The sequence below is a fragment of the Acinonyx jubatus genome, chromosome A1 (genome assembly GCF_027475565.1).
Source record: "Acinonyx jubatus isolate Ajub_Pintada_27869175 chromosome A1, VMU_Ajub_asm_v1.0, whole genome shotgun sequence".
Classification (NCBI taxonomy): Eukaryota; Metazoa; Chordata; class Mammalia; order Carnivora; family Felidae; genus Acinonyx; species Acinonyx jubatus.
In genome coordinates, this window is record NC_069380.1 from 181,331,983 (window position 1) to 181,476,161 (window position 144,179).

Here is a 144,179-nt window from a genome sequence, read left to right on the forward strand (position 1 = left end):
TGATATTTAAAGAATAAAGTTAATTGGGGTGCCTGAGTGTGAGTTCAAGAAGTTAAGCATCCAACTCTTGGTTTTGGCTCAAGTCATGATCTCACAGTTTGTGAATTCAAGCCCTGCATCAGGCTGTGTGCTGGCAGCATGGAGCCTGCTTGTGATTCTCTGTCTCCTCTCTCTGCCTCCCACCCCCACCTCTCTCCCTGTCTCTCCTTCTCTCTCAAAATAAATAAATTAACTTAAAAAAATGGGGTGCCTGGGTGGCTCAGTCGGTTGAGCATCCGACTTCAACTCAGGTCATGATATCACAGTTCATGCGTTCAAGCCGCACGTCGAGCTCTGTGCTGACAGCTCAGAGCCTGGAACCTGCTTTGGATTCTGTGCCTCCCTCTCTCTCTGCCCTTTCCCTGCTCATGCTCTGTCTCTCTCTGTCTCTCAAAAATGAATAAATGTTAAAAAAAATTTTTAAATACTTTTAAGAAAAGACTCAAGTTAATAAATCCTTCATAACTGTGAACTATGTTCTATATACTACTTTACATCTCAGGAATTTTGAAAATTAAAAAATCAAAATATTTATTTTCTTAAAAATGATCATTTTTATATCTGTATGTTGTGACCTTATTTTACCATATGAGATATCAGTTTTACTATTGTATATTCCATAGTTCATACTTTCTAAAATAAATATTCAAGATTTATAGAAGTAATTTATGTTATAAAGAACAGTCAAACATATAAGAGATACTGGTTGCCATATCTACTTCATCAACCTTGGGACTATTGATAAAATCTCACTATGGAAAATTAAATATTGGCCATAATTTTTCAGTCTTCTATAGTAATGCTATGCATTTATACCCTTGGCATGGTTCCACGATGGGTGAAGTATTTCTACCTGTCTATAAACTCTGGGCATGGCCAGATGAATTTATATGGCCAATGGGCTAATAACAGACATACAATAGATGCCTCTATGATTGACCATGTCTTCTTGACCTCCTATCATTACAGTAGAAGACTCCCCAGCTTGCTTGTACATCTAGGGAAGGTGAGAGATGTGGACACAATCTGTAGCTAAAGCCAACTCCAGGTAATTATAGCCTGGATCAGCCAGCTCATAGCCATTCCAAACATGTTTGAGAAAGTATGTCACTGAATGCTGGGCTGTTTAGTTAAAAAGCATCATTGTGGAAATGTTTGAATGATGAAAATACCTGCACAGACACATGCATGCACACACACACACACACACACACACACACACACACACACCATAAAATAGATGGCACTGGTTTTGAAAACAAGCATAAAGTGACCAGCAACTATTATAAAAGATTAGGGAATTGGTTTAAAAAAATTACTGTAGAAATGATCCATTAATTCATCAAAGTCTCAGGATATAAAATCAATGCACAGAAATCAGTTGAATTTCTGCACACCAATAATGAAGCAACAGAAAGAGAAATCTAGGAATGATCCCATTTACAATTGCACCAAAAACCATAAAATATGTAGGAGTAAACTGAACCAAAGAGGTGAAAAATCTATACACTGAAAACTATAGAAAGCTTACAAAAGAAATTTGAAGAAGATACAAAAAAAGAGAAAGATATTCCATGATCCTGGATAGGAAGAACAAATATTGTTAAAATGTTAATACTACCCAAAGCAATCTACATATTCAATGCAACCCCTATCAAAATAACACCAGCATTCTTCACAGAGCTAGAACAAACAATCCTAAAATTTGTATGGAACCAGAAAATATGCTGAATAGCCAAAGCAATCTTGAAAATGAAAACCAAAGCTGGAGGCATCATAATCCTGGACTTCAAGCTGTATTACAAAGCTGTAGTCATCAAGACAGTATGGTACTGGCATAAAAACAGACACTCAGATCAATGGAACAGAACGGAGAACCCAGAAATGGACCCACAAACATATGGCCAACTAATCTTTGACAAATCAGGAAAGACTATCCAATGGAATAAATACAGGCTCTTCAGCAAAGGGTGCTAGGAAAACTAGACAGCAGCATGCAGAAAAATGAACCTGGACCAGTTTCTTACACCGTACACAAAAATAAACTCAAAATGGATGAAAGACCTAAATGTAAGACAGGAAGCCATCAAAATCCTCAAGGAGAAAGCAGGCAAAACACTTTTTGACCTCAGCTGTAGCCAACTTCCTACTCACACATCTCCAGATGCAAGGGAAACAAAAGCAAAAATGAACTATTGGTACCTCATCAAAATAAAAAGCTTCTGCTTTTTACAGCGAAGGAAACAGTCAGCAAAACTAAAAGGCAACCGACAGAAAGGGTTAGTATTCAAAATCTATACAGAACTTATTATCAAACTGAATACCCAAAAAAACAAATAATCCAGTGAAGAAATGGGCAGGAGACACAGATAGACACTTCTCCAAAGAAGATATCCAGATGGCCAAACAACACATGAAAAAATGCTCAACATGACTCATCATTGGGGAAATACAAATCAAAACTACAACGAGATGCCATCTCACATGTTAGAATGGCTAACATTAACAACTCAGACAAGACCAAATGTTGGCTAGGATGCAGAGAAAGAGGATCTCTTTTGCACTGATGGTGGGAATGCAAAGGTACAGCCACTCTGCAAAACAGTACAGAGGGTCCTCAAAAAATTAAAAATAGAACTACCCTACAACCCAGCAATTACACTACTAGGTATTTATCCAAGGGATACAGGTATGCTGTTTCGAAGGGGCACATGTACCCCAATGCTTATAGCAGTGCTGTCGACAATAACAAAAGTATGGAAAGAGTGCAAATGTCCACTGATAGATGAATGGATAAAGAAGATGTGGTATATATACACAATGGAATATTACTCGGCAATCAAAAAGAATGAAATCTTGCCATTTGCGACAATGTGGATGGAACCAGAGGGTATTATGCTAAGTGAAAGTAGTCAGAGAAAGACAAATATCATATGACTTCACTCATAGGAGGACTTTAAGATACAAAACAGATGAACATAAGGGAAAGGAAGCATAAATAATATAAAAACAGGGAGGGGGACAAAACAGAAGACACTCATAAATATGGAGAACAAACAGAGGGTTTCTGGAGGGGCTGTGAGAGGGGGGATGGGCTAAATGGTTAAGGAGCATGAAGGAATCCATTCCTGAAATCACTGTTGCACCATATGCTAACTAAATTGGATGTAAATTTAAAAATAAATTATTTAAAAAAATCCTGTAGAAGGATGGACAAACAGTGACACATATTGCATAGTGGCAAAATATCACCTGAGATGAATGGGAAGAAAGAAAGTTTATCCAATGAAGTTGTAGAGTGGAGGGAGAATTCAAAACTAGCTGCATTTGAGAAGGTAGTATAAGAAAAAGATAAAATTAGAAAAAAACTGATTGGTGTGCAAAAAAATTCATCCAGTAACTTGTAGCACTGGATAATGAAAGAGTTTCTCACCAAACTAAAAGTGTATTCATTGTCCAAACAATCCAAAATCTTTATCAGCTGCAGTGTGTGGTGGTAGTGTGTGTGTGTGTGTGTGTGTGTGTGTGTGTGTGTGTGATCTGATAATGAAATGTGATACATCATCTGTGCTCATCCATTTCTGACCGACCTTAGAAAAGTTATTTTATCTATACCTGCTTTCTCATTTCTAAGCTGAGGATACACAGGGTTGTTTTGAATATATCAAATGAAACAATGTAAATAATTTTTTTAAAGGGCCCGTCACATAATAAAGCACTAGATATTTTTTTAATATAATAACTATTATTATTAGCCATAGGATATTAAAAATTTGAATATTGAGAGACAGATTCTTTTGTAATGTATTCACTATTTAGACTTCATCCACCTAGATTCTGATAATACATTAAAAAACTAATTACCCTGAGATATTTAGGTAGATACCTAAAACACTGGAAAAAGACATTAGCTATACAATCACATTTGTTCCAATAAACATCATCCATATTACAAGTGAAAACATCTGTATACTAAGTGCTTAATATAAACCCAACACAGTGCTCAGCATTGTAAGCTCTATAAACAGCATTTGACTTAGGTGGTCCTTAGCCTTGGGAACATAGTTGTAAGTAAAAAACAAAACTAAAAATGTTCTGAGTTCTTTTACTTTTTAAAGAATCATATTATTAAAAAAATCATATTGTATATGAATCGATAACAATTATTGATTCTTTGCCTTCTGGTCTTTTGAGTTTTTCACATCAACTTCCATCCTTGTAAACCCAAACACTTCTTTTTTCTCATTTGAATGTTGCAACAGAAAATTGTATTCCTTGTCTGTATGAATTTACTCCAAATTTATAATACCCAACCTTACCTATAGCTTTACTCCTGCTAAGACTGTTCCAGATATAGTAACTTTTTCCAACTTAGTCATCCAACCACCTTCACTGCCAACAGATGGTATCAATTAATTTTCTATTAAATTCACTGTCTCCCATTGACTTACAAATTTACAAATCTAAGGAGCAGTTTTTAGCCATTATTTAACACAGTTAGTTGTCAGTCATTTTCTCCTTAAAACTCTCCTCCCTAGTATCTTTTGAAGCTACGCTCTTTAATTTTGTCTCCAGGATCTCAATGTTCCTTCCGTGCATGCTGCCTTCCTTTTCTCCTCCGCTCTGGTTCTTCATTCTTTCAACTTTTACCCATTACATATTTTTCTGAGGTTTGTTTTGGATTCTTATACCTTGTTTACTCTCTACTGATTCCTGAAGAGTTTTAACTCAGTTCTGTACAGTGACAACTTCCATATCTGTATCTCCCACTCTGACCTCTTAGGCTACAAACTAGATTTCCTGTTGCTCAAAAAGTTTTATCTTAAAACTCGTTTTTGTCCCCAATTCTAATTGTTTCCCTTGAAACTTAGTCTTTTTGTCTATAGTATCACTGGTAACTTTTATTATTTTCCTTTGGATTTTCAAACCTAGAAGTGTGGATATTACCTATTTTCTGACCATCTATATCTAAAGAGTAGTAAGGGCTCACTGATAAAATAAACTTTAAGCAGAGATTTGACTGAAAATGAAAGGAAGCAATGCTGATATCTGGGGTGAAGTATTTTAGCCAGAGAGAGAAGAGAAGAACAAAGGATCTGAGGCATTGGTGAACTTGGTGTGCTTAAGGAATACCAAGGAAGTTAGTGTGTCCAGAGAAGTGGTGACAGATACATTCTCAGAAAAGAAAAGAAAATCCACAGAAAACTTCCAATTTTTCACACCTGTCCATTTTCTGCCTGAGGCTGAGAAACAGAATGGCTGCAAATGGGCATGTATTCACATAATCACTTCTCTTTCATTTGTGCCTTTCTTCCCAGGTAACTTAGAATGCCTTTGTTAAAAACAACAACAAAAATTTCAGTATAATGTCTCTATTACACCAACATTGTAAACAGTAGTATGTTAATAGTGAAGAGTTATTTTTTTCCAGTCTTCAGATGCAAACTAAGTGTAGAATTGGGAATATCTGAAGTTGAGTATGGCAGTGCTAAAGTGTGTGACATGATCTACACGGAACATTAATAGATGAAGATTATTCCTCATGAACTTGCATTTCTCCTTTTGAAACTGTATGAAGGAAACCTCATTTAAAATGGGGTCAGGAGACCAGAGGGCAAATTCTCACTCCCTAGCAACTCATCACCAGTTGCAGACCCCAACTAGAAGAGATAATAACTTACACTCCGAACAGGAAGAAATCTACTTTGCTCCTTCAGCAGGAAGAATTTTTCCATGGCCAGTAACAAGTCAGCCAATAAGAAAACACCACAAAGAAGCCAGCAAACAACTCACCACTCTGAGTTCTCTCCTTCCTCCAATGGACTTCTGTTCAAAGTAGCCCCTTCCAACTTCTTTATATCTATAAATTAATATTCCTATTTGATCTCTGAACTTTCCTATGCTTTGCCGTAGCTTGTATGGGCCCAAATTGCAATTTCTCTGCTGTTCCTGAATAAACCTACTTTCTGGTAAAATAATTGGCTGTTTTATTCTTCAGGTCAAGTAACACTTGGTGTCAAAGAATTCGGATCCAGGGAAGACACTCAACAACTCTGAGGCTGGTGACCAAATAGGCGCCAGTACCCACTGAACCTACTGAGTTCACTGTTTTCTTATTGATCCTGGAGTTTGAGGATAAATTTTATCCTGGATTTGAGCTCCACTACCTTTGCATTTTGAGTTTTGTCTTTATTTAGGATCTGTTTAAAGACTTTGTCCTTTCTGTTTTTGTGAAGGCTCAGTCCTTTCTGGTGAGTACTCATTTGTTTTTCGGAACCTCCACTTTTGAGTAATGGGAACCCAAGCTTCTAAATTCTCTCAGTAGAGCCCCACTTCAGGGACTCTGGCTGATTTTATGTTTGAAAACTCTGGTTCCTCCTCATGCACATTTTTCATTGAGTAAACCATCTTGGTTAAAGAAAATTTATAACTTCAAGAGCCATTGTGGGAAACTTGCAACCTCCAAAACTTGTTTTCCTTCAGACTAGATTACAAAGCTCCATCTCCAAAATTAAAACAAACAAACATATAAACCAGAATAGGTTTAATTGGCATGGAGAAGCATCCAAAAGGTTTCAAAATTCCAAAATAGTTTCACTGAAAGATTCCTTGCAAAAGGCTAATGAAAAATTAAAGGGATAAAAGGTACCTAACACTAAAGACTATAAGACTGATCGTATGACTGCAGTAACTCCTACTCTTCCCCTCCATCTTCCTTTATTTGAGTACTCATTCTAGTAATCCTTTGTCTGAATTGCCTTTCCACTCTAAAGAGTCTATTAAACAGTTACCTTTTAAAGTAACTCAACCTGAAGCCTCAGGCAATCCTCAGGTACCTTTTCTCTTTGTCAAAGGCCAAACTAATGGTCATACTTAAAGAATCTCTTTAACCCAGGGAGGATCCTCAAAAGTTTTGGTAAACGGATTATCTCCTGAGCCCAGTCAAGAGAGGGACAATTTCATATTGTCCCTAACCAAATCCAGACCAATTGGCTATTGAACCTTTCTCTTTCAGGGATAGCTATTGCCTTCTTGTTTGTTGCATTTTACAAATTTTGCTTGCTTTCTGCCTGCCTGGGACTTGCAGGTTATTGATTCTTGCGGCTATCTTAGGGAGTGACTCTAGGTTTTAGGAAGCTCATTTTTTGCACCCTCTTAAGGAAGTCTTTTGGATCCATGGTGTTGTTTAAGGCTGCCAAAAATATTAACAGTTTCTCCTGACTGAAACCTGACGAGATATTTATTTATTTATTTATTTATTTATTTATTTATTTATTTAAACATTTATTCATTTTTGAGAGTGAGAGAGACAGAGCATGAGCAGAGGAGGGGCAGAGAGAGAGGAAGACACAGAATCCGAAGCAGGCTCCAGCCTCTGAGCTGCCAGCACAGGGCCTGATGCGGGGCTTGAACTCATGGACTGTGAGATCATGACCTGAGCTGAAGTCAGACACTTAAGTGACTGAGCCATGCAGGCACCCCTGAGATATTTAAAATTATTTAGCAAAATTATGACCAGAAATTTGGTCAGATTGTAATATGATATTCAGCACCTCATAGGAATGTTTTTAAGGCCTTCTCCTCTAAATGTACCCAGAGGGAAAGAAAAACATTCTAACATCAGTGGATGAGTGTGTCAGTCCTTTGATATTAGTTAGATGGCAACCCGTTTTTGAGCAATTAAAAATAGATGTCTTTGTTTTCCAAATGAAGTATTTTCAAGATCACTGGTGTGGCGCCTGAAACAATTCAAAGTCCACCAATCTTTCTTACCAATCCCAAACTTCCTCTATTCATCTCAAAATATTGTCCTTAGAGAACCCAAATCTTAAAGAAACTTGCATTTTTTTCCCCCTGTGCCTTTAAGATGTAAAAGGTCTACCTGGGGTCCCCTCCAGAATGCTTATTCAGACCATCTTTTTGATATGCAAATTGCAGGGAGGTAATTCTTATCAGAAGCAGAAATAAAGAAGGATAGGTCACTTTAATAGATCCAACTTGTCCTATAACTAATGAGTTGTGTATTAGTATACCTAATTCATTGCAGTAATTTAAAATGGAAGCTACAAATTCTCTACATCTTATATATGTTCACTTGTGCGTGTGCATGTGTGTGCACACACGTGTGTGTATGTGTGTGTTTTGTAGATGTGTGACATTGTCCACTTCTGGATAGTAATGCCAAAATTAATTTGTAAAAGAGCTCTATTTAATTGGCTTAAAGAAAAACGCTTATATAAATTAAATTCTGAGGCATATGATAGAAACTTAATCCATGCGAATTTCAGGTTTGCAAGATCTGGGAAAATATTTGATATTAAAACTGGTTTGCGTTTGTGGGTTTTAATTAAAACTGACATGTCTTTAGAGTTATTGGCATTAAATATAATACTGTGATTCTACCTAGGCTAATTAAAGGTCAAGTGAGTTCATGTCATATCTTATAGAATTTGTCAGCCAAAAGATAAGATAATGGTTAGCTGTTTGGTATGTCATGAAATTCACAGGACTAATCTAGACATAATTACTATGCACAAGAGAATTAAACAGACACAAGATAAAAGTTTATAAATAAACTTTTCAACAATAACTATGTCTATTTAAATCATTTCCCTAAATATTTTTGTTAACTTAAAACCATTTATTTACTAAGTAAGTTAGATGATGGATAGTCATTAAATATCCAGTTCATTTCCGAATAAGATATAACATTAATTACTGAACATGGGTTTATCTACTTTGAGCTGCTTATTACAGAGAAACTCAAAGATACTTAGATTTCTTAACACTACAATGAAAAATGAAAAAAAACAAGTTATAAATTTGCCAATCTAAAGAATTTTGGTAAAACAAATAGTTGATAGTTAATTCTTAGTTTTCACTAGAAATTAAGGTATCTAAGATGTAAAAAATTCTAATAAATGGGATTGGGAAGAGGAAGATGGCAGAGTAGAAGGATTCTAAGCTCATCTTGCCCATGGACAACCCAGATAACAACTTGCATCAGTGAAACTAAGAAAGCAACCCAAGGACTGACAGAGCAGACTTTCCACAGTTAACTATAGAGAGGGAGCCATACCAGAAAGGGTAGGAGAGGCACAAATGTGATCTGGAACCAAACCCCCAGAAAGATTAACCAGAAAAGGGAGGGAGCACAGAAGAGGGAGTGAAACAAACCCCACATTAAGCACCTTAGGCATGGGGGACCTACACTGAGAAGACAAGTCCCAATGACATTTGGATTTGAAAATCATGGGGTGCCTGGGTGGCTCAGTCAGTTAAGGGTCCGACTTCGGCTCAGGTCATGATCTCTCAGTCCATGAGTTTGAGCCCTGCGTCGGGCTCTGTGCTGACAGCTCAGAGCCTGGAGCCTGTTTTGGTCTGTGTCTCCCTCTCTCTCTGCCCCTCCCCCGTTCATGCTCTGTCTCTCTGTGTCTCAAAAATAAATAAATGTTAAAAAAAAATTTGAAAATCAGTGGGATTTAACTTTACATATTTTTACAAATAGTGAAACTTACCTCTGGGTACTTTAAAAATCAGTGGGCTTAGCTCAGAGAGCTAGAGAGTTATAGTCTTTGCCCTGATTGAGCCAGCATAATAAACAACACCAGTGAGATACAGCATAGAACCAACAGTATGAAAAGCACCTGGGGTACAGGTGATGGAGGTTTATTTACTAATCTCAGAATGTGTGTTGAAGAGATAGGTATCTTTAGAAAACTTCTCCAAGAACGAAGAGCTGGGGGGCACTGTTTATCTAGTCCCCCCCTCCCTCCAATAACCTAATATTTTCAGGAAGCAGCACACCCTCCACCTATCTTGCTAACAGTGTGTACTCTATCCCAATGGTCTGAAAATCTGCCCCATCCAACCTGCCCCATTGAACAAACATCCCTCCAAAGCAGCTCTTACCTTGACACATCCTGCAAGCAGCTCTGGCAAGGACCAGCACCATTCTAAAGTGACTTGTGCCCTGAGAAGAGGGAAAGATAACCACCCACACCAGTATGACTGCAGCCCCGGCAGATAGATTTAAGGCAGGCATCTGGTCTAACTGCCAGCCTTGCCCACCAACAAAAGCCTCTCAGAAGACAGGCAAGGAGGGCACACTGCAGTTTAGAGTCTGCATACCAGCAGACAAGCTGAAGGCAGGTATCTGGTCTGACACTCATACCACCCAACTACAAGCCTACAATAGCCCCCATATTGGCTCCTTCACAACATAGGAACCAAACCCTGGACAGTGCATCTTCAGTAGCCAAAGGGGGCCAACACAGTCAACTGGATGGAAAGCAAATGAGGCTTGGCCACAGCAGTAAGGTGCAAGCAACAAATACAGGAGATACCCTTGAAGAACCTGATTCTGGTAAACAGGGGATATTGTGCTACAGGGCATCAGGGGATCTCTTCTTCATCAGGCCAACACTTTCAGGAGAATGAGAGGTTGAGAATTCTTTGGGCCAAAAGAAAAGACCATAATCCCATAATCAGGAGTAAGAAAATTATTAAAGGGAAAAAAATCACAGGTAGATGCAAACATAATAAAGAAATATTAATTACTTACAAAACCAGTATGAAGGTTAAAGCACAAAAGCAGTAACATCAATTATACCTATAAAAATCACTCAAGAGATTAACAAAATAAAAGGATGTAAAGTATGACATCATATATATATAAAATGTGTGGTGGGAGGAGTAAAACTTTAGTGTTGTTAGAATGGGTTCAAACTTAAGCAACCACTGACTTAAAATAGAATGCAATATGCATAAGATATTGTGTATGAACATAATGATAACCATGAATAACTAATCTGTAACAGATACACAAAAAACAAAGAAAAAGGAATCCAAGCATATCCCTAAAGAAAGCCATCAAACCACAAAGGAAGAGAGTAAGAGAAGATAAAGGAACAGAGAAGAACTATGAAAACTGAAAAACAAATAACACAAGACAATAGCTACATACCTATCGATAATTATATTAAATGCAAATGGACTAAATGCTCTAATCAAAAGGCATAAGGTGACTGAATACATAAAAAAACAAGACCACTCTATATGCTACCTATAATAGATTCACTACAGACCTAAAGACATATGCAGATTTGAAGTGAAGGGACAGAAAAACAGTTATCATGCAAATGAAGGTGAAAGAAAGCAAGAGTAGCAATACTTACATCAGACAAAATACACTTTAAATCAAAGACTAAAAAGAGACAAAGAAGGAAACTATACAATAATAAAAGGACCAATCCAACAAGAGGATATAACAATTGTAGATATATAAGCACCAAACATACAGAACCTAATACATAAAGCAACTATTAACAAATATAAAGAAGAAACTGAGTGTAAAATGATAATAATTGGGGACTTTAACATCTCACATCAATGAATAGATCATCTAGATAGAAAATCAACAAGAAAACAGTGGCTTTGAATGACGTACTGGACCAAATGACCCTAAGAGAGATGTTCAGAATATTCCACCCTAAAACAGGAGAACACACATTCTTTTCAAGAGCACATGGAACATTCTCCAGAAAAGATCAATGTGAGGCCACAAAACAAGTCTCAAAAAGACTGAAATCCTATCATGCATCTTTTCTAATCAGAATGGTATGAAGCTAGAAATCAATCACAAGAAAAAGTCTCAAAAGAATACAAATACATAGAGGCTAAATAACATGCTACTAAAATGAATGGGCCGGGGCGCCTGTATGGCTCAGTCAGCTGAGTGACCGACTTTGGCTCAGGTCATGATCTCACAGTCTGTGAGTTTGAGCCCCACGTCGGGCTCTGTGCTGACAGCTCAGAGCCTAGAAACTGCTTCAGATTCTGTGTCTCCCTCTCTCTCTGCCCCTCCCCTGCTCACGCTGTGTCTCTCTCTCTATGTCAAAAATAAATAAACATTAAAAAAAATTTTTTTAATGAATGGGCCAACCTAAAAATAAAAAAGGAAATTAAAAAAATATATATGCAGACAAATAAAAATGAAAACACAATGATCCAAATCTTTGGGATGCAGCAAAAGTTGTTCTTAGAAGGAGGTTTATAGCAATACAGGCCTACCTCAAGAGACAAGAAAAAAGAGAGAGAGAGGACTCAAATAAATAAAATAGAAAATGAAGGAGGAGAAATAGTAACTCACAACACAGAAAAACAAGAGTGTGAGAAAATATTTTGAAAAATTATATACTAACAAATTGGAACAACCCTAAGGAAATGGATAAATTCCTAGAAACACATAACCTTCCAAAACTGAATCAGGAAGAAATAGAAAATTTGAACAGACTAACTACTAGCAATGAAATTGAATCAGTAATAAAAAAAACTCCCAACAAACAAAAGTCCAGGATTAGATGGCTTCACAGGTGAATTCTACCAAATATTTAAAGAAGGGTTAATACCTATGATTCTCAAATTATTCCAAAAAATAGAAGAGAAAGGAAAGCTTCCAAATTCATTCTACAAGGCCATCATTACCCTGATACTAAAACCAGGTAAAGACATTACAAGAGAGAGAGAGAGAGAGAGAGAGAGAGAGAGAGAGAGAGAGAGAGAGAGAGAGAGGGAGAGAACAAACGAACTCAGGGCACCTGGGTGGTTCAGCTGGTTAAGCATCTGACTTCGGCTCATGATCTCACAGTTTGTGAGTTTAAGCCCCACATCAGTCTCTCTGCTGTCAATACAGAGCCTGTTTGGGATCCTCTATCTCCCTCTCTCTCTGCCCCTCCCTGCCTGTGCTCTCTCCCTCTCAAAAACAAATAAATATTAAAAAAGAGAGAGATAACTACAGACCAATATCTGTGATGAACATACATGCAAAAATCCTCAGGAAAATATTAGCAAAGTAAATCCAACAGTACACTAAAAAGTCATTTCCCACAATCAAGCGGGATTTATTCCAGGACTGCAAGGGTGGTTCAATCAATCAATGTGATACATCACATCAACATAAGGATAAAAACAACATGATCATTTGAATATATGCAGAAAAAGTATCTGATGAAGTACAGTATACATACATGATGAAAACCTTCAAAAAAGTAGGTTTAAAGGGAACATACTTTAACATAATAAAAACCTTTCATGAAAAACATACAGCTGACTTCATACTCCATGGGGAAAAACAGAGATTTTCCTCTAAGACCAGGAGCAAGACAAACATGTTTTCTCTCACCACTTTTATGTAACATAGCACTGGAAGTCCTATATGCAATGATGACACAAGAACAAGAAATAAGGGGTATTTCTACTGATAAATGAAAAGTTAAACTGTCACAATTTGCAGATGGCATAATACTATACATGTAAAACCCTAAAATCTCCACCAAAAAACTACTAGAACTGATAAATGAATTTTAAAGTCAAAGGATACAAAATTAATATATAGATATCTGATGCATATCTGTACACTAATAATCAAATAGCAGAAAGAAAAATAAAGAAAACAATCCCATTTATAACTATATCAAAAATAATGACATACCTAGAAATAAACTTAACTAAAGATGTGCAAGACCTGTACTCTGGAAACTATAAAACACTGATGAAAGATTAAAGATTACACAAACAAATGGAAAGATAGTCCATTCCCACATATTGGAAAAACCAATATTGTTAAAATATCCTTCCACCCAAGCCAATCTACAAATTTAATGCAATCATTGTTAAAATGCCAACAACATATTTCCCAGAACTTGAACAAATTTTCCTAAGTTTATAAGAAACCACAAAGACCCCAAATAACCAAAGTAATGTTGAAAAAGAACAAAGGTAGAGGTATCATAATCCCAAATTTCAAGATATACTACAAAGATGTAGTAATCAAAACAGTATGGTACTGGCACACACAAATGGACACATAGACATAGAAACATAGAATAGAGAATCTAGAAATAAATCCACGCTTAAATCATCAATTAATCTATGACAAAGGAGGCAAGAATACACAATGGGGGACACAGCCTGTGCAACAGAGGATACTGGTAAAACAGAATAGCTACATACAAAAGAATGAAACTAGACTATCTTCTTATAGATACACAAAAATAAACTCAAAGTGGATTAAAAGCTTAAATGTAAAATGTGAAACCATAAAAATCCTAAAAGAACACATGGGCAGTAATTTCTTTGACATCAACTGTAGGAATATTTTTCTAAATACGTCTCCTCAGATGGTGGGGGGGGGCAAAATTAAACTATTAGGACTATAGCAAAATACAAAGCTTTTGTACAGCAAACAAAACCATCAACAAAACAAAAAGGCTACCTACTGAATGGCGGAAGTTATTTATAAATGATATATTGGATAAGGGGTTAAAATCCAAAATATATAAATAGCTCATACAGCTGAACACCAAAACAAATAGTCCAATTTAAAAAATGGGCAGAGGACATGAATAGCCATTTTTCCAAAGAAGATATACAGATGGACAACAGACATATGAAAAGATGCTCAACACCACTAATCATCAGAGAAATGCAAATTAAAACCATAATGAGATATCACTTTATACTTGTCAGAATGGCTAAGAAGAAAAACTTAAGAAATAACAAGTATTGGTGAGGATATGGAGTAAAAGGAACCTTTATGCACTGTTGATGAAAATGCAAATTGGTATAGCCACTATGGAAAACAGTACGAAAGTTCTTCAAAAAATTATGACTCACTGATTCCACTACTGGGTATTTACCCATAGAAAATGAAAACACTAATCCAAAAAGATAAATGCACCTCTGTGTTTATTGCAACATTATTTACAACACCTAAGATATGAAAGCAACCCAATGTCCATTGAAATAAGAATAGTGATGTTTTTTTTTTGGAGGGGGGGAGGGAAAATATCATTTTGTTCTAAAGTGAGACTGGTTGTTTAAAAAGAAAAAAAAATAGGACAAAATCTAAATGTAATAAAGAAGTTGTAACAAGTTTGTGTAAAGGCAACTTAGGAAAGGAATTTTATGCATATTAAAGGTAAATGAATGTGAAGTTTTCTTTTTAAATAAGCTTTAATATCAATGCTGTACTTATGTAAAACTAAATCTGAATTTTCTTTCATCTGCTGAAATGACAAGTTTTTATAGATGATTCATCTGATCAAAAGAAAACAAAAAAACAAAAAAGAGAGGTTTTCTTTAGCTTTTATGTGATATTTTAATCAAAATAATTTCCTGTGTTTGCTGTCTTTATCGGGTGTTTGATTATTTATAAACCTAGTACTCTTCATATTAAAAGAGCTACATTTTGCTCAGAACCATGCAACCTTCTATATTTTCCCATGGAGTCTTTAGTTGTCACTACAGTTAAATGAGTAACTACATATTGTTTCACAGTTAACCAGGCTCCTATTTGACCAAGGGTTTTAAAATCTTTTGATATTTATAACAAACTTCCCCAAATGAAATTCTAAATGAACTCTTCTTTCACCTTGAACTGGCTTTGAGATTTCCAAAGAGTCCCTGGGACATCCCCAAAAATAGATATTCTCTTCTTACAAAAAGGGAGATGTTAAACTAATTGGGCTAATTTGAGTTAAATTACATGAGAAACACCATAAAATAAAAATACTAAGCCCTCCTTTTGTTGCATTTCTGTAGATATGTGGTATAAGTGCTCTAAAAATTCTTCTGTGAAATTCTCACAGATCTGATATGTCCCAGCATAATGTTGTCAGTCATAATTCTCATTATTATCTTAAAGTGTTGCATGTTACAGAAATAACCAAATTTCCTTGTCAATTTCATTATAATGAACTCTCATCAGATCTTTAACAATGAGCATCTTTAAGTCTTTTCATAGATCATTATTGTTTTATTCTGATGCTTTTACAACAGTGTTCTTGCAAAAATGATTCATTTTAAGGAAATTCATGGAAAAGACGTTCAGCAAGCTCACGTTTCTGATAACTTTAATATCATAAAACTTAACTGTATAAGAATTTCCAGAACTAGTGGAAAAAGTGTATTCAAGCAAATAAAATATCACATGGGACTGAATGAACTAAGGAGGCTGATTATAATTTTTATGACTCTTAGTTTGAACACTGCAGGTTCCTTGATGCTTTGGTTTGGGGGGCTTTGTTTTTGTTTTTGTTTTCAGATTGAAGGAAACCCTTTCCTTAAGCTATCTAGGACTTACAGCAATTTGATAAAGTATATTCTTGTAAACAAAGATGAAAACATTTCCTTTTTCTCTCTGAACCCTCCAGAATACTTTTGAGTATTCTTTTCTTGGCAATACAGTTAGTTATTTGCATAAGTTCAATAATAGCTCGCCTTGTAGAAGGACAGAAGTGGAAACATTGGTGCATTACCAAGGCTTTGACAGAAATGGTAATGCAGGTAAATCTGATGACCAATCTTTGGCTTGGTTTTCTGGCCTCGGAGGCTTTAAGCGTTCATCCTGAGACTCCTTATGAAAAGTTCCAGCAAAGTAGTCTTAGAAAGAGTTTACATGGTCAGTAACTATTTTTTCTATACTTATGTGAATAATCAGGCCAAATTTAATGCAAACAAATTAGTTTTATTGTGACTATATTTGGTAAAAAATGAATATATGTGGAGAGAGAAAAACTATGTTTTCACTTTGGTTCATGCTAGATTTTAATCCTATGAATTTTCTTTGATGTTGTGTTACAATACCTGTAAACCAGACTGGATCTGTACTCCAGTTTCCTTAACTATCTATGATTTTCTAAACTAACATTTCCAATTTTCTCCCATCCTTCGGATTTGGAAGCACTAAGAACAAAGACTGCCCTTGAATCTCCCTGGAAGGTACTATACCAGGTCCTCCTCAATACCCAGACGGCAGCCAGACTTTAGGGACTTGAGCCTTGAGTACTTATCTCACAGCTGAAGGAAGCTGTGCCTGACATATGGTCCTGTGCAGATCATGGTGACTTCCAAATCAAATTTATAAAGAAGAAAAGTAGCTAATTTTGAGGTAGACTGCCTCCTCCCAAAACAATGGATCAAGACATCCTAATTTAGGGGCATGTGGGTGGCTTAGTCAAGTTAAGCATCCAACTTTAGCTCAGGTCACATTCTCACAGCTCATGAGTTAGAGCCACATGTTGGGCTTTGTGCTGACAGCTCAGAACTTGGATCCTACTTTGGATTCTGTGTCTTCATCCCTTTCTGCCCCTCCCCTGATTGCGCTCTCTCTCTCTCTCTCTTTCAAAAATAAACATAAAAAAAAATTTTAAGGCTTCCTACTTCAACTAAACATGAAACACTTTTCTTCTTTTTTTTACTCTAGTATTGGCTTAGAACAATAATGCTATGATCTGAATCTCCCAGGCTATTGCTAACAGGCGTAACTTTTCTGACTGTTTTATCTACCACCAGAAACTCCAATCTCTTCATGATGTTAGAGATACCTTAGTCTTACCCATAACCAATTTCTCTTATGATCTATTTCCCTGCACTCAAGCAAGAGAAATACAAACAGACTAACTCTTCATCGCAAGGCTTTTGGAAAAGACCACTTTAAGATGAGATAGTACCTCACAGAATGTCATCCCAATTCCTCTGATCCCTGTTTTGAAAAGGCCAATCAAGAAATTCCAAATAATGGATCTATCAATAACCAGATCTTAGCTGGAGTCTCTATGCTTCACCTGGTTTCATTTTTATCCACAGTGAATTGTATTTTCAATAGGCATGTGAAAGTTTAGATAGCTGTTTAGATAGAAGGAATGAGTCTAACACAAATCGTGCATGTGTGAATCACACATATTTGTGAAAATCTCTATTGTTGGGTCAGACATGATGTTAAATATTGATTTTATTTCCATAGGATGAAGTAATGTCATGAGGATAATCAATCACACTTTCTAAATTTCTAAACAAATTGATATTTACCTATTATACTTATATTCCTCCAGACACCTAGGGGCTATAGTTACGGAACAATGGAGGTTTAGAGAGGGAGTCTCCCCAGTGAATGGGGTTAAATTCATTAAACAAGGAAGCCATTAGACCAGTAGCTCTAATGCTGTGATGGCTTTAAAAAATAAGTAAGTAAGTAAGTAAGCAAATAAATAAATAAAAATCTAAGCCTATAAATGCCTCCAGGTCATAAAATTTAAACCTAAAGACAACCAATTACAGTCAACTTGGCTTTAAGCTATAGTCAATCCATAATTTCCTTACTTTACTTCCATCTTCTCTCCATAGCAATCTCTCCCAGAGCAGCTGCCCATGGAGAGCTGTTAATCACTTCCAGTTTGGCACAGCCCTTTTCAAATAGATTTTTGCTTTAAAAAAGTACTTTAAAAATGTAACATATCTTAGTTTATCTTTTTTTAAAAGATATTTATTTATTTTGAGAGAGAGAGAGAGAGAGAGAGAGAGAGAGAATGCAAGTGGGAGGTGGGGGAAGGATCCCAAGCAGGCTCTACGCTGTAGTGAAGACACCAGGAGCCATCTCACAAGCCATGAGATCAAGAACTGAGCTGAAATCAAGAGTCAGACACTTAACTAATGGAGCCATCCAGGTATCTCATGCTTTAGTTTATTTTTAACAGTGGTAAATCTTTCATGTAAGCTTTCAAAGTGGGTATAAGCTAAGAGTGCTAAACTTTGATTCATCATATAATCACACTTAAGAATTATAGTTGCAAGAGAGTCAGAAATATAGAAAGAGAAGTATCGATGTAAAATAACAACAAAACAAAAAAGCAGAGAAAGACAAATACTGTATGATCTCTTATAAGCCAAATTGTAAAAAAATAAAAATTTAAAAATTAAAAGAAAAACACACAAGTTAATAGATAAAGGGGGAAGGTTGGTACTTCACAGAGTTGAGGGATCAGGGTTAAGAGAAATGAATGAACTGATGTGTTTTTAAGTCTAAATAAACTGAATTATATCTATCTATATCTATATCTATATCTGTATCTATATCTATATCTGTATCTATATCTATACAAACATACATTATACATATACATACATACATATACATACACATTATACATACATTATACATATACATAAATTATATATATATACATATACATACATATTTACACACACATACACATATATAGAACACATAAAATATATAATATATATTATATTGATAATATAGTATGTAATATAGTATATATTATATTTATAATATAGTATATAATATATATAAGTTAATTATAGTTGCATGAGAATAAGGTATATGGTAAAAGAGAAAGAATCTGAGGTAAAAGGAAATATCCCTTGATATTTCCAAGGATATTCCTTCTGCCATGTCCTAAGCCACATCAATTTGACAATACTTTCTCTAGATGATAATACAGCAGAAGCCTAAGCAAAGCCATCATTGAAAATTTCTTCACTTATATTGTTCAGCTGTCTTCATGTGCTGTTCCTTGATGGCTATGAATGGAAAACAATCCTTGCTATGTTAGATCACAACAAATTCCTAGTTGTTATAGGGAATGAGTTCAGCCTTTTAGCCCCCTACTATAACCTGAATAACTTCATCGGAAAATGTTCTCTGTTGACTACAGAGGCAATAACAAATGTCATTTCATTATTTGATAGCAAAACCCATAGTTATTTGCCCATAGTGTTTTACATCCTCACAATAACATAATACTTTTCATACCATAAACAATCCACTGTTTAGTATGTAATACACAAGAGGATAAGCTACAGCAATATGCATGTCCATGTATATACACATTTCATTTCTAGAGCTAGCGTGTCCCCAAGAGTTGCTCAAGGTAGAGATAAGGACAGCCCCAAACTTTTAAACTTCCCATTTGTGTAACGCAATAAGATGATCTTAAAATTGCTAACACCCTGCCCAGGGATGTTCCATCACTGCTAACCTGCCTACAACTTAGTAAATTATGAATCTGAAGAGATTACAACTGTCATCTTCATCTCTTACACTGGCAAAAGATTCATATTTCAAATCCGGGCTATCTTTGCATATGATTTGGTGTTATATTGTCCTGCCACCAACTAATCATGATTTGGAAAGATGATGAGTTGTCCAAATGCAAACATACATTTTCCTCTTATCACAGCAGCACAGTTCACTTTAACAGAGTTAAAGGAGCATCAGCATTTCTATTATAAACTCGAGACTTCAAGAGGTTATGTGTGTTGTGAAAGTTCACGGTAAGAAGAAATTTGTCAATGCAGTGTGTTCTGGAATACTTAATAATAAAACTATACTAAAAATCTTAAACCTGAAATTGTGTCTTTTAAATATATTTTTGACTTAAGATTCAGTAAATGATTATTTCCATCTTACAAATGGTATTGCTTTCCCTCATCACAAAACATTAAATCATGTATGAAAAGAGGCTTTGGGATAAACTAACATTGGGCAACAAATGAAAGTTAAACATTCTACTTTCTTATTTTACATGGCCCAGATGTGAACAAAGCACTGTATCCTCCTGACGACAGTAGATATTCTGGGAGAGGTCCATGATCTATGGTGGCCAATCAGAATAAAGCCCATGAATTTGGGAATGAGTCCAGCAAGGTATCCATTTTGACTGCCAGACATGAACTTTAGACAAATTGATGCTGGGGCTTCTTTAGACACCTTTACAGGAAGAGAGTAGAGTATGGAACTGACAGATGTGACTATGTGCAGCTGTTGAGGTAGGCAGCACAGGTGGAATATATACCAGAGAAAATTCAGCTCTAATGACATTATCTGAGCCCCTAACACAGTTGTTTTCTGAATTCAGCCTTATCCATGGATGTTTTAGTTACATGATCTGATAAATTCTTTCTCTCTCTCTTTCTCTTCCGTTAAGCCACCGCAGTTAGGCTTTTCCGTGACTTAAAGCTAAATGCCGCTAAATTGATACAGCCTCCTAATCCATCTATTCCATCTGGGCTCTAGGCTCTTTAATCAATCCAGTGCTTTCTTACCAGACTGATCTTCCTTGAAACACACTTCATCATGTTATTGTTTAAAAACAAGTGGGGGAAAATGTGCCACTCCTAGCGATGCCCATCACATCAAGTCCAACACCAGAATCTGAAATCTGAAGGCTTCCTTTGTATATCACAAAATACACAAGTTCATCCACAATATACATATTCCAATGAAACTAGTTAAACACTGCTTCTTCCTCTCCTGTCGTGTTTTAACTCCATGTCGCTATTCATGATATTTCCTGTTCCTGGGATGACTTTCTTTATCCTCCCAACATAGGGAAATCTCTCTTAAATTTCAAGGATCTTAGTATCTTCCAAACCTTTCTTAGATACTGTCTACTTTCAATTGTCTACCTATAGTCTAGCACTATCTTGGCACTATCTCCGTACCTTTCCAGATAATGGTTTTCCTGAATTCAGTGAAAGTTGTAATAATTAATTTAAATCCCTATACTTGGGAGGACTCACTGGCTATGGTTAATAGGACTGACCTTAAACAAGAGAGGAAAACATTGTATGAGGGTTTCAGGATGTTTCAAGGAAACCAGGGAAGGTGTGACCATCACGATGAAGGCGCTCCTCAAACCTCGTATTCTCTTTGTGCAACTACTTGATACTCTAATCTTTAGACTCTCTGTCCCTCCTTCTTCCCTCTCCTTCCTTTTTTTGTCCTCTGTTCTATTCCATTATACTCTCTCACTTCTCTCCCCTCTCTCTCACATCCATCTTTCTCTCTCCCCACTGACATTCTGACCTTTTTTGGTTGCCTGCTGGACTACAGTCCACCCATAAGAATAACTGACTACTAGTAAACCCCAAATGCCAAATTCCTGACATACAATTAATGTTGTTGTTTTTGAGTCAAACACCATTGGTTCAGTCAGACACAGACATAGGAGGAGATTTTGTAAAAACAGCCACAATCTTTCAAGTTACAGAAGTGACTTTGGAGGAAAAAAAACAGTGAAGTAGACACTCCCATATATGTCCACTACAATTTCACACAAAATTAGCATATTATTTTAATGCATATTATTGATAGGAGTTTCACAAACGATATAGGGGGTGATTTAAACCCTAAAGAGTTAGAGTCATAAAACTAGATAGAAAAGTCTAGACAAATGGATGAGAAATGGATGATTAATTCGAAGGAGACATATGAGTCTTTCAACGGTCAATTAACACTAGCATCGATGACTTTAGGGTCAGAATGGCATACACAGTTGAAGACGGCACACTTTCCATGTTTGTAAATTTAAAAATGTTCTGAGGTCTTTCAATAAAGATGGAGTAACAGAAACTGGACAGGGACTCTCCATCCTGAAACAAACAACAACGTTAGACAAAATGTATTTTAAGATTATTTTGAAGACACTGGACAGCAGGAAACAGAGCACAGTAATCCTTGAGACCAAAGAGTAAAAGAACTTAGCCATACAATTGTATCAGCATGTACTACTTGAAGTTCTCAGGCCATGACATCGGGATGGGTAAAGAAGTTGAATCACTAGAGCTGTTCAATGATCTTCTGTTGTTTCTAATTCTGACTGTCTACATACAATACAAGACATGAAGTTGAGAGTTTGGGAAGACCAAGGTAGCTAAAGTTTACAAGGGAGAGTACAGGAATTACATAAGAGAGAACTCTGGAAATTTCACAGGTTAGGAAGAATACCTTTCCAGCCATAGTGGAAAACCTCATAATTAATGAGGCACTGAGCAGAGTATCAGAAGTCTTGCCTCAGTCCTGGATAATAAATTTAAAAGGATTTGAATAAGACAAAGTATGTTCACTGACTACTACAGAATTCAATTAGAAATCGACAATTAAAAACATATTTACACAATCCCCAAATATGTCAAAACTAAATAATACATTTCCATAAAAGAAGAAATCCATCAAAGAAGAAATCAAAAGAGAAACTGGAAAATAATTTGAATAAAAATAAAAGCACAGCATATTAAAATATATGGAATGCAGTTAAAAACAGTTCTTAGAGGGAAGCTGATAAGACTAACCACGTGTGTTAGGAAAAAAAAGAAAGGTCTCAAATAACACTGATTTCAAACTTAAGAAACTAAACAAAACAAAAAAAAAAGGAAGAAGAAAAATTACCTCCCAAAAAGAAATTAATGAAGATTAAAGGAGAAAACAATAAAATAGAAATCAGAAAAGTATAAGGGTGCCTGCTGGGTGGCTCAGTGGGTTAGGTGTCCAACTCTTGGTTTTGGCTCATGTCATGATCTCATGTTTTGCTAGTTACAGCCCTGCATTGGGCTCTGTGCTGACAGCATCGAGCCTGCTTGACATTCTCTCTCTCTACCCCCCCCCCGGCACCTCTCTCTCTCTCGCTGCCTCTTCCCTACTCACTCTCTTTCCCAAAAATAAATGAAGTGGAAAAAAAAAAGAAATCAGAATAGCATATAGAAAAATCAATAAAACCAAAAGCCAGTTCTTTGAAAGATCAATAAAATTAATAAATCTTTAGAGTAATCAAGGAAAAAGGGAGATGATACTAATTAGTAGTATCAGCAATAAGAAGAATGGCATCACTACAGATTCTACAGTTTTAAAGGAATAAGGGAATATAATTAATTTCTCAATGCCAATAAATTCAACAATTCAGATAGGGGACCAGTTAACTTTCCCTGCTCCCCCAGGACCAAGGCTGACACAGCAGAATCACCACAGTCAGCCACAAGCCCATTCTAGGCACATCTTCTTGCCACTTGGGCAAAGGACACAAGGAAATACCATACCAGACATAAGGCGGAGTCAATAAGCAAGTGGAAATGAGCTAGGAGAAGTTAGTTTTTCTGTGACAATGAAGGTACTGAAACTTCAAACATGGGGTAGGGAGGATGAAGATTAGAGAAGGATCTCTTTCAGTTATATTAAACCATTAATAGCCAAGTGAGAAGTTTTGAAAGTTCAAAGCCTTGACATGGTATGAAAGGGTCAAACATTTATAAATTTTGAAGAAAATTAATAGCCATGCTGGGTTTTCTTAAGTAAATGGTAAGCTTCAGAGGGAGAAAATCAATAGTTATTTTTTTTAAGTCTGCTTTGAAAATATCAAACCAGTATTTTTTTCTAATGATTGAACAATTTCATTGTAACATTATTAGTGGCTGGTACTGATGAGAAAAAAAGACACTGGAGGGCAGAATGTATCTGAAGTAGGAGAAACATTATAGCTACATAGTAGCAACAAAGTATCAGTAGTACCCAGGTAAGTTCATCATATACCTCTTCCTCATTGGGGAGTTTTGTTCACAGTGGATACTTGGCCATGGTTGGAGATGTTTGTGGTTGCCATGTACCAAGGATGTACAGGCATCTAGGGATGCTATTAAACTTCCTACAGTGTACAGGATACCACCACCACCAAAAGAATGATCTGGCCCAAATTGTCAATATTGCCAAGGTTGAGAATCCCTGTTTTTTGTTTGTTTTTTGTTGTTGTTGTTGCTGGCTTTTTTGTTTGTTTGTTTTTTTAGTATGTATTTCCTCAACCTCCATATACCGGGGACCATTCCAGCTAGGGGAAGAAACAACAACAACAAAAAACAAATAAACTCATTGTTGGGAAAGGTCATTTAAAGACATCCCTGCCAGTTGACCCAAGAGCTGGCCCTGGGCACTCAGAGACATCTCACCCCCACCCAGTCCTTTGAATGTGGGTTCCATTTGCCTTTCCTACTCCCAGAGGCTTCACCAGGGATAAAGCCTTGAGATACTGATGTGGTGCTAAGAACACCTGCATGGTATACAAGAATGAACTTTGGTGAATATGTGCATGCATCCACTCACCTTGCCCAAGATAAGCAGCATTGTATGGAGCGTTTGTGTTTATTTGGGAAATATAACCATCCTCAAGATAACCATTCCATCCATTGGAAACTTGTGTAACATATTTTATCCTTAAATTAACCAAATAATACCCTCTGCCAACATTTTCTCATTATCTATGATGTATACTCATGCTATTGTGTACCATACAGCTTGCACACCTGGTCAGGGTCCCTGATGACGAATGGTGGGGTTCTAGATTAGAGTGTCAAAACCGAAAGATCTGGACAAACTATTGTTTTTCTGATGGTGACAGTGCAATTCCATGGAGCCAAGAGTTACTCATGTGACAGATGTGTACTTAGCACATATGCTCACCACTTATGCATATTGTTTTCTACATAGCCCTATAGATTTGTAGAGAATGAAAAATGAAAGGAAATACAGAGATAAGCTTTAAGAAAATGAAATTTTATATTTTGATTAATTATCATCAGAGTCAATAATAATGAGGGAAAATGGCTTATTTGACCTGAGCAGATGAATGAGATAGATTAGGAATGAGATCACTGGACTGCTGTTAAGAAAAGAGAAAATGCTTATCTGTCTTGAAATAAAGACTATACATTTGAATAGTACATAAGTATATATGTTAAAGTTATTAATAAAAGCACTGTTATAGAGACAGAGCTCAGAAAAGAATGAACAGAATGATTAAAAGTGCTAGAGGTAATAATATCTAGAGTTAAGCTTGTATTGCATTTCTGAGAAAGGAAAAATGAAACTAACCATAATCTAAGTAAACATATATAAACATATTAATTAGAGATAAATTAAAATTAAATAGAATTAATTAAATAGAGATAAATGAAAAAAGAAAATGACTTATGAAGAATACAGGAAGTTCCCTTTTTGCCAAAATCTTCAGTCTTTTCCATATTTACAAAATAAATATGGTTGTAAATGGCTGAGGGCAGATGAGTTACAAACATTAAACACGAACAAGCAAACAAACAACAATAAAATTAACCCATTAGAAAAAAAAAGAGGATAAAGCCTAAGATTACTTGCAGTCTTTTTTCTGAGGAAATAACCTAGCAAGTTTTAGGGAAATATTTATTTAAGGAATGAACCAGGAGTGTAAGAAAAGCCCAGAAAGTAGAAGATGAGAAAGGTTGTCTGAAAAGTAGCAGCAGTAAAGGGCTATGCAGAGTGTAGACATCTGTAAAACACACAATAAAGAAAATAGACAAAGTGCAAGGGAATGTAATGAAATACTGAAGATGGAAAAACAAAGAAGGAATCTCAGAGACTAAAAAAAGGGAAGTTCATAAAATAAGCACATCACTGTAATAAATAGTAATAATTCATCTTTGAGGGATATTTGCCATATTCATGAAAAAGGAGGGAGGGAGGGAGGGAGGGAGGGAGGGAGGGAAGGAAGGAAGGAAGGAAGGAAGGAAGGAAGGAAGGAAGGAAGGAAGGAAGGAAGGAAGGAAGAGAGGGAAGGAAGGGTGGGGGGGAGGGAGGATGGAGAAGCAGATCAAAACACCAGTCCTGAAAAATGACCTCACTAGAGAATATGTCCCCATCTCCTCCCTCTGTGAAGAAGGCCTCCTGGCCAAAGCAAATCTTACAATTCAAGAGTATGTTGGTAATTAGTTGAAATGTTTAATTTAATGGTTTAGTAAATTCAGCTAATAGTTTATCTCAAGTGTGTGATTAAGTTATTCTTGAGGAAATTCCTTTTTTTCTGTTGTTCCAAATCTCAATTAAGATTTCTAACATGGTATTCTTTGTTCCAAAAATATCCTAATCCAAAAGAGAAATAAGATGGATCTACATCTTAATCCTCGTTTGAAAATGCCCCATAGATGAATCAAAATCTAACTGCACAAAAATACAAAGCAGATAAGTACAAACAGCAGCAAAAAATTGTTATAAAATCTTTGACTAAGAAAGGTCTAATATTACATAAATCCAGGAGACCTATAAAAGGATAAATTTGTATACTTAAAATATTTTAAAATTTCCATTCATAAGAAATGAAGTAATCTTAAAGTAAGTTACCTTAAAGTAAACAGATAAATGACAATTGGAGGGAAATATATATAATGAGTGTGATACACAGTAGCCTAATCTCTTAATACTTAAAGAGGTTTAAATAATCAGTTAAAAAATTAGAATAAACAGGAAGATAAAAATAGACAATTTCATGGAAAAGTATATATAAACAGCTATTAAGTACCTGGATTAATATTTAGACTCCTTCATTGTGAAATACAAATACACTAAGATATTAAAATTCAAATTAAAAATACACTGATATTGAAATTAAAATTAAAAATACACTAACATAGCATTTTCGTTTAGCAAACTGGCAAATATCAAAAGATGGGTAACAATTTGTTAGTGAGATTAGAGAAAGAAACAAGTACTCTCATATATGTTAATGTTAATATAATTATTAAAATGTATTTACAGTCCATGTAAACTTTGGCATCACAATTCCAATAGGAAATTATTCTACAGATTATCATGAACTATGAAGAGGCTGAGGCTTTCTCCTACTTTTGAATTAACAATTAACCTGTCACAGTTTCACAGATGTTGGCAGAATATTGGAGACTCCTGAGCCAGAAATGAACTTTATCACTTATGGGATAGGAAGCATCCTGAGCTATATGTTCTTATTGGTTCCCTTTGCCCTTTCAAGTCCCACAAAGATAACAGGGAAGGGGCAAGATGGATGTTGCCTGCATTAAGGGTTTGCATCACAGCTGAGGAACCATGAGCTTAGGAATCTGAATCTTTATGCTGACAAATAACTAAACATGCTCTCCTTCCACAAAGAGACACCATCTCTCTCTTCCATGGTTATTTGCCACACAAACCTCTTTGATGAGACAGTCCCAAATAAAATAGCAGTTAGTGCCTTTGTTCACAAGATACACACAAAAGTAATCGACCCATGGAATATAGCTTCCTAACGCAGATATTTCATGCAAAGTTTGGAGTTGGAGTATTTTCCCTGTAGCTCTGTAAAATAGCAAACTGTTAGAAATATATAAAATACCCATTAACTACTAGACCTACTAGTAAGCTTATATATGCTGATACATGAATGTATAATAAAGGCAGGAAAGTAGTATATCTATTTTTCAAGTTGTACTTCCTAGAACCTAAATTCACTCATATAATGAATGAAAAAAAATGGTAACAGCATTGCATCTAGGGGGGAAAAACTGCATAGTTGGGGGTGTGTGGAAAAGAAAATTAATTTTTATGATATGTTTTTGTGCCTTTTGAATTTTGTCACATTTATCTATTCAGAAAATTTATTATTTTTGTAGAAATATATTCAAATTTACTAGTCCATTCTTGACCCTGAACTCATGCCCAGGTAGGGCTCCACTGTGCCATATTTTTATTCCTAACTGATAGAGAGTAAAATGAAAGAGGTTCCTAAACCACTCAGTATAAATTAGAGTCCCTACCAACATTATTTTCAATATCAGTACCCCAGTTTTATTCTTATAAAACATCATAAATGTAAATAATCTATCTGGGTGTTATATGTTTTTATTTTGCTCCATAATAAAGAACACTGTAATCTCTACTCTCTAGCCTATGGTAAAAGTCCTTTATAAAAATTATCTAGCCCACAGTAAAAGTCCACTATAAAAATTAGAGGAACTTAATTAATTAAGACAACACACTAAACATTAAAGTCTAACATACGACTACTATTTTCTTGTACAATTTTAAGAAGAGATTGATAAGATTAATGGAGGGGGTTAAAGAGCTTAATACATTGGGGTGCCTGAGTGGCTCAGTTGGTTAAATGTCCAACTTCAGTTCAGGTCATGATCACGCAGTTTGTGAGTTCGAGCCCTGTGTTGGGCTCTGTGCTGACAGCTCAGAACCTGGAGCCTGCTTCAGATTCTGTGTCTCCTCTTGTCTCTCTCTGTCTCTCAATAATAAATAAACATTATTTTTTTTTAATAACAGGAATCACCATTAAAATTTTTTTAAAAAGTGTACTTTGGTACAAATTTTCATTAGGAATTACCCCAATCCCAAGGAGTGATAATGATATCTTATATTAATGTACTGATGTGAATTAGAACAATAGATTCCCATTACTTAGATGCCTCTTGCTATGGAGCAGAAATCAGCTGACTATAGCCTAGAGGTCAAATATGGCCCATTATCTCTTCTGTAAATAAAGTTTTACTGGAACACAGCCACGCTCACTCATTTACATTTACTCATTTACATTTACTCACTCTATGACTGCTGTCACACTACACCGCAAAAGCAGAGTTGAGTGGTTGCAACAGAGATTACAAAGCCTAAAATATTTACTATCTGGCTGTTTACAGAACAAAAAAAAAATTGCTGACTGCTGTTCTAGAGGTCTTCGTGGAGCTCCAAATAATGGTGAGAGCAGATGCTGTCACCAACATTACAAAGAAATTGAATAACCATCAGCACTGGGATAAAAATTATTCAAAGTCTTTTGTCTGGATAGGAAAAGAATACAATCTTTATATGAAAATTCTTTTAAAAGATTCCTTGAAAAGAATAACTGCTTATTATCAGGAAAAGACAGGGCAAGAAGCATGGGCAATGAGAAACTTCCATTATCTTTCAGACAAGTCTCCTGAGGTAATGCCATTCTAATTGTTTATTCAAGAGGTCATTTTGTGTTCAGATACAAATCAGACTCTAAAAATGGAAGGTGAGTGCCATTTCCATGTTCTCAATTACTGTGTCAGAGCTTAACAGTCATACGCATTTCCCCTATTAAATTATTGGTGATAGACAAGTGGTGTAAACCAACAGGACAGCCTATATATTCCAAGTAGCATGGCTGTTCCTTCCACACTGCCCAGGCTCTCTTCTGTTTAAGGTGAACTTAGGCTCTAAAATAGATATATCTATTCAGTATCAACAAAGGTGCTACTTTGTTACGAGTATGTACATGTCCACCAACTAAAATCAGAACTCAGATTTTCAGCCCATTATTTGGGTTATCCTGGTAAAGAAAACTCTTAATAACAAATTAAATATAAATATAAATACAAATATAAATATAAATAAATATATACATATACATATATATAATATATATAATATAATATATAATTTAATATATAATATATAATTTATGTATAATATATAATTTATGTATAATATATAATTTATGTATAATATATAATATATATATACATATATAATATAAATATATATGTGTATATATATATAATATGAATATATATATATATATATATATATATATATATATATATATATAGTATGACCCAGAGGAAAAAGAATTCTTTTGAAATATATATTATTTAAGACATATATCTCCTCAGCCTGACTATAACTCACACATTTACTGTTTATGTTTTATAAAATAATAATGTTCCAGACAGTAGCTAAGAAATGATTATTTGCCCAAGGGTCACACATCAGAGCTTATATGCACATTGATGGATAGGGGAGGAAGCTTCAATTTGCTTTTAACAAATGAGATAAAAAGAGATCAAGGAAGGAAAAGAGCAGTCGCAGTTGATCAGTTTGATCACTTCTATAGATTGCTTGTCAGAGGGAGAAAAACATCACAGATATCACTTCAAGTTTTCAAAAGATTAGCACTGGACTAAGTTCTTCCCTAAACCCCTTCTTACCATTATGCCTCAATTATTTGACTTTTCTGTTAGCAAATGCCAATCACTCCCAGGTGTCCTTCATTATCAAGTCAAAGCATTTTCCTTCCCAAAACTCAGATTGCAGCATTTCCCAAGGCTTACTGATGGTTTTATGAGGAACCAAACTTTCCAGATAAGATATCTTATACTTTGCAAATCCTTTTAAGAACAGCATGCTGTAAGTGTGTGAAGCTAATTCTTTCTCCATCACATGCAGATAGAGTTGGGTTGGTTTTTCTACAATACTCAGGAGAAATTTCTCTTACAGTAACCCTTTCTGATAATGATCCAACATCTGCATGTTTGCAAAATAAAGGAAAAAAATAAGTGATCCTCAAAGCTGCAAGTCAAAACTGTTGTATAGGTTAAAAAATGCAATGATTTTTTTTACCAATGATGGTATCTGAGGTGATCATGTTAAATTAATGTATCCATCAAATTAACTAAATTTGCTCTTTTCAGATGGACATCAACACCAATGATGTTTTTTTCATTCAGTGTATATGTTTAGTTCCCCATATACGCAACTCAAAATTCAAAAACCATAAAACAGACAGAAAGAGCTAGTGTTACAGCATTTCTATTTAGAAATGACCAAATTCAAGGTAAATATTTGCACATCAATGCAAGCTAATCAGGCATCCTTATCAAGAGGTAAAGCTGGTGCTTTACTCAAAGTTTAACATGGAATAGTTAAAGGCAAGGACAACTTTCAGGTGCCCTTATCAACATATTAGCCCCAATTGCATTTTCCAAATATGTTATCAAAATGGTAATTCTGTGCTTTCCTTTCTGTAGCTAGACTAGTTTTCATAAAGGTAGAATTATTACTATAAATATATTGGGGGGAAACTATTTCAATTACTGGGAGAATATGTAACTCCAAGTCTATTTATTTCAATTTATTCAACTGTCTTGATATATTCGTGCACAGAACTTTATAAAGAATGAATAAATTCACCTTGAAATTGTACCAATTGACTTTGGCTGGGCTAGGCTGTGAGAGGAATCAGAGTCCTTTTTTGAAATAAGCCTTGACAATGCTGATCAAAACAAAGAGGCTATTCATTTATTAAACTGACAGCTCAACCCCGGCTTCAAGCTTTTGGGATGATGGGGCCTGGGGTGTTAGTCATGGCCTGAGGTGCTGGCCTCTACCACATACATTTTTGCTACTCACACACTCAGAGCCTATATCTGATGGTGTGACATTTCCTAGGGCATTGGCAGCTGTTCAGATGTCAAGCAGCTGGTGTGAGAACTGTCATCCACTCCAGGTTGTTATTCCATGAGTGACATGTTAGCCCAGAGAATTTTTTCATAAAACCACCTTGGTTTCCCTTTAGTTACTTATAATCTTTCAAAAATTTCAGCAAAGAGATGTGTCGGGGATAACAACTCTATTAAAGCAAAATTGGGCACCAGGTAATAGTGGTTATTATTACAAACTTGTGAAATATGTGTTGAGGAGTTTGTTACTAATATAGTCATTATACCAAATTTTGTAAACCGATTATTTATTTTATGAGTGATACTGAATTCAACTTTCTATTTACTTATTCAACAGGTAAAGCACTGTAATGCTATTCTGAATACTCTCAGAATGCTACATAAACTAAAATTATCTTGGGTATGGCAATGGGAGTGTGTTAGGTACACACGAACATCACCATCACGTGTGACCATCCAAAAGCTACACAATCATATGGAATAGAGCAAACCATGATCAACAGAGCACATTTAAATTTTCAGTCATCCACAGTATTATCTCAGCTTCTGAAGCACACTCAGCAACATTCAGAATGTGAAAGCATTCTTTCTTAGAACACAAATTGCTACATGTTAAAACAAAGGGTTCCTTCTAAGAATATTCTGTTGCAAAATACAAAGTAAAGACAAGTTCTTGAACCAGTATGAGATGGTGTTAAAATCTGATCATCATTTGGAGAAAGAGGAATATGTCCTTAAAAAAAAAAAAAAAGCTCAAAGGACTATGGCTGAGTAGGAGAAAGCTTGTATGAAACCTTTGAATGAAGAGAGCAAAGCATGATACTAGTCACAGCTAGAGGCTGGATATTCCCAAAGCCTCTAAGAAATTTTGGCTTTCCTCAAAAGACATGTTTACTCAGGTTTACTTAGGATGGAAAAACAAATCTATGAATTTTAAAGTCATTTCAGTAAAATGAGAGCAACATGGCCTGACAAAAATGATGCTAGCAATACTGCTAATTTTTCATTCTTTAATTTCCTACTGATCACTTTGCACATGCTTTTTCTACACATAAGTATGAAGTGTTGAGTTTTAAAGTTTATTTTTTATCATTTCTTTCTTGCTTCCTTTCCAAATTTTTGTAACATTATTACAAATTTCTCTTAGAGCATCCTCTCCCACCCCCCACCGCCACCATTAGCCCACATAAAGGAGGTAGAGCTGAATAATCCCCAATGTCAAGGTAGCAGGCATAGGACATGGGCCTAGACCAGGTCACTGCCTTATATACACTTTAAAGTAGCAAATGACTCCAACTGGGCCAATAAAATTTGGTTCCCAAATTCCAATCTGAATTGATGAGGAAAAGTTTTGAAGCAGTAAGTTAGCTACCTTACTGCACCATTGAGAGAGCTTCTCTGAAAACTGAATCATCACAGAAGAAAAAAAAGGAACACATCTATGCAAAGAGCCTAGTGACATCCATTGAGACCCTGAATTTACCCTTATCTGAAAACACAACCCACATACATTTCAGTTACACAAGCAAATAAAATCCCTGTCATTAAGCCAATTTGCAATGATTTTGTTATCGTACCTGGACAAATGTTAATCTAACTATGCTCAAATTTTTATTAAGTCCTCTTTTGTAAATTCTTGTACAAACTTGTGTTTGGAAAGGAAATTATATAATTAAAATAGATTTCTGTGAATTTTTGACAGATAGCCTTCACCTACATTTTTGGCCTATGCTTTAATGGACTAACATACTTAACAAATGATCTGGAACAAACTGGCCATCCAAAGGAGAAAAAGAAAAGTAAAAAATCTATACAGACATCTGATACCATTCACAAAACTTACCTCAAGATAAATTGAAATCTTAAAAGCAGGGAGGGACAAATGATAGGGTATTTTCAAAGGACTGAAACAGACTAAAATTGACTTATCGATAGAAAAAAAAAACACAATGGAATGTTCATCTTCAAAATTCTAAAAAATAAAGAAAAACAAAATCATGCTTATCTAGAATGCTATACCCAGTAAAAGTATCTATGGAGAATGAAGGTGAAATAAAGATATTTTGGACCAAAAAAAAAGAAAGTAAGTAAAAAATAATGATAACATAAATAAATGAAAACCTGGGAGAATTTATCACTTTCAGCCTTGTACTAAGGACACTGTGAACAGAGTTGCTCAGGCAAAAGAACAATAATCACAGAAGGAAAATAGAACAAAGGAAAATAGGAAAAGTAACGATGAGTAAGTATACAAAGAAATTAATTCAAAATGGATCACAGACCTAAATATAAAATAAAAAATATAAAACTTCTAGAAGATAATATAGGAGAAAATCTAGATGATCGTGGGGATGGTAATAACTTTTTAGACACAACACGAAACATGTGATCCATGAAATAAATAATTGATAAGCTGGACTTCATTAAAATTAAAAGTTCTGGGGCGCCTGGGTGGTTCAGTCGGTTAAGCATCTGATTTTGGCTCAGGTCATGATCTCACGGTTGTGAGTTGGAGCCCCGCGTCAGGCTCTGTGCTGACAGCTCAGAGCCTGGAGCCTGCTTTGAATAATGTGTCTCCTTCTCTCTCTGCCCCTCTCCAACTTGTGCTCCATCTCTCTGTCTCTCAAAAAATAAATAAATGTAAAAAAATTAAAAGTTCTGCTCTGCAAAAGATAATGTAAAGAGAATGAGAAGACAAGCCACAGACTAGGAGAAAATATTTACAAAAGATACATCTGATAAGGACTGTTATCCAAAATATACAAAGAACTCTTAAAATTCAACAATAAGAAAACAACCTGGTTAGAAAATGGGCCAAAGACCTGAAGAGACACCTCACTAAAGCCGTACAGATGCATAAAGTGTATGAAAAAGTATTTCACGTGATTTGTCACAAGGAAATCACAAATTAAAAAAACAATTATATGCTACTAGAGGCCTATTAGAATAGCTAAAATCTGAAACACTGACAACACCGAATGCCAGTGAAAAAGTTGAACAACAAGAGCTCTGATTTACTGCTGGTGAAGATGCAAAATGGTACAGCCACTTTGGAAGATAGTTTCCTAAAAGACTAAAGAAGGTGGTTTCTTAAAAGACTAAACATATTCTTACCCTATGATCCAGCATTCATACTCCTTGATATTTACCCAAAGGAGGTGAAAACTTATGCTGAAGATTTATTCCCTGCACATGGGTGTTTATGGTAGCTTTACTCATAATTGCCAAAACTTGGAAGCAACCAAAATGTCCCTTATCTGGTGAATGGATCAACTATGATACATCCAAATAATGAAATATTATTCAGCACTAAAAAAAAAAAAAAGCTATCAAACCACAAAACAAAACAAACAAAACCAAATGAAGGAATTTTAAATGGATATTAGTAACTGAAAAAAGTCAATCTGAAAAGGCTATATAATAGATAATTCCAAATATATGACATTCTGGAAAAGGCAAAAGTATAAAGGCAGTCAAAACATCACTGGTTGCTGGGAAGGAGGGATGAATAGGCAAAGCACAGAGGATTACCAGCTCAACAAAAATACTCTGTATGATACCATAATGATGGATACATGTCAATATACATTTGTCCAAACCCGTAGAATGAACAATATCAAGAATGAACCATAATGTAAACTATGAATTTGGGATAATTACGATATATCAGTGTAGGTTCATCCATTGTAACAAATGTACAAACAAATCCTGGTGGAGGATGCTGATAATAGAGGAGAATACTCATATGTGATGACGTGGGGTACGTGAGAAATCTCTGTACATTCCTCTCAATTTTGCTGTGAACCTAAACCTGCTCAGAAAAGATTATCTTAATAAAAAAATTAAGTATGTATTTATATACATACATATATACATGTATGTATATATACGTATATATATACATGTATGTATATATATACGTATATATATATATATTTTTTTAAGTAAAGACACACACACAAAACAAGTTGTGATTTCATAGGGAAAGGACCATCACATTGTGCTAAATTCCGGTCATCTAGAAATTAATCACTCTGATTAATCTTTTTCCTTGGATTTCGAACATTATTCCAGTGACATTCATTTTTATTTTTTAAATGTTTTTTTAAGGTAATTCTTTTTTATACCTGTATCTTTCTCTATCCCTCTTTATACACACACACACACACACACAAATATTTTAGGGATGAAGAAATGGTCTGAAATTGCCAGTGTTAACTATATCATCGGCCTGTACAAAACTAAAATACATAAGCATATGCATAAAGTATAGAATAAATTCACTAAAAATTTTTAGATTTTAACACAAATATGGAATTATGTAAAATATACAAAGAAATTATCTTCGATAAAATACACACACATATGTCTGCATAAAAATATTGATATATATAAACATATAGACATATATGCATTCTTTTAAAAAGTTTTAATTTTATTTAAATCCAGGTTAGTTAACATAGTGTAATAATGATTTCAGGAGTAAAATTTAATGATTCATCACTTATATATAACACCCAATGCTCATCCCAACAAATACCCTCCTTAATGTCCATCACCCCTGTAACACCCCTCCAGCAATCCCCAATTTGTTTTCTGTATTTAAGAGTCTTTTATGGTTTGCCTCCCTTTCTCTTTTTATCTTATTTTTCTTTCCCTTTCCCAGTGTTCATCTTAACCTCCACATATGAGTAAAATCATATGATATTTATCTTTCTCTGACTTATTTCACTTAGCATAATACACTAGTTTCATCCATGTTTTTGCAAATGGCAAAATTTCATTATTTTTCATCACCGAATAATATGCCTCAATTCCACTAATATACACACACACACACACACACACACACACACACACACACACACGTGTGTGTGTGTGTGTGTGCGCATGCATATAATCTTCTTTATCCATTCGTCAGTCAATGGACATTTGGGCTCTTCCCATAATTTGGCTATTGTTGATAGTGCTGCTATAAACATTGCGGTACATGTGCCTCTTCCAGTCTGCATTTTTTGAATCCTTTGGATAAATACTTAGTAGTGCATTTGCTGGGTCATAGGGTAGTTCTATTTTTAATTGTTTGAGGAACCTCCATACTGTTTTGCAGAGTGGCTTCTCCAGCTTGCATTCCCACCAGCAGCACAAAAGAGTTCCCCTTTCTCCATATCCTCACCAATATCTGTTGTTTCCTGAGTTGGTAATGTTAGCCATTCTGACTGGTGTGAGGTGGTATCTCATTGTGGTTTTGATTTGCATTTCCCTGATGATGAGGGATGTTGAGCATCATTTCAGGTGTCTGTTAGCTATCTGGATTCTTTTTTGGAAAAGTGTCTATTCATGTCTACTGCCCATTTCTTCACTGGCTTATTTGTTTTTTGGATGCTGAGGTTGATAAATTCTTTATAGATTTTAGATATTAATCCTTTATCTGATAGGTCATTTGTAAATATCTTCTCCCATTCCATTGGTTGTCTTTTAGTTTTTTTGATTGTTTCCTTCACTGTGTGGAAGCTTTACATCTTGATGAGGTCCCAATAGTTCATTTTTGCTTTTATTTCTCTTGCCCCCAGATATGTCCAGTAAGAAGTTGCTGCGGCCAAGGTTAAAGAGGTTGTTAACTGTTTTCTCCTCTAGGATTTTGATGGCTTCCTGTCTTACATATAGATCTTTTATCTCTTTTGAGTTTATTTGTGTTTGTGGTGTAAAAAAATGGTCAAGTTCCATTCTTCTGTATTTCACTGTCCAGATTTCCCAATGCCATTTGCCACAGAGACTGTCTTTTTTCCATTAGATATTCTTTCCTGATTTGTCAAAGATTAGTTGGACATGCGTTTGTGGGTCCATTTCTGGGTTCTCTATTCTCTTCCATTGATTTGAGTGTCTGTTTTTGTGCGAATACCATACTGTCCTGATGATTACAGCTTTGTAATACAACTCGAAGTCTGGGATTGTGATGCCTCCAGCTTTGGTTTTCATTTTCAAGATTGCTTTGGCTATTCAGGGTCTTTTCTGGTTCCATACAAATTTTAGGATTGTTTGATCTAACTCTGTGAAGAATGCTGGTATTATTTTGATAGGGATTGCATTGAATATGTAGATTGCTTTGGGTTGTATCGACATTTTAACAATATTTGTTTTCCATTTCTTTGTGTCTTCTTCAATTTCTTTCATAAGCTTTCTGTAGTTTTCAGTGTATAGATCTTTTAAGTCTTTGGTTAAATTTATTCCTAAGTTTTATGGTTTTTGGAGCAGTCACAGATGGGATCGATTCCTTGATTTTTCTTTCTGTTTCATAATTGGTGTATAGAAATGTCACAGATTTCTGTGCATTGATTTTATATCCTGAGACTTTGTTGAATTCATGTATCAGTTCTAGCAGTTTTTTTGGTGAAATATTTTGGGTTTTCCAGGTAGAGTATCATGTGGTTTATGATGAGTGAAAGTTTGACTTCTTCATTGCCAATTTGAATGTCTTTTATTTCTTTTTGTCATCATATTGCTAATGCTAGGACTTCTAACACTATGTTGAACATAGTGAGATTGGATATCCGTGTTGTGTTCCTGACCTTAGGGGAAAGCTCTCAGTTTTTCCCCATAGAGGATGATATCAGCTATGGGTCTTTAGTATATAGCCTTTATGATCTTGAGGTATGTTCCTTCTATCCCTACTTTCTTGAGAGATTTTATCAAGAAAGGATGCTGTATTTTGTCAAATGCCTTTTCTGCATCTATTGAGAGGATCATGTGGTTCCTATCCTTTTATTTATTTGGTTAGTTAGTCAATTAGTTATGTGATGTATCATGTTGATTGATTTGTGGATATTGAGCCAGGCTTGCAGCTCAGCAATAAACCTCACTTCCATCATGGTGAATATTTCTTTTAAAGTATTGTTGGATCTGTTTTGCTAGTATCTTGTTGAGAATTTTTGCATCCATGTTCATCAGAGAAATTGAACGGAAACATCAGGGAAATTTTAGTTCTCCTTTCTACTGGGGTATTTGTCTGGTTTTTGAATTAAGGTAATGCTGGCAGGCATATAAGCATTCTTATGTATGTTTGTATATATAAGAATGCATATATTTATTCCTTAATTTCATAGGTTTTCCTTAATATCCTGATTCTTTTAATCCGACTTGTTCCCTGAATGTTATCACTGATTACTTAAATATGTCAACTGTTGCTTAATTTTTTTGTTTGTTTGTTTGTACTCTTGGATTTTTGGTCACTTTGAATATTTAATACTGATCACTAAAAATAATCTTCTGAATGTTTTCAACTTTCATTATTCTCATTCTCAGATTTTTCTCCTACTGTGTATTAGGACTTCAGAATGAATATATGTATGTGTGTATGTACAAAGAGATATTTGTATGTGTCTATAGATAGATGTTTGTTATCTGTCTATCTAACCATCCATCTACCTACCCATCCATTCATGGAGAGGGAGGGAGAGACAAAGATAGGAGGTGCTGTAGCTAATTTTCATCTTTAAATTTAGGCTTTGGAGTTCCTCCATCATTTTTAAAAGACACTCTGGATACTTCTGCATGTTTCCTTGGAGACTTTTCTGGGAAAACAAAACCTTTCAACATTTGCATCTACTTTAAGTCAAAAGATTTAGTTTTTTGCTTTGTTTTAGAAAGAAAGGAATGATGCTAGGTTGAGGAAGACTGGGAAGAGAGAGCAAGACAAGAGTCCATTAGTTTATTTGTCCCCTCATTCATTGTGATGCTCAAGGTTATAACGTGATGCCTGCTATGCAGAAATAAATTACCATATTAGAAACAATGGTTTTGAAACCATGGGGTATGCACATCAGGAAATATTAAATTAACAACTGTGTTCATTTTGCCTAAAATATAATATTACCATGAGTCAGAACATTACAATGTATTGAAATGCTCCCATTTTATCTAAAACTTAAATTCTTATTTGATTCAGTTAAAAGCAACAATCTTTCCCCAATATATTCCCATTTTAGATTCATTTATCTCATTTCATACAGTCTTTTTCACATTATGCAAGTTCAGAGTTTGTGAGGAATTTTTCTAGTTCATTTTCTGATTTAAGACTAAACAAAAAGAGTGGTCACTTCTAATAATTTTTATTCCTAGATCCAGAAAATTATAGATGTTGCATGAATGTTTTTTTAACAACTGGATCATATAGAATCAGGCAAAAGTTTGGTATTTTCTCTATCCCTTTTAAGAAATTTTCTTATTTTCAAAGTTTACATCAGGATCCATGTAAATATCTTGCCTCATATCACAGTGAAAATAACTAGGAAAAAATAATTTTATGTGCATTTAAAAAGTACTCATTAGTAGTAGAGGAGGCAACAGTTCTGGACAGAATGTAATTTCTAAATAATATTTTGTGTACTTTAACAGAGACTCTTAATTATGAAATACAAAATTTAAAGCACATTCCAAGGAAGGAAAGGCTGTAGTAATTCTCTTTATTACTTACTACTATCAGTTGACTTGTTTTGATTCTGATAATTGAAAATACTATGTTTCCTGTTTACCACTTCTAATCACTTCCCTACTTTCCCTTCTGTTTATGTTGGGATTTGGAGATTTTGTTTTGTTTTTTGTTATTTTGCTTTTTTTTTTTTTAAGAAAGAAAAAATTTAAGGATTTGAAATTAGTTTGTAGAGTTAATGGCCTACGGTTCTATTTTCATCTTCTCTTACTCTCAAGAGAGAATAAAAATCTCCACAGTCTTCAAACATGGAGCTTTTGCTTTCATATTGGAGATTTTTACTCCCCCCTAGTCAGCAAAATTGCTGATCAAGTGTCAGGTTCCATTTGAAAGGCTTAACAGCACATCTTGTCAGTTTTTACAGCTCTGAAAATGTCCCCAATTTACTTTAATTGTCTTCTCTCAGGTGGCAGCAATCAAATGACAGTGATAAGGGAAGTGTTTCCTTTTACAGCAATGAGTTTAGATTCTCTAGCCCTCTCAGCCATACCATATACAAGTGATAATGAACAACCTGACAATTAAATAGATGCCATTTTTGAGTTGCTATATAAAAAGTGGGACATAGTCTTATTACGTAATTACTAGAATACCAACTGATACAAAAAAGCCAGCATTTTCTTCTAATGTGTGGACTCCAGAAGAATCTCCTTGGAATTGATTCCTGTATCTATTTACTCAGATTAAAGCCTGCCACTGTGAAATAAAAAAAAAAAAAAAAAAAAAAAAAAACACACTTCTTTCACTTAACTTGCCAACATGTCCCTTTCCCCCTCCTAAAACCTCAGACATTAATTAATTATCCATTTCTTTACTTGTAATTAAAGACGGGATTAAAAAAAAACTTAGTTTCATAGTCGGTGGTCCTGATGTAAAAAGGAGGAAAATATGTTCTTGCTTTAATAATATTTTCTTCACTGACACTAAATTAATACTACCTTTGACCTCAAGGTAACCAACCACTAGCAGATTGCCAGTGAAGAATTTCTTTTTAACAATTTAATAATTTCATAGAGGTAATTAATTATGTCAGTGTTCAAGTTAACTTTTGTAAGAGCGATTATTCTTTAGTTTAAACTCCTTATTGCTATCTGGTGTACGGCAAAATGATGCAGAACTAGTAAATAGTGTCTAACACATATGGACCCTCTCAGATTTCTTCAGATTCATTATTAACTTTACCCTTTATTAGAACTATAAATCACAGAATAGGTCAATTAATGCAACTAATATTGTCAGTTAGGTTTTATATTTTAAAGCATCACACAATACACTGAAGTGAAAAGAGAGTAGTTCTCTACTGCTGTATTTTGACCTTAGGACAACTAATTTACTTGTGAGAAAATAGTTAAATCTTCTTCCTTCTTTCTTTTTTTTTATTTTTATTTTTCACTTATTTATTTATTTATTTATTTATTTATTTATTTTTTTAATTTAATTTTTTAGTCTCTCAAATTTGTCAGGCTCCATGTTCAAAGCCTATGTACACATAAAATGGACAATTAGAGAATTCCAAGAATTTTCATATAACTCATGTTTTTACTTTTTTTTCTTTTTTAATTCAAGGTTAGAAAAGATGGAGTAGGTAATATCCAAAAGACAATGAGAATATGCAAAGATAAATAAACGAATAGTCACAATAAACAGACAGTCTTGAGAAAGACTGGAAGTAAAAATGTTTCATACATATTTGCTTGTTAGACTACAGAAAGAAACAAAGGAAGACGTAAAAAGAACAATTATTGAGTACTTCAGTGTTAATCACTATGTTAAAAAATTTGAGGGTTTTGAGTTTTGTTTTGTTTTTTTAAGTGTTGCCCTATGACAAACATTATTTTATTTCCAATTTATGGAGGAAAAAATAGTTTAGTAAAGTGAAATATCAAATTAAGCAATTTATGAGTGGTAGCCTGAGATTTATACTGTGTCTAATGGGCTTCATAATTCAAGCTACTCTATGCCACCATATTTGCATACACAATATATATTGAATAAAAGGGTTCGGTTTCCCCACTTTAGTTAAAGGTGCAATGAAGAAGTTATCCATCTTCAAAGAAATGCGACAATATTTGTTAGCAACAGGTAACAGAATACAATTACTCTTACTTTTAAAACAACTATTTTCTAACTTCAAAACTACAGGTTATAATTTACACTTGTATATATAATTGGGGTACCTGGGTGGCTCAGTTGGTTAAGTGGTCGACTTCGGCTCAGGTCATGGTCTCACAGTTCATGAGTTTGAGACCTGCATTGGGCTTTGTGTTGACAGTTCAGAGCCCGGATCCTGCTTTGGATTCTGTGCCTCCCTCTGTCTCTGCCCCTCCCCTGCTCACACTCTGTCTCTCTGTCTCTCTGTCTCTCTCAAAAATAAATAAATATTTTTTTAAAAAGTTTAACCTTAAACACTTAATAAAGATGCATACTTTAGAGATCACACAATGCTGCTTAATAATTTGAAAGCCAAAATTAGGTGAACCTTGCCTTCTCTTTCTTGGGTATGGCATCCATTTATTTTATCCCATAGACATCTATTTTTGAAAGTTCTAATCTATCTATTTTCATTGTGATTTTTCAATGTTTTAAAATTCCTGTTCTTTATTTTTCTTATGTATTTATTTATTTATTTATTTATTTTTATTTATTTATTTATTTATGAGAGAGAGAGAGAGAGAGCGCACAAGCAGGATAGAGAGACAGAGGGAGAGAGACTCTTAAGCAGGCTCCACATTCAGCCTGAAGTTTAACTTGGTGCTCCATACTCCATCCCATGACCCTGGGATCATGAATTGTGCTGAAATAAAGAGTTGGATGCTCAACTAAGCCACCCAAGCATCCTTAAAATTCTTTAAATTATATAGCCTAACATAAAATACAATATAACTACTGGAGCAATGCATTTCTCATTATTTGTGAGAAATTAATAAATAAATAAAATAAATTAAATTAAAGTTAAATATTCCTAAATTTTGGAAATTATTACATAGGAGGTATATATAGAATTTCCATACCTGAAATTTTAGTTAAAGAAAGGTAACAAGTGCCCAACAATCTGACAATATAATGTGCAATTCTTGTTTTGTTCTGTCTTCTTTAGTCACCTACAGAATTTCAATAGATAATAAGAAAAGAATATGCAATGGGGTACATGGGTGGCTCAGTCAGCTGAGTGTCTGATTCTTGGTTTCAGCTCAGGTCATGATCTTGCAGTTCATGAGTTTGAGCCCTGAATCAGGCTCTGCATTGAGAGGGCAGAGCCTGCTTGGGATCCTCTCTCCCTTTCTCTCTGCCTCTATCCAACTCTCATGCTTTCTCTCTCTCAAATTAAATAAATAAACTTAAAAAAAGAAAATAATATACAATTTCATGCCCAGGACTTTGTTTCAACCATTCAATATTTTATATAAACAAAACAAATTTTCAAAAGTGATTGCTTACTAGGAAGTAATAGTTATAGACTTTATTATTATAAAGACTTGAATGTACTGTATAGATTTCCTCAACAATAATTATGAGTACTGAAAATCTGATAAAAAAAATGGTTAGCTATAAGTGAGCCACCATGTTCTTTCAACAGGTACAAAATTTCATCAGAAATTTAGTTTTATCAGGAAGTAGCTAGATTTGATATTGGCTGCTTTTATTCCCTATCACTCACTATTTTTCTTTGAAAATAATATATAACATTTTGTTTGGAATGGCACATAAGTAATTTTATTCATCTTTGTAATAAATTTCCTTACATGTCAATCCTTGGTTGGTCTTGAAGAGCTTAGGATATTTCATAAAATTTAGGAAATAGCAATAATAATAAACTATTTGAACTATGAAAGAATCACTTGCAAATTCAATATATCCTACAAGATATAAAATAAACAATTGCACTGAGTTCTCTACTGAAATGACCACTTGTTTTCATGGAGGGAAATGGCATGGATCCAGCTTAAGTGAGTAACTAAGCAAGTGGATTCATGTAAATGTATTTTAAAAGAAAATTATCTCCTTTTGAAGAATAAGAACATATATGATCAATTGCACCTCACATCCTCAGGTTCCCTACATGAGGCTATTGAAGTTACTTTATAATCTGAATGGACCCATCACATTAGTTAAACAACTTGCCTATAAAACTACCCCTCTTTTTGCAACTTTGTGTTTTAATACATTTATTTAATAAGGAAACAATCCTGACAGTAAGAATACAATCTTATGGTGTAATTTGGTTCTTTAGATTTTAAAAGCTGAGCAGTACACGGTTTAGATCTATTGCATAATGAAAGTTTTGGCTCATTTGAAGGAGAAATAGGTACTCTGTGCCAGGAACGTCTGTGTTTGTGTTGTACAAGTAAGTATGTTTGCATGTGTAATTTCCACACATCCATATCCTTGCTGATGATAGCAAGGATCTAATAGATCTATTTGACCTAGAAGACTCATGCCATTAATATACATGTATGTAAAACCTTTACATTGGTGGTGAAAATTATTTTTCCCTAAGCATATTTGTTCATTGACACTTTAAAATTTGGGGATCATCACTGCAGTATTTGTGATATCAAGTTGCATGAACAGTTTATGATTTTAGAGTATTTTTTCTTTCAGAGAGGGGTACATAAAAAACCTTTAAAGAAAGTGCCAAATGGTAAATATAAAATAAAATTGAGCAGTGAGGAAAAGTGTTTATCAAATGGCATAATTATTTACTAATTATTCACTTTACACTTGCAAAATATGGTACAGTGTTCGTGTTTGTAATAGCTTTCATTTTTCATATGAAAGCATATCCATAAATATTTGTCTAAGTAAAGACCTGCTCTGTGTACAAATGATTGTTGAAACCGAGTGCTTGGAAAGTAGATCTTCAATGTTTTCACTGAGAAATAATGAAAACATATTTGATAAATAATTCATTTAACACCTGCTGTGCATAATAATCACTCATGATGTTGGGAGTTCTTTCTGAAATAGTTCTCCAAATAAGTTGTCCTTTGCACAGAGTTGTTCCAGTGAGGAGACTTAAAAGTTTGTGATATTTCAGTAAGCATGTTGGTTTAGGAATTAATACAAAGAAATTGTTCCCTGAAGCTTTCTGTAAATGATTTTATCTCAAATGTGCAAATGGCTTGGTCAAGGTTTAAATAAGAATTTTCTGAAAGGGAAAGCATTATGCACGTCCTAAATCAAGCTACACTTTTTAATTTTTTCAAATATCTACCAATGTAGCATATTAAACTTGTAAAATGTTTTAAAACAGGTATGAAAGAAAATATTATTATATGTTCATGCTTCCCAATGTGTCTTCCTGAAAGCATCAAAGAGGAACTTCTTACTAATGCAAATTTTCAGTCCCTGACCAGACTGACTATTTTATCAGAAACTCAGGAGGTGGGGCCCAGCCATCCAAGTTTTAATGAACCCTGAAGGGGGTTCCCATGCTTGTTCAAGTTTAAGAACGCTTACGTATGTAATAAGGGTGCCTTCTGAAGCTAAAGGTTTCCATACTATTATTATGTCAGAAATGCTTAACATGTCTGAAGAATAAGAATTTATGAAACCAATAAAATATACCAACATTTGTATTAAGTGTGAAAAAAATATTTTTGCACTTTTTACTTTCAAGTGTATAATTAAATAATTTTCATAGAAGCAGACTCAGTCTTTTCATCAATTTCAGAATTTTTTGTATTTCATATTTAATATTTCATAGCTTAAGAATATATACTTTGAGAAAGTTTCAAGATGGTACAAATACAAACCAGTTTCACAGTGTAAAAAGAACATCTTTTATTTCTTTTGTGTATTCAAGGCACAGAGTATGTACTGTAAATTCTTTCTAATAATCATAATCATAATAATGATATTGGTAATAGGATCTCAGCCTTTACTGTCCCAGATGGTTTTAATAACAGAAAAATGACTCACACATGGAAAGCAAGGAGTTTTTCAACAAATTCAAATAAATCTGATTTTTCAAAGAGATATCCCTTTTTCGTTTTTCTGATCCCTGATGCTGGACAGTTGGTCATGAATTTAGAATCTTTAAATTCCTCAAAACATTTACTTAGTTGAAATTATTTCATTCCACCTGAAAATGCTTTTCCATACCCTAATCTCACTAATAACAGAAATTTCTTCTCTTAGATGTGCTCAACAAATGTTGTGATGAGTAAATAATAAATTAATAAAATAAAATAAAATTAATATAATATAAAATAAAATAAAATAAAAATAAGGTTACCTTAACCATTAGCATGTTCTGGAATGTGTTTTAATTTTTTTTTATGTTTATTTATTTTTAGGAGGGAGACAGAGCATGAGCAGGGGAGGGGCAGAGAGAGACAGAGACACAGAATCTGAAGCAGGCTCCAAGCACTGAGCTCTCAGCACAGAGCCCAATTTGGGACTCGAACTCACGAACTGTGACATCATGACCTGGGCTGAAGTTGGAGGCTTAACTGACTGAGCCACGCAGGTGCCCCTGAAATGTGTATTTAGAATAGAGATAGTGTTAATTTAAATCTAGTGTTTATGACAGTTCTCTGGGACATAAATATTGATTCCATAATGGAAATCATGGAATGACTGAGATTTAGCAACCATAGAGATAGTAGGCAGAAAGCCTAAGACAAAATTTAGGTGTTAATAAATCAATAAAATGTAAAAAAAAATAAAATAAAATCAGAAAAGTACTTGACTATAATAATATAAATTATACTAAAAGTGATTGAGTTTACTGCATAAGCTGTGGCTTCATTACTATAAGAATGGCATGAAAAAACAAATAAAGAAAACAGAAAGGAGAGTCTCCAAAATTAAAAACACTAAATAGGAATTTGAGAAAAAGGAGAAGAAAATGTTAAACAGAAACTAACAATTGTTATCTTTAAGCAGGAGATCATTTGGGGATTTCATAAACAAACAATAAAATACGGAAAATCAGTTTCATAGCAGCAGGGGGACCTCACTAAAGAGTAGGGCCTGAGTGTAGCATGATGTAATATTTAAAGGCTGATACTGTAGTGCCGACCTTCTTGAATATATGTTACCATTAAACCCAATATGCTTTCTAATATGTTTACTGGACTTAACAGCCAAATATTTCAAATATGTTTGTTGTATAAAATGCAAATATAATACTCCCTCATAAATGAAATTTGAACCAGATATTGTGCTAAAACCACAAGTTTAAGATTTTTAACTATAGGCAACAGATGATTTTAAATCTATGTATTTCTTTTGTCAATAGCACCTTTATTGTAAGCGTTTCTAAAAAGCTGTGAAACTTTCTCAGTTAATTGAGAGAGTATTTTAACCACCACCACCACCCCATCCATGGCACACTCTTAGTTATCAAACACGTATTGGTCATGGAAGTTAATTAAACCCGCTTCTGAAAGTTCTGTTTGCAGATGCCTTACAGTTGGCCACTTGGAGAGAGATCAGGTAAGGAGATATTTGTATGCAACTGTGCAAGAACAACTCTTGACAGAATGTAAAGTGGAAACCTGCCTTCACAAATCTAGTTTCCCTCTTGTTGTTGTTGTTTGTTTGTTTGTTTTAGTTAGCTCTGTCTAGAGCAAGAGTGCTAAGAGAGCTGCCGCTGTGAATGTTTGTTTCCACAAAACTGCCCACCTGATTGACACATCCTGATTCCAGTAATTTGCCTCCAAGCACTATGTTGCCACTCAAGGAGGTAACGTGGACAGAGCTCTGGTTTCTTAGTACAGTTTTTCCAGCTACTCCCCACCCCAAGAACCTATTATAAGTTTCTCAAAGAAACTTGAATGTTTCAATTCAGTGCTGAAACTGAATTGTTTTCAACCCTTTTTATTATAAAATATCTCACATACAAAAGTAAACAAAAGTATACAGCAGAGTAATCACCAATACCTGTTAATAGTCACCAATTAGATTAAGAAACAGACCATTGCTAGCAACCTAGAAATCCAACCCTTATATACCCTCTCAATAACTACTTACTCCCCACTTCTAAAAGGTAACTGAATTTAATGGTAATCACTTTATATTTCCTTTATATTTTATACCAATCAATCATAAAACCCTAACCAGTTTGGTTTCTTTTTGAAAGAAACATGAATAAATGTTATCATACAGCACATACACTTTTACTTTAGGGGTCATTCATCCAATGAATATTATATTTTTAAGATTCAGCCATGTTTTTCAGTGTAGTTGTGGGTCTTTTGTTTCCATTGATGTATATTATTCCATTATTTGTATGATAATTCTATTTACCCAAATATCCTAAACAATGCTGTAATGAATGTTTTCGTACATGTCCCTCGCATGTTCTTTGTACTATCTAGGATTACAATTGCTCCTACAGGGAGTATGTATAAATTACATTTAGGAGAAAGGGTTAAATTTCCAAAATGATTCTTACTACCTTCTGCAATATAAGAGAGCTTCCAGGGTTGTACACCTTAGCCAACATGGAGTTGCATTCTTTTTAATTTTAACCATCCGAATGGGTACATACTGGTGTCCCATTATGTTTTAATCTGCATTTCCTTGAATGCCAATAAGGTCAAGAATGTTCTTTAGACTTTTATATGACACTTGGGTATCTTATTCAAGCCTCTTGCCCATTTCTCTGATGTATTCTTTTGCGTTTCTTTCATTAGTTAGTCAGAGTTCTTTAAACATTCTGGATACCAGTCCTTTATCCACTTACATATTGTAAATAAATTCTTGCACTCTGTGAATTGCCTTTTTATTATTTTAATGGCATTTTTTTGAAAATTAGTTCTTGAATTTAATGTTGTCCAATTACCAATATTTCCCTTTATGGTTAATGCTTTGTGTGTTCTATTTAAGAAATATTGTTCCACTCCACTGTAAAGATATTCCTTTATGTTAGCTTCTAAAATTTTTGTCTTTATTTCTCACATAAATTTATAATTTCCTGAAACGTATTTTCAATATATGGTATGAGGTAGCAGTCAGGTTGCACTGTTTTCCATTTGTATAATCAACAGTTCCACCATCACTCACTAAAGGCACAATCATTTCCTATTGTTCTACATTACCATTCATGTTTGAATTAAGGGTCTATGTAGTTATGCATCTACTGATATGATGTATTTTTTTTAAAGTTTGTCAACATTTATTATTGAGAGACAGAGACAAAGCATGAACATGGGAGGGGCAGAGAGCGGAGGTGACACAGAATCCAAAGCAGGCTCCAGGCTCTGAGCTATCAGCACAGAGCCTGACATGGGGCTCAAACCTATGAACCACGATACCACGACCTGAGCTAAAGTCAGACACTTAACCAACTGAGCCACCCAGGTGCCCCTGATATGATGTATTTTATGTTCTACTGAACATCTATTCTTGCACAAATAAGATGTCCACTTTACTGCAATGTGATATTAGTCCCAATGTCTGATACAGCAAGTCCTCCCCCTTTGCTATTCTTCAAGGCAGATATGATGGCTATAAGCATTTTGCATTTTTGTATCAGTTTTAGTGTAGGCCCATCATGTTCCATAAAAACTCCTGTTGGGATTTTCATTCAGTGTGCAATGGATCCAAAGGTAAGCTTAGGGAAAGTCAGAATCATTAAAAAAAGTGAATCTTTTACTTCAAAAATATGATACACACATCAATTTACTTACATTTTTAAAAAACATTTCTCCCTGTAATACTTGGTAGTTTCTTCCTATTGCACTTGTCTGCTAGCTTTATTACCTGATATTCTTATGCTATTTTAAGACATTGTTTTAGAATTTTGCTTTTTATTTGTAACTATAAAAAAATGTAGTGTTTTATACTTGGATTTGCATCCACAAGCCTTGCTAAAATACGTTACTGATTTTAATACTTTATTTGTATTCTTTTCTTTCTATCTACATATTGTATGTGAATGTGAGTTCTTCCTTGGTTTACTGAAAAGTTAAGGTCTCCGATAAAATGTTGAAGACTGGTGACAGCAGCTATCTATGTCTCCATTTTAAATTGAATATTTTCAAAATTTTCAATATTAAGAACTATTTTTCCTAGACCTTTTTGTGGCATATACATGTATTAGGAAACCAAAACTAAGGGTGTCTGGTTGGCTGACAGTTGATTAAGCATCCTATTCTTAATTTTGGCTCAGGTCATGATCTCACAGTTTGTGAGTTCAAGCACCATATCAGGCGCTGTGCTGATAACACAGAACCTGCTTGGGATTCTCTCTCTTTCCCTCAATAAACTTAAAAAAATAAAAATAAAAAAATAAAAATAAAAGGTATGACTTTAGTCTAAAATTTTTAAAGGCATGAATAAACCCTGAATGCTATCCAGCCCTCTTTTTCACACATTTTTGAGATGATAATATGATTTTTCTTCTTCTGTTAATATGTTACATTAAATTAATTGATTTTTAATGTTAAACTAACTTTATAAAACCAATCTGGTTATGATGTATTATCCTTCTTATGTATTCCTGAATTAAGTTTGCTCATTATTTAATTAGGGTTTGGAACTCTACAGTAATGTTTAAGATCAGCATAAACATGTTCTCTCCTAAGGTGTTCCATCCTCATAATATGGGCTGGAAAGCATTTGTGCTGTTCTTTGTTTTTTGCTTTCATGTATTTTTTAAATTTTCCAGAAGTTTTTGTGCAAGACTAAATTATCCATTGTTTAAATATTAGGAAGTGCTCACTAGTGAAGGCATCCAGGCCAGATTTTTGTTTTATATTGCTTTGTGATGTTTTCCATAAATTAAAAAAAAAATGTTTTTGTAGAAAGGCTTTTAAGTTGGGATTAAATTTACTTAGTACACAAAGTAATTCAAATTTCTATTTTCCTGTGTCTGCTATAACGTCATTTTAAGTTTTTAAAATTGGTCACGGGCAATCTGGGTGGCTCAGAAGGTTGTGTCTGACTCTAGATTTCGGCTCAGGTCATGATCCCAGGGTTGTGGGATCAAGCCCCACATCAGGCTCCATGCTGAGCGGAGCCTGCTTAAGATTGTCTTTCTGTCTTTCTCTCTCTCTCTCTCATTCTCTCTCTCTCTCTCTCTCCTTCTGCCCTGCTCACACACACTCTCTCTCTAAAAATAAATTAGAATAAAATAAAATAGTTCATTATTTCCTGTTAGAAGTTTTTTTTTTAAGTTAAAACTTTATTTTTTTAAAGCAGTTTAAGGTTCATAGTAAAACTGAGAAGTTCCAGAGATTTCTCATATATTCTCTCCATACATGCAGAGTCTCCTCCATTATCAACATCTTCTATCAGAGTAGTATATTTGTTACAACACATCATAATCATCCAAAGTCTATACTTTACATGAGGGCTCAATCTTGGTGTTTTTTATTCTATGGGGTTAGACAAATATACAACTGTATCTATCATTATGGTATCATACAGAGTACTTCCACTGACCCAAAAATTCTCTGTCTTCTACCTATTCATCTCTAAATCCCAGAAGACATAATTGAAATAATTTAATGACGCTAATATCCATCTAGATATTCCCGCATATTTACCCCTTCCTGATATTATTTATCTTCTTGTAGTTTCTTGCTTTCCTCAAGGTTATTTTATATTAAAGAACCCCTTTAGTGTTTCATATTTTGACTCCTCAAGCCTTCTGGAGGAGGATACAGAGAATGGCTGTGGAGTCAAAATATGTAATCTACATTAAAAATGGGCCAATGAATGAAAAAAATATTTTAAGAGTATTCAAAGTTAATACAGTATTTCCATTTTCTGCTATGTATTTTCTAACACTACCACACAAATTTCCAATGCTCAGTGGACTGTGACCGGGTATCCTACAAATTTAGATAAATTTTGACACTATTTGGTGTAAAGGTCAGATCCCACAGGTTAAGAGGTCAGTCCTATATATAAGACTGCCCCCACTTCAGATACCCATCACAAGTGCAGGATGTTACTTATGCTTCTGACTTATTGGCTATAAACCATAGGTTCCTCAGACCTCTTTGGGGGTTTGGTTAATTTTCTAGAATGGTCCACAAAACTCAGCAAACAGTTTGCTTACTAGATTAGTGGATTCTACAAAGAATATTAAAGGATATGAGTGAACAGCCAGATGAAGAGATACATATGGCAAGATCTAGAAGGGTCTCAAATACAGGAGCTTCTGTCTCTGGGGAGTGTGGGGTGTGAGACCCTTCTAGTGCATGGTTTCATTCTGGTTCACTAACCGGGAAGCTCATTGAACCAAATCCTTCGTTGTTTTATGGAGTTATTTTATGGAGGTTTCTGAGCACAAGTAATTAAATCATTAGCTACTGGTGATTAAACATCTCAAGCCCCACTTTCCTTCCCAGAAGTCAGGGTTGGGCTGAAGTTCCAAAGTTCTTATCATTGATTCCTCTGGAAACCAGCCTCCATCCTTAGGGGCTTTTCAAATGTCACCTCATATATATAATCTCAGATGTGGTTGAAAGGGGCTTGTTATAAATAACAATGTGATCCTTTTACCTTTATTGCTCTTACTAGTCAGGAAATTCCAAGAGGTTTAGGAGCTCTGTGACAGAAATGGGATAAAGACCAAACACATACTTCTTTTTATAAATCACTGTATTACACACTGAAAAATAAAAATTTGTGAAAAGAAGATGGCATGTAAAATAATTTAAAAGAAAAATTACCGTTTTCTCAATATCATAGGCAACTCAGTCATTCTAAATATGATTTAATTGTATTAATGTATGCATATGTATACTGTGGTCTATCCAAAAACAATTTATGGTACCCATTGATTTCTAAGCATAAGCACATTTCAGTGACAGCACAGGCCTGGGAGGATATTTGAATGTTACAAAATGTATCAGTGTAACCAGATTAAAGGCAACTTTTAAGGACCAACTTTTAATATAGAAAAGTCATACGATACTGTTTTTCTAAAATTATTACTTTTAAAATTATTTTATTTTTTTACATGCAATACTCTGCCGTTTTTGTTCACTGAAGCCACTAGTGGCCCAATGAGAGACCAGAGACAAACTCAGAATTACTTGAAGTTCCTAATGAAAATGAAAACTCCATATGAAGTCTACCCTTTACCCATAAATAGAATGAAATCCAGAATCCCCTTTGTAACATGCTTTTCAGATGACTGTTAATACACTAGAGTTTTCAAATTGCTACAGTAAGACCCTGGGACTATCTCTCTCATCAATATAACCCATTAGCTAATTCTGTATGAAGAATTCTGGTTACCACTATTTGAAACTCATGCTAACAAAAGCAAAATAGCAGAAAATACTTTGCTTTAGATATTAGCCTCATTCTTGGGGTTGTGACCAGTTGACCATGAAGAACACAAAAATATACCCTTTTGTTTACTTGTAGAATTGACTGAGTTTTTGCTCTCTGTAGTTGACATAGCAGATTTCCTATACAGAAAGATAGAGAGGTAGATGATACCTTCACACTGCTCAACTATTTAAATGTAAGGACTGTCTTTCCTCTTATAGAAAATTACATCACTTCATCATTTGACATTTATTATGAGACAAAATTTTAGACTACTTCATATTACTTCATTTTATTAATGCTTTGAATAATACCAGATAATGTATTCACCTTTTGGAATAAATTCTACTTTGTTTACAAAACTAAAATTTACACTTTCAAAGCAATTATTTCAAGTGGCTCCACCTTTATTTTAATAAGTGTTTATTTATTTTGTAGAGAGAGAGAGACAAAGAGAGAGAGACAGAGACAGAATATGCAGGGGAGGAGCAGAGAGAGAGGAAGAGATTGAATCCCAAGCACAGGATCACACCCATGAACTGTGAGATCATGACCTGAGCCAAAACCAAGAGTCAGGACACTTAACCAACTGAGCCACCCAGGGGCCCCAAAGTGGATCAACCTTTAATCTGGCTTCCTGTGCAGTTTATTTTTCTCCCATAATTCAACATATTTTATCTTCCAAGGCAACACAGAAAGGGGGTGCCCCTATCATTCACAGGCAAAGGTGCATGAAGCCCAAAAAATAACAGCAGAGATTACAAATGTAAAAGATAATTCAAAATAGAAAGTATTAACACATGGAATATTTTGATAACATTTTAGATAAGATTTTAAGTCTAACAATGATACAGAGGCTAAAACACCTTGGCCAACTAATTTTCATATAGTACAGTGCTTAAGCGCTTAGATATGGAAGTCACACAAACATGAGAGGAATTCTGGCCTTGCAAAGTGAGAGGGGCAAATGGCTTCCTTTCCAAGGAAACCTTAAATTTTTCATTTAAAAGCTTGGCATAAAATAGTACCTACTTAGAAGTAGATACTGAGGCCCAGCAGAACATTCATTCCATAAAGGCAAGAACTTTTCTTATTCACTATTATATTGCAGACACCTAAAACATTATCTAGCAAATGGTAGGCATTTGACAAATAATTAATGAATTAAATATGTCAAAATGCAAGATGTTTAGCACAGTGTTTAGCATCGCAAGACAATAGCTATTATTGTTGTTGTAATGGGTTTCAAGATATTTACAATCATATATTGCCCATTTTATAAAACCATCTATGTCCTTTTTCTCCATACATTTCTAACATGTTCCAAATAGTTAACAAAACCTAAGTATAAATATTTAGGTTGCTGTAGAGAAATGATACAAGAATCAATATTTTCCAACTCATATTTGACCAGAGGCAATTATAATTTACTTCACAAGAGCCCACTATAATATGAGGTTGAGAACTTTATTAAGCTATTTGAAGATTTTGAAGTTATAAAGAAACACTTAAGGATAAGCTTTGTATTCATAATATTGCAATGGGAACAAACATAAGAGGGTTAAAAAAGCAAAGCTTAATTTTCAGATGTATAGTTGCACTGAACTTGTTTCATAACTGAATGCACAAATTTTTTTTAATGAAAAACTATAATGACACCATCAGTCAAGTTGGCTTGAAAGTTTTTTCTTTTAATTAATTAATTTATTTCTTTTAGGCTTATTTATTTATTTTGAGAGAGTGAGAGAGAAAATGAGCATGAGCAGAGGAGGGGCAGAGAAAGAGGGAGAGAGAATCCCAAGCTGGCTCCATGATATCAGCACGGAGCTCCACACATGGAGTTCAATTCCACAACCCTGAAGTTTGTGACCTGAGTTGAAATCAAGAGTCACGACACTTAACTGACAGCCATCCAGGTGCCCCATCTCATGTAAACCTTCTAAACACAGTTCTCAATTCATATATACATCTGCCTTTATTCCTGAGTCCCCTGAAGTTTTAAGGTTTTCATATGTTGAGCACATTGATGTTCCTTGGGTTGTTTTTTTGTTTGTGTGTGTGTGTTTGTTTTTGTTCTGTTTTTTTTTTTTTTAAGTTGATTTATTTGAGAGAGAGTCCCCATGCCCAGTGCAGAACCTGGTGCAAAGCTCTATTTCACCCCTGAGAGATCATGGCCTGATCTGAAATCAAGAGTAGGCTGCTTAACTGACTGAGTGACACAGTTGCCCCGACAGAGATCTTTTTATGCTATGGACACTAATAAATGTTTTCTCCACTGATTAATATCATCATAATACCACAGAGACTACTTGCAATTCTCCCTCTCCATCTCTTTCTCCTACCTTCCCCCACTCACATGCACACTCTTTCTCTCAAAAATAAACTTAATTTTTTTAAAGAAGGCTTACATCAGAATCATACATTTTGAACTAAAATCTTGAGATTATCTCTAGCTGTGTGATTTTGCAAAATTTAAAGTCTACAAGTCGCAGCTTCTATTTCTGTTAAATGGAGATTCAAAGGAATGAATAAAATTAAATAAAACAAGCAAGGTGTTTAGAATATTTCCTAGTATAAAACAAGAACTTGATAAAAGCCATTTTTTACTTTTTCTATAAATTCAAGGCAAATTATAACTATATGAAGGTATTCATGATATAGAAATTGAAATTACAGCTGAAACTTGAACAACACAGGGGTTAGGGTTTCAACAGCTAGCAAAGTCAAAAATTCACATATAATTTTGACTCCCCCAAAACTTAACTACTAATAGCCTACTGTTGACTAGAAACTTTAGTGATAATACAGTCAACACATATTTTATATGTTATATATATTATATACTATGTTCTCACACTAAAGTAAGCCAGAGAAAGAAATGTTATCAAGAAAATCATGAGGAAGAAAAGGTAACTTTATCATACTGCAGTGTATTCATAAAAGAAAATCTGCATGTCAGCAGACCTGTGTGGTTCAAATCCAGGCTGATCAAGAGTCAACTGTAATGGTAAGATTATCACAGAAAATATTTTAGTCCACAAAATGCTCTTTTTTTAAAATTCTTTTAGTGTTTATTTATTTTTGAGAGAGAGACAGAGTGCAAGCGGGAGGAGCAGAAAGAGAGAGAAACACAGAATCCGAAGCAGGCTCCAGGCTCTGAGCCGTCAGCACATAGCCCAATGCGAGGCTCGAACTCACAAACCGTGAAATCATGATTTGAGTTGAAGTCAGACACTTAACCAACTAAGCCACCCAGGCACCCCCAAAATGTTCTTATATAGTCCGTTACAGAATATAAGAATATTCCAATAATATATGAATTCATTAATTCCCATAAGAATTGCTGAGGACCTGTAAAAAGAAAGGCAAAAAAAAAAAAAAAAAGAAACAACTAACTATATACTTCTCTTGAGAACACAGTAATGTTCATAAGCTTTTTGCCCAATTGATAATGCATATTTTATTATAATAAATAACAAAAATGTATTTTCCAGAAAGACATTTAAATATGAGATATTACTTGATATTATTTTATGTGTTGATTTAGTTATTTTGCAATCACCTATGGTTACATGGAACTAAACAGACTTTAAGATTGAGGTAAGATAGTTCAATTTATGGGCTGGTTTATTTTCTGTCTCAAATACTAGTTTAAAAGCTATTCACATATTCAACTTATTTCTTCTAAAAAATATTCAAGCCATTTTTAATTAAACTGTACTGCTTTTCATATGATAGATCAATTCCCTTCTGTCCTGTGTGAACGGTCACTGGCTGTATAATAACAGCATTAGAAATAAATGTGAACAGCTTTATTTCTTGGCCTATAATCATTATTAAAGTATTTACTGCTAAGTATAAAGATTAGGCTTCTAATAACATCATTCATCAGCCTAAGCTACTCTATGACACTCTTCAACTTGTCATTATCACCTACCTAAAGAGCTCACATTTCTATATAAATAACATTTACTCAAGGCTAAAGTTGAAATACTTATCACAGATATTATTTGGGAGAACCTTACATCTAATTTTATTTTTTTCTATTTAATCTTTATTCCAATGATCTTAACAAGATAGATAAAATATATTTTTGTTTCCAGTAGAGTAGTCTGAATAAGGAAGACTCTAAGATTATTTTGTGCCTTTGGATAGAAAAAAAAGTACCATGAGGAACTTGACTAAGTGAGAAAAATCCATTGAAATCATCATAGTCCTTCTCCAGTACATTACCCAACTGTCGCACAATTTTAACTCTACCATTATAAAATATGCCAAAGCAGGCCAGATCTTATCAAAACTCCCTGACATGCCTCCAACCCTCTCACCCATATAGTAGTTCTCTACTTCCAAACAGGAATACATTTCCAGGATCCCCGTGAATTTCATATAAGTCGTTGGTTGCAAATGACTCTATATTTCATAAAGAACAGATATGGTATTCCTTTGTGTCACTCAATTTATCTGCCTTATCTCTTCTCAGAATGTAATTTTGTTATAATAGACTTTTATTTATTTAATTTTTATTCATTCATCAAAAACATTCCATGTGTTTATCATATTGGAGCAGGAGTGCAGTGTGGAAACACCCAAGTTTCAATACCACACAGAATCAAGTTCAACCACACTTTCTGCTACTTGTGAACTGTTAAGCATTTAACTTCACTTCTCTAAATCTCAGTTTTCTCTTCCATAAATTATTACAAATCCAAGGCAAATTTTAACCATGTTATATATGTGTGATGCAAAACTCTTAAAGGATTATTAAGAGAGGCAAATGAAACAATTTTTACAAAGTGCTAGGAAAGTATCTGGCCAAAAAATGAGCTTTTAATAAATGTCATCGCCACTATTACTGCTACTGTTGCTGCTGCTACTGCTATTTCTACTACTTTAAATCTGCCAATGAATCAAAGGCCAATTCTTGTGTATGCAATATTAACTATGAATTAGCTTCATATGCTGTGCTCCCCCACAGTGTAATCAAATTATTCTCCTTTGCAACTCTCATAGTACCATTCTCATTTTTGTATCCTGCTCTTTCCTCATTTTGTATATTGTTTCTTAACCTGCAATGTTTTTCTATCTCTTATTGTTAACAAATTTAAGGAAAAGAGACGGGATGGACAGAAGGTTCCTTGGAGGACAGTGTTTTGGGGGACAATAGGGATTCAGAAGGGATAGAGCAGACCCTAACTTAGAGATGACAACTGATTGGAGTCAAAAGAAGCTACTGCAGAAACCATTGTACAAAATGAAGGTGTTTGAAGGCTTACACTAAGTTCAAGGCAATTAAAGTGGAAAGATAAAGAATCCAAGAGTCACTGCTAGTAAAGAGTGAATAAAGTTAGGGAATAATTATATAGATTTAGTTCACATTTTAAAGAAATATAACCATGAGGTGCATAAGAATAAGCAAAGACACCGATCAACTGAGAAACTTGCCTGTCTTCTACATGTGCAGGTTTTAAAGCCATGGGGAATGTGTGTGTGTGTGTGTGCGTGTGTGTGCATGTGTGTGTGTGTGGTGATGGTAGAGACAAAGGGACCTGCCGAATTTACAAATTTGCACGCTGAATTAAAGATGCTTTGGAAGAGCTAGGAGTACAGAACCTATGAGCTGGTGAATGTTATATAACACACACATATAATTTCCAACAACATTTTTTTAGATACTTATGTGTAAGGCACGGATATTAGCCTTCTATTTTTCAACTAGAGGCAACTAGGGAAAATTAGCTAATGAAAAAGTAATATGAACTTAGGTATGAATAAAATAGTATCAGTGGGTATTATTACACATTGAATTTTATAGCAAAGAGTAGGAACTGTGCGTGTGTGTGTATGTATGTAGCAAATGTGGTGTACATCACTATATGTAAATAGATATTCAACACAGGTTTACAATACATTACCAGTGATTACCAAATTTAATCAGAAACTCAGACTTGGCAACTTCACATACTACTGCACTGCATGTAAGACAATTAAAACAATGGTATTATCATAATTATTAGTAGTAACAGTAATAGTAGCCACAACACTGTAAAGTTTTGTTTTTTGTTTTTTGTTTTTTTTTCAGGGATAAAATATAAGTAGTAGGGGTGACTTGGTGGCTCAGTCAGTTGAGCATCTGACTCTTGGTTTCTGCTCAGGTCATGATCTCGGGATCATGGAGCTTGCTTGGGATTCTCTCTGTCCCTCTCTCTCTCTGCACCCCCATCCTCTGCCTCTCAAAATAAAGAAATAGACATTAAAAAAATAAGAAGTAAACATGCACTCTTATTAACATGAACTATTATTAATTGCCAGAAGTTTTCTATGCACCATAAATTTATTACATAATTTAATCTTTAAAATAACCCTATGTATTTCATTATGTTATTATTCTTCATATATTAGAAAAGATTATATCCCATGATCTCTCATGAACAAAATTTCTGAGGTAAATGTTTTGCTTTTCTTATCTTTCTCAACAATAATTAATAATGGCTATCTAGAAGAAAGAAATTATTAAATGTTTTCTGGTGTGACTATTTCAAACACATATAGTTCTTTATAATACATTTTGACAAACTATTAAATCTGTATGAGTAAAGATGGTGTCTTATCACTTTATTTCCATTCAATAGGTAATATAATCCCTGACACACATAGGTGTTTAAAGTGGTTTTTACTTTGGCTTTCTAAGGTCTCCCTACCCACCTCTTCCCATTTTCTATAATCACACCTCTCTTTTATAAATTTCTAATCATCCATAGGCTTGATGGGAGCTAGTTTAATTCCTACCAATGGAAAAACCAATAAAAGTAGATTCAGATTCTCCTCCCCAGCATATTAAGGCAACAGATGTATGCCTCATATTCAGTCATATATACCCTCTCTTGAAAAATCTTGAGAGAGTGACAATCTTCAGAGTGAAAATTTGAAAGCATTGACATAAGAGCATGAAAACATGAGGTTACCTTCACTGTAGTAACAGACCAAAGTTGGGGAGTCCTAGACTTTCTGGGGAATGAGTTCTGCTGCACTCCTTTCTGCATTTGCTATTAGTTTCTCAGGTCGTCTCCAAAGATAAGTAAATCAAACTCAGAACTAATATGAAACATGATTTTATTCCATTAGAAAGGAGACAAGGATTAATTGGTAATTCCACTGTGGATTCATGGCTTCAAATGATTATATAATGTATCAATTTTCCGTTTATTTTAAAAATAAGAAATGTTTTAATGGCATATGAACAATCTTCCTCCTAACATTATTTAGAGTAGAATTACTCTATTTATTTCCAGGTGCTGAAGTTTGCTGTTTGATTGCCACACTTTTTTATGGATTATGGGAACAAGGCAGCAAAAATCAAGAAAGGTTATTCTAAAAAGTGTAGACGAGGCACATCTAACACACTGATACTTCTTTTATTTTTTTTAATTTATTTATTTATTTTGAGAGAGAAAGAATACACATGAGTTGGGGAGAGGCAGAGAGAGGGAGAAAGAGAATCCCAAGCAGGCTCCATGCTGTCAGCACAGAGCCCGATGGGGGCCTCCATCCCATGAACAACATCATGACCTGAGCTGAAGTCAAGAACGAATGCTCAACTGACTAACCCACCCAGGCACCCCGACAGTGATACTTCTTTTATACTAGCATGCCTAATGTCACCACTCTTCAGTATGCACCTAGCTTAAAAATATTAGAACAATACAGATAAGCTTTAACCTAAAAAGAATACACATCATCAAACTTCTCAAATACTGTATTTGAAACCTATGATGTTAGTATATTAAGTTATTTCTTAACTACTCTATAACTCTTCCACACAGTCATTTTACTAATTTTTATTACAGTTTAGTTAAGCATTAATCCACTTTTCCTATTCTGTTCCAAATTTTTGCATCTGAATTCAGATTAGATAAGTGTTAAAGCCACAAGAGAATCAATATCTAATATATTTCTGAATGTAGTCCTTAGCATTTTTATCTTGAATTAAAACAACTTGAAGTGTTCACAGTATCACCTTTAATCAAGTGTAACCATAAACTACAAAGAATTTAAAATGAAATGAGTATAAGACATTTCACACTCCAAGCAGTCAGATGATAATAAGTTTCCACATGTTAACATATTAATAACAGTGTTAAAGAGCACAATGTGCCCGAGGTATTACAAGTCTGTGAAATTTTACATGTGTCAAAGAAACAGTTTGCTTGTTAGCAACTAGTTAGAGTATCAAAGCAGAGTGAAATCCATAGGGAAACCAGTTGTGTAATAAGGAAAAGGGGAAAATTTCATTTCTTGAATCATTCAAAATATCCCATAAAAAGCACTTGTATAATATAGCAAGGGCTGCACTCTGAAGGATATTAGATGACCTACAGTAATAGATCATTTCTAACCTGAATGTCTGTGATCAATATGTCATAATTTTAATGGTACACTCAGGAAGAAGAGACAAACGGACTGCTAATACCACAAGCTGAAGGGGTAATATGGCTAGGCAGAACATATGGAGAGATTACCTCATCACAGTAATAAGTTGGTTAAATTAGAGTTCAAAGATTATTTTACTTTCTTCCTAGAAGTTTTTCCTTTGTTTGAAAACATTGAAAGTATTGTAGCACTAAGCTTAAAATGTGAATACGAAAAAAAAACTAATCAGGCCAAGGTTGCCTAGGTGGCTCAGTCAGTTGAGTGTCCAACTTCAGCTCAGGCTATGATCTCGTGGATCGTGGGTTTGAGCCCTGCATTGGGTTCTGTGCTGACAGGTCATGACCTAAAGCCTGTTTCAGATTCTGTGTCTCCCTTTCTCTGCCCCTGTCTCACTTGTGCTCTGCCTCTCTCTGTGTCAAAAAAATCATTTAAAAAATAATAAAAAAAAAAAAATAAGCAGGCCAAACAGGGCATAATATACTTTGCCTACAAATTTTTAAAACATTATTCAACCTTAAAAAAAGGCCAAAGATAAAATAAACATGCAACATTTTCATTAAGCTTTTATTGCTGAAAACTCAAAAAAAAGGTTCATAAAAAGTACATCGATGTAAAATGTTCATAACAAGTATTTCTTTTGGTTTATCTTCTTTCTATATTTAATGACTAAGGCACTCAAACAGAAAATCATGATACCTGTATTTAGTATAATTGTCAAATATTTGCATATCTCTTATAATCTCCCAACATGTTGGCTTGACTATATCACACATGTTTCCTTTCCATGAACCATCCCCCAAAACAAAAAAAAAACAAAAACAGAAACAAAAAAAAAAAAACACTCCTAAAAAATCCTCAATTAAGAATTGCTTATCTATTAGCTGATTATCCATTGTTTAATCATTTGGGCTATTACTGATTTCTGATTAATATAAAGGATTGCACTTCACAATGAGAAATGGAATTAGCCATGCATAATAGTAACATTTTTTACATTTATCTTCCAGAATAATATTAAAATTGTATAAAACCATGATGTAAGTAAAATAAGGCAAATTAGCACAGTAAACAGTAAAAAATTGATGTTAAAAATAATCACAGTCTCCCTAAGAACAGAAAGGTGCCCTTAACTAACCTTCTACTGTGAATAAAGACTAAACTCAAAGTCTTCTAAACCAGTATTAGTCAATCCCACCGGCACACAGGGAGAGCCCACGTACCAACCAAATAATCAAGGAAACTCACAAGCAGTCATTATGCTAAGTACATGAAGGGAAGGTCTATATAAGGGCATTTTGTTCATGTATTTAATATACCAGCTTCCACAATTTTGATTGGGAAGAACTAATAGAAGCATGCTGATTGCATACCCACTATAGAATAATGAAAATTTGTACTTTGTTTCCTACAAGCAAAAACAGGAAAGTATATTCTTTAAACAACTATAAATAGTTCATATAAAGCCACATGTAGAAAATGCAGACTGATATATATACAAACAGTTTATTTACCCTAGTTAATAAGGGCCACACAATACCTACACAAACCTAAGGGTAATAAAAGCTCAACGTTCATAATGAGGGCTGTGCCTAAATTAATTACCTAAATTATTTGCCTTTCAAATGGTGTTCTGCTGGATACGGTTGGGCAGCACACTGTTGGAAAGAAAAAACTGCCCCACATGCAAGCATGTATGTGAACTCCTGCTTGCACTCTTTAAAAAAAAAAAATATATATATATATATATATATATATATATATATGCAATGATGTAATTTCATCTCATTAAAGGCTCAAGTTATTTAATGCAAGTGGGCATGTGTCATTCTTTTTAGAGCACTCCATGTTTTTTAAAACAAGTCTGAGGATTTCTAATAAATTATGGAGTTGAAGATGCATCAGCTAAGGGTGAGGAAAATTTGTAATTTGCCAAAGCTAAGAGAAGGAACAATTACTCATACTTTGAATAAAACATTGGGCTCAGTACAGAGTCCAATGCAGGGCTGGGGTTGAACTCACGAACCGCGAGATCATGACCTGAGCCAAAGTCGGATGCTTAATTGACTAAGCCAGTCAGGCGCCCCAGAAAGATTTTTTTTTTTTAATTTAAAGAACGGGTTATTTCTTCTAAAAGAAGTTAAATATAAAACCATTAGGGTATACTACAGTTTCCCTTATAAACTACTATATCTCATAAAAACACTAGTAAATGTACATGAATGCCATTGCCTTATTTTCTGCTTCATTTTATCAAGCTAAAACTATTGCCAAAAGACTGTATAAGACATAGATTAAACATATCATTCAAACCATTTGGAACTTAAAAAAAAATTCGAATCAATTTCTCTCCTGAGATTTTTTTACCCAGATAAACAGCCTCTGGCAAAAATAATTTTAAACAATCGCTACAGCAATTTTGCAGCTATTGCAAACATGTTCTGCCTAAACCAGAGTAATAACATGTAACTGGTATCTGTGATTCATTCTCCATACAAAACTGAAATGCATTTGAAAAATCACTCACATCATACTGTTTCCTTCTCATTACACAGAGACTACAACTCACACATACTGCCACGTGATAAAAGGACTTTTTGCAAACTGGCCCTTGTGTACTTACTAAATTTATATCTATCATTCACTACCTTCCTTTTATCGGATTCAACAACACCGGCTTTATAATATGTCCTCAAAATTGCCAGACTTGATCTTACCTTAGCGATTTTGCCCTCACAGGTAACTCTGCCTGGTAGGATCTTTCTCTAGACCTCGATATAACCAACATCATCTAGTTTAGGATGAGGCTGATTTAATGGCCACATCTCTAAGAGGATTGTATTAAGTACAATACCTAAATAAGCATACCTACAGTCTTTGTCACTGCAATATGCGTTTTTAAAATAATGGAGGTTTTCACTATCCGAAGTGATCTTATCTTTTTTCTCTCTCCATCAAAATATAAACTCTGAGAAGCAATTTGACTGATTTCTTCATAACTTTATATCCAGTGCTTAGAAAGGCATCTGACTCATAAAACATATTAAATAATTATTTGGGGAGTGAATGACAATCACCTGCCTGGATTAATATATCATGAAAATATACACTTGGATTAATTTTAAAATTCCCAGAATGTATACAGTTAGCAATCTTAGAGTAAATGCGTTTTACTGATATACCTCTAGGATACATACTTTAACAACAACAACAAAAAAGGGTAACTTTATTCTTCATTTAAATAACATGTGCTTCTTTCTCATAGAAGTTCATATAATTTGATGGCCATAATAAAAAAAACAATTTTTCTTACTCAGTTTTATTTGCAAGTGTTGTTTTTTGTTAATGAAATATAAAGTAATTCATGAAGTATCCAACTCCTAAGAACAATAATTTAGAAATCAGAATTTGTGATATAGAACAGACCTTGTGGGTATCTATTAATTACATGTAAATAAGACAGTAGACTTCCTTGATTGGCAGGAAAAAAAATTAAGTTGTGTCCATGGAGGCCTGGCAAATACTCCTTGCATAGCATGACCAACGATATATTTTGTATATTAAATATTTTGTTCTTAATTTAGAATTCCAAAATGATCTCTGCATATCAAATTCTAATTATATAATAGTCCTTGCTCAATCTGGAATGTAGCTATTTTATAAAGGTGCCAGCCACTGGAACATTTTTTGTGGTATGAGAGCCTAATTTTCAAGACAAGGCAGTGTGGATAGTGACAGGAATAAACAAAAAGCCATTAACATGATTCTTAAACATGTTCAAATATGAGGTACTATGAATAAAGCTTTTATTTTAATTTTCAGAAGAGTGTAAACAAATTATTATAGAAATCTCTTTTCTTTGAAGTTCTTCCCATGATTGCTACTATGTGTGATTCAAAATAATTATTACTAAATGACTTCTAAAAGGAGGAGATAATATTTTGTGGGGGTCTTTACACATTTTAAAAAACCATATAATATTTGTTGGTGACTGAAATGTTATACATTTCAATAAATTTGTTCACTGATCCTCAAATACCTAAAGACTGCACTACATCATGAATGATTCTTTTATAAAAGTTTAGCCACCTATGAGTGGTAATCATAGTTTGATGCTGTCATCTATTATATTTTTGATAATTTTTTATATTAACTTTTAATAGATCAACTTAACTAGGTTTGACATCCCCTGCCACATATTTAAAAAAAGATGCTTTCACCTAAGAAGTGGATATTGACCCTTTTTTAAATACAGACATAGGACTTGTATGTAGCTACTGTATAGTCATCCATACACATAAACACATGCACATCTCTCAAATTCAAGCAAAAGTACAATTGCACATGCTCTTTTCCAGCAACAGTGTAATCTGATTCATGTCCCACTTACTAATCTATTTTTTATGGTGGTTTGGGAGACAAACACTTATTGTAAATTGTCAAGTGCATTATCAGTAAGTGTCACTGCAGCCACTCTTTTCTAAGTTCATTCAAAATTTTAATAAAAATATCCTGTTAGATTATTGGGTACAGTTATCTATTTGAAAACCAAATATAAGTGAGTGATAAATAGTCTCTTTCGAAGACAGTGCAGGTCCTTCAAACTAATTATAGAAATCACAAATATATATAATTAAGTCTAAATCATGCTTGAGGGTTTTTTTTTCCTTTTTCTCTCCAAATGACACAAATCTAACTCAAGCTCTGTTTCTATAAGCTGTAACAGGGTTCATTCAAAAACTCTTTTAACTAGAAGTCAATAAATCTCAAAACAAAATGACAAGCTTTGATCATTCTTTATTCCTTTTGTACTTTTGTATTTGCTGCTTACAGCAGAAGAGCAGCGTTGTTGTTGTTGTTGTTGTTAATTAAGAGAAAACAAAACTTTTGGTAAAATACCTTATACACTGCTAGTTTATCAAGCACTTTTTGATTATGAAATGGGGCTTTTTCATTTCTGTCCACCTCCATATTACTATCTCTCCAAACTGCCCTGAGTTCCAGAGTTCAAGCTACTTTTCAAAACTGTTTTTTGTTGTGGTTGTTGTTGTTTTTATTTTTAGGGGCACCTTGGTGGCTCAGTCAGTTAAGCATCTGACTTCAACATAGGTCCATGCATTTGATCTCCCCATCAGGCTGTAAGCTTATACATCAGAGCCTGGAGCCTGCTTCAGATGTTTCTCTCTCTCTCTCGCTCTCCCCCTTCCCTGCTTGTGCTCTCTGTGTCAAAAAATGAATCAACATTTAAAAAAATGTTTCATCTTGTTTTTTTAAGTTTTTTTTTAATTTTATAAAATAACATACATAAAAGAAAGTTCATAAAATATCAATAATTACCTTTGACACATTATTATATAGCAATTAGCCACATAATTATCAAGGCACAGATGTCTGCAGTAAAGAAGAATCTTGCTTTTCCAACTCTACCTCTTCCAGATCACACCACATTTATATTCTCCCTTTACTTTTATTTCTTACTTCCCCTTTTATAGTTTTACTAACTGGGTTTGCATACTTAAAACATTAATGTTTATCTTTCTTTTGAGTTGTATAAAAAGTGTTTTAAGATTTATTGTTATAGCACATGGAGCTATAGTTCACCAATTTTCACTAAAATAGGGTATACACACACACACACACACACATATATATGTAAATATTATTTTAGTTGGGTTTGCTAAAATCTTTTATTAATTTTAATAATAAGCTTGTACATTTTCTAATTTCCAAGTAGATAATAGTATCATCCACTTAAATGAATGTTGGTATATTATTTTAAATCCCTTTAAATTTTATATCTTTCTCTTAACTGATTGCATTAAGACTTCAGAACAAAATTAAACAGTACTGGTGATACTGGGAACACATCTCTTGATCCTGTTCTTGATGAGAAAAAAATTTCATTTTTTTAGAGATTAAATATTAACTATGATGTCTTTTGTAAAGCTTTTGTAAATATCTTTTTAAAATTTTTTTAAGTTAAGGAAGTTCCCTTCTTTTCCTATTTCTCTGCTGAGGTTTTTTTTTTTTTCCTTTTATTACAGATTTTGAATTTAATCAGCTTTTTCTTTATCCATTGAGATAATGTGAATTTTCTTCTTTATTCTATAATGTGGTAAATTGTATTTACTGATTTTTCTAATGTTAAATCAACAATGGATTTCTGAAATAAGCTTCAAATGAGTATGTTTTTGTGTTTGCTTTTTGCAGATATGGCTTTCTCAATTTTGCTTAATAGTTTTGAATTTATGACTATGACTAAGATTATGTAAAAATAGTCCTTTCCTATCCTTTCTTTGCTGGGTTTTAGCGTCAAAGTTTTGCCAGGCTAAAAACCAAAATGCAGAATAAGTATGTACTTTTTTGTTTGCATTTTTGGAAGTTTCTGAAATGTGGGTATTTTTTTATATATGATGCACATTTGTTAGACACTGCTAGAGAAGTCAAATGGGCTTAAAAATTTTGGAAAGTTTTAATTACGGGTTCAGCGTCTTTAAAAAGTGTATTAGGTATTCTATTTCTTTTTGTGACAATTCTGGTGTGCATTCCTATAAATTTCCCATTTTATTCAAATTTTCATTTTTGGCATAAATTTTGTTTATAACTTACTTCTTTTTTTTAATGTTTACTCTAAAAGATCTAGAGTATGTTTTATGCTTTTCAATCCTGATATAGTTATTTTTGTCTTTTATTAATTTTGTTCATTCACACCAATGATTTATCATAAATCTATTCAAAATAATAGGGCATTTTTTCCTTTCCATTGCATATGTGTGTGATATAAATAAATATATATGCTTGTATAAATTTCTACTAATTACTATAGCTTTATTAGTTCTAATTTCTAATTTAATTTTATTATCTCTATCCTTTTATTTTCCTTTGGCTTTATATTGCTTGGGTTCTAACCTCTGAAAATAGATACATGCACTAAGCAAAAGCTTCTTTTTTTTTTAAATATGAAATTTATTGTCAAATTGGTTTCCATACAACACCCAGTGCTCATCCCAACAGGTGCCCTCCTCAATACTCATCACCCACACTCCCCTCCCTCCTACCCCCCATCAACCCTCAGTTTGTTCTCAGTTTTTAGGAGTCTCTTATGGTTTGGCTCTCTCCCTCTCTAACCTTTTTTTTTTTTCCTTCCCCTCCCCCATGGTCTTCTGTTAAGTTTCTCAGGATCCACATAAGAGTGGAAACATATGGTAACTGTCTTGCTCTGTATGACTTATTTCACTTAGCATGACACTCTCCAGTTCCATCCACTTTGCTACAAAAGGCCAGATTTCATTCTTTCTCATTGCCAAGTAGTATTCCATTATGTATATAAACCACAATTTCTTTATCCATTCGTCAGTTGATGAACATTTAGGCTCTTTCCATGATTTGACTATTGTTGAAAGTGCTGCTATAGACATTGGAGTACAAACGCCCCTATGCATCAGCACTTCTGTATCCCTTGGGTAAATTCCTAGCAGTGCTATTGCTGGGTCATAGGGGAGATGTATTTTTAATTTTTTGAGGAACCTCCACACTGTTTTCCAGAGTGGCTGCACCAGTTTGTATTCCCACCAACAGTGCAAGAGGGTTCCTGTTTCTCCACATCCTCGCCACCATCTATAGTCTCCTGATTTGTTCATTGTAGCCACTCTGATTGGTAGGAGGTGGTATCTGGGTATGGTTTTGATTTGTATTTCCCTGATGAGGAGTGACGTTGAGCATCTTTTCATATGCCTGTTGGCCATGTGGATGTCTTCTTTAGAGAAGTGTCTATTCATGTCTTCTGCCCATTTCTTCACTGGATTATTTGTTTTTAAGGTGTGGAGTTTGGTGAGTTCTTTATACATTTTGGATACTAGCCCTTTGTCCAATATGTCATTTGCAAATATCTTTTACCATTCCGTTGGTGGCCTTTTAGTTTTGTTGATTGTTTCCTTTGCAGTGCAGAAGCTTTTTATCTTCATGAGGTCCCAATAGCTCATTTTTGCTTTTAACTCCCTGCCTCTGGAGATGTGTCAAGTAAGAAATGGCTGCGGCTGAGGTCAGAGAGGTTTTTTCCTGCTTTTTCCTCTAGGGTTTTGATGGTTTCTTGCCCCACATTCAGGTCCTTTAACCATTTTGAGTTTATTTTTGTGAATGGTGTAAGAAAGTGGTCTAGTTTTATTCTTCTGCACGTTGCTGTCCAGTTCTCCCAGCACCATTTGTTAAAGAGTTTGTCTTTTTTCCATTGGATATTTTTTCCTGCTTTGTCAAAGATTAGTTTGCTATAGTTTTGTGGGTCTAATTATGGAGTCTCTATCTATTCCATTGGTCTATGTGCCTATTTTTGCACCAATACCATATTATCTTGATGATTACAACTTTGTAGTAGAGGCTAAAGTCTGGGATTGTGATGCCTCCTGCTTTGGTCTTCTTCTTTACTATTACTTTGGCTATTCAAGGTCTTCTGTGGTTTCATACAAATTTTAGGATTGCTTGTTCTAGCTTCGAGAAGACTGCTGGTGCAATTTGATTAGGATTGCACTGAATGTGTAGATAGCTTTGGGTAGTATTGACATTTTAACAATATTTATTCTTCCAATCCATGAGCATGGAATACTTTTCCATTTCTTTATATCTTCTTCAATTTCCTTCATAAGCTTTCTATACTTTTCAGCATACAGATCTTTTACATCTTTGGTTAGGTTTATTCCTAGGTAATTTATGATTCTTGGTGCAATTGTGAATGGGATCAGTTTCTTTATTTGTCTTTCTGTTGCCTCATTATTAGTGTATAAGAATGCAACTGATTTCTTTCTGTACATTGATTTTGTATCCTGCGACTTTGCTAAATTCATGTATCAGTTCTAGCAGACTTTTGGTGGAGTCTACCGGGTTTTCCATGTATAATATCATGTCATCTGCAAAAAGGGAAAGCTTGACTTCATCTTTGCCAATTTTGAGGCCTTTGATTTCCTTTTGTTGTCTGATTGCTGATGCTAGCACTTCCAACACTATGTTAAACAACAGCAGTGAGAGTGGACGTCCCTGTCGTGTTCCTGATCTCAGGGGGAAAGCTCTCAGTTTTTCCCCCACTGAGGATTATATTAGCTGTGGGCTTTTCACAAATGGCTTTTATGATGTTTAAATATGTTGCTTCTATACCAACTTTCTGGAGCGTTTTTATTAAGAATGCTAAGTTTTGTCAAATGCTTTTTCTGCATCGATTGACAGAATCATACAGTTCTTATCTTTTCTTTTATTAATGTGATATATCACCTTGAATGATTTACAAATGTTGAACCAGCCCTGCAGCCCAGGAATGAATCCCACTTGATCATGGTGAAAAATTCTTTTTATATGCTGTTGAATTCAATTTGCTAGTATCTTATTGAGAATTTTTGCATCCATATTCATCAGGGATATTGACCTGTAGTTCTCTTTTTTTACTGGGTCTCTGTCTGGTTTAGGAATCAAAGTAATGCTGGCTTCATAGAATGAGTCTGGAAGTTTTCCTTCCCTTTCCATTTTTTGGAATAGCTTGAGAGGGATAGGTATTATCTCTGCTTTAAATGTCTGGTAGAATTCCCCAGGGAAGCCATCTGGTCCTGGACTCTTATTTGTTGGGAGATTTTTGATAACTGATTTAATTTCTTCGCTGGTTATGGGTCTGTTCAAGTTTTCTATTTCTTCCTGTTGGAGTTTTGGAAGTATGTGGCTGCTTAGGTATTTGTCCATTTCTTCCAGGCGGTCCAGTTTATTGGCATATAGTTTTTCATAGTATTCCCTGATAATTGCTTGTATTTCTGAGGGATTGGTTGTAATCATTCCATTTTAATTCATGAATTTTATCTATTTGGGTCATGTCCCTTTTCTTTTTGAGAAGCCTGGCTAGAGGTTTATCAATTTTGTTTATTTTATCAAAAAACTAACTCTTGGTTTCATTGATATGCTCTACTGGTTTTTTTTGGGGGGATTCTATATTGTTTATTTCTGCTCTGATCTTTATTATTTCTCTTTTTCTGCGGGGTTTCAGGTGTCTTTGCTGTTCTGCTTTGATTTCCTTTAGGTGTGCTGTTAGATTCTATATTTGGGATTTTTCTTGTTTCTTGACTTAGGCCTGGATTGCAATGTATTTTCCTCTCAGGACTGTCTTTGCTGCATCCCAAAGCGTTTGGATTGTTGTAATTTCATTTTCATTTGTTTTGATGTATTTTTTAATTTCTTCTCTAATTGCCTGGTTGACCCATTCATTCTTTAGTAGGCTGTTCTTTAACCTCCATGCCTTTGGAGGTTTTCCAGACTTTTTCCTGTGGTTGATTTCAAGCTTCATAGCATTGTGGTCTGAAAGTGTGCATGGTATTATCTCAATTCATGTATACTTATGAAGGGCTGTTTTGTGACCAAGTCTGTGATCTATCTTGGAGAATGTTCCATGTACACTTGAGAAGAACGTATATTCTGTTGCTTTGGGATGCAGACTTCTAAATATATCTATCAAGTCCATCTGATCCAATGTATCATTCAGGGCCTTTGTTTCTTTATTGATCCTGTGTCTAGATGATCTATCCATTGTTATAGTAGGGTATTAAAGTTCCCTGCAATTACTATATTCTTATCAATAAGGTTGCATATATTTGTGATTAATTGTTTTATACATTTGGGGGGTCCCATATTCGGTGCATAGATATTTATAATTGTTAGCTCTTCCTGATGGATAGACCCTGTAATTATTATATAATGCCCTTCTTCATCTCTTGTTACAACCTTTACTTTAAAGTCTAGTTTGTATGATATAAGTATGGCTACTCCAGCTTTCTTTTGGCTTCCAGTAACATGATAGATATTTCTCCATCCCCTCACTTTCAATCTGAAGGTGGCCTCAGGTCTAAAATGAGTCTCTTGTAGACAGCAAACAGATGGGTCTTGTTTTTTTTATCCATTTTGATACCCTGTGTCTTTTGGTTGGAGCATTTAGTCCATTTACATTCAGTATTATTATTGAAAGATATGGGTTTAGAGTCATTGTGATATCTGTATGTTTCAGATTGTAGTGTTGTCTCCGGTACTTTGTGGTCTTTGCAACATTTCACTCACAGAATCCCCCTTAGGATCTCTTGTGGGGCTGGCTTAGTGGTGATGAATTCCTTCAGTTTTTGTTTGTTTGGGAAGACCTTTATCTCTCCTTCTATTCTGAATGACAGACTTCCTGGATAAAGGATTCTCGGCTGCGTATTTTTTCCATTCATCACATTGAAGATTTCCTGCTGTTCCTTCCTGGCCTGTCAAGTTTCAGTGGATAGGTCTGCGACTACTCTTATGTGTCTACCTTTATAAGTTAGAGCCTGTTTATCCTCAGCTGCTTTCAGAATTTTCTCTTTATCCTTGTATTTGCCAGTTTCACTATATGTTGTGCAGAATATCAATTCACATTATGTCTGAAGGGAGTTCTCTGTGCCTCTTGGATTTCAATGGCTCTTTCCTTCCCCAGATCAGGGAAGTTCTCAGCTATGATTTGTTCAAGTACACCTTCAGCCCCTTTCTCTCTCTCTTCCTCTTCTGGAATTTGTATTATACGGATATTGTTCTGTTTGATTGCATCACTTAGTTCTCTAATTCTCCCCTCATACTCCTGGATTTTTTTTATCTCTTTTTTTTTCTCAGCTTCCTCTTTTTCCATAATTTTATCTTCTAATTTACCTATTCTCTCCTGTGCCTCTTCAATCTGTGCTATGGCTGCCTCATTTTATTTTGCACCTCATTTATAGCATTTTTAGCTCCTCATGACTATTTCTTAGTCCCCTGATCTCTGTAGCAATAGATTCTCTACTGTCCTCTATGCTTTTTTCAAGCCCAGCGATTAATTTTATGACTATTATACCAAAATCTTGTTCCGTTTTATTGCTTAAATCGTTTTTGATCAATTCGTAGCTGTTGCTACTTCCTAGATTTCCTTTTGAAGATAATCCTTCTGTTTTGTCATTTTGGGTAGTCCCTGCGGTGGCTCCAAACTGCAGGGCACTTCCTCTGTGCTGTTGGCAGTAACTTGTGTTGGTGGTGGGGCCGCAGTGAGACCTAATGTCTGTCCCCAGCCCACCGCTGGGGCTAATCAGATGGTGTGTTTCTTATCTTCCCCTCTCCCAGGGGCAAGACTCACCGTGGAGTGGTGTGGCCCCTGTCTGGGCTACTTGCACACTGCCAGGCTTGTGGTGCTGCTTTGATGGGAAATGGCGTATTAGGCAGGGTGGATCTGCAAGGTGTACAGGGGCAGGAGGGAAGGCTTTGCTTGCTTTGCTCTAGGTGGTCCCCTGAGGGAGGGGCCCTGCAGCACCTAGAGGGAGGCAGACCCACCGGAGGATTTGATCCACAGAAGCACAGTGTTGGGAGTTTGCGCGGTGCAAGCAAGTTCAGTGAGGGGAACTGTTTCCCTTTGGGATTTTGGCTGGGGGATGGGAAAGGGAGATGGCACTGGCCAGAGCCCTTGTTTCCCGCCGAGCTGAGCTCTGTCTTCAGGGCTCAACAACTCTCCCTCCCGGTGTCCTCTCGCCCTCCCTGATCCAAGGGCAGAGCTGTTGACTTTTAACATTCCAGCTGTTAAGTCCAACTGGCTGTCAGAACTCATGCAATCCGGCCCCTCCACTTTTGCAAGCCAGACTTCAGGGGCTCTGCTTTGCCTGATGGGCTGCCCCTCCACCGCCCCGGCTCCCTCCCACCAGTGTTGTAGTGCTCACTGCCTCTCTGCCCTTCCTACCCTCCTCTGTGGGCCTCTTGTCTATGCTTGGCTCCGGAGAGTCTGTTCTGCTAGTCTTCTGGCAGTTTTCTGGGTTATTTAGGCAGATGTGGGTGGAATCTAAGCGATCAGCAAGACAAGGTGAGCCCAGCATCTTTGTACACTACCATCTTCCCCTCTGTGTCCTCCAAAGCTTCTTTTTTTAATGTTTATTTATTTTGAGAGAGAGAGTGACAGAGAGAAGCATGCACGTGAGCAGAGGAGAGGCAGAGAGAGAGGTAGAAGAGAAAATCCCAAGTAGACTTCTCATTGTCAGCACAGAACCTGACACAGGGCTTAATCCCACAAACTGTGAGATCATGATGTGAGCTGAAATAAAAAGTTGCATCTTAACTCACTGACACACGCAGGTGTCCCTTAAAATATATATATGTATAAGGTTATTAATGTTTCCCAAGCAGAACTTTAACTGCATACCATGAATTCTGATAGATACTGTTTCATTATCATTCAGCTTAAAAATATTTTCTAATTTCCAACTTTGTGCTATTCTTTTTTCCATAGGTGTTTAGTAATGTGCTTATATAATTCCAAATATGTGGGAATTTTTTCAATTTCATTTTTTTAAAGTAGGCTTCACTCCCAGTATGGAGTCCCACACAGGACTTGAACTCACAGCCCTGAGATTGAGACTTGAGCAGAGATCAATAGTCAGAAGCTTAATCAATTTTGTTTTTGATTTCTAGTATAATTGGACTGTGGTCAAAGAACACACACCATATGATTTCAGTCCCTTGAAATCTTTTGGGACTTATATCTAGTTCATAACGTGGTCAGTGTTTGCAAACATCTTATGTGTGCTTAAAATGATACATCCTGCAGTAGGTGGGTACAATATGCTAACGAGTTCATCAGCTCAGTCTTGGTGATTTACTATTCAAATGTTTTATATACTTAAGTTTTGTCTCTTTTCTATTATTAAAATAACATGCTAACATCTACTATTATCATGGGTTTTCTACTTTTTTTATAAATTTTTTTAATGTTTATTTTTGAGAGAGAGAGAAAGAGAATGCAAGTGAGAGAGGGGTGGAGAGAGAGGGAGGCACAAAATTTGATGCAGGCTCCAGGCTCTGAGCTGTCAGCACAGATCCTGATACAGGGCTTGAACTCACAAACAGTGATATCATGACCTGAGCTGAAGTCAGCCACTCAAACAACTGGGCCACCTAGGCACCCCTGTTTTTTTCTATATCCTCCATCAGTTTCATCAATTTTCACTTCATATGCTTTCAGGGGATGTTATAGCTGCATACGAATTTAGAACTGCTGTTGTCATCCTCATGAATTATATTTTTATACATTAGATATATAGAAATAATCCTCTATCTCTATAATGATTATTGCCTTAAAGCCTACATTTCCTGATATTAATATAAACCAACAACAGCTTTCTTTGTTTAGTGTTTGCAATTATGTGTCATTTCTAAATTATTTTCATACTTCTTGTATTCTTTGTTATAGATCAGTTTCCTATGAGCAAGTTAAAAGCAAAAAAATAGATTTTGTTACTACTCTAGTTTAATTATCTTTGTTTTAAATTGAAACATTTATTCCATTTAAATTTAATATAATTACTGTTATTTTAGTTTATGTTTAAAGTTAGCATTTTGTTTTTCCAGCTTTGAGATATAATTTACATATAATCTTGTATAAGTTTAAGATGCACAATGTGATGATTTCACATTGTGTGTGATATTGCAAAATGATTATCACTTTAACACCTCCTTCACATCACATAATTACCATTTCTTTTTGTGCTGAGAACATTTATCATCTACTTTCTTAGCAACTTTTAAGCATATAATACAGTATTGTTAACTATAATCACCATGCTGTAGATCGTCAGATCTTACTCATCTTACAACCAGACGTTTGTACTCTTTAACCATCATCTCACATTTCCCCAATTCCACACCTCTAATAACCACTATTCCCATCTGTTTCTATGAGTTTGGCTTTTTTAGATTCCACACAGAAGTGGTATCATTTAGTATTTGTCTTTCTGTCTTATTTTATGTACATTTTATATGCTTTCTATTTGTCCTACCCATTCTGTTGGAGGGGGAGGGGGAAGGGAGGAGGAGGAGAAGGGGGAGGAGGAAAAGTAAGGGAAAGGAAGGAGGAGGACCAGGAGGGACAGGAGGAAGAGGAGAAAGAGGAGGAAGTAGTAATAGTACTAATAAAAGGAGAAGAAAATGTGTTACTTGATATTACTCTCTCATAGTTTGGAACTTACAGACTCTTATTCTTTTCTTTAGTGGTAATCAACAGAATAACAATTACTCTGTTCTCTTTCATGTTGTCTTGACTCTTCCTGTTCCTTATCTGTCATGGTGTGCTGGATATTATATTTGAAAAGTCATTTGTGGAGATATTTTAAGGTCAAGAATGATGCTACCTTTATTCAAAAACAATTCTTTTGCTTGGTTTTGTTTGCCTGCTTGTTTTTCCCAACTATCAAAAATCCAGAAATCTCTTAATCCTTGTTAAGAGTGTGGGATTTTCCCAAGTACTAAAATGTCATGAAACTATAAAGCAGTGCTTTCAAAGATCAGGCAGTTTTGAAAATACTCTTACTTTTAGGGTACAGCCCTTTGCAATTACAGTGGTAATTGACTCTGATCTCTCACTTGGGTCCACCTAGCCCTTTGGGTTTTCCAAAAGCACAACTCAGCTTCTCAGCTACTTGATAGAGACTGGCAAACACCTCCAGGAAATTTACAAGGTCTTGGCTCAGTAATACATTCCTACATATACTAGTACATACACATGCTTGTGTGTGTGTGACTGGCAGTTTTAACAAGATTTTTAAAAACTTCTTCTGTCATTTTAGTGTCTTCAAAGAAAGGGTTGGTATCAACTAACTAATCCACCTTTCCTAGAAGACAAAGTCCTTGAGATTCAGCTGGTCTTATGGATAAGATACATAGTTTGAAAACATGAATAAGAATGTCTTTTCCTTTCTCTCTAATGTTTTTATAGCCTAACTTAGTAATAATTTTTATTATCAGAGTCTTGCAATTATTATACTGTATATATTGTGATTTCTCTTAATAAAGTCAAAACCTTCAGTATATGTAACTAAACTTGTGTTATATATATACCCTCATTCTCTTAGTCACTGAGTTGGCAGAATTAGTAGTTGGATAAGTTGAGATCAGGTAACTTTCTGCACTGAGCAATAGTTCTTTAATACAGGTACTCACAGGTTCTTAGAGCAGTTATGTTATCTATTCAAAGAATCAATAGATAACCAAAACATACTTATGGAAAGCTATAACATTTAAGTATCTGCCACACATAGCAATTTTCTCTCCAGTGCCTTAATAGCAGAAAATATGATATAAACTATTTGTCTTTAATTAATTAAATGTAATTTGAAAGGAAACAAAATTTAACACACTATTTTCCAAGTGATTCCTTAGGTGCAAGTACCACCTGTTTAAAGACTCATTCATATCAGAACACTTACAACTGTAATTTCTTATGTTTATAATATGTATCTCTTATACTCAAAGCATTTCTAAGTAATTTTAAAATTAAAATTTTAGACACTAAAAATAATTTGATTTTTTATGCTTAATGGTAAATATTTAACTTGGGCTCTAAACATCCTCTCTTTTATTATTATTTTGAAAAAATTAAAACCACAAAGTTGTACGGAGAATAATTACTAAATATTGCCATTAGGCGGGACATGCTCTTCCTTCTCAGTTTACCCTATTATTTTGTTACTCAGCTTCCTTTATTATCTTCTCCTGAAGAGGCTTTAGAAGTTGTCTTGGTTTTTGTTTGTTTTAACATTTTATATGCAAAAAAGAAACTATAATTCAATTTTTATCTCCTATAGTCATTTGGCTAATCCTAATAATCTATGCTGCTATTTGCTACCTTAGAATTTTTTTAAGGTTTATTTATTTATTTTGAGATAGAGACAGTGGATGAGGGGAAGAGAGAGAGAGAGAGAGAGAGAGAGAGAGAGAGAGAGAGAGAGACTCTCAAGCAAGAGCTTGAACCCACAAACCCTGAGATCATGACATAAGCCAAAATCAAGAGGTGGATGCTTAACCAAATGAGCCAGCCAGGTGTCCTCTACCTTAGAATTTTGATATCAATCTTCTATAGTCCTCTAGCTTAGGGTTAGTAAGTTCAGTGTGATTCTTATCCTTGAGACTGTGAATGTGACTGATTATTTCCTTCTGGAAGTTCTGTGACCTTCTCTCCAACTCTGGTATCCTAAAATTTCATAATGATGTGCCTAGTGTGGATTATTTTTCACTTAATTTTTGAGACCTTGGTGGATATTTTCTATCTGAAAAAGTCACATCCTTCAGTTGTAGAAAATTTTATTGTGCATCTCTTTCACATTTTTCTCCAAAATTTCAGTAGCCTACCTGCCTTCCTGCCTTCCTTCCTTCCTCTCTCCCTCCATATATAACTCTATGAAGACATTATCCTTTTTCCAGCTTTTATCCCTTTGGCTCTCCAGATTTGCCTTTGTTTCTTTTCATTTCCCTCAGACTCCTGACTATTGTCAAGTATTTGATCTCCTAGATACACTTTCAGTAGTTTTTACATAAAGTAAAGCTGATTTCTTAGTCTTGCAACCAAGGCAAGAGATCTAAATGACACACCAAACAGTTTTACAAGAAACAGATATAATAAGATTATGTATGTTTATATAAACATACTTAGAATATAATCATTACACTTGAACTGATTCTTGTATTATCTTTCCATATTTTAGTGGCATAATAATATATGTATATATAAACAGTTATAATATATAATTAATATGTATATAATTCTGTCAATAAAAAATACAATGCAAGAACCATTCTAAATATGATTTAAACTTAAAAAATATGTCATAGAATATTGATTTTGATGCTGATTGCAATAGGTACAAAAATAAAATGCTTTAGAATTGAAAATTTTCAATCTTAGAGAAAAATGAATATAAATGTTTCATATCCATGAAAATAAAGTAACTGGGCTGGAAACTTTAGAAGATTTGTTTGGAAGGAACTTTTATTTCTAAAATGCTTTCTAATGTACTTAATGATAAATAATTAGTGTTAAAGCAAATTATTTAACATGATTATATACTGGGTTATAATGGAAATTTATTATGAGGGACATGGTATGCTTCTTTTACAAGTATGGATATAAGAAACAGTATATTTCAAATTCATTCCAGAGGCTATTTTAAACTTTTCATTTATTTTCTTTTTATTTTTTTTAATATTTATTTATTTTTGAGACAGAGAGAGACAGAGCATGAACGGGGGAAGGGCAGAGAGAGAGGGAGACACAGAATCAGAAGCAGGCTCCAGGCTCTAAGCCATCAGCCCAGAGTCCGACACGGGGCTTGAATCCATGGACCGCGAGATCGTGACCAGAGCTGAAGTCGGATGCTTAACCGACTGAGCCACCCAGGCACCCCTAAACTTTTCATTTAAAATATAACTTTTACATTCTATGTCATGGTAAAAGCACAATTATGTTTAATTTTACTGAAGATGCTTTATTGTTTAAAGATGCTGTTATACAATAATGTTCTATTATGCCATCAATAAAAACATTACATTATATTGGTATAAATGTCATCAATTATGCATTGTAAAATGCAAACATATTTTCTCATTCTTACTAATTCAAGTTACTCTGCAAAACTGAAGTGAGAGAAGGTGTCTATTCTATTGAAAATATGAAAAAGTTATTATAAAACATTTAATTTATTCAATGATTATTATATACTTTTTTTGAATAGATCAAAAACAATGTAGCAAGGGACAGTATGAAAAGAGATCATTAGTTTTAAATGCCTTTTTTTCTACCTAAGGCAAACAAGAATGATTTCTGTGATTGAGTTTTACCTGCCCCAAACTAATTAAGAGTATTCCTGATTTATTTTTAATTTTTGTTTCATTTGTTGCTTAATTATAGTGGAAATTATTAATATTTTCTTTAAGAGAGCATTACTGGATATCAGCAGGAATGATAATAGAGTAAGGAACTCAAAAAACCTCACCTCCATATATACAATGAGAAAAGAGGAAAAACTGTCAAAATCAACTTTTCAGAACTCTTGAAACTAACCAAAGAAGTTCAAAACCAGGCAATGTTTAATAAAAAAAAATAAATAAAAACTGAATCTTGGCCTAAAGAGTGAGCATTGTGGCACTTTAAATTGCCCTCTCCCTCCACCCCCCCCCCCCATGTCTTCTATTGTAGACTTAAAATCTAATATTGTAGAAGTCACTGGAGAAGGGTGAACATGTTTGGAGAGCTCCAATGCCCCATTCTCAATTAACTGTCATTATATGACCTGTACGGAAATTCCCTGGAAAGCTTCATTTGCAATAATTTACTTGATCCAGCTGAGAGATTACCCAAAGTAAACAGACTTTTCCCAAAGGGTATTTGTCAAATACAACAGTAGCAACTGTTTAACACTGCAGATGCCTTAGATGAACTCAGCAACACCTTCAAGTATAATAACATTTGCATTACAAAGATACCAGAACACAAGAGAGAAGGTGGGCACAAAATTTATTTAAAGAAATAATGTGAAAATTTCCCCAATCTGTGGTAGGAAACAGAAAGCCAGGTGCAGTAGGCACAGAGAACCCTCAACAAAATTAACCCAAGGAAGTCCACACTAAGACACACAGTAATTAAAATTGTAAAAAGAAGTGACAAAGAGAGAATCTTAAAAGTATCAGGAGAAAAGACAACAGTTACATGCAAAGGAAACCCCATAGGCTATCAGCCGATTTTTCAGCAGAAACTTTGCAGGCCAGGAGGGAGTGGCATGACATATTCTAAGTACTGAAAGAAAAACAAAACAGACAAACCAACAAAACTTACAAGGCTAGCATTCAGAAAAGGAGAGATTAAGAGATGAAGAATTTCCTAGACAAACACAAATTAAAGGAATTCACGGCCACTAAACCAGCCTTGTAGGAAATGTTAAATGGGACTCTTTGAGTGGAAAAGGAAGGTCTTCCTTTCAGTAGGATTAAGAAAAGGAGGAAAGGGGCACTTGGGTGGCTCATCAATTAACTGTCTGACTCTTGATCTTAGCTCAGATTATGATTTCATGGTCATGAGACTGAGCCTTGCATTAGGCACCTGCTGGGCATGGTGCCTGCCCAAGATTATCTCTCTCTCTCTCCCTCAGCCCCTATTTCTCTCTCTCAAAAATAAATTAATTAAAAAATGTAGGAAGAGATCATCAACTTAATATAAACTATTATATGCATACAAGGTCATATGCAAACCTAATGGTAACCACCAATAAAAAAACAGTAATGCATATGCAAAAAATAAAGTGTATCACTAAAGAAAGCCAACAAACCATGAGAACAGAGTAAGAGAAGAAACAGATAAGAATTACAAAAATAATCATAAAATAAGTAGCAAAATGATAATACACACATACCTATCAATAATTACTTTGAATGTAAATGGATCACTCTACTCAAAAGATATAGGGTGATAAAATGGATTAAATAAGCAAGACCCATCTATATGCTGCCAACAAGAGACTCAGACCGAAAGACACATACAGACTGAAAGTGAAAGGATAGAAAATTATTTACCATGCAAATGAAAGTGAAAAAAAAGCTGGAGTAACAACACTTATATCACTCAAAGTAAACTTTAAAACAAAGACTGTAACAAAAGACAAAAAAAGGCACTATAAAATCATAAAGGGAACAATTCAACAAGAAGATATAACAATTGTAACATTTGTAACAATGGTAACAATTGTAACATGGAGGCACCCAAATAAATAAAGCAGCTAATAACAAACATGAAGGAAGTAATCAATAGTAATACATATATACAAACAGAAAATAAATAATGAAAGAGTGGTTTTCAATGACACATTGACTACATAGATCCAATAGATATATACAGAATATTTCATTCTAAAATAGCAGAATACATTTTCAAGTACACATGGAAAATTCTCCAGAAAAGATCATATTAGGTCACAAAACAAACCCCAATAAATTCAAAAAGACTGTAATCCTATCACTGATATTTTCCAACCACAATAGTATGAAACTAGAAATCAACCATGAGAAAAAATTTGAGGGGCGCCTGCGTGGCTCAGTCAGTTAAGCATCCAACTTTGGTTCAGGTCATGGTCTCGCAGTTAGTGATTTTGAGCCCCATGTCGGGTTCTGTGCTGACAGCTCAGAGCCTGAATCCTGCTTCAGATTCTGTCTCCCTCTCTCTTGCCCCTCCCCTGTTCACATTATCTCTCTCTCTCTCAAAAGTGAATAAACGTTAGAAAATTTAAAAAAAAAATAAGAAAAGATCTGAAAAGAACACAAATGAAGGCTAAATAACATGCTATTAACCAAAAAATTAAAAAGGAAATACAAACACATATGCAGACAAATGAAAATGAAAACCCAACAGTCCAAAATCTATGCGATAAAGCAAGAGATGTTCTAGTAGGGAAGCTTGTAGCAATATCTACCTCAAGAAGCAAGAAAAATCACATAAACAACCTAAACTTACACCTAAAAAAGCTAGAAAAAGAACAAAGCTCAAAGCCAGTAAAGTTAGGAAATAATCAAGATTAGAGCAGATATAAATAAAATAGAGACTATAATAAACAACAAAACAGATCAATGAAACCAGGAGCAGGTTCTTTGAAAGAATCACCAAAATGATAAAACTTCAGCCAGACTCATCCAAAAAAAAAAAAAAAAAGACTCAAATAAAATCAAAAATTAAGAAAGAGAAATAACAAGTAACAACTCAAAAGATTAGGAGAATATTATGAAAAATTATATGTCAGCAAACTGACCAGCCCTAAAGAAATGGATAAATTCCTAAAAATATATAACCTCCCAAAATCATGAAGACACAGAAAATCTGAAAAGACGGATTACTAACAATGAAATTCAATCAGTAATCAAAAAACTCCCAACGACAAAGGACAAGACTAGATGGCTTCATAGGTGACTTCTACCAAACATTTAAAAAACAGTTAATACCTATTCCTCTCAAATTATTCCAAAAAATAGAAGAGGAAGGAAAGTTTCCAAATTCATTCTATGAAGCCAGCATTCCCCTGATACCAAAACAAGATAAAGACACTACAAAAAAAAGAGCACTATATGCCAATATCTCTGGTGAACACAGAATGCAAAAATCCTCAAGAAAATATTGCTGAGTCAAACAACACATTAAAAAAATCATGCAACACAATCAAGTGGGATTTATTCCCAGGATGCAAGGGTTGTTCAATATTTGCTAATCAATCAGTGTGATACATCACAACAAAAAATGCAGAAAAAAACATTTGACAATGTAAAACATCCATTCATGATAAAAACCTACAACAAAGTAGTTTTAGAGGGAGTATACCTCAACATAATGAAAACCTCATACACAAAACCCAGAGCTAACATCATACTAAATGGTGAAAAACTGAAAGCTTTTCCCCTAAGGTCAGTAACAAAACAAGGAGATCCACTCTCACCATTTTTATTCAGCATGGTACTGGAAGTCCTAGCTACAGTAATCAGACAACAGAAAGAAATAAAAGGCATCCAAATTGGCAAGGAAGAAGTAAAACTTTCACTATTTGCAAATGACATAATATATAGAAAATACTAAAGACCACCAAAAAACTACTAGAATTGACGCATGAATTTGGTAAGGTTGCAGGATACAAAATCAATGTTTTAAAATCTGTATCATTTCTATATACTAATAATGAAGTAGCAGAAGGAGAAATAAAGAAAATTAGAAATAAGAAATTAAGAAAACAATCCCATTTTCAATTGAAGCAAATAAGGAACAAACTTAGGAATAAACTTAACCAAGGAGGTGAAAAACTTGTACTTTCATCTATAACATAGAGGCAAGAAATTGAAGAGACACCAAGAATGGAAAGACATTCCATGCTCACGGACTGAAATAACAATTATTGTTAAGATGTCCATACAATTCAAATAAATCTATAAATTTAATGTAATCCCTATCAAAATATCAACAGTGTTTTTCACAGAACTAGAACAAATAATCCTAAAATTTGTATGAAGCCACAAAAGATACTGAATAACCAAAACAATCTTGAAAAAGAACAGAACGGGAGGTATCAAAATCCTAGATTTCAAGATACACTGAAAAGCTGTGTAATAATAAAAACAGTATGATAATGGCACAAAACCAGACACATAGATCAAAAGAACAGAAAAAAAGCCCAGAAATAACCCCACAATTATATGATCAATTAGTCTAAGACAAAGGAGGCACGAATGTGTAATGGGAAAAAGTCTCTACAACAAATGTTGCTGGTAAAACTGAATAGTTACATGCAAAAGTATGAAACTGGACCACATTCTTACACCATACACATAAATAAACTTGGAATGGGTCAAAACCTACACGTGAGGGCCACTTGGGTGGCTCAGTGGCGTCTGACTCTTGGTTTTGCCTCAGGTCATGATCTAATGGTTCGTGGGGTCAAGCCCCACATCAGGCTCTCTGCTGACAGTGTGCAGCCTGCTTGGGATTCTCTCTTTCTCTCTCTCTCTCTCTCTCTCTCTCTCTCTCTCCCCCCCCACTCATGCTCCCCCCCCCCAAATAAATATACTTAAAAACAAAACCAACATGTGAGACCTGAAACTGTAAAAATCCTAGAAGGGAACACAGCCAATAATTTCTCTGACATCTACAACAGCAACATCTTTCTATATATGTCTCCTGAGTCAAGAGAAACAAATGCAAAAATAAACTATTGAGAATACATCAAAATAAAAAGCTTTTCCACAGCAAAGGAAACAATGAACAAAATTAAAAGATAACCTACTGAATGGGAGAAGTTATTTGCAAATCACATATCTGATAAAGAGTTAGTATTCAAAATATATACGGAAGTTCTATAACTCAACACCAAAAAAAAACCCCACAAATAATCCAACTACAAAAAGTGCAGAAGATATGAACAGACATTTCTCCAAAGAATACATACACATGACCTACAGACATATGAAAAGTTGCTCAACAACACTCATCATCAGGGAAATGCAAATCAAAACCACAATGAGATATTACCTCACACCTGTCACAATGGCTAAAATCAAAAACACAAGAAACAACAAGTATTAGATGATGATGTGGACTGTCGGTGCAAATACAAAAACTGGTGCAACCACTGTGGAAAAAAGTGTAGAGGTTCCTCAAAAAAAAAAAAAAAAATAGAACTACCATATCATCCAGTAATTCCACTAATGGGTATTTATTCAAAGAATATGAAAACACTAATTCAAAAAGATATATTCACCCCTACATTTATTGCAGCATTATTTACAACAGCCATGATTTGGAAGCAACCCAAGTATTTATTGATAGATGAATGGATAAAGAAGCAACATACACACACATATACACACACACACATATATATATATATATATATATATATATATATATATATACATACACATATATGTTGAATCACATATATGTTGTTGAATCACTATATTGTACACCTGAAACTAATATAACACTGTATGTTAACAATATTGGAATTAAATAAAAGATATACAACTATTCAACAAGCACCTGAAAAGAAACTTAACATTATTATTCCTTGGGGAAATTTTGTGCAGTTATAAGAGTGTTTTACAAATTTTGGATAGATTTCAATTAAACCTAAAAAACAGGTGAAATCACAAATATCAAGTACTGTTAACAACATACCACATAAAGGCATCGGTTCTTAAAGTTAATTGTGCATATAAACTATATAGGGGGGTTGTGAAAAATATACATCCTTAAATTTTAGAGATAAACATTAGAGAGTATGAAAGGAAGGGTAACAACAGAACAAAGAGGAAAAATATTTTTTATTTCTAATAAATCATTTTTCCTAATTTAGTATATATTGCAATAAAGATAATTTTGTCCAATATTGTTAATAACAATGTATCAGAATGTCTTAAAACATCTGCCTACGTCCCCATACTCCTTAAATGAATTAAACTGATGCCTATAAGTATCACACATTTATTAAATGATTCAAATATTTTTTGAGCACCTATTAAATCTAAGACTCTCTTTTTGATTCTATAAGTAAATGGGACAGTTACAGAAAACTAAGTTTTAATTATTTTTAATTATCTAAGAGCTCACAAATTAAAGTAAAATATTTTTATTAACATTTGGTCTTATATTGGCAAAATATAAAAAATTCAATTAAATAAGTTTATAGAAGATTCCTATGTTCTAAACACTGTCCCTTCCTTCCTTCCTTCCTTCCTTCCTTCCTTCCTTCCTTCCTTCCTTCCTTCCTTCCTTCCTTCCTTTTTATGAGAAAGAGACAGAGAGAGAGAGAGAGAGAGAGAGAGAGAATGTGAGCAGGAAAGAGGGGTAGAGGGAGAAAGGGAGAATCTCCCTCTCAAGCAGGCTCCATGCTTAGCACAGAACCTGATGCAGGACTCAATCTCACCACCCCGAGATCATGACCTGGGCCAAAATCAAGAGTTGGAGGCTCAATTGACTGAGCTACCCAGGTGCCCTGTGTTTACTTTTCTAATGAAAAATGGCCACATGAATTGAATTTCATCTAGTTATTTAAAAAAGCAGTCAATTCATCATACCAGTATCTTTTTTTTTTTAATATGGACACAAACTTCTTTTAAACACACACAATCTCAAATGTTATATTAGATGTTAACTGAGAAGACAGGGTATCATAAAAAAATAGTAGTAAAGAGTGATTTTTATCTCCCCTTCTATTTTTCAAATTTAATTTTCACAAGCATAATTGATTGACTGATTTAAAAGTGTGATTAAACAAAAGTATATAGCTTGCTTTATTTTAGTAACAAAGAATCATAGTTTATAGGGTGATGAGCATCATAATTATAGTTGTGGTCTATTTTTTTCTTGATGAGCTATATAGGATAAAATGGCTGGGAAAAACAAACAAAAAAACTGAAGAAAGCAATCTAAGCTAATTGTACTGATCCAAGGACTAACAATGAGAAAAGAATTAGCTGGATACATAAGTGCCATAGCTGGATTTTAATTCATCATTATTACTAAATATATGTGTGAAATGAGGGGAAATTATATTTTATACAACCATATTTTTCCGTATCAATCATCAGGAAGATTTTGCTAATGATAATTAAAAAACAAAAGAGGAAGAGAAATTAGAAATCTTGGTTTTTAAGATTGTGTATGTATGTGCAATATATGGGAGGAAGGAGAGAAAGAGGCAGGTCATTTTTGATATGCTTGTAAGATTTTAAGAGAAAGATAAAAGAAAGAATTGAACTTTGGAATGATGATACCCATGTATCATTTGTTAACCTGAGTTCTCTGTGGTAAATTGAGAAGATAAACTATAAAGAATTCACATATAAACAGGTATACAGTCTGTGACAACTCTTGATTTTATGGTATACTTCCATTTATGTTTCTTTTACACATTGAATTATAATAAAAAATGAAAGAAGTACACACTAATTTACCCACATATTCTCATATGCCCACATAGCTGTGTGTAGAAGGGACAGTTTGTAATAAAATTGACATCTCTAAAGTCATGAAGAGTTTTTTTCTTCTAACTGTATTTATATGCATAGAGTTGATATTTCAGATATTTTTGTGGTAAGATAGTCTTTTGGGACTTCAACTGCTGGGGATAAAAGGAGTGTGATGTTGATAGAATTCAAAATGCCGTTTGAAGAGGCATGCAAAACTGGATCTCTCTTATTACCTTCATAAAAACTGTGGAAAATAGCAATCTTATGTCAATTATATTAAATACACTTATTTTTATATTTTCAGCACAGGGCTTTGAAATTTTAACAAGATTTAAATGTAAATGATAAGTTATCATGATATGATTTTAATAGCACCAACACATCAGAAAAAAGATAATTACCATCTTACACTTTCAACCATCCTTGGAAAATTTAAAATATGCAGTTGGGCTTAGGCATTTGGTAGTTGTCTAATATAGAACATATTTTAATATAAATGCTTTCTAAATACAAATCATTGACAGTTTAATATGCAATGATTCACAAATAAGTATTCTGGCCTCTAAAACTCTGCTATACATGTGTGTATCAACATCTATCTTTGGTCATAAAAATCAGGCATTGATTTAGATATATTTAGCAAATGGTAACAATGCATTAAGCTAAACTTAATAGTAAGTATGCAGATCACACAATACTCAAGGGTTAAAAAGAACATACATATCTAATTTTAGCACAAATGTGCTATCCTCTTACCAATGTATCTACAAAAATCTTCAGACCCATGAAACGCTCCATAGTAATGACATACACTTGTACAAGTCCTGTTCGTCTTAATACTAGCTAATGAAGAAATGGTCAATATTTGTCAACCAAAGTGAGCAAAATATTAGGGGAACATTAAGATATAATTGTAAAACATTTCCTTAGGATCTAGGCATACACTTCTGTCCTTTGCCTTCATAAAAGACTACATTCAATCAACAAATGTTTACTGAGTTTTCACTCTAAGTAAATATCTATCAATGCACTGGAATATTAGAAGAGGACAGGAAGGTTAATGCTCTTCACAAACTTTGTTCTAATACATGGAGACATACAATAAATAAGGACAACAGACAAGACACTTTCATCTAAGCGTAAGTACTATGAAGAAAAATACTGTGATTTGTTTGTGTGTGTGTATGTGTGCACATGCACACACAGTATAAGTGACAGAGGGGATGATTTGACCTTTCATCTAGTGATAAGACGCAGTGGAGGGAACAACGCCCACAGAGGGAATAATGTATAAATGCCTTAAGATTGTGTGTGTGTGCACAGAAGTGCATGCCTGCACATGTAGCATGTGGGACTGAGGAGAAGATTAGAGCTTTCTTCTAATAACAAGAAGCAGACAGCCATGTAAACATGGGGTTTGGGGACAAATGTCCATGGAGGGAATAGTATATGTAGTGCCTTGCGACTGGAAAGAGATTGGCATGGTTGAAGGAGAGAAAGAAGGGCAGTATTCATAGAACACAGTGAGAAAGGGGCAAAAGGGAAAGAGTATAGATAGACATGTCTCAATTTCTGTTTATAGTATAAAATTACTAATCCTTTTGAATTCTCAGGTAAATTCTAAGGTAATGTACTATGGTTATCACAATGTATATAGTTAATAATCTCAGGAAAAATTTTAAGAATTTTTTTGTGGATAGGCAAACTTCTAAATCTTTCCATAGCTATTCAATCTTTGAAATACAAACACGATTTTATGAAAGTAAGGTAATAACGTACCCATATTGGAATTCTGTCCAAATGTGTAGTGACTCAAAACACATTTTTAGTACTGGTGTGTTTATTTTTGTAAGTTAATCTTTTACTCCACTGTAGGCAGTAATTGATTAGATTGTTTTAACTCGGTCACAAGCTTTATCCTAAGAAACTGACCTAATGGTACTTCTCATTAGGCAGAGTTCCCTTATGTTTGTTATTTAAGGTTTTTAGTTAAATTACTTATCCTAGATTTTTTACTAAGAACATCTGATTAAGAGTTGGAAGATATACTTTCTCCTCCTCTAGCTCACCTTTTTCTCTCTCATCAGATGATAGAGCATGTTCCAACCCCAGGAGAGAAAGATGGAAAATCCCAGGTTGGAATTTCATTCCAACATTAAAAAAAAAAAAAAGGGTTTTAGAGTTCACTGATGAAGTTCATAGTAGACTTGAGCTTCAAAGAAAAATCAATCTTCCTTTTCCCATATATTTTACCTCCCCTTTCCCCTAACATACTCTGCATTTACCTATAAGATTATATTTGGGTCAATGTTACTCACACTTTTGAGATCACTAAAGGTTGTGTCTTCTATTGGTGTTGCACAAATGGAAGGTAATAAGCCCTAGAACTTTACTCCATGCAACTAAATCATTGCCTACACATGTCCACTCAGTGTTCCCCTCTGTGACATTTTCACCTTGAATGTACTTATGATATGGTGAGATTTTCATTATATAATAAAACAACACATTTGATATGAATCATGATACATTTCATGCAATTCATAGCAGGTACCAGGTATCAGGTATGAAGGCGGAGAGAGAAAGCAAGCTTAAGAGAAATAAATTTTATATACATACATATATTGATGCTCATTTCAAGTCTATACCTCCAACCTATCAGAACTTTTCTGGGCTATAAAACAAAAGTTATGTAATAATTTATATGATGTTTAAGTGAAGCTACATACACACATATTTACAAATAAAAATAAAAATACTAAAAATATGTAACTATTACAGAACATTTCATTAATAACTTTAATGGTATCAATTTTGAAAATTAATAGTTTAGGTATTTTAAAAGGAAAGGCTTCTGATAAAGTATAATGAAAAAGAATGAAATGTTTTAAATGAAGGAAGTGAAAACATGGAGTGTTTTTTTATTTTTATTTTTAACGTTTATTTATTTTTGAGACAGAGAGAGACAGAGCATGAACAGGGGAGGGACAGAGAGAGAGGGAGACAGAATCTGAAGCAGGCTCCAGGCTCTGAGCTGTCAGCACAGAGCCCGACGCGGGGCTCGAACTCACGGATCGCGAGATCGTGACCTGAGCCGAAGTCAGCCACTTAACCGACTGAGCCACCCAGGCGCCCCAACATGGAGTGTTTTTAATTAAGTAATTACATTAGTGGTAGAAGACAAACTATTTGACTGAAGTAGCAGTGTTAAGCAACTTAATAGCAGGCGTTCTTGCCAAATCTGAAATATTTTTCTCAGTCTACTTTCTTTTAAATAGTCGTCTTAAAGTCTTTCTTTCTTTGCTTCAGCGTTGTGCACTTCCCAGGCCACTTTCTTTTCTAAGCATACATCTCATCTCCCGAGATCCCTATCCTCCCCATCTCCACCCCACCTCTTTATTTTACTGCATTTTCTTTAATCCATTGGATTCCAACAGTCTTCCACAATCACTCTCTGGCCATCTTCCCTTTTCACATCAAATCTTCTTTGCTGATACCACCTACTGATCACCTCCTCAATCAGAGTCTTCAACTCTCACTTTGGAAGTTTCGATGCAGAAAAAAAGTCTTGTCATCTACAGTAACTAGCAGATCATCTATGTTTCAATTAATTTATTGAAATGTTTTCAGAGTTCATAATCCATATCAGATCAATTAAGTATTGGTACCTATTCCCAACTTCTCTTTAGATTTTCTTAATCTCCTCAAGAATGAGACATTGTTTCTTACTCTCTTCCTCATTACGATTAGTACTTACCATTTGTTAACTGCCTTAAAATGTCATCCAGTTCTAATATAATCATAATACAGGCATTTATCATCTCATTCCATATCATTATAATGGCCTATGAAGTAGATTTTCTGATTCACTTTATCTTTTCTATTCTAGCTTATGAGTTGCTAATCTATAAATATGTGTTTTTCTCTCATCATGAATTGATAGTGCTTCAAAGTATTTCCCAGTGTCAGGTCATAGGAACCTGACGGTCAGAGCCTATTCCAGGCATGATTAAGTATCAGGAGCAGGGTAAAATAGTTATCATGAGTCTGAGATCACTGTGTTAACCTCAAATGGACAGTCAAAACGGGAATCCAACTTTGAATATGTGGGCCAGTTTAGCATTCAAATAATTAAGAGTATTATAGGGCACAGACTAACAATTAATTTTAGGGGCAATAATACATCCTTTTTACTGCTCCTTCCCTCTCACATGCATAAGTGTGTGTGGGCAGTTTTTCACTGTAACTCTTCTCCCTACTGCTGATCCAACTGAAACTTCCAAAGATAGCTCCCATGTATAAGTCTTTATTAAGCACATATATTTGATTATTTACAAAACAGGACCAAACTGCTCTTTTCATTCACAATAGTTGTGATAAATGAACTGGAAACAGAGACATAAAGACAGAGAGGTGAAATTATTTACCAAATATCTCAAAGTAGGTCAGTACAAACCAGATGTAAATCTCGGAGGAAAAAAAAAGGTATGGGGCAATGCATTTAACTTTTAAAAGATTAAGAGAGCTCAGTATTAAAAGTCTCTCTCAGGGTAGAATTCCCAAACTTCACAAGATTTCAGACAAATTTATAGTGATGGTTAACAAACTGTGTTCCAGGTAGCATTCCATAGGTGCCAAGTAGGGCAAGGGTTCAGGTCATAGGGGAAAGGATGAGAAAGAACTCCAAACTCCCTAACCTATCCTCAAAATTTCTACACTTTTTATTTGTGCTACATGCCTAATTGAAGAAAAACGCATTCCATTTCTTTAAAAAGAAAAACTTAATAATTATTTCAATGCCTGGGAACATGGAAAAATGGTTTCTGAATACTACTAGAAATTATATGAGAAGTCTCTAAGATTTAGTTTAAATTCTAGCTCTGAGGGGTTTATGTTATTGCATTCTCATAATGCCAATAAATTTCCCCTTTTTTAAAAAAAATGTAATCAAATGTCAGGCAGTATTTGAAGAAAGCACTTCATTTTTACCATAAAATTCCCAAACAGAATACCTGGCTCTGATTATCACCGTTAGCAATCAGTGAATATTGGCAAATGACCTTATATGAAGGGTACAAGATGACTTATTTGTAAGACAAGAAAGCCTTTGAAAAGATTCTAATTATTTAATGACAAAATCAAAATATAACTTATGTGAAGTTTGACTTAAATGCACCCCCAAGCCAACTTCAGGAAAAAGGGAATATCAAGCAAAGGTTATCTCCATTGATCTCAGTTTAGGCTTTTATACTTCTCTCCTTTCCATGATGGGGACTTTGGTGAAGCAAGGTCTTTGTGGTTCTTGTTTTTCATACTTGCCAACTACCACGCCGAACCATCAAAATCTCTATTGTTTTGTATTGAAATCAATGTCTACAATAAAAGTATTATTGGGGCGCCTGTGTGGCTCAGTAGGTTGAGCGACCGACTTCAGCTCAGGTCACAATCTCACGGTTTGTGAGTTTGAGCCCTGTGTCGGCACTGTGCTGACAGCTAGGAGCCTGGAGCCTGCTTTGGATTCTGTGTCTCCCTCGCTCTCTGCCCCTCCCCCGCTCACTCTCTGTCTCTCTGTCTCAGAAATCAATAAACATTAAAAAAAAGTATTATTAAATAACTACATAGTGAAGGGAAGTACTGACCAGGGACATCTGCATTTTTAATAACAAAATTTATGCTACAGAAACAAAAGGTCTTGGGGTTTTTAAAGTTAAATGAGAGGGGTACCTGGGTGGCTGGTCGTGTAACTGTCCAGCTCTTGATTTCAGCTCAGGTCATGATCTCACAGTTCCTGAGTTTCAGCCACGATTTGGACTCTGCACTAACAGTGCGGAAACTGCATGGGATTCTTTCTCCCTCTCTCTCTGCCCCTCTTCACATGATCTCTCTCTCTCTCTCTCAAAGTAAATAAATAAATTTTAAAATAAATAAATATATAAAGTTAAATTAGACTTCTATAAAGCTGGGTACAAGACCATACAGAACGGTAAGGAGTGAGGAAAATAGTCTCTGCCACTTTTAACACACTAAGTCAAACAAATCACATGTCAAGTTCAAATACACAGCTTGACTATACCCAACAAGAAATAAATGATTCTCACTGGCCCCCAATGTATCATGTTTCTTTCAATAGAAAACACTTAGCTTATACTGCAAACTGTTCTAGGATATCCCTTAAAATAGCCCAAAGAAGCTGTAGTAATAATAATAATACCAAAAACAATAGCAACAATAGATATTGATGAGAATTTTTCTAAGTCTATCATGTGCCAGAATCTGTGTCAGATGATTTTTGTGCAATATCTCACTAAGTGCTTGCCAATAAACAGCCAATGACACAACACATTTTTATTAGTTCCCTTTTTAGGGACAAGGAAATGAGGCCCAGGGAAATCAGGTCTCAAGTTAGTGTATGATAGAAGTAGCATTTAAACCTAGATCTCTTTGGCCTCAAATTATTCAGAAACTTGCTCTTCATTCCTATCTCCCCTGATAGTTTCTTTGGCCACTTTGAATTGTATACCTTCTCTGAATTCCTGCATGTGTTCTGTCTCCAACAGTTAGTTACTAATCTGAATTTTAATCTCTCTCACACCTGTATCTGGTCTTCCCATATAGATTTTTTTTTTTTTTTTTTTTTGCTTCAGAAGGATAACATGCATATACGGACGGCAATGTGAAAACTTAACAGTGGTTTTCCAATATCATCTATTTTCTCTATTAAGAATAATTTCTAGCTTTTAATTTTAACATGTTAATCATAAGGATTTATGTTCATTTCTGTTTTGTGATTAAATTTAATTCAATGATTAAAGTGTTTGTATATAAAACAGGATTCTTACACAGTAATTTTCCTATTTCGGAGTTCTGCATTTCATTCATCTATTAGTTGTGCAGACGATGCCTTAAGTAAGACATCAATCTGTTGAGTACTTTCATTATATTTTTTATAGTCTTTCCTCCTTTTACTCTAGTTTATTCTTCATGAATATCAATCATTTATAAATTGGAATTTTACTCTTTTAATCTACTGACCTCTTTCTCACTATGTGTATCCTTTTTTCTCTCTTCAGTTTGAGAAAAGGTTCTCAGGTTTATCTTCCACAGTCTTTTTGATCAGACTTTCTGTAGTACAGTGTGCCTCCCGTCCCCCCACGTTTTAGTATTTGAGCAGAACAATTCATTTCCTAACATTCATTTTTGAAATATCCAATTTGTAAGTCATCTGTTTTTTTTTTGCCAACTCTTTTGCTTTTGTAGTTATTTAAAAAAATTTTGTCTCTTGAATGTTAATAGCGTTCATTTTTTGTTTTTGAAAAAATTCATAGCCTTGATTTTGTCATTATTTTCCTTTTTTTAAAAATATTTATTAATCACGAACATGAGGCCTAGTTTTTCTGCTGAGAGAGGAGAAATGCTTCACTGCTACAGAGGGACTCCTCCAAAAATGTGTCCGGCTGCAGAGCTGTTTCATTATTCACAACATCGGTCTTAGGACCCAAGAGCCAGTGAAGACTCTGTTAGGTTCTCACATAGGGGCAGACCTACAGAGCAAAGTGTGGTCTCTGGATTTGACAAAACTGCTAGATTATTCTTCCTAGTTTTCTGTTTAACCTGACATCAGTTCTACATAATTGGTTTCACTGTGTGAGACTCCCATTCTGGTGACACTACTCAGTGTCTCACAGACAACCCTCACTATATCAAGGAGATGTTCCCAACCACTTCATGTTTCTAGTAGCTATGTATGCTTTTGGGGCACTCACCCCAAACACTGTTCTAAAGTGCTTAAAGAACTTCTAAGGGGAGAATACACATCTATCCCAGTTTTTCCTAGGTTTTAGATTTTACACCACCAAGTTACTGAATACTTAGAGGGTTCTGTCAAGCTTCTAATGAAAGCTTGTCACAATCCTTTTTTGCCAATTATTTTGCCTTAGTCTGTCCCTATTGGTATTATGCATGACAAACATTTATATTTAGTGTATAACATGCATCCCTCAGAAAATTCTACAGCTAACATAGATTTTCTTCTTTATGTTCCTTTGATTGTTTTAGAAGGGTTTAGTAGAATGACTTAGGTTTTTATTTTACTCATAAATCACATGCTCATGGATTGAGGGGTACAGTAAAAGATCTCATAATCTGGATAAATTAAAGTTGGCATATTTCATTTAAAAGGTCTAATACAAAGGGAAAAGATAATCCAATAGGCATACAGAGCATAAAAAGGGGGCTATTTAGAAAGAAGTGACATTTGGAGATTCTAGCAGGTAGGAAAACAAGTAATTAGAATCGGAAAGTCTACAAGCAGGTAGCAGGGTTTTTGCCAGAAACAAATGTATGGGGTCAGGTTTCTAGACTGTGGAGTTGGGAAGGCTGAAGACTGGTAAGATCTACACAAAAGTGGCTTGAAATTGGAATCTAGTTACCACGACTACAGGACACAGGTCACAACAAGTCGATTTTCCAGAAAAGAACTTATTATAGAATTCTGATCTAAAGTACTTTAATTCTTTACAAGTAGGGTCATGATGACACTGACAGTTTAGGTAGAGAAGATAGTTTGGGGAGAGGATTGATACAGAGACAGACACTGATATTTTGCTATAATGTTAACTTCTGTGATATTGGAGTCCATGTGATAAGAATCACAAACAACTCACAGGTTATAGTGAATAGTATGAATAGTATGTTTATAAAGAAATTGAACTTTTCTGGGCTTATCCAATACCTCATCTGTTATTGTTCAAACACTGTATTTCTTCTTATATATGATTTGTATTCTTTTAAAAAATGCAGTTCTTCATTTCCCAAATCTCTGCCGTTTGCTTTTAGCATCTATACAATACAAATTGAAATTGTCCTTAAATTATATTAAGAAAATGTTCTGGGGGCACCTGGGTGGCGCAGTCGGTTAAACGTCCGACTTCAGCTCAGGTCACGATCTCGCAGTCCGTGAGTTCAAGCCCCGCATCGGGCTCTGGGCTGATGGCTCAGAGCCTGGAGCCTGTTTCCGATTCTGTGTCTACTCTCTCTCTGCCCCTCCCCCATTCATGCTCTGTCTCTCTCTGTCTCAAAAATAAATAAAAAAAAAACGTTAAAAAAAAATTAAAAAAAAAAAAAAGAAAATGTTCTGTATCACATAAGTGAAATTGCGTTCGCTATTCAACATGAACATAAGAGTTTTTTTTTTCATGTATCAATATACAAATTTTAATGATAGGTCTACAAATCATTTTATTTTATTTGTATTTTTATTCATTTAGTAAGTACTTGTTTACTGTGTGATTGCCCAATTCCATGTTATGTACTGAAAGGGATGTGTTTTCTAGCCCCAAAAAGCAACAGTATAGCATATACAGTATTTGAATTCACAACTATATATGAATAACTAATATTACATAAATCGACATGAGAAGATTGGCAATTTAACTATATAAATTTGTTTATATGCAAATAAGTATAAATAAAAAATAAAATATAACCTATTAATAACATTTTTCATGGAAGTTTATTTAGCTAAAATTTCATGTGGAAACAAAAACAACAGCATTGATTACCATAAAGGGAAAATTCTATAATTGGAAAAGAGAGAAATATATGTTCAATGCAATATATTCACCAGTAGTAATAAAAGCTTACTGACATTTTTACAGAAATTTCAAAGAAAGGACGGAAAGAATGGTTATGTTTATTTAACATTAATTCATTCATTCTATTCCCTAAAGATAAGAATCATAAACGCATCAAATATACTCATTCTATCATGATATTTTGTCTCAGAATAATACAGATTTAATTTATAATTAGATATACTGAAGGCATTAAAGTACATATTTTATAGATCATACATGGTAGCAATATGGACTAGACTTTAAATTGTTAAGAATTACTTATCAAAATAAAGTAAATGAAATAATTTTGAAGTAATTCTTTTTCAATTACATTTATTTTACATTTTATTATTTTCAAAAAAAAAAACATTACTGGATCTCTGGCACCTGTTTTACAGAGTTGAATATATATGCATTGCAACAAAAAAGAATAATATTCCTAAAATTTAAATTTATTTCACCCAGTCATTCTTTTGATTAAGAATATTCAATGGCCCTTTCATTGCCTATTAAGCAAAGTAGAACCTGGTATGGTGGGCATTTAATCCTGATTATATAGACCTTAGAGGTCATCTTGTCTAAGAGCCTACTTAATGTATATATCACCTCTGCATTTCAATAACACGAAGAGTGAAATCAGGGGAGGTAATTTACATATGAATGGTTATCATGGCTCTAATCATACTGTGACAAGGACCCTTCCAAGGCTCTGTTTACATACAACCAGCTCTTGGTACTTGAATGATGCCACTACACTATAACAGAAAGAATTAGAAGATTATGGAATGAGAGAAAACTCTACTGAAATCTTAGGTCTTAAACAGTTACATACTGACAGAGACTGGATATATGTATGGACGCTCAACTCTTTTTTTATGCTTTCTGTGCACACAGCCTGATTGAATTTTTCAGCTTCTCTAGAAGTTACATGTGGCCATGAGACTAATTTCAAATCAACCTAGGTGAGAATGATGTTGCTCTGCTTTCAGGACTTAAAAACACCCAAACATAATTTTCCTTGTTTTTCGCCTTTCATTCATTGACAGAAGGCAAAGAACCTTCAGGCTATAGAGAGAAAAGCTACACTATGATAAGTCTGAATCTCTACATTACAACGCAGGAAACTTCCTGACAGTTAAAAACATCAGTTTTGATTTTTACTTACTTGTAAATATGCTTGTGATTATATATTTAATTATAAATAGATTATAATAACTGTTGTGTTTGCCATGGAAGCTAGTGACCTTTTCATTAATGCAGTTGTGACATGTCGACATGATACCACCTATATATGGTTATTATAACATTAAATAGTCTATGTATTGCTGAGAGTAAGCATAATAATGCTCTATTTCATGCTTTATATATCTCTTTACAGTTTGTTCCCAGAACTTTCTTCCTCCTGGACCAGGTTCAAGACTATGGTATGATATGAAGCAAGTTTACTAACCTTCCCATATTAAGACATTTCAAATCTTTTAAAAATTATCATGTTATTTTCTTCTTCTTTTCACAATGAATACTTTTAATTTCTCAACATTTTTTTGTATATTATTATGATTAGCCTGGAATTCTACCTTGAATATTCATCTATAAAACAAGGATTAGTTGGTCATCAACTATGTGCTGTGTGCAATATTCTGTGAGCACCAGGGATACAGAGATAAACAAAACAGTGTAAATCAAAGTCTACTATAAAAGGCAATATAAATAGATAAGATATTTATGTAACATGAGCTATAGTAAACATACATTTCAGTTTGTTATTATATCATAAATAATATAATTGTCCAGATATAGTCTGAAGATTGTAGGGTATGATCTAGCTATCATATCCTTTAGGGCATTATGTTTACAGTATTCACTCAGTCATCCAATAAATAAATACTCAATAACATCTTCCAAGTGACAGGCACTGGTATTATTTAGAATAAATTTATACCATTAATGCCATCATGGGGCTCATTGATTAATGTACTGAACAAATAAAACAACCTAAGGAATGTCAATAGACTTTTGACAAATATTTTAATCCCTTTTTCTTTTCTCCCCCTTTACTATATCTCTTCTGGCCATAAAAAAATTCTCTAACATCTTCACAGTTTTATGTACCAAGAGCTCACAGAATCTATGAGATCTAGGTAGTCCAGTATTATTTTAATGTTATTAGCATTGCAATTCTCATCTACTAAGTAGAAGTTGTCTTATCAAGTGCTTGGACAGTAGGACACTGAGAATAAAAAGGAAAGACTTAGCTATAATCAATTGTTAATAGTTGACATGATATGGTGGCAGCAAGACAAAAGGAGTAAAAAATTATTCAGATTTTGAAGCATGAAAAATGTTATTACCATTAATACAAAGAGTAAAGTAGGTAAATACTTTGCATCTATGTGGCAATGATGGCTTCAATATTTAGAAATTAAGGCTTCAGGGTCTGATTTGGACAACCAGAAGGGAACATTTAGAAGGCAGCTCCAAAAAATGGTTCTGAGACAAGGAAAATCTGATAACTGAAGTACTGAAGTGATCTATCAAGAAAAACTATAGAAAGCAGAGATTAATATAGACAAATCATTTCATCCAAATAAGTGATTAAATTTGGGAGAGTATTCAATCTTTTTAATTTTCTAACTTTGGGGGATATACATAGGGGTCCTGGATATAGCAGTATTTCTTTATCCAACCAGATGATGCATACTGCAAAATTTAACTATATTGTTGTTAAATATTTAAGAATAAATTAAGTATATCAGTCAGTGGTCAATCAGGAAAAAGAAGAAATTCTAGGTATTTCACAAAAATCATTTAATATAGGATATTAAGTCTTACAAGACCATTCAATGCATTGTAGGAATGAAGCTCAGGGAGGGTCTTTACGAGCTCTGTAGTAACTGACACCTAAGGTCATAGTTGTTTGTAGTAACAGGGCAAGAGGTCCACTGGGGAAAGCCACAGACTGAAGCAAATCTCTGTCTGCTGAAACCCACACATATGCCTTTTACTATCAATTCTTCCAAACCTTGTGTAAGTAATTCTCACTGGCAGAACCTATGCTGACAAAGGGCTTGGGATCATTTTGGCTTTTAACCCCGAGGTTACAGCAGAGAGGGCAGGAATGAAACTAAATGCCAATAGGAAATCTGGTACAGTAACATTAGAATTTGTTGGTTATTGAAGGCTATGCTGCAAAGAAAATGTGGTTCAATATGATTGATTCTCCAAAGTTCAAGGTGAAGAACTCAATTTTACCTATTTACCCTTGTACTGATCAGGCTTGTGAAAGCCAACAGAAGAATCTTTAAAAGTTTAATTTTATAATGAGTTATTTAGTGAAATGATTAGGAAGGGAAATGTAATAAGAACAGGAATTTTTAGTGGTTATTAGTTTAATATGTTACCTCCACTAGACTAGATGTTCCTTGTGGGAAGGGAGCTTCTCACTTAAAAAAAATTTTTTTAATGTTTATTCATTTTTTTTGAAAGAAACAGAGCACAAGCAGGGGAGGGTCAGAGAGAGGAGGACACAAAGAATCTAAAGCAGGCACCAGCTGTCAGCACAGAGCCTGATATGGAGCTCAAATTCACGAACCATGAGATCATGACGTGAGCCAAAGTCAATGCTTAACCAACTGAGCCACCCAGGTGCCTCATGGAGCCTCTCACTTTTGATCATAAGTGGACACAATCGAAAGGGAGAATAAAAAGATGGCTATTAATTTATTCATGTTTTTTATCTTTGTGAAGGTCCTTTTCTTTCTCTGCAAATATTTCTTAATAGAAGTATTTAATAAATAAAAATATTTTAATAAATAAAATTTAAATGTATTTATAAATAAAAGTATTTCTTAATAAAAATAGATTATTAATAATTGCATATACCAATAGTGAAATGGAAACTCAAGGTCAATCTAATGATCCTAGAGGGGAGAATGTCTAAAGGGATTACTGAATCATCAAAGAAAAATGGATTTTTTTTTATAGCTTTTAGGTATAGTATATCATGCTTTATCATAAATTATTTGAAAAACTAGGAACATTATATTCATTTACCAAACAACTTGTATCAGAAAGCTCAATTAAATTTAGAAATTTAATTGGAAACACTCAATTAAAATTCAATTTAAATTTCAGGAGCAGTGTCCATTAATAGGGGATCTATTAAATAAATTACATGCTGTAATATTTAGCCATTAAAATAAATAATGTTAATAGCAATAAGAAACATTTACTGAGTGTTTACTTTGTGGAAAACAGTTTGCTAAGTGCCTTACTTGCATTAACTCAATGAGTAATTTATTAGGAATATTATTATTAAGTGTTAGCATATAAATTTTATTATAATAAAATCTATTAAAATAAAGGTATTTCTGAAAAGAAAGAAACACCAAATAAGCTTCTTATGGAAAATCACATAACAGTAAGTAGGTAGTTTACAGCCATCTGATATGAATCCTGGGATATTCTCATTTCATACAAACATTTAATTGTATGCAGAATATATGCACTAAGACCATTTTGTTAACTATTTTCACTGAATACTCTACATAAGTTATCAACTACATATCCCCTTAATTATAACGGGAAAAAAATTTTACTTACAATAACTTTACAGTAAACATTGAATATAATATTAAGTATAAATATAATGTATAAATATATGTTTTATTTCATAAAAACTGAAAATGAAAATGAGTGATTCATGTCTGTTATATTCCTCAGTTTTTCCAATTTACAAATGCTTAGAAAATCCTATCATACTGAGGATCCACTAGATCAAATATTGATTCCTATTATAAATAGAAATCATTTCAAAATACATTTATGATCACAAAATGAAAATTTTAGAACTTTATCCTACATAGATTTCTATAAAGAATGGTTGGAATGACATCAGCTTCATTAGAAGACAACTTATGTTTAAAGCCATCATATCTTTCTATACTATTCTTCTTTTGCATCCTTAATTACTTGTATGATATATTCCTTTTGCTACGTAACTAGCCGTCCCAAAGGACTTATTCTAATGGTACTCACCTGCATCCTTGAATATATATAACATCTTACACTGACTGTAAATAGCCAAACCACCTGCTTTGTAAGTTCAGAGACAACAAATCAATGCATGATAAATAACACCATTCCACTTTTGACTAAAAAAATAGGAGGTTAAAATGTTTCCCATTATTGCTACCAAGAAAAAAAGAAAATTTTCTGCCTTTGAAAACAGATGTTGACTTCTCTTGACAGAATGTAAGTTTATCTACAGAAGATCCATGAATTCTTAATACATTTTTTCATAATAATATAGTCAGTCCTTTAAAAAGTAAATGTAAGAAAAAACTGTATATATTCTCTATAACAAGTATTTAAACCATTTCACATACTGACAGAGTTAAGTAGTGTGTATTTCTATACACTACTGTATAGATATAGGTATATTCCTAGCTTGAGATTCTTATAAGGCAGACAGGTACACATATGAATACATATATCACAAGGTATTTGCATTTACAATAGTATAGGAACAAACATAGAAAAAAATAGCAATTAATTATGATGTGTCCCCATGGTGGTAGTAGATGGTGGGCAAGGGTGCTGAGAAAAAAGTATAAATGAAGAGAAAAAAAGTTATGGATGAAATGGCATTTAAACTTGGTCTTGATAAGTGAGTAGAATCACAGTAGAAAGATGGATTATAAAAGCAGTCCATGCAGACTAAATATTATGGGTAAGTTCTGAGTATTCTCATGTATATAATTTAATTAGAGACCATAAATTGAAGCACATAAAAATGTCAGGATAGGTACTCAAATATGGGTCTAGCTATGGACAACTGAGTGCCAGAATAAAGCATTCACAATTGATTTGGTAAATAAGAGAGAGAAATTGAAGGATACTGAGGAGGAAACCTGACTTGCAAGAGAAGAAGGGAAGTCTACTGGAATTTGTAGGAATGATGTTGAAAAACAATTTTGATAGTGTAGGTAAGAAAATGTAACCTTGACCTGAGGGAACTAGTTATAAAAGACACCTGATAGCTATCGGTATAACTCTAGTACTTTCCTGTAGCAAATTTCCCCAGAAACATATTAAAAAACCAACATGCTAAGGAAAATCAGTATGTTGTAGGGAAGGCCAGCAAAAGAAACTATGTGCATATGTGTGTACAATTTTTCCTTTTGTTTTGGATGCTACTTTTTTTTTTAAAAGTATGGTAATTATTAACTTCTGTGCACCATAAAAAGATAAGAAGACAAAAGTAGTTTGGGCTTAACTTACAAATTAACATACATGCAAAAATTCATCAAGGACATCTGTGTGTTATACCTCCCTCAGTAATATGTCAAAAAGACCACCTACTCTCTCAAGAATGAGGCCTGCAAAAAGCAGAGAGGAAAAAGTTCTCGTCAAGAACGCTTTTTGTTTTTCCTACAGCAACATTAATTACATTGTCGGCTAGAGCTGAAAGAATGAGATAAGCAGAGGCAATCTGATTCTCATCTTGTTTAAACTTGTCAGTTCTAAAATGAAGTCAAGAGTTAGTGAGGGAAAATGGAGAAGGTCTCCTTCCTCATTTAAAGATAAATGGGAAGTCCAACTCCTGAATTTTTTTAAAAGGAGGGTTACTCTCTAGAAGACAATTGTCTCTTTAAAAGTATTTCTAATTCAGCCTCTCACGACAGCCTCCCAGAGTCTGAGAGTGATATGTTTCATCAGGAGACACTCCCATCTTCAGTGCAGCTCTGTATCACCTGTACTGCCTTTGACCCTCTGCTAAAAGAAAATGGATCTCTACAGTGCTTAGAAGCTGCCAAGACTTAACAAATTTTTAAGCTGAATTTTTGCTTCAACTCAGTGTTCTTACTTCCTAGTTCTGCTGTTTCATGTGGCGTGCTAGGCAACCCTAAAGAGAAGCTACTTTCAATAAGCACTTATTTGTTAGAATTCTGACTTCCAATATGACCCTGGAGATTATATACATGTATCTCCAGAGGAGAGAAAGAAGGAGAGGGAAAACTGAGAAAAGAACAAAAATAGATGAAGTATGAATACGTAGATCACCTAGTGAAGGGAGAGTTAGAGAGTATGACACAGAGATGTGAAACAAAGCATCTGAGAGGATGTGATGCCTGGGATTTGTCCCAAGTATCAAAACACTATGAATGTGCCATATATTGAAGGGAATTTCAATACAGATCTTATCCGGTCAACATTTTTTTTTTCCCCTTCTGAGTTGTGAATCCTCTTCCTCTTCTAGTTGTGTATCCCTAAATTTTTCCTCAAATAAAGCCTTTTATTTTTTCAAGTGTTCAATGAGTGGAATGAAAAGAAAGAGACCATTTTATTTCTCATTTCTTGGACACATTTTTTTTATCCCTTAGAAAGTAAATACATTCAAATAATTACTTATTAAAATTATCTGGGACAATGCTTTAAAAAGCCCAATCCATGAATGGTTTTATTGTTGAGATTAATATATTTCACCAAATTCCACCCATTATTCCATATCCAGACTGTTCTGATTGCTCACATGAATTTTTTAATTAGACATATTTTTAAAGTATATTCTTTGAAGATTTTTTTTTTAAATAGAAGCTTAGGTACATGAGTGAATACTGACTTTATGGGGGAAAAATATCACTTGAATCAAGACATGAGGTCTATCCTATGCACCAATGCGGTGCCTACAATTTTGATGTGACATTCCAATGAAATCCTGAAAGTTCAGGTTTAGGGTACATGGGCTGGGGGAAGACTATTTCTCCATTATCTTCTTCATAATCTGAATCTTAAAGGTCAGTTAATGATGGCAAACTGATGGAGAAAAACTAAAAGCAACAAAAACAAAACCAACAAATAAGTTTTATTGTCAACTGAAAAAAGAAATAACCAGCCCTGATAAGTAACAAAGAATCCTGATTTTAAAAAAGAAAGTGCATTTGCCAATTTTTTTTCTAATCTCTTTAAAGTTTTTCAATAGTTCTAAATTAAATCCCTTTCATCCTTATCTCTTTTTCCATCAGAAAATCCGAAGGGTATTTGGATTCAGACATCCATTGCACCAAAGATCTTTCATTACACAGCACAAACAAGCACTTTTATTGAACAAGAACCCAATTACTTAACCTAGCTTCAGGTTTCATTCTACCCTGCCGCATCTACCTTGACAGAAGCCTACTAATCTCTTCTGATGGACATTGCTACATATCAGTTCTGATACAGAGAGATGATTCCTAACCTTTTTGTAGAGAACCACTGATTAAATAAGCTCAGATGCCCATCTCAGCTTCCTTGGACCCATGAATAACAATGAGAAAGAGTGCAGACAGATATGGACCCTTTCCTCCTCTGTATAAGGAACCAGCATTCACAGAGTTGAAAAAAAGGAGTATCTGCTCAGAGAAAATGACTAACATTTACCAAAGTCCTGTACTGTCAGTGTCTGAGGTTCTCTCCAGTTTGTTTCTGTTCTTTAAATTACTATCATGCTCCCTCCATTTTGCTAGTAGAGAAGAAAATAAATTCCGTGAAGTTCTTGTACTTTTGTTGCTGCCATTCTTGTTTTCAAACTTATTGATAAACAATGTTAATGACTTGACCTTTATGTCAGAAATTCTCAACAGTAAATGCACATTAGAAGAACCTAGGAACCTACAGCCTGAGCCCTATCCCTACAGATTTTGATTTAATTCATCAGGACTGGAACCTGAGCATTATTATTGTTTTTAAATTTCTCCAGATGATTATAATTACAGCCAACGTTGAGAAGCATTATTTGGTGTAAATAGCAACTAAATTTTGTTATTATATTAGAATTATGAGCAGCTGTTAGGAACCATTTTAGTTTAGCTTCATTTCCAAAGCAGGAATATTTTAAAGAAAAGCTTCTGGGGGCACCTGGGTGGTCCACTGGTTGAGCATCCGAATTCCTCTCAAGTCCTGACCTCCTGGTTCATGAATTTGAGCCCCATGTTGGGCTCTTTGTTGAGAGCTTGGAACCTAAAGTCTGCTTCATATTCTGTGTCTCCCTCTCTCTCTGACCCTCCCCTGCTCACACTCTGTCAATCTCTCTCTCTCAAAAATAAATAAACATTAAAAAATTTAAAAAAAGGAAAGCCTCTAAAAGTTAACACTCATGAAGACATTGTTACCTCACAGGAAAGTCTATTTCTTTGGTTTACTTTTTAACATTAAATCTTTAGAGAAAGTTCCCAATATATTTCAAAGTATCCATGTACAAGACTGCTCATGACAACACTGTTTTTCTTAATAAGTTCAATAATATCCGACAATAAAGAAGTGGAGTTACACACACAAACACAGAGAAATAGAAAGAGAGGGAGTGAGAGAGAAGGAGAAAGGAAGACACCAACTAACTCACATAAATGGGAATAGGGAGAATGCCTTCAGTGTAAAATATTTTACGGATGTACTTATATGCATACATGTACATGCATAATACCTTTTTGAAGAACACTTGTAAAGGGTAGTTTCTAGAAATATAAGGTTAGGCTTTTATTTCTAGTATATACCTTTTTAATTATTTCTATATTCTAATCATTTGTATGAACTGGTTTCATATATTTCAACTTGGAGAGACTATTTGGATAATGGGATAACAAATCATTTCTGCTTCTTTTTTAGAAGTTTTTAGTATTTTCCCAATACTGATGTGAAATTAGCTACCCACACTCTTCCTTGTCTTACCATTTGGAGGTGATGAAGTTACCAGTCTTCTATATGATGGCCCATTAGCTATTTTAAAGAAAACAGTAATGTTTTCCTTTGGTGGAAACTCATTTCAGGTTTTCTTCATATTCTTTTGAAGACTGTACTGTGTGTTTAGTATTAATGTGCTGGTATTAAAGGATATGAAAATAATTTCACCAATTTTTGCCATGAAGAAGCTTACATTCAATCAAGGAGATAAAAATAAAAACATAAATAAAAAATAAAAAGTAGTAATTTCATTGCAAGTTTATTAGTAAACAGAGGAAACAAATGCCCACAGGGGAGTCTATTCTCTCCAGATGGGGAGCAACCAATACAGGGAGTGTAAAATTGGCAAATGGGCATGGAACGTTTTTCCCAAAATTTACTTTTCAAGTTAACAGAATTTTGATGTGTTATTTTATTTCAATTTTACAACAGTACCAGATATTATTATTCCCAATTTATAACCACATAAGTAGAAGCTCATGATATAATGGCTTTAAGATCTTTTCTTCTCTGAGCATGTTCTGATTCATCAATGTTGCTCTACAATAGCCAAGAATTAAATATACTTTCTAAATATGGTCTGATCAGTGCACAGGCAAGTGACACTACTGAGTCCGCTGATTTTAGGACTAATACCTCTGATAATTTGTTCCAGAGTGAAGAGAGTGGAAGGGAAAACAAACAAAAAAAGTTGATAGGAGTTGGGTATATGGAGAAAGAAACAGCTAAGCCTGCCTGGAAGACTCAGTGATGGCTTCCGAGAGCAGGCAGTGTTGGCTTGAACACAGAGTTGACAAGCAAGGTTGAGTTTTCCAGGGGATAAATAGTGGGGTCTTCATTCCAAGCACAGGGAGTGATACAACCAGAATACTACCTGTTTAGACACTATGGATGCTTTCACATTGTGTACAGTCACAAGAACAGGAACAAAGGGGCAAATGGGAGTGAGGATTGAAAGGTAGATAGAGGACTGACCATTATTATCTTGGGAATTTGGATATGATTGTACAGGCAATTAATATAACAAAATAACAACTCATTTTATGTCCTGGAGAAATACCTGTGTATTTTCCAGACATTAAAAAGGAATGAAAACATGTATAATAGAGATACTCTCAGCTAAAATAAAAAGTCACATAAATATCAGTAGTCTTTAAGTTGAAATGAAAATTTAATACTTTTGTAATTTTTACTCCCCATCAGGAACACAGTTACACACTTTTGTGAGAAACAATGGTCGTTTTCATTAAGCTATGCATGATATAGAAGAGTCAACAGGTGCCTAATATGACTGCTTGTGGTTAGGATCACTTTCAAATTTATTTTGGCATAGTATTTCCATCAGAAAATTCTAAGTCAATTTTTTTTTAAATTTGTACTTCTATTACAGGTCATTTATTGCAGGCTGTTTACTATGATTTTTTGCTTACAATTTCTTGTCAAATGAAAAGCCCTAACTTAGCTTCTCCCGAACGATTTCAAGCTTTAGCTTCTATAGTACAGCTGTCTACTGCATATCCTAAAATTGGGATCCCTACTGGGAACAACAGGAGACCATGGTGAGGAAAGAAAATACCCAGCAATATGTATGAAAGTAGGTTTTTTTGTCTCTTACTTTTAATATTCTTTAAGATAGCATGCTGGTTTCCTCTGATGCAAGAACATTCCTCAAAAGACACTAAATTTAGAGTCTTTAAACAATATTCTGCTCTATGAAATTCTTATAAAACATTCATTGTTGAGATTTTTAAAATATGGGTTAATAAGTAGTTTCAGACAATAGCAGAACAAAACTACTTATTTTATATTTGGAATATAAGACTAAACTGAATTTGTGTGATACAATGTTAGGGACTATACTGGTTATTTTTACTTGATAGAAGTATGATTTATAGTGTCTGTATGTAGATTAATTGTGATTGTTTCATGTTTTATTGTCAAATTTCCTTGGCTAATAAAGCCACAGATAATGAAGCTGGCACAAGAGATCACTTTCTAGAGTTTTCAAGGTCAATATGTCAATTAAGATCCATGGGCTACTCATTAGTACCGGAAAAAAAATGAACATGCTGAGCAATAGGAGATTACAAGTCTGGGATATCAAACATCTGTATTGACTTATGACAGCCTCAAGTTCTCTCTTTTGTGAAGTGATTTAGAGGGGCAAATTACTTTTCACTAATTTGACAAAGATGACACTTTTTAAAACTTCCTAATAGAGGTTCAAAGATGCTGCATCACATACATCCATAAACCATGATACATATATTGCATCAAATTCTCCAAGTACATACTGTCAATTTCATCTAGCAGAAGCATTAATTTATTTCATTCATTCATTTGACAAAGACTTATAATTCACTGAGTATGTACTGTGAACAAAGTTCTGGGTTAGCCAGAGGAGAAGGGGAAAAAAGAGGTAACCATGGTTTTCTGTTTCAAATACCCTACAGAGATAGATACTAAGCAATTAAATACATGATCAGTTGATTATAGCTGGTATAAGTGTCACAAAGGAAAGGTGCATTATGTGAGAACATACAATTATCATCATATAGTACCTTCAATGAGAAAAACAAGTATGAATATATTCATATAATATAGATATTAATTTACTAAATGTAATTGAATATGTATTTATTGAGAACCCACTATATTCCATTCATTCTGTGGGGGTTAAGGATCGTACAATGTAATTGGGGAAACAGACATATGCAAAGCCAAACGCTAAAAGCTACAGAAGCACAGATAAAAGCTGGTCCCTGAGATTAAAAAAAAAAAAAAAAAAAAAAGAATACTTGGAAAAGAGAACTGGTTCATTCATTTAATAAAATATTTATTAGACATTTATCATTTTTCCAACATGGTGCTTGGTGTTAGGGACTTATGTCAATAAAATATAACCCCTGCCTGTAAATGACTCGCTTTCTACAGCAGTGGTCTAAACCAGGATGGTTTTCTCCTCAGGGGACATATGGCAAAGTCTGGAGACATTTTTTTTTTTTGTCATAACTGGGGAGGGGACACTACTGTCATCTAGTGGATAGAGACCAGAGATACTGTGAAACAGCCTACAATACAAAGAACAGCACCCCCAATGATGAATAATTATATATCCCAACATGTCAATAGTACCAAGGTTGATAAACCCTTGAGAGCCACAGAGAAATAAGTAACCAATTACAATGCAGTATTATTAGTGATGAAATTGGGCTTTGTTTTAAAAGACTAAGGAAAGAAAAGGAATAAATGTGATGCATTAAGGATAGTAGGCAAGGAAAATCATTTAACATTGTACACTATTGCAAATTATGGTGAGATTCTGGAAATGCCTGTCAAAATGAAGATAGCAAGGTTAATAAAGAATGGATGTGAGAAGGTTTTTGAGAAGTAAAATAAACATTAATTTATTAAGCAATTATATGATGAAAGTTTGTGAGGAGAAATGGTTGAAGCAGATGGAAGAGTCAATGATTTCCTTACAATTTGTTTTGTTTGGGTGGTAGGTTAGATGGTGTTAACATTAATATATATCAGGACAAAGGGGAAAGACAGTTTTGAAAGATATTAATAATGATAATAAAAATAATGCTTACATGTTACATGTCAAACAGTATGTTAGTCACAGCAAACTATTAAATTTGTCATAACCCTTGTTAGGGAGGTAGAGCTATTTAAAGTAAGTACTGTTATCTCTAATTTTTAAGAAAGGGCAAGAGAGATTAAATAAATCACTCAAGGTCACATTGCTTATTCAAGGCAACATCCAAACTCCAACTGATATTTATCTTCTGAAGCCAGTGTTGTCAACCTCTATGCTCTACTAGATAAGTAAGAAGAGACTGTAGACCATCCAGGTGGAGTTTTCACAGTTTCGATTTAGATTGCCTGGGTTCTCCAAAAAGCAAAACCTGGCATAAAAGTTTGTATACTACCAGTTTATTAGGGAATACAATTCCAGAGAAGCAGAAGTGACTAGAAATTTGAGTGAGACATAGATACAGGGAGAGCAAACATTCAATTTTAAGTCAAGCACACTTGATTGTTTGACTGCTGGAATGTCTTCTAAGAGATCATCCTAACTGTTGCATTTCAGGATAGTCCATGGATAAGACAAAAGGGAGAATATTCACCACCTCTCAACAACATTAGTTAAAAATTTGCTCTAAAAACTTTTAACTCTTCTGCCTTTCCTACATTGCTCATCTAGAGATACCAAGTGGGTGTCAGTGGCAACAGAGATGTCTTGAGGCAGGAGGCAAGAAAGACTCAGCATGAATGGAAGATAAAACACGATGAGTTGTGCCAGTGAGAATCAATCACAAGGAAAGCTAATGCAAAATAAGAGGCCAAGCCCTGAAACAAATACAACTGCGAAGCTACGCAATGGTGTGTACGAAATAGCTGACATATCTGTTCTAAATATTACCAGCTTTGTTGTGCTCAAGTTATTTTCCCTTCTGGGGTCTTAATTTTCTCATCTTCAAAACGGAGAAAATCATAGTACCTATCCAGTAGTATTGAGAGGATTGAAGGATTTAATATATATTAATAATTTAAAACAGAATGAACATACGAACCAAATGCACTTATCATTTATTATTGACATCACCATCATCATTGCTGAGAAGGAGAAAATCAATCCCTTAATAGCCACAAATGGGCTGAGTCTAACAGCAAGGCCTGGGTGTTGTTAGAGCTGGCCTGGCACCCACAGTTAAGGGTATAATGTCCTCTTGTTGAATATAAATTATCTCGGACAAAACACGAAGATCCAACAATGTCACTTTGTGACCATGATGAAGTGAGACAAAAAAATAAAAACTTAATTTATCAAATAGAGAGTACAATAGTCAATACTCCAAAGAGTATTTGAGAAAAATGGGTAAAATAGAAGACAGATTACATTGGGCAAATTGATGAGCAGGAGATGGGGAAATCAATCATTTTTAAAGTATGAATGTGAATAGGACAGAGATGGGAATTTAACTTGAGGAAAATGTAGGGTTGCAGGAGAAATTACTTATGACAGGGAGAAGTAAACATTTAGTTTGCTTTAAGAAAGGCTCTGTGGGAAGGAAGTGTTTGCAGATCCAAGAAAGAGAGGGGAAATCTGATGAATTAAGTTCTTAAAGTACATAGAAAGGAGAGATAGCAAGAAAATCGTTGGAGAACTAACCCTAAAAAGGAAAAGGTATTTCATTCTCTGAAATTGGAGGAGAAAGTGAGATAAATCCTGGTATCACTGAATATGAAGAATCTGTGATAGAGGGTCAAGAGGGGCAGGTAAGAAATTTCATCACTGTTGACTTGTTTTCTCACTGAGGAAATAATCCAAGACATCTGTTGAAGTTAAAGGATAGTAGCTTGGTAACACTGGGGCAGCCACAACAAAAAAGGGACCTGGAGCCAACAGGAAAGAAAAAGGTATCAGACATTAATAATTATGCAGCTAACACTTCTTTTTGTGGGTGTCAGTGAGAGCGGAAAGTGCGCCCAAAGGCCTCAGGCACACTGGGAGAGTACAAGGTGATAGAGCACTGCCTGCCTACCCCAAATGCCATACTCCGCACCTCTATCACGTGCAAATCATTGTACCTAATCATGTTGTCACCAAGGCCCACTTCTGGTACTTTGTGTCTCAGCTGAAGAAGATGAATATATCTTCAAGAGTAATTGTCTCCTACGGACAGGTGTTTAAGAAATACCCCACATGGATCAAGAACTTCAGCACCTGTCTGTGCCATGATTCCCCCATGGCACTCACAACATGTACCAAGAGTACTTGACCTGACCACTGCAGGTGCTGTTACCCAGTGCTACTGAGACATGGACACCTGGCATCGCACCTGGGCCCACCCGATCCAGATCATAAAGGTGGAGGAGACTGCAGCCAGCAAGTGCCCACCAGCAGCCAACCAACTCCACGACTCTAGGATCAAGTTCCCACTGACCCACTGGGTCTTGCATGGCCAACAGAAGCCATGTTTTACCATCAAGAGGCCCAAAATCTTCTTTTAGATACAGAGCTTCCCTGTCCCTAGGTCTGCCTAAAGAAATGCCTTGGGAAAACCAAAAACCCAAAAAGCCAAAAAAACAAACAAACACAAAAAAACCTAAACAAAACAAAACAAAGAGAGCGAGAGCGAGAGCGAGAGCGAGAGTGAGAGCGAGAGCGAGAATGCAGTTAAGGCAGAAGATTCTACACTCATAACCCTAAAGGACCTGATGAGTATAGCTGTCATGTTTCTGTAGAAGTCCTAAGCATCTGAGACGACAAGGAGACAAATAAAATTCTTGGACCAATCTCTGTTATCAATGGCAAGTTTTCTGTGGTGAAAAGTTAAGAGGAACAAAAGAATAAAAAGTCTTAAGCGAGCACAATTGAAATGAGCGATCAGTGTGTCCAGGCCACATAAACAGGAAAACAAAGCCTGCTACAGAATGACCCATTAAAGGAGCTCAATTTCTAGGTCACTGGAGGTAGGGAATGGAGGAGGCAGGTGGAGATGTAAGGGTGGGGTGCAGTGGGGGACGGCAGCTAGGCTCAGTAGCAGTGCCACTGAACGAATTTGAAGGTTCGAAAGATAGAGGGTTTCAGATAAAGAGTTTTAAGATTTTGGAAACCAAACAATTATAAAAGATAGTAAGAAGCATACAATGATCTAGAAATGTGTCCTTGAAGTTGGGCAGTGGTATGGAGGGAAGAAACTAGAGAAAAGTTCCAAGACCCTAGTGGCCAGGAAAGGTGTTACATGTTAACAGGAGATAAACTTTAAAAAGATTACTAAATATTAGTTATCCTATTTTCTCAGGCCAAATAAGATTTCTAGTATACTATAAAAAGAAGGAATAAAAAGAAAGCCCCTTTAATGTTCATATTATAGTTCAGAAAACTTACATTATTGTATAACAATTTCATTAAACTGCAGTAAGATTTATTTTTACAGAATGCTCATATGCTACAGATAGACATTACCTTCTGAAGAAGATGTCAAATAGACTTGTTTATGCCCACAGAAGCCACATATGTAGAAAAAGCCACACGCATCTACTACAGTTTCTGGGAAAGAGCTGAACAAATTGGTGGTAACTACTGATGGAATTTAAAACAGATTCAAAAGATATAAGAAGCTACATTCTTAAAAGAATGGTATATAATTCTTGTGCTTTTTTATGTATGAGATTCTTCTTTAAAAATTTTTTTGATGTTTATTTATTTTTGAGAGAGAGAGACACAGCGCAAACAGGGGAAGTGCACAGCGAGAGAGACACAGAATCCAAAGTAGGCTCCAGGCTCTGAACTGTCAGCACACAGCCCTACACAGGGCTTGAACTCATGGACCACGAGATCATGACCTGAGCTGAAGTCTAATGCTTAACCAACTGAGCCACCCAGGTGCCCCTCTATGTATAAGATTCTTAATTTAAAAGTAACTGGATAAATCTCGTGACCCTAGTAAATATTTGGTTACAGTCAAGCTTTATTTAGCCCTGTTCTCTCTTGGTAAAATTTTAAAGAATCACTCATTAGACCTAATTGTTCTTCCAGAACATCTGGCTGTTAGAGGTAATTTAGTAGGACAGAAAATACTCATAGATTACTTGCTACAAATAAGATTGTACTCTTTGTCTATATTATGAAACATTAAATCATATTTCCAAAGAGAGAAGTTACCTGATTATATCCTTGAGAAAACACATGTATATTAATTCTTAACATCTTAACTCTATATTTGGTAAGACCTTATTTTAAGGTTTGACTTTTTCCTGCTGCTGATCATAGACATAAGGAGAATAATCAGAACCACTAGCATAAGATGGCAAAGAAATGCCATAAGAAATACTTACATAAGATATACCAGGAAAACAAACAAGCAAACAAACAAAAAACTTGTTTTTTCTGGGCAGTCTTATTGTGATATGTAGAATTTTCTTTTACAAAAATTAGGTGATTTTGAGTGGCATTTAAAACTAAAAGATAGGAGAAATCAACATTTTTTTTAAATTTTATTTTTCTTCTGGAATCCTCAGGCAATATTATAACCGACTCATTTAACTCGTCTGAATTAGTTTTTAATAAGCTCTCAAAGGTGGACCAATTTTCTCTAGTTTCTCCTGGGAACTGGAGATAATTAAATGAGGGTGTGATCCAAACTCCTAAGGATATTTTTTGGTTAATTTTTGAGACTTTTTTCTTCTAACTAATTTCCCTTAGATCTACCTATACCATTATACCATTCTGACCCCAAGTCGACCATGGGTGATTAAGAGTTCTGCTTGCTCCTTTCACTATCAATATGACTAACTCTAATTTCAAACTTAGAATTCACCTGCAAAGCTGAAAAATTTGTCAGTTATTATCTATCATTACACTCTGTCTTATTCACACACGCACAAAAAATCATTTATTGATTTCATATGTACCTAATGATGGGTTTTGCATTCTTAGCTGTTAACCTACCATTCCTTTTGGTTTTGGTGTATTATTAGAATTCAAACCCAAGTCGCTTACTCTTGTCTCTCAACTTCCACATATCTATTGGGATAATCAGAAATTATGAATAGGTCATGTTTGAGAACCTAGAATTCTGCATGTAATTTAATAGCCACTAGTCGTGTACAGTTATTGAGCTCTTGAAATGTGTCAGTACTCTGAACTGAGAGGTGCTGTAAGTTTAAAATATAAAGCAGGTATTTAGGTCCTAGTACAAAAAAGGTAAAATACCTCATTAATTTTTATATTGGTTAGATGTTGAAATAGTAATAGTTTTATATATTTGCTAAAATAAAACATTGAAATATTTTTATAGTGTATATAGTATAGTAGTCTGGCTATAAAAATTTTTTTAATTACATATGTGATTCACATTTCCATTTCCCATTACAATTTTATTGGACCGTACTGCCCTAGCACAAAGTTTGAAATAAGTATTCTCAGTAAATGTTGTATCCTACAAAAGAAAGCAGGTATGGAAAATGTTATAGGACACCCTACTATCTGCCCCACCATTTCTCATGAGTTTTGCTCATCCTTTCTCCTTGAAAATAACCAAGATTTTCTTTTTCTTTTTTAATGTTTATTTATTTTGAGAGAGGGGAAGAGGGAGGGATAGAGAGAATCCTAAGCAGGCTCCAGGCTGTCAGAGCTGAGCACAATATGGGGCTCAGTCTCACAACTGTGAGATCATGACCTGAGCCCAAATCAAGAATTAGATGCTTAACCTACTGAGCCACCCAGGTGCCCCCAAAATAACTAAGATTTTAAAACAGCTGTTTAAAGATATCCCAAAAATAAGCAAGATTTTAAAACAGCTGTTTAAACGTATGGATTCACAAGAACCAAGTTTTAAAGTGTTTTAGAGTGTAACCCAATAATTGTAGTCTTTCTACTGCTTACAATGTGATGTGTTATTCTGTAGTCATAACATTCAAAATAGCTGAGGAGGTATGAAGTTGAATAGAACCTCTGCATCTTCTATCTCTAGCATTCTTTAGACATTAAAACAGTTATGCATAGGCAGACAAAATTAAAAAAAAATAAGGCTCTCACATATTTACTCCTCTGGTCACAAATGTACAATGATTCCCCAGGCGGCATTTTGCAAGCACCCCACTGGTAAATGCAGTAAATGATTCAGCACTCCTCTGGTCATGAATAATTCATAGGGGAAGAACCAAATACCCAATCTGTTGGGTTAAGTGATGCCTACAGTGGCTTTTAAAACTTATCTACAGACTTATTCCCATTGCTCTAGTTTTTTTAACCATATCTTTGTGGGAGGACAATTACTATGATGGACATAAAATGTGAAACTAGTTAATGATACTGCAAAATGCTCCATAAAGTTTAAGTGCAACATGGAATAATTTCTCCATTTCTCTAAGTATGATGACCAACCTTAGGATTCACGGAAACATCAAATGTCTGTTTTAAATAGGGATTTTTTAAAGCATGGTAATGTTAGCTTTGTAACTATGGATGGCATATTATCATTTAAAAATTTCTCATATCTTCCACTCATTTTCATATTCTTTTAATCATCAAGAGTATTCTTTTCAATAATTAAAGAACCCATGTTCATTGTAACAAGTTACAAATAATAAAGTAGAAATATTTTATGTCTTTTGATTTTACAACTCAGGTTTAAAAAAGACTCTTAAATGTCTAAAACTTTCTAGTTCTCTAGGCTTTGATCTATCACATATGTCAATGAGGAATTACCACCTCCAAAGCGAATTTCTTACTCCTAGAGCCATGAAGGTTTAAAACATCTTTTTTTTTTATGTTTATGTGAGATTAATTTACCTGTAATTTATACCTACTGATACTAATTTACACTGGAACTATGAAAACAAGTATAATCTCTCTTATGTGTAAACTGAACTACTTTTATAACATTTTTTTTTTAGCTATTTATATTATCTTTGTAGGAGATCTCACTCACAAATCTTTATAGATTATGCTTACACAGTCTAGACTATTTCTGTCTGTGTTCTAGTTCCATTCAACCTTTAATTTGATATCCAACACTTAGCTGTCTTACAAGTATCTCAGACCCCAAGCACTGAAAATTAAATCTATGATCTCTATGCCCAAATTTAATGAGGGATTATACTCAGAAGAGAATCACTCTTAATATCAGCTTCTTCTTCACTTCCTCTATCCCATCAATCACCATGTGTTATCAACTTCATCTCCTAAATATTCCTAAAAACCAATGATTTCTCCCCCTCAACCTCTCCAACTCTCTGGATTAATTTCTATCGTCTACCACCCAGATAGACATAATGGCTTTCTAAATGGTCTCCCTGCATCCATTCTTGATACGCTTTGTTCATCTCTGAGCAATCAAAGTGTTTACTTAAATATGTAAATAAGATGAAGTAATTCCCTGCTCATATTTTCGCGTTGTCTTTTCCAATTATTTAAAAAAAGCTCCAAAGACTTAATAGTGGCTGAGCATTTGCTACAAATTCTGGGTTCTGCTTACCATATTCTTGCTTAATTAATTACTCCTCTTAGTTCAGGTATCAGGAAAAACACTTTTGTCCAAGAAAGCCTTTCCTAACCTCGCTGACCACTGTCTGTTCCCTCATTACAATTTGCTCATCATAGCATGTATTTCAACTTCATGGCATTTAATATTATGATTTCATATTAATTCTGAAAGAAGGAATAAAACAGTGCATTAAAATTAACCTTTAGAATACTTAAAGAAAATGTTTATGTCTAGAACTAAACCGCAGCCACTGGTATATTTTCATATTTAACATGATCCAGGCAAACAAGAACGAGAATTCAAAGATGAATTACGCATCCAAACACACAACAACACACAGACACATTAAACCACTTTAGCTCCAGTCAGCATAGAAAACCTACACACTTAGCCTAAAAAATACTATAATCTGTATGAAGAAAGGGGATACCTATTTTCAAGACTAACATTATATTATAGTCATGAATGAAAGAACATTATCCTGAAAATAGGCATATAATATATTAATACAATCTCTTCTACATCAGAAACTCTATTAGGCAACATATATCCTTCTGCTTGTAGTGTGGCTACACTACAGATAATGTGATGGGATTGCCTTAAGGGATGTCACAATTTCCCTATAAAGTCATTTTCATGAATAGATGTTTCAGGTAAATAGAAATTAAAAAAACAAAAAGGAAAGAAAAAAATCACTTTCTCAGTGGGCACTTTCTCAGATGGTCACAATACATTCACTTTACAGAATAATGTGGGAAACCACCAAAATGACCATCTGTTAGAATGGCCTTACAGGGGTATATTCTCTAGCAGCCGAATTTTGGAGCTGACCCAAAAGAACCTGAGAATGGGAGTGGCAGATGGCTCCTGGAACCTACATTTTAAGTAGCTTTGTTCTAAACTGTGGGTTCATAAGAAATTATGAGAAAGAAAAAAAGAATTGAAACTGGCACTTGCTATATTTACTGATACAAGGATTTAAGTTACTTTTCAAAAGCCCTGATATAGGCTTACATACATTATAAATTTTAAAATAAAGTGCACATTCTTGCCTAAATCTGTCCAATGCACTGAATTTTTCTTGAGGAACAAGAGAAAATGCCATAGAACACTGTCACCAGGAGTAATATAGAGCTCTCACTTGTTGAAATGAACTGTGAATGGTGGGAAACAGGTTTGATTATTGTACTAATCCACTTATTTTGATAACAATTCCTCATTGATAGTTTAGAAGTTTACTTATTACAAATCCAATGCCTCAGAATCTTTTCTTTCCCTTGTATATTTTAAACTAGTTGAACAAAACCTGTAAATATCTGTTATGGACTGAATTGTGTCTCCCCCAAGTTCCTATGTCGAAGCTCCAGCCCCCAATGTGACTGTATTTGGAGCTGGGGTCTTCACGGAGATAAATACGGCTAGATGAGGTCATAAGGGTGGGTCCTAATCCAGTAAGTCTAGTATCCTTTTAAGAAGAGAACGCTCTGTCTCTCCTTGTCAACAAGAGCAGAGAAGAGGCCATGTGAAGACACAGTGAGCAGGTGGCTCTTGGAAAGTCAGAAGAGGTCGCAGCTCAAGAAACCACATTTGCCATCACCTTGATATTGGATTTGTAGCCTCTCAAACTGTAAGACAATGGATTTCTGTTGTTTAAACCAGTCAGTCTATGGTATTTTGTTATAATAGTCCAAGATGACTCATACATTATAGTATCTTTAGAGGATCTCAAGTTCTTTGGTTTCTTTGGTTTGTTTGTTTTGGGAACAGACCTGTGATAATTAGACAAATCCATACCTTTGAGCATACCTATGAATATAATTACATAAACTTTTTTGATGTGTCAAAATTACTTTCACCCAAAAACAATTTTTGTGCCACCTCAATTTCATGTTGAACTAATGTCTAATACATTATCAAAATATAATATCAAATCTGAAGTTCTAGAAAATGTATAGAAACAGAATCTTACCTTACACTACCTCCTCAATAACTAATAATGACTTGTCCCTACCAATAACACTATAATCATGTTATATAGCTTGGACAAGGTCATGTTTTAGAAATGCTGTCTTTAACAAAAAGAGTAAAGTGGCTACTAGCTCACAAATTGGGTATGAATGAATGCTAGTTAATCATTTTTTTATTTAAAGAATGCTTATAGTCTTCATAAAGCCTCAAAGTCCTAGTAGATCACAGAATTGAATATGGATACTGAAAAAAAAATACAAAAAAGCAATTAAAAATAAGGCAAATTATATAAATATGCAATTAAGAAACAAAATTCAGAATGAATAATACATTTGTTTTAAAAGTTCTTTTTTCATGGTGCCTGGGTAGCTCAGTCGGTTAAGCATCTGACTCTTGACTTCAAGCTCAGGTCATGATTTCATGGTTCATGGGTTCAAGCCCCCCATCCAGCTCTGCTCTGACAGCTTGGAGCCTGCTTGGGATTCTCTCTCTCTGTGACCCTCCCCCACTTGCTATTTCTTTCTCAAAATAAATAAAAAATAAACTTTAAAAAAATAAGTAAATAAATAAAAGTTCTTTTCTCATTTACGAGAAGTAAAATGCAAATTAAAAAATATGACATGATTTTTGTCTACCTAGTCAGCATTTTTTAAAATTTGACTTTATTTTTCTACAGCAATTTTAGATTCATAGCAAAATACAGGGCTTATCTTAATTATATATTCTATGGGTTTGAACAAATATATAATGACATATATCCATCAGTACAGTATCATAAAGAGTATTTTCATTGCCCTAAAAATCCTCTATGATCTTCCTATTCATCCTTCCCTGCCCAAAACCCTTGGCAACCACAGATCATTTTATTGCCTACATAATTTTGATTTTTCCACAATGTCATATAGTTGGAATCACCCAGTACATAGCCTTTTCAGATGGCTTCTTCCACTTAGTAATATGCATGTATGCTTCCTTCATGTCTTTTCATGGCATGATAGTTTTTTTTTTTTCAGTGCTGAATAATAAGGTTGCTTGCATGTTTTGCTGAATTAGAGTAAATGTGCTACAAACATCCATGTACAGGTTTTTCTGTGGGCATAAATCTTTAACATAAACTTTCAACTCCTTTGGATAAATACCAACTAGCATATTGCTGGAAACTGATTATGTTTTTAAATTATTTTAAATGTTTATTTTATGAGAGAGACAGAGTATGATCAGGGAAAGGGCAGCAGAACCTGAAACAGGCTCCAAGCTCTCAGCTGTCAGCACAGAGCCCAGCTTAAGGCTTGAACCCATGATCCATAAGATCATGACCTAAGCTGAAGTCGGACCCTTGACTGATTGAGCCACCCAGGTGCCCCACTACGATTAGCTTTGAAAGAAAACACCAAACTGGGTTCCACAGTGGCTGCATCATTTTACATTCCTACTAGCAATAAATCAGAGTTCCCATTGTTCCACATCCTTGCTAGCATTTGGTGTTTTGGATTTGGCCATTCTAATAGGGTATGTAGTGGTACATTGTTTTCATTTGTAATTCCCTGATGACATATAATGTGAAGCATCTTTTTATATACTTATTTGCCATCTTCCTATCTTCTTTGGTGAAGTGTCTGTTGAGGTCTTTGGTCCATATTTTAATTAAGTTGTTTGTTTTCTTATTGTTGAGATTTAAGTGTTCTTTGCATATTTTAGAAAACAGTCATTTATGAGAATGTATTTTTTAATTATTTTCTCCCAATGTTTTACTTATCTTCTCATTCTCTTGACATTATCTTTCACAGAGCAAAAGGCTTTTCAATTTTTATCCAGTTCGTCATTTATTTCTTTCATGGATTATGTCTTTAGTGTTGTGTCTAAAAAATCATTACCAGGTAGCATCTTTTAAATATATGTGTATATATTATAAATGATCTGATTTGCAAAGACTACTGTATATAGATACTTACAATTTTGTTTTAAAATGGAAAAAAAGAACATACTTGAATTATGTGGAAATTTTAAATAAATTACAGCATATTCAAAGACTGAAATATCAAGTATGCATCAAAATTATCTTGAGAATATTCTAATATAGGAAATTATAATAAAATTTTAAAATAAAAGTCAAAAACACTGATATATATATACTCAATTTAAAAAAAACTGATATTTATATAAAGGCTATAGTAAATTAAAATATACAAAATGTTTTCTCTGAATAGTAGGATTATGGATGCTTTCAATATAATTTTAACAATTTAATTTTCAAGTTTTCCAATTTTTTTAAATTATAAAAATACAAAAAAAAATCACCCTTTAAAAAACAGATTTAGGACAAATCTAGTCAGATCAAATAATGAGACAGTGTATATACAGAAGTCTCTGAACAATGCTGATGATATTACTGATATGTAATCTTTAAGTATTCTCCCAACTTTATCAAGTCTATTTTCAGGGAGAAGGAAAATTGACAATTCTAATTATATTAAAGGTTTCATCACTGCAGATCCTCAAATTCTCTGAAACTTCTATGCCTAACCCACCTTTTTGTTTCAAAATACTTAAACATATAAATTTTGTTTGTTTCAAATACATTAATATGTAAATACCAGAAGCACAGAACATACGAAATATTTTTCAATATGTACCAAAATGGGGCAAATTTGATTTAAGCTTCTAAGTTCCCAGGTAAAAGACCTATTCACTTGCTTACCAGTTCTTGAGAGTATGTGCAGAGTGTGTGACATTTTCTAATTTTCTCAGCTTTAAAATCCTGTCCTCACCACTAAATGAGATCTTCAAGAGGTAGTTCTTACGGGGTAGTAACTACTCTCAGCAAGCCCAATCTTAAATCACATCAACACAAAATTACTTTGATTAAAAAGAAAAATAAAAACACAAACACTACAGACACATATCCATACACACACACACACACACACACACACACACACACACACACCTGCAGTTCTCTAGAGATCACCCACTTCAACTTTCCTTAAAGTTCATATAATATGTTCCTAAATTTAAAGTCGATCATATGATACAATAATCTTTTGTTTCATTCATCTCATTATTTAAATTCAATCTTTTCCAGCAAACAGTTAAATAAATTTTAAAATTAACTGACAATTCTAATTATATAGTCACAGTTGCCTAATATGCTAAATAAAAAAAGATTCCAAGGAAAAGCAAATAGAGGCCCATTCAACCTCCTTTTAACAACAGTAAACTCCAGTACTTTCTCACAGTTGAGCCTCCAAGCATTCATTTCCCTTCCTTTTAATTTTAACCACACAGCCAAGGTTGCCTTATCTTCCTTTACATTTGTTGTGAAATCTTCTGCCACTTTCTTTTCCCTCTCTTGTTGAAGTTGTCAGAGACTATATTTTCCCTTCAGTATTTCACTCAGCCTTAATGAAAATTAACCTCACAGTCAAAATAAAATGGAGCTTAACGGAAGAAAAGAAGAAGGTAATAAGTTTATAAGAAAACTGATGCCATACCTAGGAAAATCAGTGTCAAAAGCTGTGATCATGTTACCACTTAATGATACAACATCATTAACGCAGCTGATGTAAAGTGATCTTGAGTATGAGTAATTGTGTCTGAGAGAACACAGGTGTGAGTGCACATACCACCCACTGGATTCCACTCAGGATCTGTGAAGGTCATATGTTGTCATCACATTCAGGACCTGATACCAAAATAGCAGCACCTTTGATGATAAAAGATAAGGCTGGAGCATGAACAGAAAACCAATTGCCTTCTTTATAATGCAGAAAGCTCACACTGCAAGGCATTTCCATTCAAATAGAAATACACTTCACACATTCCACAGATCAAAAGATATTTGAATCTCTCATATCTGGCATATGAGGATATTTCACTTCATGTTCCAGACAATTCTTCCTCTCTGTCTTCCTCTCCCTTCACTCCCCTTCCCTGTTCTCTCCTCCTTGACCCCAGACCATGTTTCCTTACTGAATCACACCACAAGCAATAGTTTCAACTTTACCTTAATCAAATACACATAAACCAATCAAATTGATTAAATGATTAAGCAGCAACCCAAGATTTACAATAGGCTCTATAGAAAATTAAGGATACAATATCTACAGTAAAGCTTATACTTTCAAAGTGGTAAACTTTCTGTCTAATCACTTTTGGTTCTCTTGATTTTGATTATTTTTTGTAAATCTGAAGTTCAGGAAACCAAAGAAAATCCACAAGAGATTTTTAGGGTACAATAACAATCTGGTGTGTAAGTTTTAACTCTTCCTAAAAAATAATAATAATAATAAACCACCTGAAACTACATATAAAATGTATGTATTCTGGAATAAATTGGTTTGTAAATTATTTAGTATGATTAATTATGATTTAGTAAGAGTAACTTTTATTAGTTTGCCTGCATTTATTATCTTTTTCTTTTTTAAAAGCAGTATCTTCGGGGCACATGGTGGCTCAGTTGGTTAAACGTCAAACTCTTGGGTTCAAGTCTGGGTCAAACTCCCTGCTGGGCATGAAGACTGCTTGGGATTCTCTCTCTCTCTCCCTCTGCCCCTCTCCTCTACTCATGCTCTAAATTTACAAAAAATTAAAAAATAAAAAACAAATAAAAAATCAACGTGCTCTCTTCACTGACAGTAATTCCGTTTGTGGCCATAACATTCAAGATTCTGAATGCTTCTTCAGTCTCCATTTTCTTATTTATTGATTTTTTTTTTATAGACACATTTTTTTTTCTGTGAGGGAAAGAATGCATGCAGAAGCAGAAGGAAGGGGCAGATGGAGAGAGAGAGAGAATCTTAAGCAGGCTTTACACTCAGCAGGGATCCTGATGTGGGGTTCCATTCCACAACCCTGGGATTATCACCTGAGCCAGTATCAAGAGTTGGGTGTTCAGTCGACTGAGCCATCCAGGTGGCCCTCCATTTTCTTATTTATTAAAGAGTCATGTTCATCCATTCTTAAAGGCAAAACTATTTGAGGCTTCTTTATAAAAGTACCCAGGTTATTCTAGATCTATCATGTAGTGGTTAATATGTGTTTTTGGCTATTGACTCCCTTTTGGGGAAATATTCATCTCCTACTCTCAATTCATGTGGTTCCCATGAAACTGATTCCATTCATAGGTACAGGCCTGACATAGGACTCAAACCTGGCCAACAAAAGCCTCACATTTGTCTACCTCAGTGATTGGCTCAAGGATATGTACTGACCTCATGAGAACCAACTAAAGCAGGTTTTACTAAGATTTCACACTGAGAATTCATCTGCTTTCTTTGCAGGAGTTTGCCTAGTGGTACCCAACTTGCAAACACAAGAAGTCTACCTGAGAATGGAGCTAATATGAAAGAGAACCAAGGTCTGGAGAGAGCAAATGGATTGAGAGGCATCGTTTGATCCTCTCAATTAAGCAGCTAATGAGTTTATATATATTGTTGGAAGTCTCAGTTTCCAGGGATAATGATTCTGCCTTTTGTTTAAAGCAATTTGAGTTAAATTTTATGTACCTTGGAACCAAAATAGTCTTAACGAACACACAGCAGTGATCACTGTCACTTCAGATATTCTGTAGAAATTAAAACTGTACAAACTGTCAATGTAATAATATACAGGTTTAAATTACTAAGCATATATTAAGGAATGCTTGTTTTTAATCTCTCTGATAGGATTTAATTTCTACAAAGAATATTTTATCTTATAATTAGCCATGTTCTCCCATATGAAAAGGAAAACTGAGAGGCACCTGGGTGGCTCAGTTGGTTAAGTGTCAGACTCTTGGTTTAGACTCCAATCATGATCTTGCAGGTTCATAGGTTTGAGCCCTACATCAGGTCAGCGCTGACAGTGCAGCCCCTGCTTAGGATTAGTTCTCCTTCTCTCCCTCTCTCCCTCTCTTGCTCTCCCAAAATAAATAAACTTTAAACAAAAAAAAAAAAAAAAGGAAGACTGAGATACATAAATTTTTCAAGAGCTTATTTGATCACACTTCTAATGGCAAGGCAAACCAAGAATAGTTGGAAGCATTCCACCCACAGAAGCTAGGGGCAAGGTTTTTATAGAGGAGAAAATGAAGCAAAGCAATTATTTGACTGGTTATAGCTTAAGCAGTTGTCTGATTTTGGAAAGCCGAGGTGGCTGTTTGTGACTGGCTGTCCTTAGGGTTCATTTTCTTGGATTTAAATGCACTGACTCTGGCTTAGTGTTTGTTTTGCTTAATGAGGCGTTAGAGCCACCCCTGTCTAGTGGCCTCCTTCTTTAAATATTTTAACACCAGCATATATTCTCCATAGGTTTAAGTTTAAATATAATGAGCAGGGACAGGAAGAAGCCTTGCTGAAGCAAAGTTGTTAGGGATACTTCTTTTTAAGTTTATTTATTTATTGAAAGAAATAGAGAGAGAAAGAGCTTGAGTAGGGGAGAGGCAGAGAGAGAGGGAAGAGAGAGACCCAAGCAGGCTCCGTGCTGATAGCAGCAAATGCTGATAGCAGCATGGAGCCTGACTTGGGGCTTGATCCCACGAACCGTGAGATCATGGCCTGAGCCAAAATCAAGAGTTAGATGCTTAAATGACTGAGCCACCCAGGTATACCATTAGGGATAAATCTAACCTGACCTTCTCACTTTAATAGTAACAGAGACAAGGATGGTTCACACTGTCCAAATATCTTTCTTATTTAATTATTAGATGGATTATTTAGGAATGAATTTTATCATAATTGTTAACCAATTAGCTAATTGCTAATCGATTAGCAATAACAGAACTCCATAACGTTTTATTTAATTTATGGTGTTACTTAAAGCACAGTTATATTTATTTTCATGATAAAAAGATTTCTTCTTGTTTTCTTTTTTCTTTGAGAAAGATAGAACACAAGTTGGGGAGAGGGGCAGGAAGAGAGAGAGAAAGAATCTCAGGCAGCCTCCACATTCATCATGGAGCCTGATGAGGGGCTCAGTCCCACAAACCCGGGATCATGAACTGAGCCAAAATCAAGAGTCAGACAATCAATCAGCTGAGCCACCCAGGAGCCCCAAAGTAGGTTTCTGACATAATTTCTCAGTACCTTAAGCATTGGAAATCTCCAAACTGGTCTTTCTAAGGATTGTTTTCAGACTATCAGTCCAAATTTTCTCTATCACCTACTTTATGCTATATTGTTGCTCTGGGTATTACAATCATAATTTATGCCAGTCTGTGTTGAGATGTCACTTTCATGTATTTGGTCTTAATTATTAATTGCATAAATGCCTGTTTGCATCTATTTGTCAAAGTTGATTTTTAGGTAGAGTATTACTGGTTTTTACATTTTTCTAATGCTTTCAAACAAATTTCTGTCTCAGTTATCATCACCGAGGATTTTTTCTTCTTAATTAGATTGCTGTGAATGTGCTAAAAGGTACTATCTCTCCACCTCAAGCCCCCATCTTCTCAGTTCTCTGGTTACATGGCAACATGTTCTCTAACTCTTGCTTCAGTTGCTTCAGTTTTATGACATTATCTAAGTCACACCTCTTAACTGAAAGAACCTTTTCACCAGAAAATGCAGATCCAACTAACAGTCAAAAAACCTAGATATTGAGTTACTTCCTATGAATTACATTAAGCATTGTCTTCACCTCAAAGTCACAAGTATTTTGTTTTTATTTAAATACCATAAGATAAGTGTTCACCAGGGCCTTGCACTTAAGATACACTCAATGATTATGTTGACTGATAAGAAAACCCACTGACTGACAGAGGTAATGGGCACCACACATTTTCGTTTCTCAGTCTTTTAAATTGTGGCATTCAACATAAGTCTGTTAGCTGAAATAAGAATTTCTAGGCTGATGATCAGTAATTCAATAAAGTACTAACTTCAATTGAATACATGTGTCAACACCTAATTAAGAAGGTCATCAACTCAACGAGAATTATGCTACCATCTTCATTGTGTTATTAACAACCTCTCAAAGAGTAGCTCTTCAGTCTTCGGGGTTTGCACTGAATTCATGTTTTGAATACAATTCTTAATCCAAGATTAATTCATTTAAACTTTACTTTTGTGTAAAACCTATCTACTTCAAGCAGGCTTTAGTGGGACTATTGGAACTCAGCGACTCTATAATGCCAAAGTGTAAAACTAAAGGATTTTAATACAGAACATTTACATTTTATCAGAACATGTGAAAAGTCATCTTCTTCATTTGTATTTTGGTCTACCAAATTATTTAATGAAACTATTTTCTCCTGAAAATCAATTTGCCACAAAGCTTTATTGTATATCCTGTTATATATAACACATTAGGTAATAAGAATTTCAAGTTATAATGGTTACTTCTTTTGAGAAATGTCCATTATTATTTATAAATATTTTTAAATCTCTAACAACATACAATGAGATATAATAATAACTGCATGTGGTCAACTCCCTAATGTACAATGGGAAGAATGCAGATACTGATGAAAGCTGAGAAAATGTTTCAAAAAGAAGAATTCGAAATTTTAAGATTGATAAACAGCACTTTTATAAAAGGGTGAAATTAAAGGAAATAAAAAGTGATCACAAGGATGAAGGATCAGCACTACATCATTACAGAGCAGTCAGGAAACTAACCTTAGTATATCAATGACGTAGATGACATAAAAAATTAAAATCCAGGAATGTCTGGGCAGCTCAGTCTGTTAAGTGTCTGACTTCAGCTCAGGTCATAATCTCGGGGCTCATGGGCTCGTGACCCACATCAGGCTTTGTACTGACAGATCAGAGCCTGGAGCCTGCTTTCGATTCTGTGTCTTCTTCTTTCACTGCCCCTCCCCCACTCACACTCTGTCCGTCTCTCTCTCAAAAAAATAAACATTAAAAAAAATTAAAATCCAGACAGATATTTTAAAAACATTATTTAGCAGATAGTAGATTCACAAAAATACAAGTATTATCAATTGATAATTATGGGAATTTCTTTAGAAACTCTGAACTGTTTCTTTAGAAACAACTCAGTTGTTACTATCATCACTCCTCTGCTCTGTAAATGAAAATAACAATACAGTATTCAGTAGCAATAATTTAGAGAGAAAATAATCAAATAAACTTTGAACTTTAGGTAAGAACCGTAGTTAAATAAGAAGAGAACCCAAAGCAGTTAAACAAAATAAATTAAAAAAAAATAAAAAAGAGATGAAGAGATAGGAGAAAAACTAGGATGCAAGAGTTTTATGAAAACAAAGGGAAGAAAGTATGTTTCCTCCCCTGTTTTTTTCTTGCATGAGAATGCACACTTAAGGCTTTATCACAACTGTTATTTTTATTTCACAGTTCTTAATAGACAAGCTAACCTATAATTACCAAAGAATGACTAGGAGTAATTCTTCAGATAACAGGACACTGAAAACACATTTACACTTAACAGGAGGTGATTAGTTGGTAGAATGTGTTAGAAAAGCTGCAAATCTCATGCAACAAATATCAATCCTCTCATTCAGGGGTTGTTTTTCATCACTGACTAAAAAATATAGTCAACTCATTAAACTTTCTTTCAAGTTCTAAAATTGTCCCAGGTGAATTATCAGGGCTTTTTCCCCATCATGTCACTATGGTGGGCTGATAAAGACCCAAAAACAACATTTGGTCAAATATTTACTGTCAAACAGCAATCTCTTAACATTAAAAAAAATGGGTTTTGGATTCAAAACTACATTAAAGAAACATTGTTTTTTTGTGTTTAGTTTATTATGTGCCAAAAACTGAGGTAGGCACAAACAGCCCCCCCCAAAACAAAACAAAAACCCACAAAAATAAAAAACAAAAAACAAATGTATTACCATTTAGTGATAAAATTAAACAGACAACAACAACAAAAGAACACACAAATACCAACAACACAATATGATGTGGTAAAAACATTCTGAAAAGATAGAAGGGAAAGTGACTATTTTGTAAGGTGAGAAAAAGACAAATAGTTAACTAACTTGGATCTTAAAAGAGAAGTTGTTTTCCTGTTGTTATTAATTTTTGTCTTTTTTTTTCTGAAAATAAGTAGAGGAAGGCAAGGGGGAACAAGTGTTAAGGTATGAACCCATTTCATGTTTTAGTAGCATCAAGCTTTCTATGAGATTGGAATTGAGACACACACACACACACACACACACACACACAAGGAGGTAGTAATTGATTGGTAAGGCTGTTCTACTTCAAATCATCACTGTATTAGTCAGGGTTCTCTAGAAAAAGAGAAATAATAGGATATAGACAGATAGATTAGAAAGATAAGGAAGGAAGGAAGGAAAGGAGGGAGGGAGGGAGGGAGGGAGGGAGGGAGGGAAGAAGAGAGGAAGGAAAGGAGGGAGGAAGGGAGATTTACTATAGGAATTGACTCATGAAGTTGCAGGGATCTAAAAGTCCCATAATCTTCCCTCTACAAATTGGTATAATTCAATCCATGTCCAAAGGCCCTTGTACCAGGGGCTCTGATATTTGAACACAGGAAAAAGATGAATATCCCAGCTGAAGACAGAGAGTGAATTTGCCCTTCCTTTGCCTTTTTGTTCTATTCAGGCCCTCAACAGATTGGATGAGGTCTACTCACATTGGTGAGGGCAGACTTCTTTATTCAGCCTACTGAATGAAATGCTAATCTCTTCCAGAAATACTCTCACTGACCACCCAGAAATAATGTTTTCCCAGCTATTAGCATTCTATAGCTCAGTTAACACATAAAATCAACCAATACAGTCACCACTAGCTCCCAGACTTTTCACAAGTCTGCAGCTATCCCATCATTTATGTTCCAGTTCAGATGTTGTAATTCCATTGCGATCTTCCCCAATGCCCTAATCTAAATCAAAATTGCACCTCCTCTCCACTCCTTTCACATCATCTTGTTTTACTTGCTCTTTTATTTTTACCCTATTTTTCTTTCACCATAAAACTTATGACTTCCTGATGTTTTTTTGTTACTTACATATTTATTTATTCTATGTATCTTTCCACTAAAAACATAAATTCCATAAAAGTAGGGTCCATGTAGTTGTACTCACTGGAATATTCTGAGGGAGTAAGTTAGAGATGTATCTCATATGTGCATGAAAGAACAGATGAGCACACAATATTTCAAAGATCATTTAGGAGAGTGATTATTTTAAAAATAAGAAAGCATATAATCCTAAATCAGTATCAAACGCTTAAAGATTGAAAGAAATAATGATTATCCAAAGATCACAGTCTCATTCAGGAGGGGTTAATTTTCTATTATGTATACGTATATAATATTTATTCAAAAAATAAGACTAATGCATTTATTTTCAGAATTAAAAAAGATAAAGTTTGAGCAAAATGAAAGTTACTATAGGGAAAGCAAAAAAAGATTTGATGCTGAAAATTTAAATTCCAAATCTTCTTTTCAAGGTACAAAAAAATTAGTTACCTATTAATTTCTTAATGGATCAAAGAATTTTTCTCCTACCACCCCCAATACCCATTAATAAAAATCATGTAATTATCTATATTAGACTACCAGAAAAACAGCTGTGTCTTTAGTATCTGCCTTACAATTCTGTAATTATCTCTCAAGACTCATTTTTTTAACCTTTTTTCATTCATTTTTGGGGGGGGGGGAGGGGCAGAGAGAGAGGGAGACACAGCTTATAAAGTAGGCTCCAGGCTCTGAGCTGTCAGCACAGAGCCTGATGTCAGGCTCAAACCCACTAACCATGAGATCATGAACTGGGCTGAAGTTGGGCACTAAACCGACAGAGCCACCTAGGCGCCCAAGACTCATTCTGAAGACAGATTGGTCCCCCAGTATTTGAAGGTTTCAAAACTTGTGTGCAAGTTCTCTGATACTTCTTCTATCAGGAGGTAAAGTCTACGCTCCCACCTTCCCTTGAATCTGGGTGGGTTTGTAATTTGCTTGCAACTAATACAAGGGGCAGCAGCGACACTGTAAGATTTCTGTAGCTAAGTCACAGAAACCAATGCAGTTTCTGTCTTATTCACCCTACCACTCACTTGCACAACTCTGAAATGACAGGTAGGGATCTAACCAATCTGAAGAAGCTATGCTATGAGGAAGCCTAAGACACATGAAAACACCACAGGTAGATACACCATTTGAGAATCCAGGTTAAGGTCCAAGCTCATATTTAAAATGAACTGCCAGATTTGTGAATGAAAACAACTCCAGGTGAAACTGTACATTCACCTCCAAGTGTTAAGTCTCTCCAACTCAGGCCCCAGTCATCACTAAACAGTGAAAATCTATGTTTGCTATGGCTTCCCTAAAATTTTTTAAATTGTTTTTTAATGTTTATTTATTTTTGAAAAAGACAGAGCGTAAGCAGGAGAGGGGCAGAGAGAGAGTGAGACACAGAATCTGAAGCAGGGTGCAGGCTTGGAGCTGTCAGCACAGAGCCCAAGGTGGGGCTCAAACCCATGAACCATGATATCATGACTTGAGCTGAAGTCAGATGCTTAACCAACTGAGCCATCCAGGTGCTCCAGACTTCCTTAAAATTTTAACTCACAGAATCGGTGAGGCTAACAAAACTGTTGCTTTAAGTCGCTAAGTATTAGAGTAACTGTTAGGCAATAACAGTAATCACTATGCAAAGACCAAAAGTTTCAGCAGCATGAACAAGAGATTCCCCTATGTATGGAATAAAAAACAGGTAATCCTTCAGGAAAAATCTCCATCACAAGAGCTTATTCTCAAATAACCAGTTAGTCGCTGTTAAAGAGGATTCTACTTGTCCTGGAAGAACCCTAACACTTGGAAATTCTAAAAAATATTTACCATACTGGGTAGTATCGTGCTCTGTCAAGTCAAGAACTCTACAGAAACTTTATGTCCTTAAGGACTTTAAAACTGGGTCTGTCTCTTCTATTTACCTTAAACTGGTCATTGTGAACAGGTATAATATTTTATTCTGAGTATTTTTGCCTTTAAAATAGGCCTTACAAGCATGGGGAATGTCTGTGTAAAACAGGCAAGCAAGCAAACAAGTCACAAGAGAAGATAACCTCTTTCTCATCAGAACTATTTCAATCTAGAGAGCATGTTTTTCTGATGGTTTGTAAGACTGCTTGAATTACTTAGGCCAAGTCTGTGTACAAAGGTATTTGGATGAGATGAAAAATATCAATGAAATTTCCAATTAGAATCGCTTCATTTATGAAAGGTAACACTTATTTTTACCCAAAGGTGGTCCCTAAAAAAGATAGCTAAGTTTTAGTGCAGACTGTACATAGTCATGAAGAATTAAAAATTATCCATTTAACTTAGACAATGTAGCTAGGTATTCTACATGACAATCTATGTCTCCCAACAAATTAAAATGTTCTTTTTCCTAAAAGCATATAAAAATCACTAGATTTTAAAGATTATTATGTGTTAGCACATTATTCCCAAACATTAATAGACATTGGTTATAATATAACCTCAGTATTATTTTGTCTTAAATAAATTCTACTTGGATTTTGTCATGTAAATTGGAAAATATGCCATCTTTAATGAACATTTAATTCACTTAAATGACTAGATTGTAAATTATCTGCAATATGCTTAAGGTACACTAACAATTCTACGGAACAGTGTTGACCAATAGAAATAAAATGTGACCACAATAAAGAATTTTAAATTTGCTAGTAGCCACATTTTAAAAAGTAAAAATAAACTGGTAAAATTAATTAATTCTATACGTGTATATATTTATTTATATATTTATATTTTAAATATAAATAATTATATTTAATTTTTAATTATATGTAATTAAGCCTAATATGTCCAAATATTATCATTTCAACCTGTAATGTATATATATACATATATACATATTTTGCTGTACTAAGTCTTTGAAATAGATTATTTTACAGCACATCTCAGTGTGAGATACAAGCCTTGTTTCAAATGTTCAACAGTCACATGTGACTAGTGTCAACTAGTTGGAGAGCTATAGAATATTACCCACAGTGGAGTTAATCCCAGGTTTTGTGCATCTTTATCTGTTTCATTTTTCCCCTTTATGGTAAGTCTCTAATTATTTCAAGAACCTCAAATAAAAGTAAATGTGTTTGATTGTATCCTTTTATGGAAGTTATTTATTATTTAAAATAAATCTTTATTTCTTCCCATTAGTTTCAATGCCAAATACTGATACGCTACCCTAATTCAATATGCAGATGTAATCAGTTTTCCAAAACTGGTGAGAAAAAGATTGAATGTAATAAATAATTCTTTTGGCTGAATTATCAGCTGTGCAGAGAAACCTTCTCTAACCACCTTCTTTGGTGTTCCCACCCTCCATCCCATCAGACACTCCATCATGTAATCCTGCTTAATTTTTTTTCATGTTTCATATAACTATTGACAATTTATGAACTTTATTTAAATCAGTTTACCCGTTCATTGTTTATCACTGCTACTATAATATAGGTTCTTTGAGAGCAAGCACATTTTTTTCCGTGAAGCACCAATGATGCTCATTGCTTAGAAGAGTGCACAGCACAATGGAGGTGTTCAATAAATACTTGTTCACTGCATTTTAAAAACATAGATAAATCAGCTAAAATGCTATTTAGAGAGCTTCACCTAAAAGTCACTGGCTTCTTAAGATCTTTCTAGGAGGTATTAAAATCTTCTAGAAAGTAGTGCAATTTTTATAGTGTAATTCATATGGTGGAAGGTCTCCTTTGAAAACAAGAAGTTCAGAAATGGAAAACCTCTCATTTCTGATTAGGATAAGAGAAAAGCTTATCCTTCCTCCCCAAAATATCATCTACAGTCTACTTAATACAATGCTATTAATCCAACATACAAACATGTTTCTTTCTCGTTATTAAAAAAGCCTCTCAAATTTAATTAAAGTCAATAAAGAAATTAAAAGCTTAATGAGAGCAAGAATCCTCTGAGTGTGTTCATGCTGTTATCAGCCTGTGATGCTGTAAAAGATAGGATTATGATTTCATTACCAGACAACCAAAAGAAGAGGAAGGATGACAAGGAGAGCTGTGAAAGACCTCCTGGTGAGAGAAATCTTGGAGTGAAAAATTGTTGCGCTTAATCAAGTCAAGGGAGAAATTAAATACAAAAGGGATAGCTTCTAAGCATAACCACCTATTGCTTAATGCAAAATAATTTGGGAAAATAAGGAAAAATAATTTGAGATTGATCTAAACAAGATTCCTATTCAATGTAAAATTTTGTGGGAAACTCTGAGATAATGCCCACCATCTCTTCCCACGTAATCTCAAGAAATTACAATTGGCCTGGATCAGAATATAAGTGATTTTTTATTATTTACTTTAAAAATAAGTATTATTTGAACTGGAAATTTACTGCAAAATTCTAACAGTTCGCACCCAGACTAACAGAGAACCAACCCTTCATCATATGTCAAAAGCTTCCACAACTATGGTCAAAAGAGAGGTGTATGGGTACAATACTGGACTTTTCCTGCTTCCCACTGCCTTCACAAGTAGTACAGAGGATACCCCAGACACCAAAAGGTTCTCACCACTTCTCCCTTCTATAAAACCACTACCCCCACACCCTCTGTTCTGGCTTATTTCAGATCATCATAAAAACCTCCTGACATTGTCCTCAATTCCCACATTTTCACCCCTTTAGACTCTGCACAGCTCCTGTTTCTTCCCCCTCTCTCAGCTTTCCACAGTTCCTAAAACTTGCCCACTGTGCTCTGTGCAATTCACAATTTATCATCTTCAAAGTCCCCAGTATCTTGAAACTTGACTCTGAATGTTCCCTTCCTCATCTTGCTCAAAGGAGCCCTGGATCTTCTCTGAGAAAAGTGTTTTCCCAATAGATCATTTTATGTTTTTCCCCATCCTTCCTCACACGCTTGAGACTAGACTGGGACAAGTGTCCTCTTTATGGCTCATCTCCAGTTCTAGATTATTCCCTCTTCTTTCTCTCTGAATTACTCTAGCTTTGAATCATGTCATCAGATATTACCGCATACCACTCGAGAGTCAGCTCCTATCCCTCGTGTTATTCCTCTTCATTTATTGAAGATTTTAGTTTCTATTTCAATCACTCTCTCAAAGATCTCACAAATCTTAGAGATATCAATTTATAGGAGGTGATTCTTCCAACATTCTAATTTCATGTAAATGACAATAAAATTTCCAAATTCACAAGTTCAAATTTACTTTCTGGTCATGTACATACATATTTAGGGAGAGAGAGGGAGTGGAAGGGAGAGGAGGGGAGAAGAGAGAATGGAACAAAGAAGAGAGAAGACTGATTTCTTTTAAAATTTTTGAATGTGAATCTCATATGATTCCTTAATAATTCCTTAAAACTCAGCAAATGTCTTTTTTTTAGTCTCCCAGTCTTGACCTTCAACTCTACAAGTTTTCTATGATAGAGCAGTATTTTACTATTTGCAGTCATATACATACATGCACATATAAATACATATACACACATAATCTCTGTACATATATACACATTTGATTATACTTTTGGGTTACTCAGAACAATCTCCTTCCCACATGGTTATCTTGCAAAATATTGGGTTTTTTTTTCCTCAGAGTTTAAGGTCAAATGAGTGGAGGTAAGATACCAGGTCAGCATGTACACCTCATCAGAGGAATGCGGATTATTAGATTAGTAACAAATGCTATAAAACATACCCTGACACTTTGGTGTGCCATAGCCCAGCAAATTAGAAGGGTGTCCTTAGTTCTTAAGGAAAATACTATAGTTCCAATCCTTTACAAGTTGATCTATGAATGTAAACCTGGCACTCATTTCAATACATATAGATAGTAAATAAACCAAATGTTTATTTCCAATCCACAAAAATTTCAAAAGGAAGAGAACATGATGAGGAAACCATATGTTTCTTAGATACACTAAGCAAGATTACTAATTTCAGAGATGTACCAGCATTAACCTTAACAACAACAACAACAATAGTAAGGATACTTACATACATCAATAAAAAGCAATTATTTAATTTCCTTTTAACTTACTCTGTATCTCCATCTTGCCTTGATTTAGCTAATTCTTGGTTTTCATCTACTCAGGGATATCACTGTCGACATCAGTTTTGCTGCCATCGACCTTCTCTCTGGCAACCATCATTTTGTTCTATCTATTTAAGAATCTTTGTTACTTGTTGTTTTGTTCATTTATCCATTTGTTCAGTTTGTTATTCATTTGTTTTGTTTTTTAGATTACCCATATCAGTGAAATCATATGGTATTTGTCTTTCTCTGATTTATTTTACTTGGTGTAATACCCTCTAGGTCTACCAACATTTTTACTCTTTACAAGACAAATATTGAATCAAGTGGTTAATAAGCACCTAAATAATTAAAACTAGCTTATATTCCATTTCGAAAATTTTATTCATTTTGCTAGACATGTGTCAAATATGCATGACTAAGTTGGAACTAGGGAATCAGTTATCCAGGATCACATTCAGATATCCCAGGATCAGTGATCCGTGAGGTTTTCTGAAATGGAATTTGTGTTTAAACATTGTTTCTGGACTTTGGGTAAGTTTCCTGTTCATTTTCTCCTTTACATAATTTTCTAATTTTGAGTTTCAGGCTATCTACTCCATAGGAGTTTGATATCTGACATTGCTAAATGAGATTTCAAGTTCCAGTACCTTCTTAATAATAACAACCTAGAGCAAATAATTTTCCTGCTCTCAGACTTCCTTGACTATAAAATGGAGCTAATACCTACCTCTTAGGTTTACTATGGGGATAAATGGAAACGTTTCTTTGAAGCATCTAGGCTAGTGACTAATACATAATAGGTGATCATTATATTGGTCAATAAGCCATCCATTCAACAAAATTCTAGTATAGTCAGATGTTTGTCAATAAGTAAGCATTCTAGCACCCCTAGAAGTACCTTCTAGTGATAAAGACAGTCGACAAAGGTATAAACAAATAACAATCTGGTGGTGACAGGTACTATAATAAAATAAACCAGGTTATGTTTCAAATAAATAAATAAATTAATTAATTAATTAATTAATTAAATCAGATTAATGGGAAAAAAGAATGTAAAGAGGAGCAATCTACTTTTTCTCAGCCCTTTGTATATTGGACATTGTATCTGAAAACACAGATAATGTCATACAATAAACACGTTATGATAGTTTTTATAAAATTTTGGTTGATTGTATGTTCTTACCATAAGAAGTTCTTCTTAAGATCCCAAAAGATGATTTCACTGATGAAAAAAAAAAAAACATGAAAATTAGAAATAATGAGTATCACATCATATGTGATTTAGGTTTATTTAAGTTTTATTTTCATATTCAGATTTACCTTTTTTCTTGAACTTAACCATATTTATTAAAGTAAGACTCCCATCCTATTTGAATAATCAACACAATTTTACATTTGTTGTAACACTATTGGTCTATTAGTAAGTAAAAAAGCACACCAACCAGAGTAAAAATACTCAAGACATTTCCACTTCTAGTTCTAATATTAATTATTTAACCTTTACTCGAGTCAGTTTCCTCATTTTATAAAATCATGGAATTTGTTCCAATTGAATTAGAGCATATCTAAAATTTGAATTCTGTTAAAAGATAAGCCAAAGCAATTTTAACTAGTTTAAGGAAAAGTTTTATACATATTTATTTTGAAATACCAATTATACCATATACATACAAAGTGTGAAGATATATTGCATATATCTCATGTTTAAACTAGAATTTGAAGTTATTGAGTAATCTGCAACCATTTAATTTCAACCAAGAGAAGAATATATTTTCCTCAAACTTTAGTATTCTGAACACTGAAGCCTGAGATGAAAAAGAAGAAAGAAAATTCTAATTTGTCCCTGAGTGATTTAAGTGGTTTTTAAAAGAATCTTTTGCTCATAGAAAATATTTGTCTATCCATTACTTTTTTCAATCCCTACCATGTTTTTTTCCAATACCACTTTAATTTAAATTTTGACTATCAACTTAGAATTGAGCAAAAGAAATAGATTTCCAAAATCAGTGGGCTGCTGTGAATCACTTTCAATAAGAGAAGAAAAACAAATGAATTACAGCTAGCATTAGGCTCTGGAATTGAAATTACAAGCACTCTGAGGAGTAATTATAGTATGTGGTCCAAGGATCCTGCTGCTCAGGTCCATTAACATTGCACACCCTGCTGAATTATGAAAATATTCCTAAGATCTAACATTTTTACAAAAAGATGCTGAAACCAAATCCCCAAAATACTCCCTTGATAAATACAAGGTTCTATAAAACTCAATATTTATATTGTAGTCTTAAGAAAACTTTAAGACATACAGATATATTTCACATGTTAAAAGCGGTGAAGTGTCTGGTATTAAAATGAATGTGCAGAGCAACTGAAAACTCCATTAAATAGACCTGATTTTAAATTCCATCACCAACAGAAAATGACTCTGGTACTCCCACAGTAATAAAGCCCAGAGTTCTTTCTCTGCAGCTCAGGAATGCAGACCTGAGCAGGTGAAAGTTACAGAAAGGTTGATTTCATCTTACTATAAGGAGGAAAAAATGCATCATGAGATAAGAGTGTTTTCAGTGACTAAAAACATTTAAACAGAGAATAGGTTCATGTTAGACCATTCTAGCAAAGGTTTCTGACCAGAGGGCCCCCACATTTCTTTCCCACATTTAGGCCATTATTTCTGTGCTTCAATAACCTTTGTAGTGGGCTTATAAAAAAATGTGAGATACAAAACAAATCTGTGTTAAAATATACATTAAATATCAATTCCATATTAAGCATTTCTTTAATAATGTGTCATGCTGTTCAAGAATGTATCATAATCACAAGTAGCCCCTCACATTTGGAGTTTCCTAGGTCTCAAACACTCTTTTCCCATCCTCTGTCCCAGTAATATAACCTATCCTATAAGTTCTAGGTATGTACTACCTTTTCCATAAGTTAGTTTCTGTCCCTCTCCACTGTTGAAACAGATTGTGTTTTACCTATTTCCTTTACTAGAACCATAGGCTCCCATAGGCAGTAGTTGTGATTATAATTAAAATGTACCCAAAAAATTACTTCTGTAGAAACACCAGTTCCAGCATGTTGATGTACTTTAAAAAGAAGATTATTTTTTGAGATAAATCTGGAGAATGCTGTATGATTCAGAGATTAAGCAAAGTCATTTATTAAAGGACATCGCAGAGCCATGAAACTTTTATATTCTGTGAATTACTATTAAAAAGGTAAATGGATACAGAATTTCTCAAAATTGTTTTACTTCAGACTCATTTTTTTTTCATGGAGCACTTTCTAAGACTAAAGTTTCTTCACATTTGTTTTAGAGAACATGGAATTATTTTATTCGCCATTCTCTTGATTGCACCTGGCACAAAGTAGACAGGTAGGAAAAACTAATTGTATCAGTTTTTAAAGTGTAAACTAACTGGCTTTCAGGTTTCTTGATAAATGCCACCCCACCCACCCCTAGTTTTTTAAAAGGGACTTGATGATCATCCTCTTCGTTCTGATTACAGGAATTCCCTGATATACTTGGTCACTTAATTTCTGTGAGAATAGTCCAGGACTGAAGATATTATACCTACATGAGCAGTGTGTTTCATTTTTAGATAGCAATTGTTTAAAAAATTCTTTTTCACTGGGGCACCTGGGTGGCTCAGATGGTTAAGCGTATGACTTCAGCTCAGCTCATGATCTTGTGGTTCCTGAGTTTGAACCCCACATCAGGCTCCTCATGGACAGTGTGTCACCAGCTTGAAATTCTCTCTCCCTTTCTTTCTGCCCCTCCTCCACTTGTGTATCCTATCTCAAAATAAATAAACTTAAAAAAATTCCTTTTCATTGAATTTATAACTGAGTACCTCTAACTGCAGTGCACTGATTCAAGCTCTTCCTCTTCAAATGACTAAAAAAGTTTACGCTTTCTTCTACCTAACACTTCACAGGCATTCCTTTTAGGTTTCTACTCTCTGAAGTGAACATCTTAGTTCCCTTATTCCTACTGCAGTGTGGTTTCCAGACTCTTAAGTTCACAGCAAACAACTTGCTATAAAAATTTAGGTTGTTAATTCTGTGTTATTCTTCTAAAACATGTTTTAGGTCAAAATAAGACATAATCTTAATACTTTGGAAAGATGCCATGGCCTAATCCTGTGTTCTCTATTTCATTCATATCGCTCCTGTGGCCCAGAATGCTTTTCTTTCTTTCCTTCACCTCTACAAACAGTGTTTACCTTTTGAGATCAAGTGCAACCCCATGGCATGCTCAACTACTTTGGCTACCATTTCTTCTCTCCTGCTTTCAGATAAATCATTCAGGACTCATCGTCTACTATCACAATTTACCCTCCCAATTTTCTTTATTATTTGCTGATATTCCATGTGTATTTTTCTTTATTCTCTAAGAGTTATAAAGGTATGAGGGCAAGTACTTTATTTCTCCGGAGCACTTTATAAAATGCTTACACACATGAAATCTATTGATTTAACATTGCCTGAAAATGTTGATGCACATTAATATGCAGATTGCTATGGCTATCACCCTTACAAACCTCCTTGCTCCTTAACATTTAGAGGGCTAAGGTAAAGAGCACTGGGATAGACATAGTCAGTTGGTATGCAGTTTACTTCCTGACTTCCCAAGCTTTTCTCTTTACTGTGAGGGAAAGGGGCTGTGCTGAAAAGGACACTTCCAGATTCTCTGGCCTGGTTTCCTGATAGGTCCCTCAAATAGGAGGCACTGGTAGGAATTTAAAAGGCAAAAGTGAGGAAAAAGTCCTTCTGTTTTCAACTCTCAGAGTAGCAGAAAGGCAACTACCAAGAGGGTGTAGACTCCAGCATATGCAGGTAATAATAGCATCAGGTGAGGAAGCTCCCTTTCAGAAGCAGTGCCTCAGCTTAACTGGGAGTCCTCTCTAGGACAGAGGCAGGGGCAGCTCCCTGATTCCACATAATATCTACTCAACCCTTTCCCTGCCCATCTATCACTTTTGAAAACATTCCTCTGCGTTGAAAACCTCTCTTTGAGGGTACATAAATGGCCGTTAAACTTATGAAAATCCATCAAGGAAATACAAATTAAAAACATAATGAAATACCTGTAAATAATCACCCAAGCCATTTAGAAAGTACAGAAATAGAGGCTCCTGACTGACTCAGTTGATAAAGCGTGAGACTCTTCACATTAGGGTTCTGAGTCTGAGTCCCACATTGGGTGGAGAGATTAGTTAAAAGATATAATAAAATTTTAGAAAGTAATAAAAACAAAATGCAGAAAGAAAAGAAAAAATACCAAGCGTTGACGAGGATGTACAACAACCAGAATTCTCAAACACAGCTTCTGGAGGTATAAACTTGGCACAAACTCTTTAGGAGCCTGGGTAGCTGTTTATACTGAAAGTGAACTTAGACCACCTCTATGGTCCCAGAGCTCTATTTCTAGGTATATACTCATCATAAATGTGTACAAATGTTTACCAAATGACATGTAATAATATGTTCACAATGTACTATTTATGGTAGCTGAAACCTGGATATTACTCAAATCTTCATTAACAACAGAAGGATAAATTGGGGTATATTCACATAATAGCAATACTTACAGCAATGATGATGGCTGTCTACAACTACATGCAACGATATGGATGAATTATACAAACAATGTTGAGCTAAAGTAGTCAGTCGTGAAAGTACACATACTGTATTATCCCTTTTATATGAAATTAAAGCAGACAAGACTAGCATATGCTGTAAGAAGTTAAGATAATGTACTACCTTTTGGGGAACAGGAGACAACCTCATGGAGTGCCAGGTGATCTGTTTCTTTATCTGGGTGCAAGTGACAGGGTTATTCACTTGGTAAAAATCATTGAGGTACACTCCTACAATATATGCACTTTTCTGTATGTATATGTGTGTGTGTGTGGAGAGAAAGAGAGAGTGAAGAGAGAGAGAGCGAGCAAAGAGAGAGAGAGCGAGTGAAGAGAGAGAGAGCGTGCTTCAGTACAAACTTTGAAAAAGGTCCTGGTCTACTTCAGACCAGGGAATATCAGTGATTTGTCACTGCATACCTAGGGTAATATACTGGGGAAAAAGGAAAGCAAGTATTCTAAACATTTCTTTTAGCCATTAAAACAAACAAGCAAGCACTAAGCAAGTTTTCTCAGAACACCTAACTATAAAATAAAATAACTGAAACCTGCAGTAGTTTCTGTCTTCTTGACTTAATGCATATAGATGTAGGTTTCCTTGCTTTCCAAGTTAACACATGTAATTCTTATGTTCTATTTCAAAATAACTTTTATCATTTCTGTAAAATAACTAAAAATTCCAGAACATACATGTTAAACATTTCTGCCAGAGGCGCCTGGGTGGATTAGTCGGTTAAGTGTTGGACTTTGGCTTAGGTCATGATCTCATGGTTCATGAGTTCAAGCCTTGCATCGGACTCTGTGTTGACAGCTCAGAGCCTGAAGTCAGCTTTGGATTCTGGGTCTCCCTCTCTCTGTGTCCCTCCCCCTCTCGCACTCTGTCTCTCTCAAAAATAAATAAACGTTAAAAATAATTTCTGCCAAATCCCATGAAGTATTCCAAATCAGTAAGATATGATTCAGGTTTTAAAAATATGCAACAAATACCAGTGGCATTTTCACATATTTTAAATACCCAACTTTATCTTCCGGATCATATTTAAACATTTTCATTCATAATCATTATTTTCATAAAATTTCTTGAGTCTTTAACAGGAATA

General features: G+C 34.5%; 1 pseudogene; it reads left to right on the forward strand.

Annotated features, from left to right (window-relative positions):
- The first annotated feature begins 10,046 nt into the window (after window positions 1–10,046).
- LOC106986603 (60S ribosomal protein L18a-like) lies at window positions 10,047–113,517 on the forward strand (annotated as a pseudogene).
- The last annotated feature ends 30,662 nt before the right edge of the window (window positions 113,518–144,179 follow it).